This window comes from Toxotes jaculatrix, chromosome 2 (assembly GCF_017976425.1).
Source record: "Toxotes jaculatrix isolate fToxJac2 chromosome 2, fToxJac2.pri, whole genome shotgun sequence".
Taxonomy (NCBI): domain Eukaryota; kingdom Metazoa; phylum Chordata; class Actinopteri; family Toxotidae; genus Toxotes; species Toxotes jaculatrix.
The window spans coordinates 28,069,708-28,211,114 of NC_054395.1; the positions used below are offsets into that span (position 1 = coordinate 28,069,708).

At 43.3% G+C, this 141,407-nt stretch overlaps 9 protein-coding genes across 11 annotated transcripts in view; 3 read left to right on the plus strand and 6 right to left on the minus strand.

Moving 5' to 3' along the window:
* Positions 1–265: 265 nt before the first annotated feature.
* Positions 266–10,930, minus strand: march9 (membrane-associated ring finger (C3HC4) 9). Its single transcript, XM_041059313.1, has 4 exons — positions 10,598–10,930; positions 3,347–3,502; positions 1,442–1,634; positions 266–818 (listed from the first exon to the last, which is right to left on the minus strand). Exons 1-4 carry the CDS (start codon positions 10,928–10,930, stop codon positions 487–489), a joined length of 1,014 nt encoding a protein of 337 aa, XP_040915247.1. The 3' UTR covers positions 266–486.
* Positions 10,931–19,001: 8,071 nt separating this feature from the next.
* Positions 19,002–26,391, minus strand: tspan31 (tetraspanin 31). The gene is made up of 6 exons (XM_041059966.1): positions 26,203–26,391; positions 23,659–23,826; positions 23,288–23,368; positions 23,005–23,145; positions 22,573–22,683; positions 19,002–20,861 (listed from the first exon to the last, which is right to left on the minus strand). Exons 1-6 carry the CDS (start codon positions 26,263–26,265, stop codon positions 20,787–20,789), a joined length of 639 nt encoding a protein of 212 aa, XP_040915900.1. The 5' UTR covers positions 26,266–26,391; the 3' UTR covers positions 19,002–20,786.
* A 1,710-nt stretch (positions 26,392–28,101) lies between these two features.
* agap2 (ArfGAP with GTPase domain, ankyrin repeat and PH domain 2) lies at positions 28,102–50,783 on the plus strand. Of its 2 annotated transcripts, XM_041050739.1 has the most exons (19): positions 33,998–35,156; positions 38,508–38,566; positions 39,029–39,116; positions 39,370–39,455; positions 39,561–39,696; positions 40,948–41,082; positions 41,174–41,292; positions 42,356–42,502; positions 42,653–42,727; positions 43,075–43,179; positions 44,136–44,316; positions 45,137–45,262; positions 45,369–45,503; positions 45,844–45,903; positions 46,216–46,367; positions 46,523–46,613; positions 46,789–47,011; positions 47,958–48,237; positions 49,417–50,783. In XM_041050739.1, the coding sequence occupies exons 1-19, from the start codon at positions 33,998–34,000 to the stop codon at positions 49,621–49,623; spliced, it is 3,564 nt and encodes a 1,187-aa protein (XP_040906673.1). In that variant the 3' UTR covers positions 49,624–50,783. The 2 variants fall into 2 exon arrangements, with proteins under 2 accessions (XP_040906681.1, XP_040906673.1); XM_041050747.1 differs by lacking the exons at positions 33,998–35,156; positions 45,844–45,903 and adding an exon at positions 28,102–28,459.
* A 2,579-nt stretch (positions 50,784–53,362) lies between these two features.
* Positions 53,363–62,360, plus strand: LOC121190210 (zinc finger and BTB domain-containing protein 39). Its single transcript, XM_041050760.1, has 4 exons — positions 53,363–53,497; positions 55,059–56,345; positions 56,447–56,806; positions 60,438–62,360. Exons 2-4 carry the CDS (start codon positions 55,095–55,097, stop codon positions 61,404–61,406), a joined length of 2,580 nt encoding a protein of 859 aa, XP_040906694.1. The 5' UTR covers positions 53,363–53,497; positions 55,059–55,094; the 3' UTR covers positions 61,407–62,360.
* Positions 62,361–62,823: 463 nt separating this feature from the next.
* Positions 62,824–65,298, minus strand: gpr182 (G protein-coupled receptor 182). Its single transcript, XM_041046118.1, has 2 exons — positions 65,013–65,298; positions 62,824–64,554 (listed from the first exon to the last, which is right to left on the minus strand). The coding sequence occupies exons 1-2, from the start codon at positions 65,223–65,225 to the stop codon at positions 63,457–63,459; spliced, it is 1,311 nt and encodes a 436-aa protein (XP_040902052.1). The 5' UTR covers positions 65,226–65,298; the 3' UTR covers positions 62,824–63,456.
* Positions 65,299–67,571: 2,273 nt separating this feature from the next.
* Positions 67,572–76,696, minus strand: pip4k2ca (phosphatidylinositol-5-phosphate 4-kinase, type II, gamma a). Its single transcript, XM_041056229.1, has 10 exons — positions 76,289–76,696; positions 74,759–74,856; positions 74,346–74,442; positions 73,979–74,128; positions 70,978–71,124; positions 70,598–70,636; positions 70,374–70,487; positions 69,690–69,954; positions 69,312–69,415; positions 67,572–69,053 (listed from the first exon to the last, which is right to left on the minus strand). The coding sequence occupies exons 1-10, from the start codon at positions 76,445–76,447 to the stop codon at positions 68,973–68,975; spliced, it is 1,254 nt and encodes a 417-aa protein (XP_040912163.1). The 5' UTR covers positions 76,448–76,696; the 3' UTR covers positions 67,572–68,972.
* A 3,749-nt stretch (positions 76,697–80,445) lies between these two features.
* igfbp6b (insulin-like growth factor binding protein 6b) lies at positions 80,446–84,676 on the minus strand. Its single transcript, XM_041065759.1, has 4 exons — positions 84,085–84,676; positions 83,163–83,197; positions 82,308–82,427; positions 80,446–81,975 (listed from the first exon to the last, which is right to left on the minus strand). Exons 1-4 carry the CDS (start codon positions 84,419–84,421, stop codon positions 81,862–81,864), a joined length of 606 nt encoding a protein of 201 aa, XP_040921693.1. The 5' UTR covers positions 84,422–84,676; the 3' UTR covers positions 80,446–81,861.
* A 3,293-nt stretch (positions 84,677–87,969) lies between these two features.
* spryd3 (SPRY domain containing 3) lies at positions 87,970–130,734 on the plus strand. 2 transcript variants are annotated; one of them, XM_041065155.1, is made up of 11 exons: positions 87,970–88,065; positions 89,825–89,952; positions 91,224–91,299; positions 95,600–95,724; positions 96,506–96,641; positions 96,735–96,923; positions 110,506–110,655; positions 119,111–119,168; positions 124,649–124,768; positions 125,162–125,307; positions 127,057–130,734. In XM_041065155.1, exons 2-11 carry the CDS (start codon positions 89,825–89,827, stop codon positions 127,189–127,191), a joined length of 1,263 nt encoding a protein of 420 aa, XP_040921089.1. In that variant the 5' UTR covers positions 87,970–88,065; the 3' UTR covers positions 127,192–130,734. The 2 variants fall into 2 exon arrangements, with proteins under 2 accessions (XP_040921089.1, XP_040921095.1); XM_041065161.1 differs by having other exon boundaries at positions 125,162–125,274.
* Positions 130,735–131,285: 551 nt separating this feature from the next.
* lima1a (LIM domain and actin binding 1a) overlaps positions 131,286–141,407 on the minus strand; it is a 17,470-nt gene continuing 7,348 nt past the window's right edge. Inside the window, 7 exon segments of the mRNA XM_041065141.1 lie at positions 131,286–132,989; positions 133,142–133,275; positions 133,356–133,420; positions 133,776–133,827; positions 133,979–134,044; positions 134,888–134,982; positions 136,814–136,880. Of these exon segments, the coding sequence (XP_040921075.1) occupies positions 131,921–132,989; positions 133,142–133,275; positions 133,356–133,420; positions 133,776–133,827; positions 133,979–134,044; positions 134,888–134,982; positions 136,814–136,880 (1,548 nt within the window). The 3' untranslated portion in view covers positions 131,286–131,920.

Here is a 141,407-nt window from a genome sequence, read left to right on the forward strand (position 1 = left end):
TACATGATTTTCTCTAAAATCATACATCCGTACAAAATCAAAGTGAGTAAAAAAAAAATCCCAAAAAAGAATAGATACAAATCAAATCAAGAGGATCAAAAACTAAAAGAAAAATGTCTTTGTGCATCCTGATATTGAACTGGAAAAATCCTCTCATCGTCTTGCATTAGGTTATAAAGCCTGTTTACACTTTCGTCCCCCTCACATTTCATGTTTGATGTCTTTTAATGCTTTTTTGTCCTTATTTTCATCAGTTCTTTAATTATTGAAAAGGAGCATCTGGCTTCCTTTTGTTGTACGAAACAAGAGGAGAAATCCTCAAGTGTGTGCTGTCTGTTGATGCTCCGGGCATCGCTCAGCTCCTCACAGGACTCCTTTTGCCTACGTGAGTCTGTAGTATTTAATATTAGGTCCAGTAAGTCCTACCATTCATTTACATCTGGACACAAAGACAAAGTCTATTCCATCGCACGTGCCCGGTCTGCCTCATACGGTGGTGACCCTCATCACCACCTCTCGGTTGGCGGCTGCACTGATCCGGGGGTCGTTGGGCCTCAGTTGGCTCAGGATGTGCAAGATGGTGTATCCACAGTGGTGGTTCAGAATAGTTCTTAGCCTCCTGCTCTGTCGCCCACCGCTGCTGCTGGCCAGACCGTGAGGGTTACTGCGAGATCCACGGGCCCCTGTCTTACTGCTCGAACTCACCGGGTCACCCAAGTCCTTTGATTTCTCATAGTTCAGTACTTTCCACTGCTGATTGACAGCTTGCCATCGTTTGAAGATTCGATACACTGATGATCCCTCGTGAATGATAAGGCCTGAGTAGAGAAAAAAAAACGGGAGGAAAGGGTGAAGGACAGTGTGTGAAAGCCAATGAATTCCCACTGCTTTACATCAAATATCATGGTAAAAGGGCCGGCGAGCTGCAGTCAGCAGCATAGGTAGGAACTTCTTACTGGTGGATGAGAATAGACAGTTGGCAATAATCACAGTGCAGATATCTGATGCCATCTGTTCTCAGTGTTGTCTTACACGGGCAACTCACAATTACACATGAACAGTCAAACAGGTTGCTCCTACAAAAACAGAATCTGTTGTTCTCTGCGATATCATCAAAATTTGTTTGGCTTTTCTTCTACCTCTGCACCATCTGCTTATTTAGTTTGGTAATTTTGTATGACCTTTACCAACAGAATGAGAACTGAATACATGTTTTTGTCACCATGTTAGTTTGTCCTTGCATAATGCAACCAATGTTTATTAATAGTTTTTGTTGTTGTTCCAAAAGGACCTCCTGCTTTCTTTGCTACTCTTCTTGTTGTCTAATGCATCTCTCTTATGTGATATTCTTATACGATTCATCTATAACTGCTGCTGCTGATGCTATTTATGACGCTGCTGTTTGATTTTATGTTTGTAAAACTTGGTGTCCGTCCTTTACCTATGCAGACGATATCCATGAAGCCATACATGCCGTAGCAGATTTGGAAGAGCAGGTCCTGACGCTGCCACTTGGCCGAGGGGCTGAGGGAGGACCAGATGAGCCAGGAGATGCTGGCAATGAGGAACAGGGAGCCCAGAATAATAGCCGCTATCTGCACCTTCTCAATCACCGTCAGAGAGATGGCCTGCCACTGGAGAGGAGAAAAGTGTCTAAATCAGCAGTGGAAGAAGTTCAGATCCTTTACTTAAAGTAAAAGTACCAATACAGCAACGTAAACAACAAGTAAAAGTCCTGCATTCATAATTCTGCTGAAATCCAGGTTTCATTTTGGTTCATTTTTGCTGACAATACAAAATACACCTATAAAAATATACAAATCTTTAATGATAATCAGTCAAAATTTCATTATAGAAAAATATAAAGTTGTTAAAAATATTGTTAAACTATGTTTACACACAAAAAATGTAAGAACTAAAAGTATAATACATACTATTTACATGTAAAGTGATTTTTCCCCAGTCTGTTTGCCTGTAAGTCACTCAAAAATATGGTTTGTCTCTTGTCTCTACATGGTATATAAATAAAGTTATTATATAGATGTATTTACTGATAAATAGATGTACTTAAGGTGATGTTAAAGTATTAAAAGTAAAAGTACGTATTCATTAATTATGTCTCCTGTGACTGATGTAAAGTATTACTATATATGACATTATTGGATCGTAAGTACTGATGCATCAGTGTGTAAACAGCATTTCACTGCTGTAGCTGCTCCAGATGGAGCTGGTTCAAACAACTGTAGATACAGTTTCAAAAGTAGGGGTCGGGCCCCTCAAAAGGGTCTCGATATAAATCTGTGGGGTTGTTCTTTTCTCTGATTTTTGCTTTTTTTTTGAACAATTATTTAAATTAAAGCATTGGAAAAGTTTAGAGGAGAAATGTGCTTATATGTGTGGGGCCATAACCCAAAAGTGTTGGGAACCACGGGCTTAATATTTAAATCTTAATCTTAAAAAAACATACAATAGTTGTGTAGTAGAAGTACACAAAAATACAATAAAAGGGACATACTTAAGTAGAAGCACAGTACTTGAGTAAATGTGCTTGGTTATTTTCCATCACTGGTTGATATCATGTCTCACCGGACAGAGAAATCTACACATGTACGAGTACATGATGTATACACACACATTAACAAATATGTCAGACAAACAAACAAACACGCACATGGCACCTTCTCAATAGGCCTTAGAACCATTGGCTGCCTCTGAAAGGACGGTGACGCAGAGGGAAAATGTGTCAGCGCAATATGGCAAACAGTCCTCACAACACAGCAACGGATCGAGATCTGTTCTAGCTCTAGTTCGAGGGCTGAGTCTGATCAGGCGGCGTTTGTATGTTGTGTATGTCGTATTATGTATTACCCGTGCAATAAGATCTCCACGCCTGATTCACTCGTGAGTTTTAGAAAAATAACACCTCACAGAGCAGAACAATGTTTGTGTTTACACGCATGTGGAGAAAGAGTGTACACATCCACACACTACCACCACCTTGTTTACGTGATGCTCATCCAGTACCTGAATCCCAGTCGAAAAGAATTTTAGATGGGTTTTGTAAGGAAACTGATGAGGAGAATTTTTGCCAAACCAAACTGAACAGAGCCATGCTGTGCTGGCCTGTTTGTAAGTACACTCACATGTACAGCATGAGTCAGATTTATCTGGACAGGCACAGTCTCAATGCTGCAGTGGCTTTTTAGTTCAAACTCTGCAACAGTAATAATCCAAGCGAGGAGTGTGAAGCTTTGTTTTCCCTGAGATTGTTTTTCTTTTTGCTGGAATCTGTAGCTCAACAGTTGGTGTTGTTGCTTGTGTGCAGTGCAGATTCCCTTCACGTTACCTGCAGAGGGTTCTTGGTGCTGATGGCCAGGACCTGGTACTTGAAGTAGCAGAGCTCGCAGCTCCAGGAGCCTCTCTCGCTGATCCAGCGGATGAGGCAGGGCTGATGAGTGCAGCGTACGGAGCCGTCGCAGCGGCAGGGGCTCAGCAGCTCGCCCTGCAGGACAGACAAGGAAAACACAGCAAGATGAAACCAGTGGAAAACAAACACTACTCACATATTTTCAAAAATAAATCCTGATCTGATCTCTGTGAGCGATGTTAATGGATCTTGATCATTTAGAGAGTAAGAATGCAAACAGTGTTTATCCTTGATGCTGCTTTAACTTCATGGTCAAGGTGTTGGTACAAATGGACTGTATGAACATTTTTGCAGTAGGGAGGAGAGCTGAACCTTTTGTTTCACATTTTAAAAAAGTAAAACCCTTCACAGTGTGATTGATATTTTCTTTAGTCCAGTTCAGTTTTCAGGTTTCGTTTTATCAATCTTCCTACACAGAAAGAAAGCAAAATCATTTTTATTTGCCTAAATGTTGAACTTTTTCTTTAATCATTACTAACTAAAGAGGTGAAGCATAAAGAATTTAACTTGATGTACCCTGATTTTAACATTGAATATTTTAAAAGAAAGTGAAATTAAAAATTGCCAAATTTATTCCAAACGAATGACGTGTCCCTTTAATCAAATATTCCGGCTGCTCTCAGCATTTGAAGCAGTAAAGCAATAGAAGAGCTAATAAAAACGGTGTTAAATTAGTTTTATGAGTGAGGGAGTGATGGTGATATATACTGTATAAACAAAGCTTTGAGTGTCATGGTTACAGTTTGGTAAATTGTGTAAGAACAGACAATATAAACAGCCACAGTCAACATGTTTCTTCTCACTACACTGATCAGTAGAACAACTGGCAGCGTGTGGTGACACATTTAATCCTACTGCAGTTCTGCTTCCTGCTATGATGCAGAATAAAGGAGGGAACATGAATAAAAGACCCCTTCCTGTTGTCAGACTAACAAAAACTATAATGTTCCCTCCTGATAATTTTCATACAGTCCCTAAAAGGCAGGCAAATGTGGCTTTTGGGTCAAATCCACTGACTCTTCAGCACCACAGCAGCACCTGAAGCCTGTTGGTATATTCGCCACATTAAGGATGACCACACTCAGGCTGTCACCACCATTCAGCGTCAAACATCCATTTAGTCAGAATCTGAGGACACGTTTTGCATCAGAAATCTGCGAAATCCTGTCTTCGCTCCATGGAAAGCAAAAGAAAAGCACACGGCTGAATGAAAACTTTTAAAACGGCAGCGTTGGGGGAGAAATATCAGAGTGAATCATTAGTAAATCAATGAATGGGCACAGCTTGATGCGAGGCCCAGTTGGCGAAGGGGCATGTTAGCACTCGGCAACAGCAGCAGGGAGCGGTGAGGCTTCAAGGGCAGGCCGATGAAGGAGAGAGGAGCTGCTGAAGCCTGACGACGGTTCACACAAACTCAGAGTTAACCTCAGTCAACCTCTTCACAAACTTACACCTCTCAGCGAACACAAACATGTCTGCAAAACATCAAACACACATATCGACTGTCAGGCAGGTGGAAGAGTTCAATTCCGTGGTGTTAAATTCAAAGGCTGTGATTTTTGAAAAAAAAAAAAAAAAGGAATGAGATGCAAAACAGGGACCAAATTTCCTGATAAATAAAAGGTACATTTAAAGGAATAGTTTGACATTTTGGGAAATGCAGTGATAGCACTCTCACGTCTTTACGCTAAGAATATGAGGCCACATCCAGGAGATGGTTAGCTTAGCTTAACTTAGCTTAGCATGAACACTGAAAGCAGGGAGAAACAGTGAGACTTGCTCCATCCAAAATGTACCTGCTACCACCTCTGAAGCTCAGAAATTAACCTGTTCTGTCTCATCCAGGAAGTGACTGCTCACAGCCAAGAAAGAGTCTGGCATTAAACCACAACAAACACATACACTTTGCTTTTTTTTCGTATGAAATGAACAAACTAGATGTGATGAGTTAATTAATGAGCTTTAGAGCTACAGTCACCTTCTACAGGTACCCTGTAGAAGGTGTACCCACATTTTACTAACTCAAAAAAGAGAATTTAGAATCAAGTTATTTTTCATTATTTGTATTGACTTCAAAAATGATGGAAACCAAGTTTAATAACAAGCAGATTCAAATCAGCTGATCTCTGTTTGCTTGTGTTTGTGTATGAATTTCCAAATATCCAGTTAACATCAGTGCTCATCAAAATCTTTCGCTTTATAAATGCTGATTCAGAAATGTGAATCAGAATATGTTTACACCAACTTTCCAGAGAAGTACCTATTTAATCAATACTGGTTTTATGCTCCAGCAAACTGTGCTGACACAAATAATGGCTCATATTTATTTTTCTGTCCATCTGCACTGTGTCGTTTCCCCCATCTGGCTCGTTTGACCTTCCCACTTATAATAAAAGACTTGAAGTGTCCCACCGCATAAAAGATTGGGTTTGGCAGATGAGCCACATGCCACTCATAAACTTTAAAATAACTCGCCTGCTGACATTATAAAGATAACACAGAGAAGGTCAGAGGAATATAAAGGAACTAAATAAAAACAATATGAAAGCAAACATTTCTAAAATGTCAAGCTGTTGTTGAAGGAGTGTGTATGTGTGTGTGTGTGTGTGCGCGCGTGTGTGTGTTATGAGGAAACATTTTCAGGCTGAGATGAGAAAGTTAATGTCATGATCAACTAGAACAAAATAAAAACAAAGACCTTTAAAAGCTGTGATTATGATTTTAGACCATTACCCTGAACAGAGGCTGTGTAAGCAGGAACATGTGACCAGTAATTAAGATGAAATTTATGTCTCATCTGAAGCCAAAATCGAGAGGAGCATTTTCTGGAGCTCCTCCATTTCCGATGAATAAGAGGCCATATTTTAGACCCACATGGTACCCAAAGGGATTTCCTCTGCATATGCATCCAATTAACACTATTAAGCAATAAAATGTACTTATAAGCAAAAGCTCATGTTGTTTGCATTCACAGTTCTTCAAAGTGCCTCCTGAGTTCATCCCAAAATGAAGTTCAAGATCAGCGAGTGTTGTTTGATGTTCACAGATATTGATCATCCTGCTCGAGATCACAGGACGTACAAGACCGAATTTAGCTTTGGGAAACCAAACTGAAGGTGTGAAGGTTGTTTTTGATGCACAGGAAACTAAATGACTGAAAATGTAGCTGCTTCTGGGTGAGAACTTTATACTGTATGTCCAAAACAACCTCAGTAGTAAACAGGCCTTGTTTTGAGCTTAATGCGATAGAAAATGTTTGTGTTTGAGAGTTTTCTCAATACTAACAGAAGTAAAAACATTAAATTTACCAGACAACTGCAATGTTGTCACAAATAATAGCACTAATACACTAATAATAAGTTTTTATTGGTGTTTTTAATAAGCTAAAGTTTTACATTGCCCCCCTCAGTGCTATTATACTGAGGGGGGCAAGTAAAAAAACTATTCAGTGAACCAACTAAATCAAATCAAATTGATCAATTAACGGAAAATAACTGAATGAAAATTGAAGTGAAGCATTTTTTAAATTAAATGCTTCTTTTTCATTTGCAGGTTCTCCCTTTTTAGAGTCAGTGCCTTTACCTGAAGGGAAAACACAGTGTTAAAAAAAAAAAAAACACACATAACAAGACACAAAAGGTCACATCTGGACAAACAGGATGAACTCATACCAAAAAAAAAAAAAAAAATAGAGCATGTAGTGATATAATCTGTTTGAGTGAACAGTGAAGTCAGCTGTAAAGATACATCACCCTTAAAGTTGACCTACTTCCAAATTTTAAAGGTTAAGGCTTTAGTTTTACTGTATTTTTCCTACTGTCAACAAATCCCATGAAAAAAACAAAACCAGCAATGTGTCTCTAAACACTCTCTGACCCTAAGACCACTGATTATCTCTGAAGATCTTAAATCTTAAAAAAAAAAAGTGAAAATATCTGGGCACTGTAGTTTTTATCAAACACAACTTTTAAGAGCAGTAGATAGAGCATTAGGCGGGGACTATTTTCAGCTGCGGATTAATACACATTTGGTCGTCGTCTTAAGAGTATTTACAACAGCCAAACTCTGTTTGTGGGATTAAGTCAAAATAAAACTGCAGCACCCAAGTTCATCTCAGTGAAGGAACATGTCAGCCAATTTAACACTGTGGCTCTATGATGTGTTTAAGAAAAAATACTACATGAGTCGTTTCAGCAAAAAAAAAAAAAAAGAGGAAGTGACAAAGGTCTCTTTCCTGTTTGAAACCATTGTTTCTTTTAACCATGATTGTTCTATAAACCTAACCATATGTTTACTAATGTAACCATGGTGACAAATGTCCTTTTAAAAAATGGTCACTTCATTTTTCTAAGCTGGTTTGTTTGGTGTTTATTTGAATCCTAAACCAAAGTGTTTCTCTCTTTCTTTTTTTTTTGAGATTTTTATAAATCACCAATAAATATTTCAGCAGGAACTAAAAGAGGAAAGAAATAGATAAATAAAATTAAAATTTTCTCTTTTCCTCAATCATTTTTCCATTCATTTAAAGAAACATGCTTCCTATCAAACAAAGCATAAAGCGAGAACACATTCATATTCACATTCTGTTATAAAATCACTGTTTTTCTGACCCTAACCAAGCCACTTTTGTGCCTAAACCTAACCAAACCTTAACCACTACACCATCACGTCATAAACTGGATTTATTTTTCAGAGATTTGTCACCGTTTTGAAGGCACAGATGACGGGTGCCATCCTGTCAACAGGGGCGTCAGATCAGAAAACACGAATCTATGTGTGGTTCTTTACAGCATCGATAAACAGTGTAATTTCATCATTTAATTTAGAGGAGATGTGCTTTGATAGTTTATGGGCAACAATGGGTGAAACACCAGGCTTTGGAAACGCACACAACACTTCTTAGTGGACAAATATAGAACATATAGAGACACTTCATTTAAAGGCAAGAACTCACTGTTCATTTTCCGACTAACACAAAAGGCTGCTTGCCATCTCTACACACACACTTCCCGCTCGGCTGATCTGGCGTGGGTTTGTCCCTCAAGGCCACTTCACAGAGCACGAAGGTGTTAATTTGGTGTGCGACTTCTATGACTAAGAAAATGGTCTTCCTCCTCAGCTGTAACCTTTAGACTAAAAATTATAAAAACGCCCCCCCCTGAGCTGCAGACTGCGTCGTGTCCGTGTCCCTGGGGGGGGGGGGGACGCTGTTGGGCACTACAAGAAGAAAAGGGCAGGCAAGGGTGATCGCCACTTCCACCCCGGCCCCTCCTCACTCCAACATGCCAGTGTTTCCGTGCAACCCTAACACTGCCGGCCCCTCCGGCAGGCTCTGGCACTGCTTCTGTGAATCCAGACAACGTTGAGTGGAATCGGTGGCCCAGCTACTGTACCATGGCACACTCTGACGCCTTTGACAGACACTTAATAAGGACTCATACTCAATGCAGCCCACAGAGCAAGGTGATTATGTCTGTAGGTAATTGGCCCGCTGACAGCGACATGATCCCGGCCCCTGTTGTGACCTGCTTGAATAGTGAAATGACAATAAAATGGCAAACGTGCTCCCCCCCCACCCTGTGCCCAAGGAGGTATAAGGCACCTTCTCTTCATAACAGAGTAGAAAACCGAGTGCCGTGGAGGCAAAAGAGAAAAAAAAAAAACGAAAGCAATACGACAGTGAGGAGCTGTGTAGCGGTGTAGTCTCAGGGTTTTCCCTCAGTGCTTTGTTTGCTTGCTCTTTGTCTGTAGCTAAAAGAGGCAGCTCAGAGCCATGTTGCACGATGAGTCACCTTGCCGAAGAGCCCAAAGCCCAAAACATCAACCTTTCATTAAAGGAAGATGTTTGAGTGGGCAAGACAGCAACCTGGGGTTGATCCCTGTCTGTAACATCAAATGGCCTCAAATCCAAAACAAGCCTGAACTGATTTACACGCCGTCCTGAGGCTCTGTGAGTTTACTATGTCTCACAATAAAAACTCCAAGGCAGATGTCATAAATTAGCACATGGGCTGTAATAACACTATACGCCTATCTTAGGGAAATGACTAAATGGTAATATCCATCTGTGCTCCAACAGGATTTACAGTGTTTCTAATTATCTCAGGCTTCAGGACTACCTGCTGAGCCAGGTTTCTGCACATCTGGTGAGACCGAGATTTGGCCACAGACCAAAGAGATGCACTACTTATTGTTTTGTTTGGGCTCCGGGAAAAACCAAGCACCAGAAGGAAGACAGCATAGAAATAGCATTTAAAAAAATTATATATACGTGTGTGTGTGTGTGTGTGTGTGTATGATCATCAAAAGATCAATAGTTGATCATCCTATTCTGTGACACATGCATGCATGATGGGGTGGGGGGTTGATTCACATTTACAAAATGATTGTGACTCAAGCATATTCAGTCCCTCTCAGTCTATTTGTCATCCTGCAGACCTAATTGGCTAACTTTCTTTGTTGCTATGCTGGCCGGATTTCAGATGTGTGGGAACTGCTACCTCTCCACCACTGATTAGCTTAGTTATGAAAACAGTGTTATTTAGAAAGTCAGATCACTGAGCAGTCGTCTTTTCAGGATACAAACAGGACAATATTTGCCTCTAAAATCAAGGCTGCGAGGACAGAGAGCATCATGTGCTGTACAGACTGAAAAATCCTTTGAGGTAAATTTGTGGTTTTGAGCTGTTTAAAAATAAAAAAATAAAAACGAAAAATCTGCCATGACTATTTTTACAGGATTGTCAGAAACCTGATCCTAGACTGTTTTATAAAGGAGGCAGCTGAAGGGAAGGTGGGTGGGAGGAAGACAGAGGGAGAGATGTAGGACAGGATGGTTGTAGCTCCACTGAATCAGAAACCCTTTGTGATTTGCTGTATAACAAAAAAATCAAAAAATCAAAAAAATCAAAAAATAAAAATGGCAGATTAGAATAAAGGACCTAATGTGAAACTTCCTAATATCCTGCTGATGCTGAACATTTCATGTGTGGTAAAATGTGCTGCACAGCACCAAAGGCTCTGTGCAGCACATTTTAAGCACAGAAATGTGAAACAAACAGGCTGTCTGTCTGTCTGCCTGTCTGTCTGCCTGTCTGTCTGCCTGCCTGCCAGCCATCCACACAGGACGTGGCATCAGCATTAGGAACCAATTCTCTGCTTCATGTCTACCTGCTCTGGGCCTTGGAAACAGATCCGGCACTGGGGGGTCCGCAGGCTGCTGGCGGTGCTGGCCAGAGACACCGCGTCTAGGCCCACTTGCAGTTTGGGTTCCTTGTCCTCAAACGCCAGGCTCCGGGGCCGCGGGTCGCTGCCGTAGTACTCCTCCTCGTCATCCCGGGAATGGCAGTCGACGAAAGGCGGCCAACCGCAGCCGCCCATCCCCAGACCTCGCATGGTGGTGGACCGTCTATCTGTGTCTGAGCCGGACTGTCTCGAATCGGATCGCATAAACACCAGGACTTTCAGTTCATTAAAAAACATGCGGATCCGATACTTGAACATGTTTGGCTACATAAAGAATCCGCCAGTCTGAAATAAATAAATGAAGTGTTTTTTGTATTTTCCCCTCTCCCTCTATTATTATTATTGTAATTATTGTAATTATTGTTATTCATACGCCCGCTGTGTTCATTTTTAGTGCAGTATTTTCTGTAATACCACAGCTATTAATTGGAAATCCAGAGAAATAAAGGCTCTCGCCCCACTGATGGCATGTGAGTCTAAGCCAATGCGGATGAAAGATTTTCCCTTTCAGCTGGCCGACACACTCTTTCAATATTCATTCCTCAAACAACTCAGCAAACGCTGCCCAGATTCATCTTCCATCGCAGCCCAGGCATTAAACATTACAACTTGTGCTGTTTTTTTGATTTCCACGGTCCATTTTCTTCGCCGCTGCTCTCAAAGACACCCCTTTTTTTTTTTTTTTAAGGATGCACTGGGCTTGCAGCAAAAAATAGCCTACATGTTTTGCTACCCAAAGCAGAACACTGCGAGAGAGTGGACGAGTGGAAGAGAGAGCAACACCGAGCCAGGAAACAGAAGATGGGATGTAAAATACAACGACATGCCATCCATACAGTCACATCTGGGACTCTTGTCAAGAATCATAATCCAAAAAGAAAAATCAGGGTGCGGAAGATGAAATGCAGGTTTGATTTGGTTGTGGTTATAACAATATGTCTGTTTTTTTTTTTTTTTTTCCTGTTATTGTCCCTCACTGTAGCATCCCGAGCGTCAGATCATGGTCCCGTTTTTTTTCTCTCCCTCTATTTCATCTCCTTTCTGCAAAGCCTCCGGTTGATCCACGAAGAATCCGAGCCATTCACCCCGACAGTCCAAACCGTCGAGATCAAAAACACAATCCTTTTCATTTGCATGTTCGGAAGCCTAGCTGGAAACATGGCAACACAAAAACACCCGAGAGCCCCATGTTTCCCATCTCCGCTCGATGTCCATCAGCATTTCACTGCGAGCACAAATAAAAAAAGGGTTGAAATGTCAAAGAGAGGCAGAATAACAAAGGCACCCTGCGATTTTTCTAATCAGATAGAAAGACGGGGAAGACGCATGAAGATGTCTTCGCATCCGAGAGCAATTACACAGCAGTAATGGAATTGATTATTGGATCGGATAGATGGTGGTGGTGATACTGCTGGCGCTGATTTTCCTCCTCGAAATGGTCGGCTTGGAGATTGAACCAACGCAGCAGCTACTTCCGGAATAGAGAGAGAAGGGGGGGAAGAGAGAGAAGAAAAAAAAAAAAACAACAAACCCTGACTGTCATCCGGCAAACGAGTCGCTGTTTTTCCTCTAGTCATCCATCCGTCTCCGGTGGGTGAAGCGCTTCTCCCCGCGCTCCCAGCGGCTGAGCAGGGGACGAGCTCCGGCTGCTTTATCACTGACCAGCGCCGCTGTCCAGGGTGCTGATCCCCCTCTGCTGACGTGAAGGCTGCGGCCACATGTACGAGGAGGCCCGCGAAGTATGAACTGTGTGTGTGTGTGTGTGTGTGTGTGTGTGTGTGTAAACCTCTGTAGGACCTGTGTGTGAGAGCAGGTGTGTATGGATCCTGGGCTCCGTGCAGAGGTGGAGGAAGAAGCTCAGATCATTAACTTAAGTAAAAGCACCAATTCAATAAAGTAGAAACCCTCCACCACAGGCGCACACTCAGAAACAGAAGTATTCATCAGGCAGAATGTGCTGTTATATCATTGGATCCTTATTAAGATGTAGGTGCTACTTCACTGTTATAGTTGGTTTAACTGTGTTACGTTCTGCTGTGTTGTCCATGTTAAGTCGATCAGGTCTTTTTAATCTTTTTGTCTCTCTCACTTCTTCAAATGTGTTTGCACGTCTGATTTCCTTTAATAAATCTTTCATTTCTCCTTTCTTGTTGTCTGTAAAGCACCTTGTAACTCTTGTTTTGAAAGGCATTATAGATGTAAAGTGTTTTATTATTGAGTGTTTTGTTTGTAGAATCTGTAAAGTCTGTAAAGTCACTTTAACTTTTAACATAGCTGAGTAAACAGTAGAATATGTCCCTCTGTACAGGTACCTTATAACTGTACAGCAGCTGAGTGATTTCCAGCACTGCACTGAGGTAAAACTAATACAGTCTAATCCAACAGTCCTGTTATAAATCCTCCTTCATCAAGGCTATTATGTTCAGTTTTTGTTGAGGTGTTGATCTGGAGGTTTTTGTTTGTTGTGATCTTGAACCGTAGGCGTTTCTATTATTTTGTCCGCCCCATTCATATCAGTGAGTGTAGGCTGAGTAACAGAAACACCTCTGCCAGTGGTTACAGCCAAATATACCTCAAGTATCAAAGGTAAAAGAAAAAAAAAAAACCCACCTGACTGCTGTGGAAAGACATTTAATTACCGTTGGGTGGTCTCATCCGGAGGTGGTTCCCAACCTAAGGCTCAGATCCCTTTTAAAAGGCCACAAGATAAATGTGAAGGGTTGTGAGATGATTCATGGAAGAGGAAAGAAGATTTTTTTCTCAAATATTTGTTTATTTTTTTGTGAAATATTGGCTAATTAGACTTCACTTAACTTTGGGGGTTATTCAAAGGTTTAGAGGGGAAATGTCTCTTTGCTAACAACTCATAGACGTCTGTAAAAAGTAAGTAAGTAAAAAGTTCAGTGTTTACCATGACTGGCTCCGTGAAAGAACATTTTCCTACTCCCCTTTACATTTAGGATACTCTCCAGCTGTGTGCAACAAGCTTCACCACCTTTCCAGCCCCTCTAACAACACCACTGTACCTGCAGGGCCGACCTCAGGGCTGAAAAGAGTAACAATGGATTCAGGACCCTCCAATGCACAAACCTCACCCCCCGCACCATTTAACTATTTGGGTATTTCATGGTTTATTTATTCAGGCACTTGTTTCTGTAAATGTTAATTCTGAATATTAAAGTCTAAACTCGCTTTGAAAACCTTCTGGTGGAGAGTCCATTAAACGGCTGGGTATTAAACCTCAAAGGAGTAGTTTGACATTTTGGGAAATACGCTTATCTGCTTCCTTGCTGAGAGTAGCGTGCGCTCGGACTGATTGTCGCCCTGCGTGAAAAAACGAAGGCCTCTGTTTCATTTGAATGGCGCCAGTTTGTCGGCACAGCGGGGGATGCCGACGCAGGGGGCGCCGGAAAAACACCACAGCTTTGTCCGGCAATAAAAGTTGAACCTGGCTGAACGTTTGCTGCAGCACATCATCAGCCAGCAAAGCACTGCTCTGCATAAGGAAACTCATGCAATGGCTCGTTCCTGGTAGATTACTTCATAGTGCGAATGCTTGTGGTTATAAAAGATAAAATAACTGCTGCTGTGATAACTTGGCATAAATTGTAAACTTATTCCAAACTCTCAGTAAGAAAGAATATGAGTGTGTTTCCCAAAATGTCAAACTTCACCTTGAAAACATCCTGACTGATGCTGACTGCGTCCCTGGCATTGAATCAAAAACCATCAAATATCTGAAGTTGGTATCAACGGCTCGATGAGATTCTCAGGTTTGTTTGTTTGTACAGTTTCAGCTGTGTCCCCCCTCCTCCCCCCATTAATCTGACTGTGTATTTCTGTGTGTGTTAATGAAACTACCTCTTGTTCTTTATACAATATGGACAGACAGCAGAAGCCGCACGGCAGCGTCCCAGTGTCTCCTCAACAGGACAGCTGGTTTCACATAAGAGGTCTGGACGCAGGTCTTCGGATCAGGTCTCAGCCTAAGGTGATGGATCCACATTAAATACAGTTTCGTTATTAATGTCATTATAAAATTTAATGCTTCCACTGATAGTTACGTTCATTAGGTCATGGAGGGCCACTAACTCAGTTTTAGTCTCATCCACGCCTGGTCTCACGTCACCTTAAATAAAGATGAAAATTCAAATTCCAGTGGTTTTCTGAAGTACTGTACAGTTCTGTGCAAGATTCTGATGCATGTTATTTACTTGTTAGAGTAGTTTCATACTGTTATATTGCTTCTTTTACTTTAACAAAAGATTTGAGCACTTTGTCCACCACTGCTGATACTGGATCAGTTCTTGGTGTCGGCAGAGACCCAGAGCTGAGTTACTGAGGGGGATAAATTCACTGGTTCATCCTTTGTCTTCCAGTCATGACTCAGGCGACCGTGCTGCAGGTCGCTCCTGTAACACAAACACACACACACGCACACACACGCACGCACGCATACACACACAGAATTACAGCTAGAATGTAAAAATGTGAAAATACGTGCACATCACTCTCACTGAAACTTCAGCTCCACGAGCGTCAGCGTGCGAGCTCTGCAGCAGGGAACGCTGCTGGAAAACAGCAGAGGAGGAAACCGTCTCAGAGCCGTTTATCAGGGAGACGAGACAAGGTAATTAGGGAGACATCAGAGGCAGAGGTCCAGAGGTCACTTTAATCTGCAGTTTACAGAGAAGAAGCTGCCTTATTGCCTCTCTCCCTCGCTTTCTCTCTCCCTCCCTCTCTCTCTCTCTTTCTCACACTCTGCATTCTCCTCCATAGCAACACTTCCCACAAAATCCCCTGTCACATTGATCTTGATTGATTTTTCACACCCTGCTTGTTACAGATATGGATTTATTTTGAGCATAACACTTGATTTGAGATGCAATACCATACCTCGGCAATCATTCTCTACCATTCCCCGGTATATGCAAACATGTACTGTACTGTGTGTATTGGGCCACATAGTGTTGGTCATGTTTAAGAAGGGGGTCGTGAGAGAAGCCTGATTGTTTGTTTGTTGACTTTGGACCACCAGGACCGCAGGGTCGTAGGTTCAGTCTGATCACACTGTTCTTAGGGACATAAAGAGACTAACACACATGATTTTTACAACACAAATTAGCATCACACACCACAGGGATGAACTGTGCTGCCAGTGCACGTAATGTATGATTTTATGGTGGTACATTGTGTGGGAGGGTTATTTTATGATGATGCTGTGTGGGGGGAGGGCTGGTGGTAAACGCTAATGAGGAGATCATCTAAAAAAAAAAAAAAAAAAATCTCTATGTGACAGTGTCAGCATCCGAAGGACAGAACATGCTGCTTCTTTTTTCTTAGATTTATAAGATGCAGATTTCATGAGCAGGGAGTCGCACTTATGTTTAATGTTGTGTAAAACTGAATTCCTCACCTCGTCCTCTCTCTTCCCTTTTCTTTCCTCTTTAACAACATATCCCACATCGTCTACAGCTCTGGTTCCTGTCGGACTGATGAACCCACACAGTTCTGCCAGATGAGTCCAAAACTGGATGTTTTTTTCCATGGAACTGGAAAAAAGCTAAATGTGTCTTCATCACTATAGGTACCTATTGCAGTTGTTTACTCTTATAGCTACTACTATTTGTGTTGTTTATTCACAACTTTTAGCTGATTATCAGAGCTGTTTATTCTTCATCATGTTAATCTATTTCATCGGCCTATAACTTACTTTTAACTACCTAATTTTACCATTAGTCCGTTGATTTGAGCTTTTTCAGCTTCTCTGGTTACTTGCAGACTAGTTTTCACAATAAAAGCCCAGTATTTTGTCTGTAAGTGCATTTACTCAACTACTGTATTTAAGTATTTTGAATGAAAGACTTGCTGTTGCCTGTTTTTACAGTGTGCTATTGCTATTTTTTAATTACTTCCACCACTGGTAAGAAGAACGAATTTAAATCCGACTCCCAAAACCAGATAATTTGGTGATTTTAACTCACATGGAGGTACAGGTATTAAAGATTTACACCATTAAATTAAATTAAATTATTGATGTGAAATACCACTTTAAGACCTGAATACTCTGAATAACTCCCCGCATCACCTGCACTGCCCTTCCATCTGAGGACTAACAACACGCATCTCTGCTCTGTTTCATTATTGATAGGCCATATTGACCTGTTTGTCTCCCCTCACTGATGAGAATGATTTGCCTTCCTGTTTGTCCTCCCAGAGCTGTGAGAAGAATCTAGATCCAGATACAGACCCATTAAAACCACATGTGCTCATCCCCAGCGATCCAGTTCCCCATGTCAGAGGAAACTCCCGCTATTGATGTAGGATGCAGCTGGATATTGCCAGTGTAAAAAACACACATGCACACATTTCCTGGTTCTACGTGGGAACTGATGATCAGCACACACGGACATTTTTGGGCCTGAAGCTGAATTTGTGACACAAAATAATTCAATACCAGCACAAAAAAAAAAAAACCCAGGCGCTTTTACTGAAAGACATTCCTCTGAATCAGACTGAATGCACCTCCACTTGTTGTACTACTGTTTATTATTTATTTATGGTTTATTGGGTTTATTTTTACCTTTACTTTGTCAGTTTTTCCTTCTGCCTGTTAGTTTTTTAAAAATCCTTTTACATTTAAAAAGGCAAAATGAAATATTCCAATATAGCTTTAAGATATAATAATATAAACTCCCTAAGCAGCTTTTTAATGCAGAACAGTTCATAAATTTACTTATAACTGAATATTTTTACAGTATAGTGTGGGCATTTTTTACTCAAGCCAAAGATCTTAATAATTCTTACATCAGTGGAAATAGTAATGTTATAGGAAACAATTTATTGGTCCCTACCGAGTGCTGCCTCATCAGGCCCCACGCTGTAAAACTATACGTAATTAGTTGCCTATAGGAAAGGTTCTTGTAAAACCCATTCACCACAGAACGGTGATATAAAGGACCAAATTAAGATCCTGCCTTCATGTGCTTGCAGAGCCCATGCTATATCTGTAAGAGGACAGATGGCCGTCCCTGTTGGTGCGATTCTCCACAGCTTCTCCGAGCTAATACACCCGGCATATGGACATGCATCACAGGGTGGGGACTGGCACTGGGCCCTCAGGAGAGCACGCTGACAGGACAGGGGATGTGATGTGTGGTGCAGTTTCCAAAACGCTGGTCTGCAGCCACCGGCAACACTCGAGACCCAAAGGCCTGAGCAGGCACATTTCACTTACATAAATGTTCCTGCGTCTCAGGAAAACGAACCCGCAGGTGTTCCCTGGCAGGGTGTATCCAACGCCACAGATTAGGTCACGCCTTTCTTTGGAGGGGGTGGGGGTGGGGGGGGGGGCACCGGTGATGGTGATAGTCTGCCATGGGCCATTAGGACGAGGGCAGCAGAGGAGCAGTTTATCCTCATTTAGAACAACCTTGGTTGAAAGGTATCAAGATAATTTCCTTGTGTGTTCCCACTATTCCCTTATCAGAGTGTACTTGAGCTCTCCTTCTGCTCTGCCCCCCACACCACCCACCCACCCCCACATCACTGGACCCATCCCAGCTGAAGGGATTAATGGCCTTCTGAAGGAATATCACAGGGAATCAAAACCTACTGTTTGAGTAGATTAATTTTACAGCTGCCGTATTGATGTTATCCTCCTTCCTGACTTGGATGCGATCGATCTGCACGACAATAGTCACTGAGAAAGAACAACTCTGTGAATGAATTCTCTGCCTGTCTCGAGTTATTTACCCATGTCAGAGCAGGGCTGAGGTAACAGTGAGCGGTGGAAACAGAAACTGCAGCTGCAGACTCGCCACTGCCATCATGTGGTGAAAGGGGCACAGGGTTTCTGCAGAATTCACAGAGCCACATCTAAGACTTGTTTACCACCACTGAGGATGCAATTTTCATACCTGTCTCACAGTCACACCAAGGATATCAGGAAAAACCAGCAGGGATGATGATTCCATGACTTATCACAACATGCAATGCAAAATAAATGTCACTTTAGATTTATTCCACACGTCTGTCATCACTTCCTGGCGTTATATAATTACTGAACATGACCTGAACCTGGATGAGCAGCTAACTAATCTAAGGTCAGGGATCTGGAGCAACAGTACTGGGAATTTCCCAGCGAGTCTCTGCTGAACATTACTGCCTACAGAAGCTGGACAAATATTTAATATTTATTTGTATCCACACCAAAACTAATTGATCTCAAAGTGAGGTTTAACATTAATAACATGATTATACCATTAATGTTTTTTTTTTTAGACATTACTGGACTTGTACTCACACAATGAGTCAAGGGAAACAGCTCCCAATTTAAGGTTTTATTATTTGGAAAATTAAGTCTCAAAAATTCAAGATACATTTGAATAACAAGTGCACACAAATTCAAAGTGAGGTGTAATATATGGCATAATGCTTAAGATCTGTCAAAATGCTTGTTTACACTCCAAACCAGCAGCAGGAAATCCGTATCAGCGAAGTTGACAGGTTCAAGTAAGACATGTAATTACAGTTTGTGTTAGTCCTTTAAGTTAAAAGCGATTCAAAAGAGGAAAAAAACACCTTATAGAGAGAATTAATGAGCAGTGATTTATCAACAGGAAAAGTCAAACATCGAAAACTAGGCATTAAAAATTCTATCATCAGAACTACAACATAACTTTAACCTGATGTGCATCATCCAACTTAACTTAAATAGATTCTGAAAATATTTAACAAGTCTTTACAAAGCATTTAACACTGATGAACGAAAAGAGCTGATGGCAACAGAGAGCACAATTATGCCGGCAAAGTAATTCCACGAAAGAATTATCGTCTCAAAATATTAAAAAAAGAGGGAAAAAAAATTAATTGCAACCAAGAGCACATTTTCACAATAAACACTATAAAAACAAAACCGGGTTTGCAATAAGCAGTTTTGGCCAATTATTTAAAATCAAAGAGAATTAGGATTCATTTTTTTTTATATTTTTGTGATTTCTTCCAGTTACACAGGAGGTAATGATACGTACCTGAATCCACTTTTTTTTTTCTTACTACAGAATCTATTCTAAGCAACATCACCGTGCGACACTAAGGAACATATTAAATACAGCAAGGGTGAATTATCGCGGAGACCTCAACTATGCAGGCAAACGTCCAAACTAAGGGGGCGTAGGACACATGGCAAACCCACTGAGGATGATTTCTGTGAACTACAGTGTTTAAAGATTATGTACAACAACAAGGCTGCAGTCCGTCGGCATCCTAATATCTCTGACTGTTAAAAGTTAGCTGGCTCAGTTACAGTTCATAAATATTTGAACCCAAATGACTAGCGACTACATTAGCTAAAATCTATTCTTACATCCTAAACCTGTTAAACCCCGGCATCTTGTTTGCATCTGGGGGAAAAAAAAAACCACATACATTTCAAAAACTACTTTACACCACACGTCCAGTACGGGCCTCCCCCCCCCCCCCTCATTCAGCCGACCTCCTCGTCACACTGAACATGTTTGAGTTTACATTTTTACACGTCACCGGCCGGGGAGGGGGGGGGGGCACGTGTGTCGTTAAGCAGTGGCACTACGTTAGAGACGAAGAGGAAAGTTTCAAGGTGCATACAAGCTATCTGTGGGACACCGCACAGTCATTAGGTTGGTGTGTGGAATGAAATCAACGGAGAGGCTGTTTGACTGTGCAGGCGTAGGACACATGCAGAGATGTCTCATTGCTTGTTACATAGTTGGAAACTAGCAGGCCGCAATCAGGAACTCTGGTACTCAAATCAAGGCTGGGTCGTGATACCAACAAGTCGCACTTCTTGGTATTACAACTCATCCTTTCATACATAAGTCTCCAGGTCTTTCAGCTGGGAAAAGGTGACAGGTTGTTGTAGTTTCTCAAGTCTCAGGTGAAGGTGTGTGTGTATGAGTGTGTGTGTCAGTGTTTGTCAGGTGCTGCGTGCGCTCGTCCATTCTGTGTTGTCGGGGTTGGTGTGGCTCTGTATCATATGCCTGAGTGTCTGCCTCTAGATGTGCATTAATCCGTGTGTGTGCCAGTGCGTCTGAAACCGCAGCAGTACAGCACTGCTCTGCGTACGGGGGACAGACTATAGGAAAGCACTTGGGTTTGCTCGTGGATCCTTCTGGTTTCTGTAGCGCACAGCGAGCCACACTCCGAGGATCTGCCAGTGTGAAGGATTACACAGGTTAGACAAGGGTCAGCGTTACGCTCACGGACACTGTGACACGCTGTTAGGGGAAGCAGGGAATCAAACCAAAGGGGGTGGGAGTCAAATCTCACGATTACAACTCAGAATCAAGCTCGTAACCGATTCTCAGTACAACAGAAAACCAGTTGCACTGACGCCGAACAGTTGAGTTAGTCAGCGGAATTATAATAAGAAACATCAGAGGAAGTGAACAGGTTCTGATAAAGATCAACACAGCTTTTTTATTTAAAAAAAAAAAAAAAAATGAACGGGGTTAAATCAGAATATGTCAGTGTTCTGTCTGCGTGGGAACAACGAAAAACTTTAATCTATTAAACAACATCACGAGTTTAAATCTCTTCTGCCACTTTTTAATGTGAAAAAAATATTCAAAGTTCGATTAATCTGGTTGAAATTCATGTGTATTTTTAAAGTGCCTGAAGATCCACTCATCACTAAAGCTCATGTCATGCAAGAGAAACAAACATTTAAGGTGAACTGATCAATTCACAATGTCAACTCATACATCGAGGAACACGGAAGAGACCATTCCACCTTTAAAGCTGCTGGTGGCTGCGTGTAGCCTCTGAGCAGCACGGTGAATTAAATTATTTTTACTGGCTGTTGTTAACTCGTAAAGATGAAAAGGCAGCAAAACGTCCCTTTCATTCATCACTGACTCTTCTGACGCTTTCTTTATTTGTGATGCATTTGCACAGGAACATTACAAATCCAGCCTATTGAGCTTGGACAGCTTGTGCTGTGTCCGGAGCTGCAGGAGATGAAAGCTGGCTGAGCTGCGTTTTCACCAACGCCCGTTGGATGATGAGTCTGATCTGAGCCTGAACTAAAAAACTCCTCTTCAGAATGGATGTTTCCAACTCTGCTTCATTTGCCTTTGTTGCTTAATGCCGCGCTAATTACAACCGACTACATCCACGGTATTATCTGATGCTACTTAGCCAGGTGTTTGGCTGATATATGTAATATATGTGAACTTGTCACTGTATGAACAGTGGTTATGTGACGCGCCGTGAAACGCGCTGCAACTTAACCATGCGCGTGCTCACAGTACCAGGAAAACACAACACACAACAACAACGTAGGAAAGTACCGGTACGTCTTTTGAGCTACGGTGCAGCTGATGTTCGCCTCCTCAGAAAATATACGACAGGCTACGGCACAGACGCCGATCCCAAATGGGAACTGCAAGAACTGTAACTGGTTGCTTGTGTTTTCCCCGACATGTGTCTGATGTTGGTGGAATTTGTTGAGAGTGAAGAAAGGCTCTTTTCTTTTTCAGCTGCACTGCAAACCTGTGTGTAACTCACCGTCGTTCTGTATCACTAAGTGCATTAAACTATCAGTTTATCAACGGGCGAAATCCGACGCTCAAACATATAAATGAAACTCTACATTGTAGATACAAAGCGACTTTTCGTTTCTAAACATAATGTTAACTGCAAACATTTGTGATTTAGAATCACAGAAGATAAGAATCACAATTTTAATTTGAAAAATTTCTCCCCTACCTTATTGTGAGAAAATCCTGATTTGATATTGGAAGTTTTTTTTTGTTTTTTCAAGTGGACTTTACGCTAAACTCACAGACCTTCTTTTAAGACTTGTTTTTGAACGCTTAAATGACTGAATGGTACAAAGACGTAGGTCTGAGGACGCTCACCTCTGTGAAGCTGAAGAAGAGTCCGACGCCCCCGAGGATCTTCAGAGCCTCTGTTGCATGATTCAGCATCTTATCCCCGCAGGTGTAACAGACACTCTCCTTTTTGCATGACTAGAGTGAAGAGACAAAAACAGAAGAAAGGGCCTTTAGCCTTGTGTAGCATGAGTCAACTGTTTGTGAGCCAAGTCAGAATAAGCTACTAAGATCTATTCTGAGAACTACAGAAAGAGGCCTAATTTTAACTGATGCTGTTTGAGGGAAACACTGTGCTGCACAGTGATGCAAGGGAGCAGCTGAACATTTTATTTAAAGGCCATATAATCTGGATAAAACAGAAACAAAATACAGTTAAATTCTGCAGAAACTCAAGGAAAACAGTGTTTGTTGTTGCTGATGGATCTCACGATGTGTCGTGTGACATTTAAGACTTACAGCTGGGCAGTTCTGCAAATCCTGTTCAAACTCTGTCCGGCTGGCGGTCACATTGAGCAGCCCACAGCAGTTCAGCTGAGTCTCCAGGTCTGTCTTGGTCTTGTTTTCCAGTATTCCCCATGCAGAGTTCAGAAGGGCCTCCTGGAAAAGCAAATAAGACAGGGGGGACAATAAATAAAAATAAACTAGAGCCTGGCTCTTATAGCAATTGTTTATGTAGACAAAAACGTATTGTGATTAATATTAAAGTTAATGCAGATGCAGTGTAGGACAATGTCCCCACCTGCTGCCCACGGTTCATCGCCAAGCAGGAACAGGAAACTCCGAATTGGAACAGGAAAACGATGAAAAGAATAACCATGTACTGAGAGCAAGAGGTCAAAGGAACAACCACAGTGCGACAACGTAAAAGAAAAGAAGAAGAAAACAACAACAACAGCATACCCACATTTTCAAATCACTGTCTCATACTTCACAGCAGCTCATGATAGGGCCACAGGTATCAAATCTATGAGTTACTCAGACAGTTATCAGGCAGACTGAGCAGTTCAAAGACCACACACATCATCAGTCAGTCTTGTTTTTATCATTTATCATTCAGCCCAATGATCACCTATAAACTTTTGTATTAATCCCAAAGGTGTGAAAGGATACAAAGAAAAGCATCACTTGGTGGTGGCGTATTGCCCCGATGAGTCCGACGATGGCGATGAGCAGCAGGAAGAAGCCCACTGCAATGACCCCTCCGATGATGTGGATGCTCGACACCAAGCCGAATCCCTTCCCCCATACCGCTACTCCGATCAGCAGCAGCCCAACCAGCTGTAGGGAGCAGAGGGATGGAAGTTAACCAGAGTCAGCTGAGGCGGTGTGCCTCTGATGGAGCGGAGCTTATCACATGGTTAACACCACCACTTATCCTCTAAACACGATTTAGGTCTTTGGGAGCACTTTGCTGATTCAAATTCGTGTGTGAATAAATAATGCAGGTGAAGCAACAGCAACGTTCACAGGGAACGAAACAAGCTGAGTGAAAGTCAGGGTTTAATGTTAACATCGTTTCACGTGGCCCTGGTCATAAGACTGATGGTCCCTGATCTGTTTCTGATCATCTGAAACAAATGAAAAACACTGAGTTCATTGTCATGCCCCCCCCCCCCCCCCCCCCCCCCCGATTACTTTTAACAAGCAAGAACCCTGCAAGGTTCAAGGTGATCTGCAAATCTACAAATTGCACATTTTGTCCAACATTAGTCCAAAAGCCAAAGATGTTCAGTTTGCCATCATATAAAACTTAGAAAAACAGCAAATGTTTAAGAATTTGAGAAAGTTGGACAAGTGAATTTTTTGCTGAAAAAATGACTTAAATGATTAGTCAGTCATAAAAAAATGTTTCTGAAAATCATCTCTAGGAGAAACGGCCTTTTTACGCGTCGCCTTTCACTGATGCGTGTCCTCATTCTGCACAGCAACTGCAGCCTCACACTCGAGACCGTTACCGTGACTCAGCTGTCAACAACATGATTGGCTGCATGTGTACATGTTCCAGTTCTAGTTGTCTGACTGAGTGGGTCGTGTCTCAAGTGTTTCCTTCAGAACTGAGTCGACTGGAACAACAAGCTCTCTGGTTTACTGCGTGTGTTGTTGTTCGCTGTAGTCCCATCTCTTCACAGAGTGCATATGTGGCTGACTTGTAAAGAAGACAGCAGGTAATACAGGCTTTCTGCAGCTTTACCAAGTTAAATTAAAATTAAACATCACATTAAATAAATTTTAAAGGTCCCATATTGTAGAAAGTGAGACTTCCATGCCAAATCAGGTCTGTGCGCTATATAAATACTGCTAAAGTATCAAAGCGCTCAGTCCTCAGAGAAATGCACACAGTCCATATTCAGAAACTGTGCCTTAAAATGAGCCGACAGGACTTCCACAACATTGTGATACCACGACTACACTGTCACCGTGCTCATTCGTACCGCCGGCACAGCCCTCCCAGACCCACCGTCCAGCCCTTCTTTTTGTTGCTTTAACTTTGTTAACAACACAACACAAAGCAGTCACTCAGTTGCTGAGCTAGCAAGGCACAAGACAAAAAAAGTGTGGAGGAAACGCTGAACAATCGTTGGAAGTCAGGAAGCCAGTTTATCATTGCACAACGTTCCCAAGAGTAGAAACATCACATACATCATTATCTATATATATCATTAACTAACAGCAGCACATAATGATTGGAAGGATTAACCAATTAACAACTGGAGATTTTCAAGACAGTTTTTCCTAAATTATCTAAAATTACATTTAACATCACAAAAGAATAACACCAATACTACAAATCTCACAGTCACACTGCACAAAGTATTAAAGTTCTCAATACAAACAGTGAGCATAGCTAGAATTATATCTCTGTTTATTTCCTTTCATATTCTGAATAATATAATAATTAAACCCAACCTGAACCTTGATAAGATCTGTATAAATGACTTTAAAATACATTTTAAGTATTTAAAATGAAACTGAATAAATGTTTAAAGACTTTTCAAGACCTGTTGACACAATATTTTATTGCCTACAAAACTTGGCACTTTATTAGAAGGAGTAAAAAAATAAAAATTACAGCCTTAAAATCTACGATAGTGAGAACACCTCTCTGACATTCATCACTGTGTATCGTTGTTTAGTATTTGGATTTACAAAGTTGTTGTACTGGATCTCCTCAGTACAGCGGGGTGTCTCTGACCCCAGTTTAAATACCAGTTTACAGGGAGTATAAGCTAGCCGATCTGAACGCAGAGACGCGCACACACACAGAGACACAGACGATTAAATCTCGTCGTGGCAAATACGGGTGACTGATAAGGCAGAGGATGTGAAAGATGAACCACTCAAGCATGTCAGTTTTACATTTTTAGGTCAGCTGGCCTCCCGGCTAACGGGAACATAATGGCGATAGCTAAAGGGGCTAAAGCGCTAACGGTACTACTGTCTACATTTCTGTCTAGTCAGACACTAAACGTCCACTTATTTCTAAGTAATGATGAGAACAGAGTACATACCGATAATCACCCGCGGAGTGAAAACAGAGGCGTGTGAAGCAAAAGGCGAAAACATCAGTAACATTCATGCTAACGCTGCGCTAGCCAGCCTAAGCTAACGTGGCTAGCTGAAACTTAGCATGATGATCCATTTTGTTTCACTCACCATGTAAACCACATTCAGGGAACAAAGCGCATTTTTGGAACAGGTGAACCCGCCACAGACCATATTCGAAAAATCCTCTACTGGCTCAGTCAAGCGAGTGAATAGGCCTTTTTTTTTTATTTTAAAAATAAAACGCAATAGATGTGTGTTGTCTGGCTCTGGGTAGCGCTAACGGTCTGGACTCAGGTGTTTTTGGTCACGGAGAGGGCGTGCTTCACGACGTCAGCGCCATGCGTGACGTTAGGACGTCAAGAAAAAAAAAGACGTCACCGCTCCAACGCTTAAAAAAAAAAAAGAAAAAATCCAATCTTAATACTAATAACAATAGTGAGACTTTTTTTTTAAATCAGTATAAAACAGGCAAACTGATTAGATTAAAATTAAAACAAACATCACACTAAAAGTTTTTTTTTTGTTTGTTTTTAATGAAAATGTGTCAAAGGAAGTGAAATAAAATGGTGACCTGACTCAGCAGGTCTGATCTCTTCTGGCAGGTTGCTCCAAAGTCCAGGTGCCCTGACAGCAAAGGCCCCGTCTGCTTTCCAGACCTTCGAATGCAACAAATGCAGAAAAGCAGAAAAAGGTTAAAAACGTCAAACTAACATGATAAGAATAAAATGAAAACATTGAAAATCTTGTCAAAGTGAGTGATAAGTGAGTTTTATCAGCAGGCAGCCTTTTTTACGCAAGGAGGTCATTACACAATAAGCTTGTTAATACATCAGAGACACTTTGTGTAATGCAATACAGCATGATAAAGACAAACGTGTTCACACATGCTGAGAAAAAACAACAATATTTCCTCTCTGAGCTGCAGCGGAGTAGAAGAAGGAAGGAGCATACAAAGGAAATACTCAAGTAAAGTAGTGTACTTGAGGAAATGAAGAGTTTGGATGATCCAAAAGGTCACAAGTTAAATCTGAGGGGTCGTGAGATGATTCATGTGAGAAGAAATATGAAAAAACAAAGCTCTGTTACCTGAATCTGCTTGATTTTTTTAAGTTTTAACTTATTAAACAAAACCGTGTGAGAAGTTTAGAGGGGAAATGTCTCTTTGGTGGAACTGATGACAACTCACAGACGTCTGAAGGTCGACAGAAGGCCCCAAAGACACCGATTTTTTTGTGAGGGGTCACAAGTCAAAAAAATCTGGGATGCACTGGTTTAATAATTAACAATATATCGTATTTTATGAGCTTATCTGGTCTGACCCGTGTGAGGTAATTAAGCAAACTTGTGATTTGTGAAATAGGCCTATAAAAATGAAGTTTGACTTGACTTGACCAGCCACTGTAGTTCTCAGATAAATGCAGTGGAGTAATTCTTCCCGCTGAAATTTAGGGGATTAGAAGCATGAAGCTGCAGAAAATGCAAATACTCAAGTAGAACACAACCTGATACCCACTAATACCTGCTGAATACGTAGTATTGATAGATAAAAAACATCATTTAACATCCATACTGGGCTTCCACAGGAATACTCACACTTTTGGTGCATTTCACCATGTGTACTGATGACTGTAAATACGGGTCAGCGATCAGGAGATGGTGCAAATTAACCTGCTGCAGAAATCACACGTGAGCCTCTCTGTGAGGCCAACATGTCTGCCAGCAGTGGATATTCACCTGTCAGCACAAGGAAAAACAGACTGTCCTTTAATCTAGAGTCAACATGACTCTAAAACACATCAACTGTCACAACCGTGCCACAGATTGTTGTGCTTTTAGTTTACTTTTCCTTTACCAGGAGCAGTCGTGTGAGGTATGAGGGGTTCTCAGACATCTTTTCAGTGAGTGATAACCGCAGCAGTCAGAGCTGCCGTACGGTGAAGAGCATGGTTTAAAATAAGGAAGTGAATTCAGCTCAGCTCAAACCTGCAGAGGAAACTGAGACACACATCACTGTGAGCTGACTTTTTGTGGTCTAGAGCGAGAGAGCGAGTGAGAGAGAGAGACACCCTCTCCACTGCCGCTTCTTTTTCTGCTGCCTCTGTGGCTTAAGTTCGTGTTCATCTTGTGGAACAAACAGCCAGGAGTTCAAATGGGCTGAAGCGAGCATTTTGGCTTCGGTTTACAACAGATCCATGTGTCAGGATGAACAGCAACAGTAAGTCGGCGAGCTCCACTGCAATAAAGGCAGAGATCAGGAGGCATGAGTCTCTCCAGAGTGTCATCAACAGACTTTACAAGCAGATTGAAAGGGTCGAGGATCAGCAGCTGCGCTCAGGCCTCAAAGTTTATCTCCACAGTATTCAAGGTGAGCTCCTCTTTCTCAAGCTTGTTGGCTCTTTGCGACTGACTTCGGTTTGTTGAATTTGATTACCTGTGTACTTAAGTACTTCTCAGAATTAGGTGCATGGTCTGACTTTCAGGATGCTCACTTTCACAGGTTTCTTGATATGATAAACAGGAAAAATATGTAGCAAACTGTAACGGCAGATTAAGTTTCACTGTAATTTTGTTCGCCCTTCTCGTCAACATCAGGCACGGGGTGTGGGGGAACATAACAGTGTAGGTGATTGATATCTTCCTCTGCGCTTCCTGTGCCTGTCGGTGTGTCTTTTCAGGGAAGAGCTCCTCAGTCGATGCTCATTTTCACTCTCATTTCACTCTGAGGTCAAAAACTGACCTCTTGGCGGCTGCTGTGTGGTGGCATTTATTTATCAGTCGGCCTCTGGACACGGGCGGCCAATGGTAACATCCCTCAGCAGCCATTGCCATGGCAGCAGAATGGAACCTGCTGTGCGGCCTACTTCCTGTCTGCCAATCTGCAACTGCCCTCAAAGCCACTTCCTTTCAGACAAACAGAGCCTTTACATGTGAAGCTGATCAGTTTTACATCATTTCCCCATATCTTTACTTCCTACCTTTCCTCGTGAATGTGAGCGTTACTGTTAAACCATCCGTCTTATCTGAAACTTTTTGCGTCAAAGAAGCGTAGGTGAGGGGAGGAAGTGCTCAGATCTCAGATCTCAGATCCTTTACTTAAGTAAAAGTCATAGTATCACAGTGTGAGATTCTGCCTGCAAACGTGCCGGCTGCATTTGTGTCACATGTTCCAGCAAAAATGTGCTCAAAATGGGCCTTTCAAATTGTGGAGCCCTGAAGATCCTGTGAGATTCTATGTTTTTTTTTTATTTCATGCACACAACAGAATTATGCAACTTTATATTCATACTCACATTTCATAGAGACATATTGTATTCTTCAATCCTCTACATTTATCAAAAACTGTAGTTAACATATTTTTTAGGTTTAGATTTCACATTAAAAAGCATTTAGTGTTTAACATGGTGTTAAATATTAAAGCAGTGGTTCCCGACTTTCATCAAAAGCAGGACTCATGCTTAAGGTAGAATATTTTTATATTAAGGTATGGCTACTTTAACTGAAGTAAAAGATCTCAATACTTCATCCATCACTGCATAAATCACAGCACAACGCAAACTGGAGTTGTGCACAGTTGTGTGGGAATTCTTTGTTCTTAAGGAATACTTTTAATTTCTAATAATGCATCATGTTTACTAAGTTGATCACGTTTTGTTTGCAAAACTACAGAACAAACTATAGAAGGTAAAGAACGAAATCTAGTGGAGTAGAAGTGTAGAGCAGCATGAATTAGATGTAATCCAGTGAAGACCCTGAAAAAATGCTCCCAGTTACTTTCCACCACCGGTGAGTTCGAACTGGGTGGAGCAGAAACCTGACAAACTTACCACCGTAGCTTTTCATTTCATCACTTTGTTCATCAGCCTGCTACACTCACTCCACTGTTTGTGAATTAAAGGACATTCAGCTCCCCGATGGGTTTTGGTGAGCTGTGAGGTCTTTGTAGGATCTGGCAGATTCTGACACGCTCTGAGAGACAATCCCCCAACGTATGAAAACATTCAACTGAAAATTTTTAAAATATATATATATAATTAGGCTGGTGGAGTGAGGATGAAAGAACATGAATCCTCTGTGGGGCCTGGGATCTGTGAGCGCAGGGTTCACTGGTGCTAAAAGAGCCACCTCTCTTTTGGACTTAATAAGTGAGTGGGATGTGGTCGACTGACTGCGTGCCAAGGAAAGGCTGCAAGAAAAAAAAAAAGAGAGAGAGAGAGAGAGAGAGAGAGAGAGAGAGAGAGAGAGAGAGAGAGAGAGAGAGAGAGAGAGAGAGAGAGAAAGAGATGGAGAGAGGTGGAGAAGGGGTGAGATGCTACTGGGAGCTAAATGAAGACATTTAAATGTGACTCTGACCGGTTTAGTGTGCACTGCAGCACGGCAGCAGAATGAGAGATTGAGAGGGGAAATACAGAGAGGACAGCTCACAGTGAAGGAGAAATGAAAAATCACCCAGCATGACCACTGCCCTTGGCCATTGTCCATCTGACAGCACCCGCCCATGGGTGTCAGTGTGTGTGTGTGTGTGTGTGTTGTGGGCAGCTTTGCCCATATGCATGCATGTGAGACAGGGTGGGTTTTTCTGAAAAGTGTCCACAGGAAGACAACCTTATTTTCTGCATTATATGTGTGGGTGTCTATTTCACAATAATTAGATTCACGTCACAGCACAGCGAACTGCAGCAACTTTACGTGCGCTTGAACCCACACGGGCATGTCATGTCCTCTCTGCACTTGTTAAAAAGGGATTTTTACACATGCGTAACGTCACCCTCTTGAAAGTGTGTGTTTTTAAAGCAGCTCCTCTTGTCGGAGGCTTTGTTCAGAGTGTTCCTCTGTGGCTACGGTCGTCGTTCCTCTCAGGTCGTGCGTTTTCCCCTTCAGCCAAAGGCGGTTGTCAGAGGTCTTTTGTATTCAGTGTGAGTAGTTATTGCCCTCTCACTGACTGTGGAAGGGAGGGGGAAGCGGGCTGAGCAGGTGGACAGTCAGATCGTGTATTATGGGATGATGGTGGGAGGCTGAGAGTGCAGCACTGTGGGGAGAGGCATCCTCTGATTTCACATCAAGGATTTTTTTTTTTAATCAGAGAGTAATTAACATGAAATTACACCCAGTGATAATTCCAGTGATGGATGTGTAATCGTGTTTGCTGCAGTGTTTCTGTAGTTGCACACAGAGTAATTGCAGCAGTTCCTCTTGCACTTTCGCTTACATTGTAATTTTTGTCTGTTTAGAATTAGTCAGTAGTCGATGAGTCAATCGCTAGAAGATTAACTGGAAGCTGTTCTGAAAATCGATTAATCGTTTCTGTAAATTCTAACGAAAAAGACTCCAAACATTTTATGGTTTCAGCTTCTTGACTGTGAGAATTTTCTGAAGACAGAGCTGAAGACATTGAGTTTGGCTCTGGGAAAGTGTGATGGATATATATATTTTTTTACAATGTTCTGATGTTTTGTAGACGAGAAAAGAAACTGAAAGTAACCGTCCCATTTGTATTAGTAATGTTCTGTACTTCCTGCACATTTCCTGGCGCGAACGGATCTTAGTTAACAGATGATTTACTACAGATTTTAGTACAGAAGAAAACACCTCTTCACATAGTTCATGATGTAGAACATCTTCTATGCTGCATTTAAAGGGGTTTTGTGTCATTTACACAAAACTGTTAATATATGCCTTTAATTTATTTTGCCTTCTGTTGTCCAGCTATTGATGTCCATTATGTTCTCGTCCTCTCACACTATTGCTTGGTTCATGCTGTGAGTCCAGAGCTTACCCACTTCTGCTAATGAACACATGCCGTAGTAGGCAATAGACTACAGATCAATACACTCACAGGAAACCTCTTTCACTCACACACGCACTCACACACACTCACAGTCAAACACACGCTCACAGGAACACCATTTTGATACAGAGACCCTGGGAGCGATTGCAATACAGAATGTACCGAAGGAGGAGGAGGAGGAGGTGGAGGAGGAGGAGGAAGGACATGGAGGAGATGATTGTGCCACCAGAGCCAGGAAGATTGTAACACCTTAGCAACAAACAAGCCAAGCCTCCTACTGAGGAGGAGCCACACAGAGCCACACACACACACACACACACACACACACACACACACACACACACACACACACACACACACACACACACACACACACACAAATAGACAGCTGAAGACAGATGGATGATCCTGATGAAACTATTCTGGCAGCTGTAGAAATGAGACAGTGAACAGACACTTGGAAAACACACCCTGCCTGAATTTCTTTCTCTTTCCTCCACAAACATGCATCTGTCCTTGTTCTGTCCTTTTTTCTGTGACTGTCATTCCTGACTGACCCTGCCTCTTCTTTCCTGTCCCTGCCACTGATCTCTCCTCCTGCGGTCTCCCATCTTTCAGCAGGTTGTGTGTGCACGGCTGCTTTGCCACCAGCCGTTACTCGCTGCCTCACCCCCCCCCCCCCTCCTCACCCTCCTCTCTCCGGCACGCAGGGAGAAAGATGGAGGGGAGGGAGACGGGGTGGGAGGGATGAGCAATAAAGAGCGGGGACTCTGCACAGTCTGAGAGGAGCAGAGAAACGGAGAGAGAGAGAGGGAGAGAAAATAAAGGAGGGAAGGGGAAAGAAGAGAAGCAGGATCCTTCTGCATTGTATGGATTTCCTATTGGAACAAGGAGGGGCATGTAGAGGGAGGGACATTGGAGATTCCTATCAGCGTGTCTGTTAACGCAGGAGAGAGAAACGCAGAGCGTGTGAGAGAGAAGAGCTGTGCATGTGTGTGTGTGAGGGAGTGTGTATGTGTGTGTGTGCGTGTGCGATGTGCTCTGGACCCGTTGAACCTGTGCGACGGTGTCTCTATCGGAAAGCTTCAGAGGCAGTCGGGGAGCCGTTTGAGCAGTGACTCGCCTTGGCGCCTCCTCCTCCTCCTCCTCCTCCTCTTCCTCCGCCGTGTTGTCATGCTCAACGCCTGATGCGCTCGGAGGACGCAGGCGGCCCGGGAGACAGCGAGAGGGGCGTGATGGCCGGACGCGCCCTGACTCGGTCATGCATCTCCAGATATGCGCCAGGGCTTCTGTTGGCTTCTCCTCCCGATCTCCTTCATCCCTCATCAGTGTCCTTCCTGTGCGTCTCCGTGAGGCTGCCTGCCTTCCTGCCGCCGCGCTCTCTGAATGGATGCCGCTGTCAACACACATGTGTGGCTTGCAGTGAGAGCCCATGATCCGGACCGGACTGCACACAGCTCTGGGCGTACTGTGCCATGCTGCTTTAGGGTGACACTGATGAATTTTTGAAAGACTTCACCTTTTCACTTCCCAGCTGCCGTTCATCACAGTATTGTGACGTACGATGCGGGGCAGTTGTTATTCTGAACTGAATCAAGATTTTTTTTTTGCTCTGAGTGAAGAGGATGGACTGAGCAACATATAAGATGGGGCTGCTGCACGTTAAAAAAAAAGGTCATGTAAATAATTACCATCAGGAATGAGGCACCATAATGAAGATTTATTTGTCTCAGTAGCTGCATACATGTGCAGTGGATAGATTTTTTTTAATTGGGTGTTTTCTAGGAACAAAAGACACTGTGCTGAAGGTTGTCAGCAAGGAGTGGATTTCTTTTCTGTATGCCAGAGAAATTAAAATTACAGCCAACGAAGAAATCCGTGACTGACATCAACAAAAATCCGAAACAAAGAACCAGGGATTTGGGGGATGGATGAAACCAACAGCCCCTCTGCTGTTGTGTCTTCCGAGGAGAAACTTAATCTCCCTCTGTGTAAGTTTTTTGTCTCTGTCGTGCCGTCAGATTCTCTCACGTCCCAACACACTGGCAAACTGTCAGTTGTTCATGTCGCTCTGTCTGGTTTCATTCATCTACTGTGCGTCTACTGAAGCCTGACCACATGAGCGGAGGCGGCGCCCTGCAGCAACGCACCACCTACCTCATCTCCCTCACCCTGGTCAAGGTAGAGGCTGTGGAGGAGAATGGAGGGGAGGCCAAGAACAGCACCCAGGGGAAGGAGGCGGAGGCCGGGTCAGCAGGAAGGGCCAGGGAGGAGGCCGGGGCCAGAGTGGAGGCTGAAGGTGAAGCTCCTGCACAGGCTGAGAATGGAGCTGGAGTGGTTTTAGGACAACCACAAAGAGCTGAGGATGCTGCTGTTGTGAAGGGGGGGAAGTTAAACGATGAACTCAAAGATGGAGCGAGCAAACCCCGCAGCCCTGTGAAAGATAAGCTACCTGCCGCTGTTGATGTCCCGAGTAAAGGAGGTGAGAAGCCACCGTGCAACCTGCCAATCCCCTCACCTGCTGAGAGAGCAACCATTCAGAAGGCAAAGTCTGCGGAGACAGACTTAACAAGAGTCGAGAAGATGCTTCCTACGCCAGAGGCAAAGCAATGCTGGTCTCCAACTCACACCACAACACCTCCAACCGAGGTGTGTGTCGAGCCCAGCCGCACCCCAACCAGGACCAGCCTCCCTATCCGTCCAGCGGGGCAACGGCCTGTGAGTCTGCTGAAGTCTCACAGCAGCGTGGCCACTCGCGGCCGCGACTCCAGGGACGGAAGAGAGCGCAGTCCTACCTCAGCCCAGAGCCTCGACCGCAAGGACTGCCGCATGCCGACGCGGTCTCCAGGCCCCTGCAGGGCCTCCTGGGCCGAGGCGAGCAGGCCCGAAGGATGGAGGGACCTGCGGGACGAGGCGCAGGCTGGAATACCTCTAGAGATTGGAGGTGGCATGGCTGCAGTGATGAGAGACATCCCCAGGAAAGAGAGACTAAAGACAGGCTCGACCTCCCTGCCCGCACCTGCCACACAGGTCCCAAAGCCGGCGCGCAAAGGTAAAAGCCGCACGCTGGATAACAGTGACCTGAACAGCCTCTCTGAAGACCTGGGGCTGGCCAGGGACGCCCAGCAGACACAGCAGGGCCAACGAGGCTCCGCCAAAGACAGGAAGATGCTCAAATTCATCAGTGGCATTTTCACAAAGAGCAGCTCGGGGGCAGCGGGGTCATCCGCCACAGCTCCTCCTGTCTATATACAGAGAGACTCCAGTGAGGAGGAAGGTAGGAGGTCACACAACCAACACACACACACACACACACACCATCACTGTCACCTCTTGAACCCTAAATCCAGCCTTCATGTCGGCTACACCCACGACAGTCATCAGAGAGGAGCCACTTCCTGTGTGCACAGGCATCCATGTAAAATGAGTCGGGGTGGGGTTGGGTGGGGCTGATCTTTTTAAAGAACCCCACACAGAATATATTCACAGGCTTTGATGCTGTCACGTGCCGACAAACATCTTCCTGAAGCCATGTGCGACTGCAAACTGATGACAGACGAAGTTCTTTGATGTGGGAACGGACAATAGAATCATCTTGGACAGTCTTAATCTAATTCCCCTCAGAGCTCTGGGCCGATTTCACACCGCTGGAGGGGTAATCTCTGCGCTCACACACACACACTTAAGCATCATTCCCAGCATGGGTTTAAATCTCATAATGAAGCCAAAGGGGAGCGGAGCTGGTGGCGCGATCACAGATGGATTGCACCGCTCTGGTTGATTTTGATTTCCATGAAGCCTGAGCGGTTGGAAAAGGGGGGGAAGACGCGAGGCGATATTTGTCGAAAAGGGAAACGTGGCTCAAGAACATTTCTAATCCTGTCTTTGATTTTCCACCCACCACATGTTCCGCCACACTACACGGAGGATTTTCCTCCCTCCCCTCACACTCGTCTTTGTCTCCGTCAAGCATCCAACTTAATTTCGTGTCAACAGAATCCACGAGGCATTTTAAGATTCACTGCAGGACTGGTGGTTGTGAGTCGCTGCACGCCCCCCCGCGCACCACCACCCCATGCTGTGTGTCGACGGCTGCAGCGTTCAACAGTGCATCTCTTTCACAAACATGTGTGCTCACAGAGAGAGTGAGTGTCAGCCTGTGGGAGTGAGTGAGCGTGAGTGTGTGTGTTATGTATTCATTCACTCATTGTGTATTCACACCGCTGTTACACATGCACACTGTGGATTCACTCAAGTAGTGAGACTAGCCCCGCCGACTGCACGCACTCATACACACACACACACAGACATACGCACACACACACACACACTTAGGGCAGGAGGAAGTGTTGCCATGGCAACCGGCAGGACTGCTGCTGCTGCTGCTACAGAGGCAGAGCCCGATGAAACGGAGGGATGGAGGAGGTGATGGAGGCGTGGTGTGTTCAGTGTGTGTTTTTGCACATGTATGTTATTGCGTGTGCGTGTCCTGCGTGTTGACACATGGCCCCGCCCACCACCCAAAAAAAAGAATTAAGTTTGTAAATTGGCAGTTTTGGATGTGAGCTCCAGGCGACATACGAGGGTTGTCGTGAATCACACATGATTGGTTTGGAGCTGGGACTGTAGATAATTGGCTTTCTGTAGAAATGTGTGTGTCGAAGCAGCAGAGGGATCACGCTGTCTGATCACTTTTGGCAACACCAGCAGCAGACCATAAAGACAGCTTTGACTCAGAAAGACAGACAAAATGGACAAAGTGTGTGTGTGTGTGTGTGGATCTGTTTGTGTGGTAGGAGTTGCCCTTTTTCCCAGGGAGGTGCCTGCAGCGGCAGCTCGTATGTAAGCCCCTTTTTTCTCGCGTGAAGCACATCATTACCGGCTGCATCTGTGCAGCGCTGGCCTGGACGCTCCGTAGATTTGCACCCTGGCTCGAGTTTAATCATCATCTGTCTTTGAAGGACACATCACATATTCACAGGGACAAAGTCGGACATTAAATCTGTCGGAGTAGTCGACCAGAACCTTTTCCCCCTTCTGTATTTCCTGATATACGGCCTCTGAATTTGCTTTTAGCCCTGCTAGCAGCTGACATTGTTCTGTCCAAACTGAAATATCTCAACAACTGATGTACGGGTTGGCACTGAATGTTGCACAGAGAGTCATGGTCCCCAGATGATGTGTCCTATTGACTCTAGTGGTCCCCTGATGTTTCCTCTGGTGCCAGTATCAGGTTCACCAGTCATGATTTTGGTGAAATGTCTCTAAAACAACTGGATAGATTGTTCTAAAATGTGGTCCAGACATTCATTTCCCTCCTCAGTGTGAATTTTTAACAAATAGGCTGCTCCCCTGAGTTTTCATCTGGTGCCACGACGAGGTCAAAAGTTCAACTTTGTCCAATACGTTGATTTATGATCAGTTACCTGCAAAACCAATGACGTTGCCCTCAGGCTCAGCTGATCTGGGTTAAAATGAGAAGTGCTTCTATTATTTTGTCCACTCCATTTATATCAGTGAGGGTAGAAATATATAAGAGAAACACCCCTCATCCTCCAAAACTGTCACACCTCTCTAAAACAGTTCGATTTATGTTCCTAATAAAGTGGCCACTGAGTGTATGTGTTATTTCTGTCTCTTTTAGTCTCTTCAGACTCTCGCTTTATGTCTATTCTCGTCCCTCTGAAGCTGCAGCTGGGTGTCTGGTTGTGAGCGTCACATCACTCTGGGGGCATGCCACCTCTCCTGCCCAGCAGGGATGTTGGCACAGCTGTGTGCAGCCCAGCCACTGTACAGCATGTGCATGTGTGTGTCTGTGGGACTGTGTGTGTGTTGGTGGGACTGTGTGTGTCTGTGGGACTGTGTGTGTCTGTGGGACTGTTCATGCGGTGTCTCACCCAACAAGTCACAGTTTTTCATCCGGCAAAATTGTTTGACTTCTCATCTCAGACTTTTCATCAGCTCATGGAAAAAATTGTTCATAACAACTGACCAGATGAGATGACACCTTTGGAAACGATTACAGTTTTTAAAAATATATATATTTTTTTTTTAATGAAATGGAAAGCGGATAGATGAGCGAACATATTTCCACAGTGGTCAGGGCCACCTTGACCACCAAGTTATTTTAACTTCTGTTGTTTTGGTCCTGTGTCATTACTCGGCTTTGTGGCTAACACCTTCTCACTTTTACATGCTGTTTTTAGTTTGTTTTATTCTTTTCCATGCTTCAAACCAATCATCAGTAATACTGATCGGCTGCAGCTCTGTTTTAGTGCAGAGAGACTCGGGCGTCTTTGAGTGGCGGCTGACCTGAACCGTCTAGTGAAAGCCTCAACACACAGCTGCTCGTCATTTGCAGCACGTGGGGAGCAAAGTGGATAACGAGTGATGCAGCTGCACCTTGCTGCACCTCCCCACCCCTGTTGTGACTGAAAGGTTATATTCATTAAGACGACCTGCGAGGCCACACGCGTGTGCTCATAGCGACCAGTCACGCAGCAGCTATGTGATTCATTGCTCTCTCACTGGCCCTTATGACGGCTGCCCTTTTACTGTGCATGATCACAATGATGAATCTCTGCCTCGCTGACTGTCTGTCCCTGTCTGTCTGTCCCTCTCTCTCCAGTAAATATTTCCAACAGCCAGGAGTGGACCCTGACCAGATCCATCCCAGAGCTAAGACTGGTGAGGCAAAGGTGTACCAGTGACCCGTCACTGCAGTACACACTACATTGGCTGAACAGTGAGAGGATAAAGTTCAGCTCACCCCCCACACTTTTATAATAACAAGATTGTCTTAAGCAGAATACTTTTACTTAAGTATAATCTCAAACTCAGGACGTTAACTTAAATAAAATAATATTTTTTATAGTCTGGTATTTTTACAAAAGTAAATATTCAGAAAACTTCCACCTGTGACTGTAAAAATAATGCAGCAGTCTCATATCAGAAAATTAAAATCTGCTGACAGACGGACTGAGCGTAATAATAGGAACAAAAACATATTTGATGGAGGAACTAAGAGTTTCTGTATTGAAAGTGTTTTAATTCAGTCTGCGTGTTAGACCTGACACACTATGCTGTGATCATGCACGCACGCTGACCCTGAACGAGTTTCATGAAGTGTTTCCTTCCTTCTTCTCTCAGGGCATTTTGGGAAGTCTGAAAAGCGGAAAGTCAGCGCTGGTGAACAAATACATTACAGGCAGTTATGTTGCACTTGAGAAGCCTGATGGTAAGAAACAGACAAATGTCTTCTCTGCGTGTCCCTCAGCTACTTTGATATTAATATAAAATTTGTTTTTGGTTCATAAATATCGATAAATCTAAAAAATATCTTCGGCTTCTTACTCGCTGGGTCTCGTATTTGATTATATTTGAACGGTGCAGAGAGACGTCTGAGCATATTCAGTGTGAAATGGCCTCATCCTGTGTCTGTCACGCTGCCACCAGCTGCTGAGTAACTTGTCTGTCATTGTCCTTGTCAGGTGGCAGGTATAAAAAGGAAGTGCTGGTGGATGGACAGAGTCATCTATTACTGATCCGAGAGGAAGCTGGACCACCTGATGCACAGGTGCTTCTTTGTGTGTGTGTGTGAGCAGTTAGTATGCAAAACTGTACTATGTGTGGACTTCATCATCCATCAGGCCCACACTAACGTCCCCCACCTCCCCTTCAGTTCAGCAGCTGGGTTGACGCTGTGATCCTGGTCTTCAGTCTGGAGAACGAGGCCAGTTTCCAGGAGCTCTACCAGCTCTACAGCCAGCTCAGCGAATTCCGCACAGACATCCCCGTCATAGTGGTCGGCACCCAAGGTCAGCACACGAATCCCACCCACGTGCACTCACACACTCTGGGACTGTCAGAGGTACAGACTACCTGCAGGCCTGCACTGTAATCTCAGTTCAGTTTTATTTACACAGCACAAAATAATGATAATAAAGAGTAAGATCAAGAGCTTCAAATATTGTATTATAAGCCTAAGCTTAACTGTAGAGAGGGCGGCTACTTCCCGAACCCAAACTGGGAGCTGGAGTCACAGGAGAGGACACCTGAAGGTTCCGCCTCCCATTGTTCTCTGGGAACCAGAAATAAGGCTGCGAGGACAGTCCGCAGGACAGTGCGAAGCCTTTCAGATATAATGGAGGAGAAGGATTTTACAGGGAGCCAAAGCAGAGAAGCTACAATGGGAGAAATATGATCTCTTTTTCCAGTTCCTGTCAGTATTCGTGCTGCAGCATTACAGGCACGTCTTGATAATAAAGAATTACAGTGCTCCAGTCCAGAGGCAACAAATGTCATGGATAAGTTTTTCTTTTCGAGAACTTTGAGTTACCTTCATTTCCTGAGTAACCGGTTACTTTACATTTTTAAATTTACTCTAAGTAACTAAACTCATTTTTAATCTTTTTTTAAATGGGACCATTTACTTGTGTCAAACTCCATCTGTCAGCACTCACAGTCAGTCCAGGAGCACTGTTCCTCATTATCACCTCTGTGACTCAAGGGCGCAGTAACTGTGAGAAGTCCAGATCTGTCTTCATTATCAGGGTTGGCATTGTTTTAATTTGGACCAGAGAGAAGAATCTGACACACGACGACCTCCATCATGTGACTTTTTTCTTTAAACGAGAGCAAAGACGGAGCTCTGGGAAAATGTAACTTCTAATAACTTAATTTGAATTACGTAAATGATCCATAGGACACTCAGTCAACTGAACTCACTGCAAAGGAATCTAATTACACGGATTTAAGAGCGAAAGAAAAAGAAAAAGTCTATGTAATACAACTTATTGTGAGATCTCAGATTACAAAGGATAAAGTAAAAACTGTTTTTCCTGTTGTCTCCAAATCAAACTGCTCATTTCTGTTTCTCTTTGTCATGAATCACAGATTGAGATTCAGTCAGGACTCACTCACTTTATCCAGACCAGCTTGATAATTTAAGTTTGGCCTCACAACTTGTGATTTGCAGTCTTTGGTACTGTGCAGAGTCTCTGTGGTGCTGTTCTGTCATAGTTTGGAGTTTTCTAATCACAGATCAATTATTTTTTTTTCCCCCCCAGATAAAATCAGTAGCACCAACCCCCGTGTGATCGAGGATCAGAGAGCCAGGAAGTTGTGTATTGATGTGCGTCACTCGCTGTTTTACGAGACCTGCGCCACCTATGGCTTCAACGTTGATCGAGTGTTTTCAGAGGGTGAGTTCACCCAGGTTGACACCTGGTGACAGACATGTGACATATGCTGCAGATATGTTTCATGGTTTAACGGCTGCTGTGCGTTTTCCAGCCGCTCAGAAGATCGTGGCTCAGAAGAAGCAGGCGGCGCTGCAGGCCTGCAAGTCTCTCCCCAACTCGCCCAGTCACTCTGGAGTTTCCACACCTGGATCAGCATCGCTCCCTGGCCAGGTACCGAACCCACGACCAGCCACAGTTAGTTCTTATTTCCGTGTCTTCCCAAGACATTGTTATACACTCAGAGCCACTTTGTCAGGTTCACCTGTGCAGTCCAGTGCAATTCAATTCAATACAACAGCCCGGCCATAAAATCTTCTGTTACCAGGTTTATAATGTTCAGTTTTTGTGTAAATGGGGAGGGTTTCTTTCTGCTCCCTATTTACAAACACGAGGAGGTCAGAATAATAGAAACACCTCTGAACAGAACGCAGACCAGTTAATTACAGTGTGAACAGAAACTGATCATTATCATTGAAGTCGTACTGATTGCAGAGCAGTTGCATCAACAACAGCCAAACAAGAAACTGAAAGAAGTTTCATCTACAGGATGAAAAGTCCTTCTTCTTCTTTGATCAGTTTCCAGTTTCAGAAGTGAAATGATGGCACTGAACACCTCTACAATCAGGCGTGAAACTTTTTCAGTAGCTGTTATTCTGTTTGGATAAACACAATCCTCCTGCAGTCCAGACAGATATTACATAAGACCAGACAGAAATAGGACACTGAGCATTTCTTCTCACCTCCACAGAGCTTCAGTAGCAGCGCCAGTTCACCCGTAGCCTATTTCAATACTGATGAATCAAATACACAGACTCTGAAAATGTATTCCACTGAAAAAAAATACGAGTAAAACTAAGAACGTGTTCTGTCTGGGCAGTTTTACTGGTTAAGGATTCACCGGAGGAAGAGTCGCATACATTATAAAGTTAAAATCATCCATCAAACTGAAACCTAATTTTAAACGCCGTCTCCGAGACTGTTCATCACTTCACCACTACATCCATCTCAGCTCCATGAGAATCACATTCCCCTCGTTCACGATGAGCGACTGAAAGATTCATGCTGTCGATCATCGCCCACTTTTTCTGAATCTGTTCGACCCGTTTCGTGTGTCAACCCATTCTCACTCTCGCCATCTCTTCCCTCACGCCTCCATCCTCATCCCCGCCCCCGCTCTGCATCCTGACCTCCTGACCCCACCGTCCTCCCCCTCCACTCCTCCTCCTCCTCTCAGGCCAGTAATGGCCCCAGTACTGGCTACTCCTGCTCCCTCCCCGGCACCCCTGTGGTGGGTCACAGAGAGCTGCGGGTCGCACAGGGAGAGGGGGGATGCAACTCACGTGCGCTGAAAAACATCCCCAGACGACCCTCCCTCTTCAAGGTCAGTTGACGCCACGTGCATGGTGTCTCACACCTTTTGGTTTCCTGTCATCTCTCGCCGTCATTTCACTCCATCCAGCTTCCTCTGACTCTCTCTGCTGAAACCCTCCGCTCTTGTAAACACTTGTGTCGGCTGCTGGGTTTGTTTCAGAACCGGGACACGGACAAGAAAGCCGGTGATCCTAAGGGAGACCTGAGCAGCGTGCGGGGCGTCCCCATCAAACAGGTTTGGTTAACATTACAAACAGCACAAAATAAATAGACTGAATTTTCAATGCAGTGCGTATTTACATGCTTCAGTTTGCTCGCAGCGCATTAATATGTGCCAATTCCCTCTTCAGCGAGAAGGTGGGAACAAAAATACACTTGTCTATTTATTTCTTCTTACATAAGCGACACAAAAAAAAAATCTCATTTCATCATTCTCAACCTCTCTTAAGGTTGTTCTATTAATATTGTGCAAGTGCTTCCAGTGGCGCTGCCACACTTTGAAGCGATTGTCTCTGTTGTGCTGGCTCTAAATTTAGGCAGATTGTTGTGGGTGCACAGACCTTGGTTGTTGTTTTTTGACAGAGCATCCTGTGGAAGAGAAGTGGCAGCTCTCTGAATAAGGAGTGGAAGAAGAAATACGTCACCCTGTCCAACAACGGCACGCTGTCTTACCACTCCAGCTCCAATGTAAGAGAACACCACAGCAGTAAAACACAGAGAAGCATCAGAAAACGACAGAGTTTTCACTGTGGAGAGAATATCTGCAGCTTTTTAACTCCACTTTCAGCATCAGTGCTTTCAATACAGGCCCCATTTGTCTTAAACAGCCCCATAATTGCTTTGAAACTTTTGCTTAGTATTGATTTTTTTTTTTCCTGCAGAAAACAGTTGAAGTGATTTAACATTTGTACAGTTACTGAGTTTTCTGCTCTGCTGAATAAAAACTCTCGTCTGCGTTAAAGAAAAACAAACAGCAATTCAAAAAGCGAGCCTCACTTTCAGCAAACAGCAGCAGCTGTTGTGACAATCTCCCTCCAAACAATGGTGCATGGAGTGATGCACGTTTAACCCGCTCCAAAACCAAAACTCCCTGTCTGAACATCGCCACTGATCAGAGATGACATTTATAGTTTGTTTACCCAAAGATGTGAATGAAAGACTCAGACTCTCAAGGCTGACTCCCTTAGAAAGTTCCTCTCCTGCCAAGTCTGGCACTTTCCAACATGACAATGATCCCAAACACACCGAAAAACTCACACAGGAGTTTGTAAAGAAGAAAAAAAGTGAAAACTACGACCATGTCTGTCCCCAGGTTTTTAAAGCAGCAGGTAGAGCAACAAAACCCAGGGAGAAAGCTGAGGAGGACGGAGTCTGTCTCTAAGTGTTCTGACTTCTTTTCACTATAATTTATTTATTCAAACAGTTGTTTTTCTAATGAATTGGCCTCATTCTTCGTCAGCTTTGGCTTAAAACTAATGAAACTGCATGAACTGGACAGGATTTGAAACGTTTTAGTGATAATGACCTCACATGAATTCAGTTTTGTGAGAGGAGGAAGGTGTGACCATCCTTCACCACTTCATACAAAGGTCATCGAGATGCCTGGTGAAAGTTTCTAACGTGCAACGTTTGGTGGGTTCCAGGACTACATGCAGAACATCCACGGGAAAGAAATTGACCTGCTTCGTGTGACGGTTAAAGTTCCTGGGAAACGTCCTCCGAGAGCCGTCGCTCCTGCGGGCCCCTCACCTGTCCCCCCCGGCGCTGTACCTGGAGTTAACGGGCTGAGTAAGGATCCTACAACAGCTGACAGCACCAATACAGGTACGTTTACATGTGTGCATGTAAACACAGCCTGTATACTGGACACTGAGGGTCTGAGGTGGTGTTACTCTGAACTTTTCTCTCTGTAAACAAATCACATGATGGGACAAAAAAACAAAACAAAACATTTTTTTCAGCACTTTCTGATTTCATCAGCTTCATCTTTAAAAATGGAGTTTCACGTTTAAATGTTCAGTAAAGTCATGAAACAACTGTAGTTTTTAGCAAACGTAACTCAAGCCTGAATAAACACTTCACCTGTTGGGGACTTTTTTTAGCCGCGGGTTAATTCACATTTGGTGCTATGGACGGTGTGTGTGGCTTTGAACCACAGTAAACCACAGTGTGTGTGTGTGTGTGTTCAAGGTGATAAGAAACATGTCAATGAGTGCGGCAACAGTGCGGCTCACCGATGTTTGAAATAGGCTTAACAGCCAATACATGCTCAGAGGATCAGTTCAGTGTTAGGTTTGAGCTTTTTGAATCAGATTCATCCGTTTAAAGTGTTTATTGTTGTTGTTTGGAAAAATAAACTCACATTACCAAGGAGACGTTTAAGAAAAACTACAAAGTACAGTAAATGAAATGAGTCTTTCACAGCCACTGATCTGTTTTCCCAATGAACAGCTACAGTATGTCCAGGAGACAGATGAGCCAGTGTTACAGCATCACGGTTTGTGGACATGTCCAACTGAACAATAAGTGTCTTTACCATCCAGCTGTGTCTCATCCTAAAATATTTTTTTCTTCCAGCCTGGAACAGAAACTTCAGAGTATGATGTAAATTTACCGTCTTCCTCTGCGTCCTCTCTTCTGTCAGGTCCTCTGTTGTGTCCAGGCACTCGGTCAATGGTTGACGATCGGTCTGGCGGTTTGTCCCCTCAAGGTGGAGAGAGAGGACTTCAGCGCTGCCCGTCCTCACTGTCCACCAAAGCACAAAGTGTTGGTACGTACTGCAGGAAATGAAACCGCTCAGTCATTAGCACCAGGTCGGAAACACTTGGCTCTGCTACGACGTTTATATGATTCAGTGTTTTTGCACCAAATGCCAGATGCCCTTGAAGCGACAGCCAGTCCTTTTGCTGGAAAAGATCCGGGACAGTCGTCTCCCATGAGCGACAGGAAGAAGAACAGGAGGAAGAAGAGCATGAATCAGAAAGGAGATGCAGCCGTTGGACAGGCTGAAGGTAACAACACGCAGAGATTCAAGTTTCAGCTTTAGCTTTTCAGAATAAACATAAGAAACAACAACAAACATAAGTACAAAATAAAGAATAACTAGAAAACCGATTAAATGCACAGAAATGAAACTTTAAATTATGTTTTAGAGGTTTTTCATAATCACATTATTCACGTTCCTACGCAGTTTTCCTTTTTCTGATGCCTTTATCTCGTCCCTCTGTCTCTTCTGTAAGAATTAGCGAAGGTGTTTGTCTTTCTCTGAATGTTTCTCTTAACACTTGTGCTTGTCCTTCTCTGTTTCTCTTTTTTCCTTTTCTCCTGTGCCTTTATCTCTCGCCTCTGCAGCCAAACGCAAAATGTGGAAATTAAAGAGCTTTGGTAGCTTGAGAAACATTAATAAGACAGGTAACGAGTGAGGGTGATGGAGCTGAATCAGCTTGTGCTCAGATCTGCATGCAACACAAACATCCTCTGCCTGTTTTCCTCCTCGTTGTGCCTGACACACGTTTCCTACATCCCAAACCTCGGTTGCTCGTTTGACTTGTTTTCATTGTAATAACAAGATTTTTCTGTTTTCACCGTCCATCAAACTGCTGTTGTGCGTCATTTGCATTTGTTTTCTGACTGAACAGTCATAACAGCCACAGTAACAGTAATCCGCAGTAAATTAGTCGCCCTCGTTGCAGATCTCAGTTGAGTCTGTTGTTTCCTTTGCAGAGGAGGAGAACGCAGACTTTATCATCGTGTCGTCTACTGGGCAGACGTGGCACTTTGAGGCTCAGAGCCAGGAGGACAGGGACTCCTGGGTTTCGGCCATAGAGAGCCAGATCCTGGCGAGTCTGCAGTCCTGTGAGAGCGGCAGAAACAAGGTATAAAATTCCTGAAAACACATTTTCTCCATCAGCCTTTTACCATGAGTGATGGGGTCGTATGTGAACATGTGACTTCTCAGTTAGAAGAATGTCTTTTTTTCTGTTTGGAGAAAAAAAAGTGTGTGTGTTTGTGTTTGTGTGTGACTGTGCAGGCACGTAGGAGCAGTCAGAGTGAGGCCGTAGCGCTTCAGGCCATCCGCAACGCCAAGGGCAACAGTCTGTGCGTGGACTGCGAAGCACCGAGTGAGTTCTGAAATATCTGCGTCTTCCCCTCCGGCTGCAGATTTACTCTGGAGGATCGTTCTTCCTTCATGCTCCATCCACAGCCTGCGGCGGTGTCACGGTTTACACGCTGCTTGCTTCTGCTCTAAGTCCATTATGATCACACGTCCGGTAACCGGTCTCTCTTCTCCTGCAGATCCCACCTGGGCCAGTCTCAATCTGGGCGCGCTGATCTGCATCGAGTGCTCAGGGATCCATCGGAACCTGGGGACTCACCTGTCTCGCGTTCGCTCTCTGGACCTGGACGACTGGCCCGGAGAGCTCACACAGGTCCTGGCTGCCATTGGAAACCACACGGCCAACAGCATCTGGGAGTGCTGCACGCAGGGCAGAACTAAACCCACGCCTAATGCAACACGGTGGGTTCACCCTCATCTCCACGCTCATTTAATGGACCACAGACTGTTAGACTGATGGATCTGCAGCATCTGGTCTCAGTCCACGACACCTGAAACTCTGAGCGGTTTATAAACCCCTGACCAACACTGCAAGAAGACATAAGAACATTTTAAAGTGTTGATTAATGCATTTGTCAACAATTACAACTTTAACAGTTCATGAATTATTAAAACACATAGTTGTAATATAACTTGATAGCTGTAATCATGTTTAATATTATATGATTACGGACATGAACAAGTCCCAAGAGTGGGTTATAAAATATTTATGAACAGTTTATTCAAATGTATAAGTCATTCACAAACTCATCAGCGGATGGAGTCTGTTCATTTGTCACTGACTGTGTATAAATGAATACTTCAACAAATAGAAATACAAATAAGCCAAATATGAACCTATATTTTCATATACAGAATATTAACTGTTGTATTATTGGTCGTCATTGATTCTTGTTTTTACAGCAGTTATAGCTTCACAAGATGAGTTATTAATTGTTGACAAATACATTAACTGACTCTAAAAACGTCCTTATCTAAACATACAACTACACATTAACCATTTAACAAGTAAAATTATATTCTTATTATAGTTACATAAAACTAACTCTGACATCTGAGTATCATAAAGGAAACTTTTCTCTGCAAAAAACTACCTAAAACCAGAATCTAGAGAGGTTTACAGCGATGGTTCATGAAAGACGTCTTCTCCATACTCAGAAGTGTGATTTTAAATTTGAATATTATAAATTTGCACTTTTGCTGAATGTGAAGCATCTGGCAGCAAAAAAAATGTGAATGAGAAACGCTTCCTGCTGCACATTTTGATCACCTTGATATTTTCATGCGTGTGTATTTTCTTATTCATAGACAAGGTCTGCTCTGTGTGTGTGTGTGTGTGTCTCACTAGTGAGGAAAGAGAGTCCTGGATTCGAGCCAAGTATGAACAGCGGGCTTTTGTGGCTCCTCTCGATCCGGTCCTGGGGTCCCAGCTGTCGGAGGACAGTATGCCGGTGTGGCTGCTGTCTGCAGTGACTGAGAGAGATCTGCCCAGACTGCTGCTGCTCCTGGCCCACAGCACCAAGGAACAGATCAACGCTCAACCGGCCGGGTCGACCTCGCAGCCGCGCACGGCCCTGCACGCTGCTTGTCAGCTGGGAGAAGTGGTCATGACCCAGCTGCTCGTCTGGGTGGGTGTCCTTTCACTGTCCTCTGATTCCTCCATGTCCACCCCGAGTTTACTGTGAAAGTAAAAAAAAATGGTAAAGTAGGATGTCGATTACACTGAGATGGTCTTGCAAGAACTCCTGTGAAACTCAGTAGGTTCAGTATCTCTTCTACGCATTCTGAGTTCTTGGTTGTAAAATTGAAAGAGTTAACTTCCAAGTGAGACCAGGGTCGTGAGTGTAATCGGTGAACATTTCATTCATAAAGTAAGGACATACCGAGTCACTGGCATCAGTGTTAGGACGGGGTGCAGACATTTTCTGTAACGTTTATTAAAGTAAAAATCAATGTTTTGTTGTCAGCTTTCCAATGGGTTTGAAAGAGAGGGAGATAAAAAGAGAGAGAGAGGGTTTGCAAACAAAGTGAATCACCATAAAACACTCAGCAGATCATCGACTGAGGAGACAGGCGCTCCGGAGCTTCCACTCTCCTTTTCCTCCTCTGCATAGTAACAGTAGATACATACAATAACTCCAGGATTTGGTTGTTTACTCATGCAATCATGTGTGAAAATTCACCCTGTTACCAGACACCCACGGTTTTGTGATTTCGCTATTTAGATTCGGTGAAAACACCAACTAGAGCGACTTTTAGTTCTGCTTTTGTTCAATGTTTTGTTTTTTGGTTAAAAATGGCTCTGAAGCTGTTTCATGTCTGAACAAACAAAACAACTTTAGCACAGTGCACGTGTGTGTGACAGGATATGAGCTTAAATATTACTGAGATTCTGACACAGGGCCCTTCTACTCTACAAGACACAATATTCGCTCATGATGTCGGCCTCGCCTTCGTTCAGTTTGTATTTCAGAGATGCAAATTTCCCGACGTGTGCAGTTGATCAGATTAACAAAACCAATCGATGTGCAGTGAACCTGAGACCTTCAGGGCCCCAGAGTTACCTGCTTTTCTCAGTTAATACTTAAGTCTTGCAGACAAAGTCAGAATCGACTTAGCGTCGCGGATGCTGCCGTACTTCACGTGTAGTTTGATTTCATTAGAAATGCACTTGATTCTGATGGTTCTCAGCAGCACATGTTGTTCGAGTTTCACACTGTTCTACCTGTAATCAATATTTAATCTATACATATGCTTTCACTGAACATATATCCTGTTTTCTCTTCCATCTTCCCGCCCTCCTGCAGTATGGAATCGACATGAAAGCGACAGATAACCAAGGCCAGACGGCCATGATGATAGCCAGAAGAAACGGGAGCAAAGGCTGCATTGATATTTTGCTCCAGCACGGCTGTCAGGCCGACTCGCCCCCCACCACTGCCACGCCTGTCCTCTCCCGCCGGTCCAGCTCTGCCAGCCTGGGCCGAAACAACTCCAGGAAACGGGTGTCGTAGCATGGACTGAAGATGCTACCACACGGGAGCTGGTGATAACGTAGTAACCTGTGGGATACGGGCAGAGCTGACCTTGGAGAGCGGTGTACGATAAGAAAAATGACAGGACTATATAATAGTATTAAAGATAAAAATAATGCTTCTGAAGACTGAACAACATATCAAACAACTTAAAAGCAATATCCATTCAATTTGTTGGTGACAGATATATTGCTGAAATACTGTGTTGTTGTTGACCTCATTTCAAAATGACTCAAGTAGAACCTTGTAGCTGTCTTCTGTGATTTAAGAGCAGACTCTCGATCTGCTTCTGTTTCACTTCCTCCAGAAGAAGTGCAATAATCCAGCTATGATGACGAAAAGCAACAAGTTTTAGAGCGAAACGTGTCGGACGACTGTTTGGTCACTGCTGTGAGAGAATTATTACGTCGAGAGGCTGATGCTTTTATTCAGATTTGCTGTGACTGGACCAAAATTTTTTAAATTTTTATTTTATTTTTCGTTTTGTTTCTTCGGGCTTTACAAATAAAACATAAACCTACAATATGTCATGTTGTTAGATATGTGTGCCTGTTGCAGCAGTATAAAGGTCAGTTTATATATAAAACGAATCAGCTGAGATAATTCTGCTTAGACTAGAAAAGTGAATGGTTTGGAATATGAAATATGTCAGTGTTACTCTCACAGGTCAAAGATATGGCGTTTTAATATACTGTAAATGTACCTATACTACAAACTTAATGTTCAGCTCTGTAAACGAAGACACAACAGAAAAATCAGACTCGATTTTGTAAATGATTTCTTACTGGTGGTTTTAAAAATATGTCAAGTTTGTTTTTTCATTGTCTTTTATAATTTCCTATTCTCCGACATGTCATGAAGGCATAAACCAGTAAACAAATGCTTTTACATATGTGAACATGTGGCTATTTGTTAAAAGTTTTTTTTTTTTTTTTTATGATAGCCAGAGGGCTATGTAAAAACTGAGACATTAGTCATGCCCACATTACTGTTGTATAGGTCTCTCCCATCAGTTTACAGTGAAGTATGAAGCGGTTACAGGTGTCACTGTTACTTCTGACACTTTATGGATCGTGTGAATCCCTCATGAGCTAAAAGAAATGGTTACTGGAATAAAATAAACTTCTTTTTTAAAATGAGCTTTTCTATGATTGTTTGTTGTGTTTTATTTTTGTCTTTGTGTCTTGACCCAGTGTCAGTCTCTAAGATGAAACATGTCAACAACTATCAGCTGAAACAACATGAAACTGACTTAGATCCATGTTTCACCCTGAAGAATCCCGCAGACTGTCGATCCCTCGACCTCCTCTCTTTCGCCAACGACAGGTCAAAGTTTTCACTTAGTCAGTGAAATATCTCAACATCTGTTTCAGAGACGGTGCTGATTGGACTGTGTGTAGTAGAGACACTGGGATTACTGGCGTTGGTTCAGGTTTTCTCACCAAGTTCACACCGGGTGTGTCGGCCAGGACACCAACTTAAGGCCTAAACTTCCCTGTATAGCTATATTCGAATGACGAGGCAGGTGATGGAGCATTCAGGGGTTTTATTGCTCTCTCAGCAGGCAAGGAGATCATGTGGTTCTCTATGAAATACAGTAACAAAGTATAATGAATGAAAAATTAAGGCTCTTAATAGTCAATAAACATAACATAAACAGTACTGATTTCACTATATCTCCATTTGCCGCTAATTTCCACTGTCCCAGCTCTTAAACACAGTCCACCTGACAACTAGTATGTTAACACACACATATAAATAACATCACCCAGCGACATTCACATAACGCTCAAAACGTCACACTAACGACTCAAATCAATAACAATAAACATGACGTGACGTGAAGGGCGAGCTAAACGCTACAACTAGCTTGACAGCGCTAACGTGGCTAGTGCTAGAGTTACACCGCCGAACAACAGGGTGATTTCAAGCTGCAGAACGTAACACAATCAGTAAACGATACACACGTACTTACATTACACACACGCACAGACCGCTTGCCGTGACGTTAACTGTTTAACCCGTAGCTTTACTCACTCTGCCGGCACATTAACTCGCTCTGAATGCCGCCAGTTACCCAAATCAGCCAGCAGAGGGGGCCGTCCCAAAGCGAGCCGACCAACACTACACCTACAAACGTCACACAATGAACATATAATGTCTAACTCTGGAGCCTTTTCTACACTGTGTGTGATCGTTTTATTGTTGAGCTGCACTTTGTTATATCTTATTTAATCATTTTTGTCCACCCCGTTTGCATCCATGGGGGCAGGCCGAGTAACAAAAACACCTTACTACGCCCTCCAACATGGCCGTGCAGCTGAATCGGCAGCTCTCTAAATAAAGTCAAAGACAAACTGAACTGTATCATCTTCATGAAGGACAGACAATAATTCTGAAATGGTCCGTTCTGCATAATGAGTTTTGTTTTTTTACTTTTACTTTTGTTTCTTTTCTCTCTCTCTCTTTCCATATTTGGCGAAGCGGCGGCTACTCTACGGGTCAGCCGGGGTAAGCCGGCCGAGAACCCGGCCACTTAGCTAGGAGCAACCGAGCTAGCCTAAGGCTAATCAGCTAATCAGCTAGGCTAACAAGCTAAGCGGCAGCCACACGCAGCTACATCCACAACACGACAGTCCCCGAGCCCGGCCCGACTAGCTCGACCATGTACGACCGTGACACAGCGTACAACAGAGATCATAATGTTGCTGCTGTGTTTTAAACATGACTGTTTCAGAAAGAGAGGTTTTAGTTGGAGCTGCAGGGTTTGGTGGAGTTGTGGGGGGAAATTTATTTCTAGCCTATTATTTAACTGTGAAACAATCATTATTATTTCATATTAATAAAATATATTCAAACGTTAAAAACATAATTATTGTTGTTATTATTATTAATGTTAACAATAAAAAGAATGAGAGCACGGAACACACCGCAACAGCGTTCCTAACATTAGCTGCTCCGGTCCTCTATCTGTATTAGCAGCGACCACATATCGGCAATTAAGTCATAAGCCAGCGGCTAAATATGCTAATACATGCTAATTAGTGCAAACATCCAGGTGAAATAGTGAGAAATTTACTTACCGAAAAAACTGCCACACAGACTCCTTCAACGGTCGGTTAGTACAGTCTACACTACAACAAGCCATACTGTCACAAAAACCTATCCGAACACTGGCAAACAAACACGGACACTGCAGCCCCTGTCAACCGCTGGGGGTAGCTGGAGGCCTCTAGGCGGATGTAGCCGCCTAGCCCAGCCGATGCTTTAGCAAAGAGCTAACTGCCTGTGCCTGTTTATGGGGCTGTCACTCAACGTAACCGAGCCCTAATTCATGTAAGACCCCCCAGTGTTCACGGATGTGAAAACTATCAATAGAGACCAAAAACAAAAAAATGTACCAGGCTGTAAATATATTTTTTTAGGCTGTAAAGTTGGCTATTTTAACATGGGGGTCAATGGAGAATTGCTCACTTCTGGAGCCAGCCCCCAGCGGCCGCCGAGAAACTGCAGCTTTTTGAACGCGGAAGTGATCCTCACTGCTGAAACCTACAACTCCCCCCTTGTTACTGACGCTCTGAGAGCTTCCTCTTCCTCCTCTTGCTCGTTGGCTGTCTGACGCCTCTTCGCTGCGGTGACTCGCTCAGACTGCAGGGGGCGTCCTCGCGGCTTGATTTGTTGACATACGTCACGAAAACGCGACGGTGGATTAAAAAAAAAAGAAAAAGAAAAAGAAAAGGGGGGCTTGGTTGTAATTGATGAAAATTGATTGTCCGCATACGAGCGCCGGAGCCGCGTCTGAAAACACGGAGAAACAGAGGATTATTCTCCGCCTGCGAGCGTCTGTCGATGGGTAAGAGACGGTAACGAGAGGAGGCGAACTGCCGCGTTAACGAGCGGCGGAGAAACGAGTTGAAATGTTCGTGGTTGAGCTGCGAGTGGGAACAGTTACCTCAGCGTGTCTGGTTAAAACTGGCTCGGCTTCGCTAAAGCTGCAGAAATTCAGAGTGTTAAACTGAATTCAGACTCTTCTCTGGGAGCGTTTTTACCCAGAGCTCCACTCATGGCTGCATCACCATCAGTCACATTCTGCTGGAAACTCATTCATATTTGTCTCAAACAGCTTTCGAGTGCATTAAATATATAAAAAAAAATAAAAATACCAGTATCAGAATGATAAAATCCCAGCTGTGTGTGTGTCTGATAAAGCACAGGGTGACAAAGGTTTGTTAAATTATTATTTCATTATTAATGAATCACCTGATTATTAATGAATCAGTCAAGAAAGAAACCAGGGTGACAAATGCATGGCATGTTACCAAAGTCTGGTGTCTGAACAGCATTTGGAGCAGAGCTGCAGCTGATTAGTTGATTAATCAGTTAATCGATCCACTAGAAAATAGTAACGATTTTCTTCACTGATGATCATTAAAGTTTCTTTTTTTTTGTGCAAAATGGCCCAAAAACCAGGTTGTCTTCTGTCTGTATATCACATTAAACTGAAGAGTTTTAGGCTTTTGACTGGTGGTCGGACATTAGGACAAGATAAAAAAAGAAAGAGGACAATGATGATAAGGATTTGAGAAGAGAGAGATTGTCAGAGCTGCAGTGGAGTGAGAGAGGTGTGAATGAATAGTCCCACATTTAATTTAATCAGCTGCAGTCAGTCAGTGTAGGGATCTGAGAACTGGACTGATGTGGTCCACTCTTCTGGTCTTAGTAAGGACTTTGGCTTTAACAGGTTTTTCTAAGACTTGCAGAAACACGAGTCCTTGATGTGACAGGAGGCTGATGTTTTAATCTGGTTTAATCTAGTGTGAACTGACAAAAACATTAATCTCAGTTACTTACTCAGTGATCGTAATGGGACTACAGTCACCTGGTGATATTGGTAGTTAACTGTAATTAAATTGTTTTACATCATTGCAAACTGAATGTGTTTGGGTTTTGTAATGGAAAATACTAAGCATTTGTGATTATCCTCTTATGACCTTTTGCTCTGTCCATGTTTTCTGCTGAGTCAGCAACCACGAACTGGTCTGAGCCAGTTCTTCCTCCAGGTGCAGTCCTGAGAGACCTTGGGATAACAGCTTGTTTTGATACATTTCAGCATAGCTATCCCACAGTTATCCCATAAAAACTCTGAGTACTAGCTCTGTAGCACTGTTCTCTCTGCAGACTACTTGTTACTCTTTGCAAAGATAAATAAATAACCCCAAAGAACCTTCTCTCAAAGTCTTTACTCAGTCTCCTCATAGAATATACACTTTTTCCCACAACGGTTTTAATTGTTGCTCAGACAAAACAAGACTTCATGTTGGATTCAGAGAATCTGTGATGAGCACTATCTGACAATGTGGCCTGACTGTTACAGAATGTCTCGCACTGACTCCTCTTGTGTTCTGTTCCTGCAGTGGGACTGTAGCGCACCAGGAGCTGCAGCAGCAGGGATGAGGATCCGGCTGCAGGGTCCCGGCCACGCTGCCAGCCTTCTCGCTGAGCTCAACCGCTGCCGCCAGTCACGTCGGTACTGTGATGTGTTCCTACAAGTTGGGAACCGCACGTTCGCGGCGCACCGTGCGGTGCTGGCCTGCGCCGGGACGTACTTCCGCAGCCTGTTCACCCGGGCTCCGGCGTCGTCCACCGCCGCCTTCTCCCTGGAGTTTGTCTCCCCGGCAAACTTTGAGAAGGTGCTGACGTTCATCTACACGGGGGAGATCCTGACTGACCTCATAGATGTTGGGGTACTGTATGAGCTGGCTGAGAGGCTGGGTGTCGGTGAACTGGTGAGGGCGTGTCACGCTATCTTCCCTGACCTGCAAGCGTCTGTGTCTGCAAACTGCAAATCCAGCAGTCCGGGAGACCTCACCTTGGACTCTGGCATGGTTGCGGATGCTTCCACGGTGGCGGCTGTTGGTGCGGCTTCTGTATCCGCCTCGTCTGTGTGTTCGTCTGCCGCCTCCTGCTCGTCTCTGTCTTCGTCAGCTGCCCCGACTCCTGCTGCTCCCTCACCTATCTTCCAAGCCAGGACAGCCAGGCCCAGCCGCGAAGCTCACACGGGGACTCTGACTCTAGACCTGAAGGCAGAAGACGTCCAGTCTCATATTGGCTACGGGCGGATGGCAGCAGATCATCAACTGCCAGGAGGACATCTTTTAACCAGCTCCAGTCAGAGTGAAAGCATGCTGCCTGCGGGTCCTGTGCTCCAGCTGAAGACTGAGCAGGGGCTGGAGGAGGAGGCAGGAGGCAGCTGTGAGGAAGGCAACAGAGATGGACGAATGGTTTCTGAGAGCACAGGTGTCTCTCTGCCTCAGAGCAGCGACCCTGCGCCGTCCGACTCCTGCTCCTTCCCAGACTCTTCGGCTCAGCTCGGAGCTGAGGCCTGCGCCCCGACGTCATCCTCAGGAGAGCCTCCAGGTGGCCTGCAGGTCGGGGCCGTGGGGGGCGGCGTGGTGGAGCTGCAGAGCGACAGCAGACTGATGTTTAGAGAGATGGAGGAGGTAGAGAATGAGGAGGAGAGGGAGGCTCTGCAAAGTAACGGCGCAATGGATGGAACGGAGGAGGAGCAGTGGAGACAGCTGGCAGGTGAGATCATCGAGCTGAGCGACGATGAGAACTTCATGGAGGAGGGAGATGAAGAGGATGATGAAGACGACCTTGTGTGTGTGGAGAACGGAGATGGAGGGAACTCAAGCAGCCAGGTAATGTTCATGTTTGTTAATTGTTTTTTTGGTCCTCAGACCTGCTGTTTGTGTGTCAGCTGCAGTCCACACTGTAAACATGATGTTGTTCACTCCTCCAGGTGGCAGGAGACATGCTGTCCTGTAAAGCCTGCACGGTGCCTCTCCCAGCAGACCCGGCTGCCATCAGAAGACACTCTGAGACCCACCTGACGGAGCTGGGGCTCTGCAGGGTGTGCGGGGCCTCGTTCCCGGACCGTGCTGCCGGCGTCGCCCACTCCCTCTCCCACGTCGGGGTGCAGCTCTTCACCTGTGACATGTGTCACCTTCAGTTCTGCAGCCAAAGCAAACTGCTGCGTCACCACCACCAGATGTCCTCCAGTTACACCATACCACAGGGGGCGCTGACCAACAGCAACCAAGGTCTGAGCTCCGACCTGCAGTGTGCTGTGTGCACCAAAACCCTCAGCAAGGACTTCCAGGTTGGTGGATCTTTAATATGGATTTTGAAGTTAAGGTTGATGCATTCCAAATTTCAAAATGGGTCATACAGATGTACTGAGACGGGTCATTCCAGAATTGTAGGACATTTTACGTCCCACCGATCAAATTTTAAATAATCCACATACCAAATACTAAAACATGCAGTTTCTGAGTAAATGTACTTGTCCTGAGACCAAATCTAAAAAAATCTAAGAGAAAAGAATGCTTGAAAATAAAAATACCAAATAAGTCTGGAGTACCCCCTAAAATGCCATTTTTCTCTTGTCCCACCCCCCTAATGACCAAATTGAATCTCAAATAAAACTGTTAAAATGAAATTTGAATTTTTTGGTATTATTTGTTTCATTGCTGTCTCTTGTAACTGTGGGAACATTTGTTTTAATAAACATAATATTTCAAATAATAATAATTATTATTCATGGAACGTGTGTCCCACAACATGCACACACCATAACCCTTTTAGCATGGTAGAAGAAGAAGAAAGCAGCGAATCAAATGATACGCTGGACTTGACATCATCAAACAGTTTTCCAAAAGAATGGGTAGAGCAAAGGTATGTCCTCTCTTTTATTTTTCAAATTTTTCTAACATAGTTAGCCTTGATTGAATGTCTCACTCTACCTGATCTATGATTATTTTTTTATTTTTTCTTTACTTATTTACATAAGTAAGTTTGTCCTCTTGGTCAGCAGTAACAGCTAGCTAAACAGCTAGCTTCTACTCCTGAGAGAAAGCTAACATTAGTACGGACCTGCAGCCCTGTTACCTGCAGCCCTGTTACCTGCAGCCCCGTTGCTGTGAGCAGAGTAACAGGGCTGCACCTCCTCCAGTTTACTCAGACTTTCGAAACTATTATTTTTTATTCAATTCAACAATTTACATTATATGAGATATAATTTAGTTACTCTACATATTGTAAACACATTTCTGAATTTTACATACTGATTTGTTTCCTGTTATTTCCTAATGGTCGTCCAAATGGATTATGGTTGCAGCAACTACCTCGATGGGATGATTAACTTTACATAAATAAAACTGTATTCAAACAATGAGTTACAATTCACAATAGGGGACACTAAATTAAGTTAGATAAATTGTTTTTCTTACAGTGTGGCCGACCATTGAGTGCTGCTGAAAAGCAGAGACGCTACCGAGCCAAGCGTGATGCTGATGTACAAAGGAGACAACAGTACTTGCTCAAAGAAAGAGAAAAATGGAAAAAAGATGTAGAAACAGGAAAGAAGTTGCTTCAAAAAGACCGCAGCGAGAGAGGACAGCGAGCCCAACAAAAAAAGTGGAGAGAGGCTCATAAGAGGAGTAAAGCCAGGAGAAAGTTACCTGAAACTCAATCACCCCTGAACCTCCAGTCACACCAGGAATCCCGTTTAGGGCAGAATATCCAGAATCTAGCTCCAGCTCTCAACCTGGGACTTCAAGGTAAGTATACAGTAAGGTTAATGAGTAATGTAAGGTAGTGTAAGCAGAAAATAAAGGCTGCTAATGCATATTTTGCTGCAGGTGAAATTGTTATGGAACAAAATTAATGCTTATATGTTCCTTTTAGGAGAAGTGATGCTGGGAGAAGAAGAAAATGGGCTGCCCAAAAAAAATCAAAAAGGAAGCAAGAGGAACTAGAAGAAAAGTTGAGTAGAGCAGAACAGAAAACAGAAAAAAAACAGGAGGTACTTGGATTTTCAAGGAGAAGATGGAAGAACCTGGGAAATGAAAATGTCTGCTACTACAAGAGGAAGGAATACACTGGAATTGGTGTGAGACTAAAAGAAAAGGTAACGTCATACGTGACGATGTGAGCAGGATCACTACTGGAAAAAGCAAACGGTCACAAAAGGAAAAAAGAAAATGCAGAAAAGATTACGTCTGGATTCAGTGAAGAACCTGCATTTGAGGTTCCTCGCTGAGCAGACCAACATCCAGCTGTCGTACTAGCTGTTTTGCACACTTCATCCCTGTTGGGTTGTGCACCTAACGCTGGCAGATCGTGAAACATGTATGTTGCAAACAACATGAAAATCTTGGCCTTATTGCTACAAAGCTTCATCAGATGCACATCTTTGACACGTTCAATTTGGAGAGCCTGACTGAAGCCATCACGTGTGACATCACAAACAAGCAATGTGCGTATGGAGAGTGTGACAAGTGCAGCAATAAGAGCTATCCACTCACAGGCCATTACAGAGCTACTGATCATGTCTCCCACCTTCAGTGGACAACTGTTGACAAAAAGCACAAAGATGACTCTGGGGCAACCACAAAGGTTAAGGAAGAGCTGGTGGAAACATTTGCCGCTCCACGATTCTTATTTAGTTAAAGCACTTTGAACTAACTTGTGTATGACCGATCTTGCCTTGCCAGGTGATTACTCTTTCACCTGGAAAAATGCTCTACCGCGACATCAGCTGCATGTGTTCTGCCAATGGGAATCTGGAATGTAATTGCCAGAAAACCAAAAGCTTCAGCTTTAATTCCACAGAAGACCACACAGAAGACCTAACACACAGCACACCAGAAGAAGAGCAGTGGCATACTCCACAGAGGTTGTGGGTTTTTCTGGCCGTTGAGGGAAGATGTCCATTGGTATCCCTTTGAGGATATGCTGACCATCCATTCCACCGCCACAAAATGTTACCTCACGCCACCCGGCCATCGCAGAAGACCAGTGGAACACTCTGGTCAGCCATGAAAAGTAAAGTGGAATATTAGAAGACCGATGTTCTAAAGCAGATGACGAAGTTTTCAGCTAAGTGTTAGAGCGAAATGTTTTGAGCTCAGTGTTAGAGTGAATATGTTGATAGGCTAGGGCAGCCAGCCATCACAGGTTTAAAAGCAATGTTCTGAACCAAAGGGCAAGTTTCAGCAAAGTGTCTTTAATTATTATTATTTCTTCTATTTTTGGGTGTTATTTGAGGAAAAGTGCCACAGAAGGTATTAAAAGTTATTCAAAGAACACTTTGGTGTCTTGGGCATTTATTTGTCACTTTTATATGATGATCTATAATCAGAAATAATTTAGATAGTCATCCATCTTACTTTATGCAGCCCTGTTACCATATCATTTTAATTGAAAATAATCCTAAAATTTTCAGCTCAAAAGGGTTTGACCCATTTTCCTTTAAAGAGTTTATGCAGTCATATGCAAAATGTGTTAAATATTGTACAATAAATACTGAAATTGGTAAAGTGAAACATGCCATTATTGAAAAGTTGGGTAAGACAGATTTCCAAAGTTGTTAAAATTAATTTAAATCAAGTCATATGTGAAATCAAATGGTTATTCAGAGAGAATGTTACTTTATTTACTTAATGGAAAAGGAATTATATTTCAGAAATAATAATAAATCATGTAATAAAAATTGTACCATTGATCTGTAAGCTGAGCTAATCAAGTTTATTACCTATTATTGATGAATATGTAGCAGAAAATCAGAAAAGTGAAAAAAAGTTTATTTTTCAAGAATTTTGAAGCCCAGATGTCCTCCAATTCTGGAATGACCCTGACGATAACAAGAACAGAAAATAAGAGTAGGGAATTACTCTTTAACCACCTGCTGCTTTCATGCGATTCTCAGATTTGCCTCATGTTTCTTTCAGACTGTCAAAGACCACCTGCTGAACCACGTGTGTCCTCAGAGCCTGAGCTGTGGAGTGTGTCACCTCCCCCAGCTCTCCCTGTGCTCCCTGCTGTGGCACGCCCTCGCCCACCTCTCTTTACCCGTCTTCACCTGCCCACACTGCGCCCGCTGCTTCGTGGAGCGCCCCCTCCTGGACAGACACATGACTGCGCACGCCGAGGAGGCGACGGCGAAGGAGAGGGAGCGGTCGGAACTGAGGGCTTACAGAGTCGGGGGAGGAGATGTGGCAGGAGTGGAAGAGTTGCATTGCTTCCTTTGCCCGCAGACTTTCCGCTCCTCGTCTGCCTTTCAGTACCATCTGAGCCTGCACACCAACGAGTCCCTGGGGAGTGGAGGAGGTGTTGGCAGCCAGGGCTGGTTAGGCAAACGTAAAGCTGACCAGTCTCTGGAGTGCCCTCCATCTTCCTGCTCCTCCTCATCTCCACGGGACGTCAGCGGCCTCGTTAAAATGAGCAACCTGGGTCTCGGTCCAGGAATTGGCTTCAATATACCAGATAAGTTTTTTCAGGGGCCAGGACACAGCTTGTCCTCTGGGGTCCTGACCAACGGGAGCTCAGGTCAGGACGGAGGAGGCGGATCAGCGGGAGTCCGTGGGAAATGGTACAGGTGTCGCTACTGTGGTAAACGCTTCGCCCACTCGGGGGAGTTCACCTATCACCTCCGCATCCACACGGGGGAAAAACCCTACCAGTGCAAGGTCTGTCTGCGTTTCTTCAGAGGCCGCTCCACCATGATCTGCCACCTGAAGACGCACGCCGGCGCTCTGATGTACCGCTGCACCGTCTGCGGCCTTTACTTCTCCACGCTGAAGCTGGTGTCATCACATATGGAGCTCCACAAGGACCACCTGCCACCGGACTTCAACATCGAGCAGACCTTCATGTACAATGATCACTCAAAAGAACCGCTGCCCTCTGTGGACACCTGATCGTCCTCTGAGCTTCTCCCTCTCTCTGACACCAACTCTGCGTCTGGTTGTTGTGGACCATACACTGCATAGACTGGGGCTGCAACTAAAAAATACTTTCATTATCGATTTAATCGTTCGTTGAGCTGTCCAGAACTCTGTCAAAGAACAGTTAAAAACCCCAAAATATTGTTTATGATGATAGAAAACTTAGAAAAGCATAAAAGTCTCACATTTCTGCTTCATAAACAAATTTAAGGTCCGTACCGACGATCAAAACTCTTCTTTAAACAAATTTGTATCGCGGCTGACTAATCGATTAATCGATTGAGCTCCATTATAGACTTAGACGTTTAGAATGTAGTGGACGTATTATCTGTCACTCGACCCCTTTGGAGGTTTAGTCTCTTTGAGAGAAGATAAAAAAAGAAGCCACTTGGTGGCAGTGTATCCTGTGGTGTGTCAGTGAAAGAAGGGAAGCCTGTGGGTGGTTGACTGTCATGCAGGACTCTGCTTATATTATATCCAAACAAGTCTGTATCTTTACAACTTAGGCATCGGGATAGGTTTTTAATGTCAGTGGTTGATGATTACACTGTTATTAAAGTAGCACCTCACTGTAGCATAGAAATTATTTTCCTATATTTGCACTCGCTATTTTCACACAGTTCGATTTTTTTATGTCCTTTAAGGTTTCGTGTTTCACTCCGTAGATAACCAGCCGCATGGAGAAGTGCATTTCATTTGTCTGTCGGTGAAACACAAAAACATGTTTGTGTGATGCTTTCGGTAAAATGCCGTTCAGTCACATGCTGCGTTCACCTGCTGAGAGCATGTGAAACGTATTGTTCTGTAGAAACATGTTTAAGTGCCCATCGCATATTCGTGTCTTACCTCATATTTATGATGACAGTGCAACTATTTATTATTTTTTAAATATTGTTTTTGAAAAGATAAAATAAATGCCTCGAGGAAGACTGTTACCACCCCTGAATGTTTGTTTGTTTTTTTTTTTTTTGGTAAATCTGTGTTGGATGACCTTTTACGATGTCCTGCACCACAAAACCCATCCATCATCAGAATTTCAGTGATGAACTTGCAGAAATCTGCGTAGTGTTGTGAACCTCCTGCTTCCAGGAGCTGGTGATCTTTGCCCTTTTTAAAACCCAGTCTCTTCCTGCCATTGTGCCGCCTGTGGACTCACATCCCCTTTTCCTTTTTCTGCCTTCTTATCCTTTAAAATGTTGAAAGTGGCACATTCCAGATGGAGACAGAAATGGAAGTAAATGTATTAAAGGTCAACAGTAACGGCAACAGTGGAGATAGCCAAGTGCAAGAGCAGCAAACTCAGTAAAATAAGCACGTTAAGCTTCCAAACATCGGCTTCCTGAGCTTTCTCGCGGTTCTGCTCTGCCATGATGGTAACAGAGAACAGAATTCGACCCAGGTTTTCCAGCTCAGATGGATACAAACAGTGTTTGAGGGAGTTTTATTGGATTTTAACAGAACTTGCAGACTATAGCAACATCCAGAAACCGATAAGTGTGAGCTATAATTTATCTGTTGTTATGGGATAAGAATCTGGTCTATCTAGTTACATTTGCAAGATGTTTAACATGGATATGAAGATGTCTCTTATCTGGCACTGGACAGACAGCAGATCTGTTTACACACATTCCTGGTGTGGCACAGTTCTTCCTCTGTGCCATGAAATTTTGGAGTTTGTCATGAGTTCCTGTGGGAGCTGAGCAGCTTTGAGGGGGGGAAAAAAAAAAGACATCAAACATTTCCTGCCTTCCTCTGTCTCTCTGAACAGATACATCATAAAAAAAAGAGAGAGAGAAAAAAAACAAAACAGGAAGTGGGTTATGAGAGGAAGGTGTTGGCGAGCCAATCTGTTGCATAACAAACAGCACAATGCATCTGTGACCAGAGTGAGATGATCCGTTGTACGACCTGTGCCTCTGGTTTTCTGAAGCACCAAGACCAGATTCAGTTCTGTCAAATCTTCTCTTAGAAAAAAAAATGTCTTGCTCCTGAAGCTTACTCTACTCTCATCTCAGCTTCTTTCTTATGATCCAACATCAGACTGGCTCGTGCTGGCGTTACTTAACTTGCGCTGCTTCCCCATGGCTCCCCCGCCCCCGTTCGGAGCGTTGGGCTGGTTTCCTGCTGCCACCTGGTCCACCACAGTCCCGTCTCTGGGTATGTAGTTCACCACCGTGTTGATCAGGTTGTTGCGGAAGCTCTTGCTGAGGAAGTTGTAGAGGATGGGGTTGGCGACGCAGTGGAGAAGAGACAGGCCCTGCACCACGCTGTAAGAGAAGTACAGGACCTCCACTGTGTTGCAGCTGAAGACATAGGGGTCCAGGTCGTCTATGATCATAAGGAACATGACCAGGTGGTAAGGCAGCCAGCACAGGACAAACACCAGGGAGTACACGTGCACCAGCCACACGTCCCGCCGGCCTTGAACATCCGGAGCCGTTTGAACAGCTCGAGCGATCAGCACATTACAGGTGATGATGACGGCAGCAGGGCCCAGGAACTGGAAGACCATGCAGAGGAACGCCACGGAGACGAACCACTCGATGTAGTTGTGCTCGGGCAGCATGTAGCAGCCAGGCTCGTCCCACTCCAGAAGGTCCACGTGGACGTTCTCCATCAGAGCCAGGAAAAAGGAGAACACCCACAGGCCTCCGCAGAGCAGCCAGCGCCGCCGGCCCACCACAGGGAACAGGGCCGGACACGAGGGTCTGGTCAGGGACAGATAGCGCTCCAGGGTCATGAAGGCCAGGAAGAAGGAGCTGCTGTAGAAGTTGACCACGTAGATGAGGTTGGTGACCTTGCAGAGGAAGCGACCCCACAGCCAAACCCTGTCCATGGTCACCTCCATCATGAAGAAGGGCAAGATCACAATCACCATCAGGTCCGACAGGGTCACGTTGATGATGCAGAAGAGAACCCCGCTGGCCGAGTGGCGCCGACGCCAGTTCACCCAGATGACCAGCATGTTCTCCAGCAGGCCCACCATGAAGACAAACAGGTAGAGCAGGAAGAGGGCGATGCGCCGGTAGTCCGCATCGAGGTGGATGGTGCACTCGTAGACAAACCATGGCGTGCCATTGAAGTAGTCTAATGAGTGGTTGTGCTCGTGAGCGCTCATGGTCTGGAGTGAAAAGCAGAGGAAAACTGTTTGATATGTGGACAGAGGTTAGATTTACTTTGGGGTTAATCTGATTATGTTTTCAGACGTTACATAACAGAAACACGGGAGGAGGAGGGTGGCAGACGTGCTGGGTTGAAATATTACTCAAATGCCTTTGAGAGGTGAATGCAAAAACCACAACAGGCAATTTCACAAACTACAGCATGCAATTCAGAAAGTATAAGTGTCTCACTTTGAGGACACTTTAGATGTTTGTATTTGTCTATAATTAAAGTCATACTTGCTTTGCCAACATCACTTAAAGACATTTATCAGACTTCAGACCGCTCCATCTGGAGCCTCAAAAGACTTCATACAACCCCAACACCTGTCAACAGGCTTTCCTCTTTTCTGTCCATGTTAAAAGGCAGAAACAGATTCGAACATGTCCTAAAACAGAGAACTGGACTTGATCATACCTCGCTGTGGTGATGAGTGTGCTGAGATGAAGAGGGGCAGGTCCCTCCTGAGGCCTTGTTGTCTCCTGGAGAGTTTGTTTCGCGTGTGATGCCTGCAGACACAAGATGACTCCTTCCAGCTCTAATGTTGAGGGCTATCTGAGCATTCAGGCAGCCTGGAGTGTCTACCCTCCCATTTCTCATTAACACACACACACAGATGTAACAGGACATCCTCAGTGTCCTCAGTGAGTAGTGGGGAGTGGTATAGCAGTCCAGGGACGCCCACAGCTAAAGGGAATGTTAGTTAATTGCAGTTTGAAAAAAAGAAAAAAAGTGTTCAAACATAAAGGGGTTTTCTAAAAATTTAGACTCAATTCTCATGGGAGAACCTTATTGTTCCGAGACTCACGGGAGAACCATGTATAAACACATTAAGAGTTAAAAACAACAACTGTTTCCATCCTGTATCTGATGTCTCCATATTGGAAAGCGTATTTTCCCCTCTGCTGCTCTTTGCCTCAGAAATACTCATTTATTTTATTTAACTTTTAATTTAACCATTTATCAGAATTTAAAAAAAAAAACAAACAAAAAGGACCAGAATGGGGTCAACATATTAACACAGACTTAAGCACCATCACCTAATACTGAGGATGAAAATGAGAATTTAAAAAATATTTAAATACTAAGAGTGTAAAACCATGCTGACAGCTCTGTGAGGCTGTTCTTAGCATTTAGCCCAGTTAGCTTTGTTCACCACGTTCACCATCACTGGACCGATTTCAATTTTGACCCTGTGATGGTAAAAAGATAAGATAAAAAGTAATGGCGTCACCCAAGAGATCATAGTTCAGGGAGCATGAACGAGTGTGTTACATTTCAGCACAATTCATCCAACAATTGTTTTGACACATTCATCCTCTGGGGAACGTGAATATCGGTGGACGATTAGATGATGTCACTGGATAAGTGGAAACTTGGCCTGCTGGTGGCATGAAAGGAAAGGTCATGGGTTCACCAACATTATTAGGATTCATCCTCTGGGGATCATGAATATATCATCTAGGTGTTGATATTTTTCAGGCTGAAACAAAGCAGTGACCCAGCCACCCACCTGACCGACCCACATCACCGTGCTTCTGGCATTACTAAAAACAAAACGAGTAAGCGTTTGTTTCCTCGGAGTAACGATCCACTTTCATCCAGTATCCTTCACACTTTCATGTATTTCAAGCACATGAATTATATTTTCCAGGAAACGCATGCACTTAGTTGACAGTGTCTATAAAAAGACCTAAAGTGGGAGGATTTTTCTGAAGTGTTTGGTAACACTTTTTACTTGAAGCCACATAACATTTATAGTGAAGCCCAGTTTCTTTATATTAAACATCTCACTTTCTCCCTAAAAGGCAACAGCAATATACCTGGATCAGATTTTTCCAACATGAAATGGTTCCCTCAAATCTAACAGGTTACCTAAGCATCAGTTTTAGTTTGGATTGACTCAGCATTAGCTTACAGGATCCTGTATGAGAGCATACGACTGGACAAAATGATGTAGAAACAGTAAAAACCGGCACCACATAACGGAGAACAATGCCAGGAAACACCCCCACTCTCTGTGCTGGGGGGGTGCGGTGAGTGACAGACAGAGTACAGAGGAGGTGGGAAGCCTGGGGCACATTAACCTAACTGAGGAAGGGGGCACTTTAACCTAGACGCAGACACACATCCTCATCATCACATCATTTCAACACTTTGAAAACGAGCTGCAGTTTGGCTCCACTCGAGTCCGTGCAGGTGGCGACAGAGCGGACGTGGTTCCTCGAGAGGTGCCCTGAGCTTAGGTAAGCGATGCCACTGAGCAGCTCGGAGCAGCTCACATGTGTCCTCGCGTGAAGGACTGTCGAGGTCACGTCTGAGGTCAGACTCCTAAGGAGAAACATTTGTGTTGGCCATGACTCCCACTGATTAATGAGGTTCCTCCCAACTCTCCGTACCGTCAGCAGTTTGTATCTTACTCACCCCTTCAAGCTACTCCCTCCTTCTGCCTCATGGCTCATCCTGTGTGAATCCTATTGCTTAAGTCCGTTCAGTTTCTCGTCAAACAAGTAGGAACCAGTCAGCAAATTCTGTCTCCTCTGATCGGACAGGAAGGAACCAGTCAGCAGAAACACATCTTCTGGTAAACGTGAAACAAAAAAAGCAGGCCCTGACCCTCACCACGCTGTTATCTAAGACTAGAAAACAACGCCAAAGACAATCACCCGCAGGTTCCCTGGTATTCTGACCTGCAGAACACCACGTACCTACCACGCGCTGGACAAATTCAGGGATCACTTAAGTTATTTCAATTCATCCGACGGGGAACATGAATTTCACGGCAATCCACCCAGTAGTTGTTCAAGAAACTTCCCTTCAAACAGTAACATCTCCAACAGCAGGAGTAAGAAACAAGGTGTGTGTGTTCTTCTGCAGTTTATCACCGGATGAAATATTTCCCAGGTGTCATCAAAGCACAAACACTCGCTCACACAAGCATTTTTTCAAACAATAACAAGTCAACAACTTCTCATAAATTCTTTGTAAAATATATTTTGGTCCAAAAGCTGATTTGCAAAAATACAACATGTGCAGTCATCGAGTAGATGAGGCCTCACAGAGTGTTACTGTATCTAAGCTGCCTTGCCGGTGTTTGAGGAATGCTGCATCATCTCACTGTGTTAAGGCTAACTGCATTAGCTACTGAAATGTAGAGTTACTGTCAAAATACTTAGGACAGTACCCTGGTTATCACTAAATCATTACAATACACAGACCACAGTTTCTAGTTCTATCGCTATATTTTTATAAATCTTATCCTATGACGATGATTCACAGCGCACATTTTCCATGTCAGTGCACACAACACTACACACCGTGTTCAGAGGGAATCTGTCCGGATTGACGATGGATGGGGCTCATTTTCAGGAAGTGTTCTGATGTCGAATTACACGTCGACGTGTTTTGGGCAGGACCGATCCTGAACTCTGGACCAGCCGCGTCTTTAGTGCAGGCTCAGCTCTGTGGACCAGCCAGCCCTCGTCCTCGTTACAGGCGGCGGCAGCTAAGAGAAACCAGGCTGGCTAAATAATCTGATATGCTTTCTGTTTAAATGACGGGGCCGTTGTGTACATTTTGTTTGAAATTTAGTTGAGACTTTGGTGGAAAACAGTGTTTGATCCATTCAGATTGTGTTTCCTTTAACTGCTCTGTCATCACAGAGTCGATTTAATTGTATGCAAAGTGCAAATCCTGCTTTGATAAAGCTTTGATCCCACACATTTGGCACTCCAAACATTCAAATGGCCTGCTTCTGTATATAAATAATATTATCATACTAGACATGAACACTACACTGTCTAGACTACCATTATTCTTTTAAATACTCGTCTATTAAAGATTAGTTTAGGATTCAAAGGAGCAGTTTGACACTTCTTTGCTTTCTTGCTGAGTTAGAGAAGACTGAAAACAGCTAGATTACGCTAGAAAAGACCTAGTTTGTGGTAGAGTGGAATCAATCTTCACACCTAACTCTCTGCAAGAGAGAGAATCAGCATATTTCCAAATATGTCTCATTTAAGTTTAGTTCATGCCGGGGGAACCCAGAGCGAAGAGAGAAAGGAAGAAATATAATGAGATTAAACAGCTATCACTGATGTGATTTAACACTATGAACACTGATCAACAGCAGTTTGTTTCCAAGTACCCTATTGCTCCAGAGTTAATCTGTTAATAGTGTTTAACATCTATAAGAAATAGATCTTAAATCTTAAAAATAAATATATGCATCAGCAGTAGTACATTATATTGCTACAACATAAGTACGTGGTCTCGCCTCAGATCACTAAATTTAAATAACGATCTGTGTGCGCAGGTTATTTTTGGTCAACGATAAAACTGACTTATAGCTCTCAGTCGGATCCGTCTGTGGCAGTGTTACGCAAAAATGTTAGAGATGAAGTCGCGGAATCGTTTGGCGTACTGCTCGGGGTGGACTGTGGAGATTTCAGCACCGGCCTGTGACACACAGAGACAGAGACAGAGAGAGAGAGAGAGAGAGAGAGAGAGAGAGAGAGAGAGAGAGAGAGAGAGAGGAAATGGAGACAAAGAGCAAAAAGAGGTCACCATCATCATCATCTGGAGACATCGTACATTTCACGACACGAGAGCAAACATCAAACGCTCGCCCTCGGTGCAGGTATACCTGACACCTGAATGTTTTGAACTGCTGACAGCAGCCCTCCACCTCCTTCCTTCCTCTCCTGTGCCACTCACCCCGTGCTTGACAGTTTTTGCTGCGTGAGCAGCTTTCTTCTTGGTGTCGTACTGCGTGAGCACGTCAATCAGGCCCATGAAGTAGACCTCCCTCTGAGGGGCCCCTGAGATCAAAGGCAAAGAACAATCAGGGTTATTTTATTGGGCTTTGCATTGACATGAGCAGTGACAGGCCTCATGTATAAACCTTGGAGATAAAAGCTCCCTGTTAAAGAGGCGAATCTCAAAACTTCTAAAACTATATTATTATTATTTTCTGGTCGACCTAGATGATGATGATAGTGGAGCTGAAATTAAAACACGTGCATTTCACTGAAAAACATAAAATCGTCACATTTTAGTTTCAGTTTTAAAATGCCTCAGTTGGTTGGTTTTCACCTGGGCAGCTCCCGATCGCGTACACATCCACGTAGGGGTCGAACTCTCCGGGCCCCAGAGGTTTGCAGGAGGACATGTAGCCGGCGATGCCCTCTGGAGACGTGCCATAAGATCCCACCGCAGTGCCCAGAGCCAGGCCGTTCTCTACTTCCTGTTCTTCCTCGTTGGAAACCTCCTCACCCTCCTCCTCCTCCCGCTCAGCTCGGCCCACGTCGTGGATACCGAGCAGCAGGCTGTAGTCCATGATCTTCAGCTTCACCAGAAACTGGGGAAAAGGGGAGAGGGAGGTTTGACAAGAGGCTTTTACAACATGAACACTGACTTACTGTGAGCTGGAGATAGAAGGTACAATAGTGCTATAGCGTTAAGTAGAGCTGTTGATTAATCGATTGACAGAAAATTGATCCGCAATTGTATCTTATCTCTGAACAATTCAGATCCTCAATATTAATTGCACATTCATATCTGAGAAGCTGTGACCAGTGAATTTTTTCTTAAACAATTATCAAAATGGCTGCATCTAAATTCACCTCCTTCACTGCTGAAATTAATTTCAGATCCATCTTCTTGCTGCTGAAATGGCAACACAGGAGTGGCGTTTTCCTAATGTGCAGATGCTGCCGCTGTGTGGTAGAAGTTTGGAACAACAGCAAAGAGTCGCGTGTACAGAAACAGGTCACCCACCTCCACATCTCTGTTCAGCTTCTCCATGAACTTCTCCTTCTCCTCATCGGTTACATAAACCTTCTGCATGTTGTTCCTGAAGTCCATGTCCTTGAAGGTAGGAAGCTCTTTTCCCTTTAGAAAAAAATAAATACATCTTTAGTGGGATATAAGGGATAAACAGGAGACAACTAGACAGGTAATAATGATATAAAATGGATGGTAGACAGGATGTTTCAGTTCACCCTTTCTTTGTCGCTTGCTTCTCGAGCCACCAGAGAGCCCTGCAAGAACAAACTGCTGTAAATAATATGACCAACACATTTTGGGAACAAGAGTATTGAACCATTTTTGGTCTGAGGAAGAAGAAAATGTCTTTTTTTGGCTGAGAAACAGTTGAAAATCCAAAGATGTTCAGTTTACAATGACAGAACACAAAGAAAAGAAGGAAACCTCACAACTGAGAAGCTGATTATTTTTCTGTTCTCTGCTCTGGCGTGAATTCTAATTCTAATAGAGCAAACTGGTGTCTGCGTGACTTCCACATTGTTTGCAGAAGCTTCGATGAAGAAGTGGGATGTGTTATTAAAAAGGTCCGGCTGTTTGCCGTGCGGTTCCTCCTCACCTTCAGGTCGTACTTCCTGTGTACCACCAGTCTGTGGCTGAACATGTTCCTCATAACGATCAGGTAGGTCTCCTCGCTGTCCACGCTCACCCGGTACATTCCCAGGAACTGTGGCAGCAGAGTGTTTCCGTGGCACTTCACTATGTGCTGCATGGAAGAAACGATGGGGAATTTGCATGGCAGGTAGAGAAGAGATTATTGTCACAGGCAGAGTAAAAATACAAATAGTAAAATGCTGCAGAAGAGTAAAAGACTGATTCACAGATGAAAACATTAAAACGGGATCATTGTCAGAGGCACTCAGGCTGACATGTGGCAAAATCCAAAGGTCTAAACCAAACCAATTACTGAGTATATCCAGGGCTTTTAGCTGCAAACAGCATGTGCTGTAACAGTCGGTTAAAAGAGACTCTCACTTCAGACTGACCTCATTCAGTGTCCCCTGAAACACACTGGACGGGCAGGATGTTAAAAAGACATCGCTGTTTGTGTCCAAACACTGTTTTGTACATTGATTTTTAAACGTCCAACCTCTGGGTACCAGGACCAGTGGAAAAACACTCTCACCGCATCACAGTGAGTCTGTGCTGTGTGAGCTGCAGTGACTCAGGTTCTAACAGGGACTTTGAGGGGAAACGTGAAAACAGCTGGTGGTGCTGGAGAACTGATCATGTGTCATGTATGTGTTTGCGGTTAATGTCTGACAGGTAAAAAGCAGCGGCTGGTGACTACACGGGTATATGGCAGTTTAAACACACCTCAAAAACAGTGCAAGGCTGCAACAACATGTGCTGCAGAGGAGACGTGCAAAACTAACTCTGCCTCACACTGTTATTTTCATTATTTGTCAATCTGCCAGTTACTATCTTGAGTAACTGATTAATCAGTTGTCATAAAAACAGGGAAAAGCAGGAAATCCTATGAACTGAACGGGACTCACACAGTGACACATTCTTAAATAGATCGATTATCACTAAAACAACAACAACTAAACAACTAAACCAACTGTTGTCAATGTTAATAATTTGTAAATCAGTTGAACAGCCCTGTATCTTTCATTATGGATATTTAAAAATGACATAAGGTGCAAGTTTTCCATCTATAACTCATGTACAGTTTGTGAGCATTACTTATTTATGGGATCAGTAAATACTGATTCTGTATTTTTTGGCAAATTTGGATCCAAAGCTTGAAAAGCTGCTCTCAAGACCTCAAGACAAAGTCCCTACACCTGCCAAACAGCAAAACCTGACCCTAAACATTCGTAACACGTGTCCAAATGCTTCCTAAAAGCTGCTCGGTGTGCCAGATACTTACCACTGATACTAAATACTGAATCGAAACCTGATACATTAAACATGCATGAAGGAAGCTGTGCAAAGCCGACACAGGCACTCTGATAACAATGAATTCATTCAGGGCCAAGTAAATTAAAAAACACACACACACACACACACACACACTCTGAAACAGAGCTGCCATTTTCCTCATCTCCCTCAGTTTTGTGTAGGCTGCATGACCACAGGCTACACATTCCACTCAGAGATCAACACAGCCAAACGTTTGCTCAGTGGTGAGTTTAGCCTGAAGTGAGACCTTGTTTTTGAAGTATCACTGATACCAGTCAGAGAAACAAACAGAACAGAGGTGAAGGTATGTCACCTCGCTCTTACCTCTCCTACAAACGTACTCTACTATTTAAATGAACACAGATGTGTAGATAAGAACATTTGAATATCTGCAACAAACCAGCAGTGACGCAACAGAGCATTTGTTCTGTCGTCTGCGCTCAGACATCAGACATTAACGCTGATGATGAGAGACACTGTTTTATTTTATCTGCAAAGGGATTATCTCCGTCCTCCCCTGCGGGGGGAGGAGGGGGGGTCAGCAGTCAGGTTCAGTTTCAGAGAAGCACCTTAAAGACACATTTAGTGTCCTGCTTTAGGACACTTCAGCAGGAAAGATGTCTCCTGTCTTCTGGTTGAATATGTAGCTGTATTCCTACTCTCTGCACCACAGTGCTGCTCCTGGCAAGACATTAAATCTAAAAATAATCATCGTATTTGGGTCGACTTTGCTCACCTATGGAAGAAAATATTTTTGAAATCCCCCTCATTTTAGGAACTCTTTGGCAAACGATCTCAGGGTTTGTTTGTTTGTTTGTTTGTTTGTGTTTTGTTTTTTTCTTCACTGCAAAAGGTCCAAACAAAGGTTACAGAGGAAGTGAGTAGGACAAACAGCTCTACAGACGTGAACCTTTATGCACAGTTCAGTAAAGCAGACAGGAGGCGAGTGTGTGGACGTCATCACGTCTGCCGACTGACAAAAGAACCTTGAATGAATGACTGAGTGAACAGAGGGCAGATTCAGATTCAAGATGCTCACAGGGAGGTTTATTTATAGCTCGAGTTTCACTGCTGGATCCAACAGATATAGACTGGGACTCACTCCAAAACTCACGTCACCTATTTATCACCACTGCTCGCTCTGCAGCTTTTGGCCAGATGTTGGTCCAAACTCAATCAGTCAATCAATCACTTAACATTTTAACACACGGGTCATGTAAACAAAATAAACTCAAATTCCAAATCAGGACATGTGTGAACATTGAATTTTACAGGATTAAATATTATTTTATCCTGTAAAAGAATAATAAAAGACCTGCACCACCTGCAAGGCTGTCATCATTATCCATACTCAAAAAAACACAAGCCATTCCATATCTCTGCACACCGTTCTGTCCACTCCTTTGACTGCACCTCTCATAACCAGATAATGTCTCATCAACAAACACTAGCAGAGATTTGCTTTTAAGATTGAAATCTTCAGTAGGAACCAAAGAGTTTGAGGCTGAGTGCCACAGACAAGAGAAGGAAATCAGAGAGTATGAAGAGACGGACTAACACATTCTTGTTTTTGTCTTTTCATGGAATTTCTTGACAGTAAGAAAAATATAAAACATCCCCAGAACTGGTTACTCTAACCATCCAGACCTCACCTGGTGATACTCAGACAGGATGCTGTGCATGTCTGCAACATCCTCGCTGGAGATTTGCTTGATGATGAGCGTTCGGTCGTAAGAGTTGAGGAGCAGACCCTCTCCCTGATCGTCTACGCTCCTCAGTGGGGGGCTGCGAGTCAGCGACACCTGGGGATCGTGAGACCAGGAGTGCACAGATTAGCACAGGATCATCTACCTATTAACATAACCAGAAGAATTTAAAATCTGAAATCTGTTACCATTAAAACACTAATAAATGGAATGTGAATATTTGGTCATAATTAAGGAAAAACAGCCAAATAAAAAAAACATTAAATGCATAAGGAGGTCTGCAGGCTGAACAGTACATCCATTCGTCTCATACCTGATAGTCCAGATCCTCAATACCGAACCGTTCCCTTAGATTTCGGAAGACCTGAGGACAGTACTCTTTGAACTTGAAATGTCCTGGAAGATTTTCTCTGCAAAGGGAGAGGAGGTGTGGAAGTGAGAAGGAGCAGACTGATGGCACATTTTCTCTGACAACACACAAACAAACAGATCTTTCACGCTCTGCGGCAAAGTCTTAAAAATCTAAAAATAACCGTACGGCTCAAAAGTCCAACGCAGACTTCAGGACTTTGCCATCTATTAATGTTTTACGAGAGCTTCCGGCCACTGGTTTTATCCGTCAGGAAAAAGTTTCTCAAAAGCATCAGAGGCCACTAAGACACTGTCTGTTATGTTTTTATATTGCAACCCATGCTGCTTCTACGTGTTCTTAAATCTGTGTCTTACTTGTTGAAGAGGTGGTTGTTGACTTTGATCTTGGTGTTGGCCTTGAAGTCGTCAGGGAGGAGCATGACAGGAACAGGCACCTGGCTGAGATCATTGATCTGCAGAAAAAAGGGAATTTCTTCAATACTAACTGAGAAATTAAAAAAAGAAAAGAAAAAAAAATCCACCACACCAAATATTCACTTCACTATAATGTAAGGAGAGGAAAAGGAGCAAATCCAAAGATTTGAGAGGCTGGAACCAAATCTTTGGTATTGACTAATTATTGCAGTTCCAGTATGAAATTAATCATTTTTGCATTTGCATTGTTGAAAGCATTATTTATAACAGAATTATACTGACTAGGTTCTCAGCACTGACACTTGAGCTGAGGCTACTGTTAATAAAAAGCAATGCAATTCATACACCTGAGAGCGTAACGTTAAATGACGTTATACTTGTTTTACTGGATTCTTTCACCCATCAGTGGAGTGATAAGAGGTTTCAGTGGTAGTGCTGCTGCAAAGATCTTTGTGACACGGTCACGTGGTATCTTTGACTAGTTTTCGACTGCGATACATGTTAACTTAGGTTTAAGGGAACGATGAGGCTGTTTTCCTTTTTTAAAGTAGCTTTATACACTGAACTATCAGTTGGTTGTTCAAGAAAATAACTGTCAGACCTGCTGATAATGAAATTAATTGCTGGCTGCAGCCTTGCAGTCTAACAATACTAAAATGCAAAACAAAAAAAGGGGTTGATCAGCTAATCAATTACACTGATTACTAACTGCAGTTCTAAAACTGATAAAACATAGATTTACAACAAATGAGCACAAAATAAATTAAAACAATAAGGTCTTAAAACTATAATTTCATACAGGGTCCCTACTCAAGACCAAGGCCACAAGATGGAGGATGGAGGACCCATCATTGCTGTTACTGTACCTCAGTGGTGCAAATTTCTAACAAATGTGCAATTAATCAAACAGGGCTGAAACACACAATTATGTTTTATTAATCTGGTGAATGTTTTCTAGATCAATTCATAAGTTATGTAGTATATGGAATGTTAATAGAGAGAAAAAATCTCCAGTGTGCATTATCTTTAAGCCCACACTCATGTATTCAGTTTGTTGAGAAGCTGAAATCTGAGAGCATTTGTAGCGTTTACTTGAAAAATGACAGAAACACTTAATTGATTATTAAATCAGTGGTCAACTAATAAAATAACCGACTAATCACCGTATCTCCACACAACATTTGTAAACAGAAACAGATTAGAGTGAACCTGGGGCTTTTGAGGGTCCGCTAAGGGTCTGGAGCCCCTGGGCAGTTGCCCACTTTGCCCAGGTAGTGGGCTAATCCAGACCTTAGTGTGACAGAATCTGAGGGGGGTCACAGATGTGGGTGTAACACCCTCACCTCTCCGCTGACCTGCTGGCTGAAGTCTGAGTCCGCTGCTAACGTTCCTGCTAACCGAGCTAGCTCATTAACACGACACACGGCGGTTAACGTTAGCGCGGAGCGAAACGTTAGCTCGCCGACTCACCGAGTGGTTGACGCCCCACATAAAGACACTCAGGACCGGGTCGCTGGCGCGGAACACTTTCACCTTCTGCTGCACAAAGTGTTTCTTCTTCGTTTTGGTCTTCGGCGCCAGGATCACCATTGGGCTGGAGGTGGCTCCCGAGTTCCCGAGGGTAGCCATGACCGTAAACAGGCTCTCCTTGTCCCCTGCTGAGAGCGCTGGTGCAGGCGGTGACACTTCGTCTTGGAGGCTGCCGTTCCTGAACTAAACTCGCTTCTCTCACCGCTCCTCCCCCCCGGGGTTTCTCACGCCGACAACCAGAGGTCACCCGTTAAACTCCGACCGTTTTACACTGACTCCAAATTAACGTTTAAACTACCGAGCTGAATCATTACTTTACGTCACACACGCCATATTTCTGCTGACACTCCAGCACCACCCCCTCGAGCCAACCCGTGTTTTTATAAACCATGTGGTGAATTTATGATTGACAGGTTGCACGACCCAATAAAAAGGATGCTACTGCATCACGTGACCTTGATAGGCGGTACATCACTGGTTTATGATGCGTTCATATTAAGATCCAGGGTCGGAAATATGAAATCTTTGTTTTCGTTTACATACGCAACATTTGGGGCCCTGGTTCCCAAATTTCCAGGTTTATGACCGCCCCGTACAATAAAGCTTTGTCTTCTTAGTGTCCCTCATCAACCAAAGAGTTATTATTCATACACGTTATAGGAATACCTTAGAAATCTAATATCTGACGACATGAAACTATCCAGTAATTAATAGTTAAACTTTTTCAACTAAGTATTAGCAGCAAAATGTAATTAACAGAACTCATTCTGCAGGAATGAAGCAGCAGTTTACGGTTGTATCTGGTCAAGGTGGAACTAGTACAGGGAATCATTGGTTTAATCTTTGACAGTACATTTTTGTTTGGTTAGCCAATAGTGTTTTTTAATGTAAAATCTTGACTAGCAGCTATAACTAAAAATTGCAAAATCATATGCATACAAACTATTTATCACATACATAGTGAACTTATAAAATATGTAGCTGCGTGTTTCATTAACCCACTTGGGCTGGAAGAACCCAGATGTGTGTACACAGCATATGTGTGAACAGCTTGCATTTTGCACAGTATGTCCGAAGAGATGTTTAACCTCTAGGGGGCAGTAAGACCACAAAACAAAGAGTCGGCATCAAGCTTTGATGGAACTTGCAGTACTGAGGAGTCCTGCAGAAACAGAGTTTGAGGTATCTTTAAAGGGTCCAAGCTCCAAAAACACTGACTCCTACATTTCCCATAATGCAATCAGACAGCGTCTTTTCTCCATGGCATGTAAAGACTAGTGTCTTTGAAATTCCACACCTGCAGGTTGTAAAGTAGACTTCCTGTTGTAAAGGTGTCTCCAAGCAGGAGCTGAGACAACCTTGATGACATCATTAGGACATCATTAGGGTTTTTTAGTCCATAGAGCCACAAACCACATTATGCAGCATAGAATGCGTTCTGTGGCACTAAAGTGTAAAGTTACAGGGAGTCATTTGATTCAGAGTTAATATGAGAAAGACTCACTGCAGCTTTAATGATATTCAGCTGCTCTCAACCAATTAGTCTATAACTCTACTTATTAACTTACTGTGTTACATTTCACATTCATATAATTAATTATTCCACTGAGGTAAATGAAAATACTGCGATAAATAAGATATTTGTGCATTTTGACAATTAATCAACTTTAAGGGTCATATTCAGATGGAGAGATTAACACTTAAAGATTAACAGGTTGAAATGATGTGTTTCAAGTTTTTATATTTCAAGCCTGATTCACCTCTGCTGTGTGCAGGTGGGTGTGGTCAGAAGAGTGCTTTGCTGCACCTGTTACCCAGACCATGGGGTCTTGGAGCACACCTGTGCATCTCTGCAGCAGTGTGAATTTAAACCACTGGAGGGCAGCAACAACAGGATTTTTTTGGGGGGGGGGGGGTAGTCAATGAAGTTTTCAGCTTTAAGGGAAGAGGTCAGAACGTGGGAACAAATAAAGACGTCAGCAGAAGAATAGAATTTTAGATTTGAGTAAAATAATTATTTAACCAAGATGCCTTGAGAGTCTGTATTTTCATCCTGTACAAGTTGCATGTGACTGTTAACCCCGACACTCCAGAATCAAAACCTGGCACAAGAAAAATCCCAGAACATTGATCATAAACAGGATCAAACAGGAACCTGCTCATTATTTTAGCACAGCGCTGCACTGTGTGTTGCTGACCTCTTCTCTTTATTATTGTTTATTTTAATATTTAACATTAATCTTTGCATCGTATGGATGTCAGTTGGTATCTCTAAAAATTAAATTAATAAACCGTATTATAATAATGGGAACACCCCTTATGAGGACAAAATGAGTGCAGGATCTTTGGTCTTGACTCTTGAGCACTTTCCTTGATGCTAGAGACCGAGCAAAGTACGTGTTGTAGAAATATGTGAAAATAATTTACAGTTTCTGACAATCATCAGCTTCAGTTTCTGGACCTTTTCTAAACTTTGACCCAGAAAACCGAGTCACTCCAGTCTATGTGCCTCCAAGACTCTTGACTCTGAATTTAGGAATATAAATAAGCTCTCTTTACTCACAACATAATGTTATAGTTTTAATTGCGTTGCAATACAACACTGTGCTTGTGCATCACAGACATATCACTGGCTTCATCTGCTCAATGCACAGGAAAGAATCTCCAAGAATAGCAAACGCAACCACCCTAGATAGAGAAGTAGGACGTGTGGTGGTGTGATTCTACAAAGGATGATGCTTCCTCCTTCATTTTCTGCAAGGCCTTCATTTGATATTATGCATGGACAAATGGGACATTCTATGCTGTTACCTTGGAAACAGGCATGTATTGAGTCCCTGTGTGGAGAAGAGGGAGAGAATTACCCTTTATGTGCCTAGTAATGGCAGAAAAGCAGCATGACTCTAATGTGCTCTAATGTGTAATTTCTGTTTCACTGCTGGCGCCTGGTTGCTGTGACGGCACAGGGGTTTCTCACAGGCACAGTAAACGGATATGAGCATAAACCCTCAAACAAAGGCTCCTCAGATCAGAAACATGTAGTGAATTGTTCATATGATTCTGAGGAACCCTCATTCAGACTGCTTCCTTGTTTTTTTTTTTCTGAATGAGGTACTTGAGGCTTCTGAAGTGACTGTACAGGAGTGCTTTCTTTTAACGCTCAGGAATGCTAAGTTTTCACTTATCTAGTGAAATATCTAAACAACTACTCAACCGATCGGCACCAGTTTCTATGAAAATAGTCATAGTGAGAAATCTATGCTGACGTTAGCATTTAGCTCAGCAGCAGTCTCACAGAGCTGCTAGCATGACTGCAGACTCCTGTGCTGTTTTCAGGTTCTATGTTGGTTGTTTCTAGGATGAAATATTTGTATGATTGTGCATGAATGGGTTACATTTAGATCCTTTCCCAAAGTGAAAATTGAAAGACCACACAGTAAAAATGCTCCATTACAAGTGAAAGTCCTGCAGAATCAGAATCTTAGGTAAAAATACAGAAGTGTTATCGGAAAAATCTTCCAAAATCAAACTATTCCCAATCCACAGTGGCTCCTTCAACAGTCTCACAGGTAGCATAATATTACAGTATTATATTACAAATGTATTAACATGTAAGGCTGCATTTTCTTGTTGTAGCTGGTCAGGGTCAGGCTCATTTTAACTGCTGTATAAATTATGGACCATATTGTTGATCAGATGTTTTGTATGTAAAATATTACTCAATAAAGTAATTAGAAAATGTTACTGTTAATAAACATAACGGGGTATTATGGGGTAAAGTAATCAAGTAAAGTACAAGGTATCTCAACAGTTCTTCAGTAAAAGTTTTCATTTACTTTCCACAGAATTTGTGATGTATTTTTGTGTTATCTGTGTTACGTTGTTTGTTTTTTAACTCAGTATGTCTTGGCCAAGACACTCTTTGAAAAGAGATTTTAAAATCCATCTTCATAATCATTGTTTTTCATTCATTATTATCTTATTATTTCCATCATCGTTTAAATCTCTTACAAATGTCCCATCATCCTCTGTTCATCTCACATTATCAACACTGCATTTCATTGAAAGAACAACTCAACGCCTGTTGTTATATTAATATATGTTTTATTCTTCTCCATTTTTATTATCATTATGTTTTATTTTCATAATTGCAAATCTTAAGGTCCTTTGTGCACGGACCTATCATCACGGCACACACATTGGCACAACAAAATTGGTCAGAAATAGATAAAGTCTAATCACACTTTAATAGCACACAATTTCATGACTTTTGCAAGGACTTGGGAAAGACATACTATAACAATAACAAATCTGATCATTTTTTCCCCTCTATTGAAATCAGAATTTATAGTATGATGTGCCAAAATAAAACATAATAGTAACGTGGACATTCTCAATTCTCAAATAAACAAAGCATAAATAAAAAGGAAATTAAAAACATGAGATATAACTATAAGATGTACAGCAGTCAGAGCTCTGATGAATGTGATGAGTTTTGCCATAAAGGTGCCTCTGAAGCGCAACACTTCCCCTAACATGAAATAAAATAATCTCTGTCTTTAAATAAGAAACTGCTGACAATATAAAAATACATGGCATTGTACTGTAGTTCATTAAATAAACCAACAATTCATATATAAAATATTATATTGACGTGTATAAAAATATGCCTTACAACTTTTTGAAAAGGGTAACAGCCGTAAGCTTTTTGTCTGCCACTTCAGAACACACAGTCGACCACAAAATTCCAACATATGTACAAACAATCAACTAATAAGCAGTCAGAACAAATAAAATGAACAGAAGCATCCAGGATCATATTCGTATGACTATTTTTTCTGACTTTACACATATATAAGATACTGTAAGATTCAAGCAGTACTTGATGGAAATACATACTCAAAAATAAATTAATAGAAAAGAAATATTCTGTCAATTAGGTGTGTTGATATCAGTGTATCTTTGGAGAGAGGGAGAGAGGACGGTGAGGGAGACACGTTTGTCAAACATTTGTGTCACATCACCTGCGTAACAGTATTTCAGCCCACTGAGATCAGAACAAACACAGGCAGTGTCAGCTATCCTAAAGTAAAAAGGAAAACAAAAATCTACCAGAAAGCCAGGACAAGAGCCAGGGAATATAGAGATCATTCGGAGTAATACCGCTTGGATCACTGAGGCAGTTCACGGAGCATTAATGTGAGCATGCAGCATGTCACCGGACGACGCAGAGGACGCTGCTGCAACTGTTGAACATTCAGGCAGATGTTATTGTTGCTGTGACTGTGAGTGTGTGTGTGTGTGTGTCTTGCTTCTAGAGAGGACATGAACGTTAACTGTAGTGTGTTTTCCATAGGAAGTGGTTTATCCCTGCTACCTCCTGTCCAGGCAGTGTCTAGCACATGCTAAAGCCACCCCCTCTCCCTGTGCTCCTGCTGCTCCACCACCTCCTCCTCCTCCTCCTTCTCCTCTTCCTCCACATCAGGCTCAGAGCAATAGGACAGACTCATCCCTCACTCCCCATCGCATGGTAAAGTACCATCTTCGTTGACACGTGAAGGCACAGGCGTGCCGAGCTCATCCACGCACCAGCAATGGCCACGCTGCATGCCCTTGGAGGAGCGGCACTGTGCGAGATTAAAAGACAGAGAGGGAGATTTTGAAAGGGAGAGGAGGGCGGAGATTGAGTGGGAGAGTGGGAAAGGTGGCGAGAGAGGAAGAAAGAGAAAATGATATGTCATCATAGCGCAGTACTGATTCTCTCTGCCCACAGCTGAGAGGCTCAGGGAGAGAAGTGTCAGTTATTCTCAGCCCCTGTGGTCACAGACAAATTTGTGGATGCACCGAACAGAAATCTGCAGTGGGGCGCAGCTCTGACACTCAGAAACAAACACAGTCAAACAAAGTCAGTGCAGCAAACAAATGCTCCATGATGATTCAGGCGACTGAAATACTCTACCTGCTTTTTCCTGTAGAAGCCACGAGTGTCACAGTTGGGTATATAGATGTCGCGGTCAGACTGGAAGATTGTCAGCTCAAGACCCCTCAGGACACTATTGAGCAGCTTGCGGCAGGGTGCCTGAAAACAGCAACGCAGAGTGTGACTTCAAACATCACCAGAGGCAAAGATAGAGGACTTGCCTTCATCTAAAGAGTGCCCCCCCCCCCCCCCCCCCCCCCCCACCACCTCCCTTCAGGTAATTGTGTTGGCAGAAATCCTCTTTGATCACAAAACATGCCGATGTGAATCACAAAGGATTAGCTATGGTGATGCAGCAATAGAGCCAGAAGCAGAGAATATGTGTAGTTATATATATATATACATATCAGATGTCACATACTGTATAACATTATATAACCATATTGTTACACAAGGCTTTGGCTTTTCAGGTCACTGAATGGTTCGAAGTGACTGTGCGTTTTTGTGTCACTTTGTGAAATGAAACTGTGCCACCTCGATCGTTCATGTGACTAACGACGTTCCCGTGATAACATGCATACTTGTTCAAATGCTGCGGATCAGCCGGCTTGCAAAGCAAAAAAATCTGTGGCGGCAGCGGCCGGCTTGAAACTTTCCTGATTCACATCATGCTCAATTAGTTCTGCCGCATAGCAGCGCACACATCATGCACCATAATGCATGGCTTCGGAGCAGTGTGTGTGTACATGCCACTGCAACACCCATATCAGCAGACCTATGGTAATGGTGTGTTTTAATGCAATGTAGTTACATAAAATGCTTCGTACATCTCATTCAGGTAAGGATCCATCAGCTTCATTCATTAAAGGCTGTAAAATGAGATCGTGAACTTACTTTTTCAATGTCACCGCTGTGTGAGGGATGTGGACCTGAGAGGAAATGACACACCGGCATGAGAATGTGACATTAAACCACATCCAGTTTGGCGTTTTACAATAAGTGCAACATATAAATATTTAGAGTTTGATATAGACCTTTGCATCTCTTCACACAAGACATTGCTAAGCAGCCACACAGAGGAGATCTCACTGAGGGTGGTCACTGAGAGACCTAATTTCCTTTCAGTATATTTCCTTTTCAGACAGTTAATCGCAGTATCTCTGTTTGAACAGTAGATGGGGATCACTACAATAAAAAGCAGCTTGATCAGGATGTAGGTGACACTGTGACAGTTTCACATTCATTCTAAATTCTCCACAGAGAGTATGACTTGTAGGACAGATCATTGTCGTGCACCCTGCCACTGAAATGGATGACAAAATGACACTGAAAAAAAAAGCACATAAACGCACGTACATCAACTTGGACAGACTAAATAAAACCTCACTGAATGCAATTCAGAAATAACCCCCTATGTTTTGGGGGATTTTCCATCATTTCTGATCAACAGCAGGACTGTAAAGACAAATGACATTTTTATCACAGTGACTCCAGAGGCACTGCAGAGCAGTAATGGATTGTAGAGGTTTGCAAATTCATCTGTGGTGCACAAAATGCATCCAGGCTTAAATGCCACACACTAATTGGCCTTTCTTTTTGTTGGTGAGTGACACAGCATCACATGCAATTTACAGATAAAGGAGAGGCTCACTTCATATACAATTATGTGTGGTGCCTGAGACAATATCCTCAGTAAAACACTGCACATTTCAAGGCTACCTGCAGTATCCATGCATGTGCATCTGTGGGTGCATGCATGTACGTGTGCATACATGATTTCATGCATGTGTGTGTGAGTATATATACAGTATCTTACCTGTGGGGGGGGGCCTCTCAGTGGGACTAGTCCTGCTGTGCTTGGCGCAAATGCCCCTTCCCTGCAACAGAGCCTGGAGGGGGCTGTGCTCCCGTGGTGGGGGAACACAGCGGAGCCCCTTGGCACAGCTCAGCGTGTACACACCACAAGGCTCTCCCTGGGCCAACACTAATGTGCTGCCGGCAGCATTATGGTCCCTGGGGGGCCGACCTGCCCCCAGTGGATCCCTGCAGGAGGGACAGACCTTGAAGGGCCCCAAGCGGTTTGCCCCGGTCCATGATCCGCAGTGGGCAATCAGCAACAAAACAACGGTTGTTAAGTTAGAAATGATAGGCATTTTCTGTCCAGGTCTCAGGTTCTCCACACTGTCACTCTCTGTCAGTTAAATGTGGCTGATGCTATTTCTGGATGTATATTTTTCTCTCACTCTCTCTCCCTTTCTCTCCCCTTTCCTCAGTCTTCTTCCCGTTTCTATACAGTAGCTTTCCTTGGTGCTTTGCCGGTTGAGTCCCCTGCAGTGCCAGAGGAGACAAATGGAGATCGAGAGAGACACAGCAAAGCACCAGCTTTTAAAGATCTGAAAGGCGGTGATAGAGAGAGAGAGAGAGAGGGAGAGAGAGCACAGTTATGACACCTTCAGGGGCTGGGACTCAGAGAGAGAGAAAGACAGGGAGAGAGAGAGAGAGAGGGAGAGAGAGGGAGGTGGCAGGGAGGCAGAGAACAAGTGGGGGGTGGATTATGTTCCTTTCAGAAATTATCAAAATCTCCCCACCCCTTCCTGTAATATACTCACACATACATCTAGCCCTTCTCCTTACACTTATGCCCAGCATGACACAAACATGCATACAGAGTAATAGTCATGTTCAGATATTTGCACTTTCTTTCCAATGTCACAGACCTCTGTGGCATACTATTTGCCATGGTAACAAACACAAATGCATATGTGCCTCCTTCGGCATCGCCACTGCAATGTCACTTGCTACAACAAATGCACAGCTGTGTGTTTTCTCCAGCTTGAGAATATTCACTGTGCAAACGTGTACTGCTAGAGCTGAGTTCCACACCTGAGATACCCTGTGTTTTTGTCACATATATCAAAGTTTAGAGACTCCTAAATCAACGAGTTGGATGCAAAAGAAATGAAGTCTGCGATCTCCTGAATGTACTTTAGAAATGTTACCAAAGAGAAGAGTAACATACTGACGTAACATTAGTTTATATATTTCAACAGAAACTGTGCCTCAGCATAATCAAATCACTGCTGAGTCACACAGGGCTAATCTAGTCTTCAATAAGCAAGTCAACTTCTAAATTACATTTCAGCAGGTATCAGATGTTACTTGACTTCATGAACCACGTCACATGTTGAAGTGTGAGGGCAGTGGAGACTATTTCTCGCCAGTTGTTTGAATTGCAAGAGTAATCAGCTGGATAATTGGGAGGAGGAGGAAGAGGAGGACTTGCTTTTGCAGGAATGTGCGCTGACCAGCCTGAGCCAAACCGCTAATAACACAATCCATCGCACCACTCAGCCAGTTAAGACTTTCTACATGGGTGCCATCTTCAAAAGATCACTACTGAGCTCCTCACCCTTCTACTCAATGCACACAACACTTTGGACTGAAAATCCTGATAAAACTGTCATGTTTGCACAGTTTTGTGAGGTATTCCAAATTAATGCAGGTCATTTGGTGTATTTAAATGATATTATTACATTAAAATACATGTGGCATAACTTTGCAACTACTGCAGTTAAAATAGTAAATAAGATGCATAGAGTGTAAAGTCTGTATGTACTTGATTTGGTAATAATTTAGTGAGATACTTTTGTTTGGATAATTCATAGAAGTGTGTATCATAAGCACAGTAAAAACTGAGGCATCAGCAATTCTATTTGAGTAAAATATTTGAGTTATTGTTCCAATTATGTCATGAGGTAATGGTGCTCTACTATCCACACAGAACGTTATGGCACTGCAAATATCAGCTGACACACAGTGGTGTTCTTTTTTGAATCAAAAGCAAAGTCAGGGGTCTGCACATGAAGATGGTTGGTAGATTCTGGCAGTAGGTAGAGTGCTGAGGAATGAATTCCTCTCTTATCTAGAGTCCCATTGTCTCCTGTGTTATCTGGCTTTGCCTCGGTGCCATGGGTGCTCTGTGGACAGATGTAACATGAACACAATGCTGAAAAGGGAATGTCATTAAACAGAATTAGGATATTAACCTAGCAATAATGACTTATACTGATATATGCCGGTTTGTGTACATGACTTGAACTTGAAATTGATTAGTCTCTTTCAAGCAAAAACGCCAAACATTTGATGGTTGTCAAATGTGAGAGACTTTTGTTGGTTTTACATTATAGCAAATTGAAAAGTTTGGGGTTTTGAATTGTTGGTTGAACAAAACACAATGTTAATGACATCAGCTTGTGCTCTAGGATCTTGTCGTGGGCTTTTTTCGCTGTTTTCTGATGTTTTATAACAATGAACGAATAATCAATTAACTGGGAAAATGATCGGCAGATTAATCGATAATGAAAATAACTGTGACAATGACATTTACTTATGAACAAAGTGTGCTTCCTGAATGAGCCGTTTGCCTGGCACTGGGTCACTTGCTCCTGCAGTAGGAGTGCAGACATGACAGAGCACACAGACATACCCAATGGCCTGTACTCACTGGAATTCGAGGCTACATGAGGCCAAAATCTGCTTTGCCATCAGCAGCCTGTTGTTCTGATTAATCTTGGCAAGGAGGGAAGAAATCACCTGCCGTCTTGTGTTCCCATCAGCTTGCGAGCTACAGCACTAGTCTGTTTCCACATATCAGGAGAATGTTCCAAGACCCACGCCAGACCAACGGGGGCTCTCTGTTCCACACTGCCCTGGATTATTCATTTTTCCTCCTCCAGGCAGCCACACAATTTCCTCCTCAGTTTGTTCCTTTTCTCAGCCTCCCTGCTCAGGTCAATCACAGCTGGCTCAAAAAGTTTTTTTCTGCTGCCTCTCCTGCTTTGAACATAGCAACCAGAGTCCTCACTAAAGCGTTGTGAAGGGACACTATGAGGTATGGACTGTTTTTACAAACCTATCACTTGATTGATTGAGAAAAACAGCTCCACTTCGACCAACTAAAACAGTAAAACGCTGCCTACGCATTAAGGCATGAATAATAATAATCCAATGATATAATACATAACAGTATAAGCATTTTTCTGCATTGAGTTGGCTACTTGTACTTTGAACACTTTAAGCAGCAGATTTGAGGACTGCCCTGCTCTGCTGAGCAGTGTCCCCCTGACTTGCTGTTATGCTGGCCACCTGCCTACTTCAAGGCTTTGAAAGTAAATGCGTCGGTTTAGGATCATGAACCACTGTCAGCAAAAGAAAAAAATGTAGTTTGTACTGTGACACTCACCAGACATGGTGCTAAAGAAAGAAATCAGTCCACTGAGTCCGTTGTGAATTTACTGGAGGATTCATCATGGTGAAACCATAACCACTACTTGTCTAACCTTAAAACCTAACCTAACCATAACTTTAACCTAAACGTAACCTTACCTTAGCCTTAATCTAATCTTACCTTAAGCTTTATCTAAACCTAAATTCAACCTTATCCTAACTTTAACTTAAACCTAACCTTAAACCAACTGTTCGCCTTAAAATTTAATGATTTATGTTATGGCGCCGTTCAGTCCCCACAATATGACTGTATAATTGGACGTATGTTCCCACAGTATAAGTAATACTTTGGCACAGACACACACACGAACGAACACAAATGGAGCGACAGGATTGGCTGAATTTTTGTCACCACTTCTCAAAACCCGCTGTGATTGGCTATTTACGTACCGAGAGTGTGATGTCACTGGGAAGCGCCGAACTCCAGTTTGTAAAGTTTTATGTGGCGCTAATGGACTGATGGCTGGTGGACAAAAGTGGGATTCTATCTTCTTAGCCGCGTAGATAACAGGTAAGAGACACCTGTGGTAAATCTTTGTTCTGCCCTTCACTCTTAGAAACGACCTGTCGTCCTCCTCTACTTAAGCACCGAGTCGCAGCTTCAAGCAAACAAGCTAACGCATTAGCCGCTAATGATGCTAACCCATGTCGAGTTCGGCGTTTAAACCGATCCCTCGTTACCAACGCGAAAACAGAATTGCCGTTTTGAAGTGTCATATAATTAACACTTATCAGTACAGCACTGTCAGCCGAAATGGCAGCAGTTAACTGTCTTCGAATTCCTGTTAGCTTGACTTAAATTGTATTTACCGTTAGCATGGTTGGTTTTGAGTTGCTAGCTTGTAGACAGCTAGCTGGATGTAAACATTGGCACGCCCACTGTCCCTCCTGACATTTTCTGTTTTAATGTTGGACTAATTTATCCCTTCCAACCATTGGAAACGAAATATCGGAAGGATGTTTCAAAAGAAAATCGTACAGTCAGAGTTTGAAGTTTTTGTTAATTACTTAAGACATCACACAACGTCGGTGAACAGCATTTCAAACCAAAAACGAAATAAGTCACACACTCTCATCAGCATAAGCTTTATTGGCCAAGTGTGTTTGTGTATAGAAGAAATTTGACTCCGGTTTCTAGTGGCTCTAAATAAACGTTCAGATAGTATCAATAACAATGTTCAGGAAGATACACAAGGACGTACGGCAAAAATAATAACAAAGCTGAGAAGAGATTTTAAAAAATCATAAAAACATTAATTTTATACAGGCAACAGACCTGTCCCAGGCATCCTTAGAGGTCTAGACGGTTCATAGAGGAGCAGCAATTCAGAAATGCATTTTTGGCCCTAAACCAACAGTAATATTAGGAACACTTGTGTACGGATTTTCAGTTACTTGGCAGGTGGGTTGTGCCAAGCATCTCGAAAAACTTGCCACAGTTCTTTTGATGCCATGATGTTGAGCTCAGGGCTCTGTGGGGGCCTGCCTCAGGACTCCTTGTTCTTCTTGTCTCTGAAGGTAGTTCTTTATGAGTTTGGTTGTATGTTTAGCTTTGTTGTTGTGCTGCAGAGTGGATTTGGGACCAATCAGATGCCTACCTGATGGTATTGCATGATGGATTAGAAAGTAAACATCTAATGTGCAAAAGTGTAAAACTTTTGCACAATATGGGTGTGCAAACTAAGCTGGGGGAAAACAACACATATACTTCATATGTAAAACACAACCAATTTTTATCAGTTTATAACTGGGAGGTTGGCTGTGCAGCATGTACATTGTACATTTTTGATTAATCCACCAGTTCTTTTATCAATTCATTATTTGGCAAAAAATGCTCATCACGATTTCCCCACACCCATGTTTTAAAATGTCTTTGTTATCTTGTTTTGTTGGGCCAACATCCCATTTAGTTCATAGAAGACTAAGAAAGCTGGAGAAGATTCACTTTTGAGAGGCTGGAAGCAGAGGAGTTTTGCCATTGCTAAAGAAAATGCACTGATTTCCTGTCTATTGTTTGTAGCTGCAGTGTTAAGATTTAATCGGCCGATATTGCCTTTTTGCAAATGTGTCGGTGTTTGTTGACCGATGAGTAACAAGACATTATTGTACAGAAATGCCAAACTAGGTTGGAAGCAATTAAAAAGTGTCACCATACATAGTTTGTCCACCAGAGAGCACTGACAAGTTCAATTTTACACTGTAAAATGTCCCGCTCAGTGTGTATTTGCTGAACTGCTTATTTTTTCCACTGTCCCATTTTCTTCATCCAGATGGATGACATCAATGTACTACACCACAGATGCCTCCTGAATCTGCGGCGTCGAATCAGAGATATTGGGGATGGACGCCCTGCGCAGGAACGATACATGAGGTTGCAGAAGGATGGAGACACACTCAGGTCAGCCTCTTTTTGGACTTGGTGAATTTGAGTTTATCTAAAAAGATGCTTCTGTTTTCTGATGTGTTGGTTTCTCTGCCTACTCATTGGTGAACTTTGTGTAATGAGAAGCAAAACTGCGCCATAGAGCGTCTATTACATATTGTTGAAATATTTTCTCTGTCATGTAGGCATTGCCTATTGGGAGAAAATTGTTCTTATTTTATTACCATTCTAATGGGCCATGTGACGCTGTATGTCAGTGAAAGAGAAGAGCTCAGAAGCTGTGGCTGTATAGAAATCACATCATTAATGTGCTAGGAGTAACGATGCACAGATCAGATTTTTTTCTGCCCCGATACAGATTCCAATACTTCAATGGAGGGTATCTGCCGACCATGAGTACTAATCCAATACCAGTGAACTCTTTTTCCCAAATTTAAAATCTTTACAAGTCACTGATTAAAACTCATGATCATCAGTTTTACAGTGTGTGCAACTGAATATATGTAGAAACGCAGAATTTTGGATTTTGAATTTTGAACTACAGACTCCGTGTAGTTACAGGAGCAGACTTACAACAAGGGTAGAGTGTGGAAAACAGGCACATATAAGGGCCCTGTATCTGTGAACCTCAGAGGCCTGTACCAACCATGCAACTCTGTTATATAGTGATTACTCTATATAACAAAATTAGAATTGTGATTCCTTCTTCTAAAGATTCTGACGCTTCATTCAGTTTTTAATAACGTGCAAAATGTCAAACACGTCACAGTACTGTTGCAAAGCTTCAGAAGCTTCAGTGACCTGTTAGCCGTTTTCACAGCTGACATTTTAACTCGTCACAGCAGGAAAACCACAAGTGTTACTAATAATATTAATGAGGGTTCTGCTCTGTTCAAGTGTTCCAGTAAGTCATGACAGTGTGACCGCATGCACCAGATACCAAAACCCTGAAACTGAAGCAGCTCAAAGGAATTCAACCATAATTATGTTTATTATTTACACCTGCTTCTGCTACTATGACAGGTAAAAGGTCTTCTGTGAAAAAGGCCTGTTCTCAGGAATATCTGTTTTTGTCTTAGCACATCTCCAGTTTTCCCTTCCTTAACAAAACGTGCTTATATAAAGCTAGTGGCCATCGTATGTCAAACAGTTAGAAATCCCAAGATTGATGTTTGACAGCGTTTCGATCGAAGATGAAGCTTTTCGATATGTATTTCTGATTGTGCAAACAGCAGCTGAACCTATCAGGAGTTACCTTTTGTTAACCTGTAATTTCTTCTCTTTAGTTACCAAGGGAACTCTGAAGAGGTGGGTTGCTATGTGGCTGGCCATCCTTTATCAAAGGGAAATTGCTACTTCGAGGTAAGGCACAATGATACTGATGCTGTAAGTCAGCATCTGACATTGTAACTGAGCTCTGCATGTCCTGTCCTTTTATTTTTTTTTTTTTAAGTCATTAGTTGACATGATTGCTACAAACTGCTGTCTAACTCTGTGGCTGTTACCCACCTCTTGTATACAGCAAATTAAAAAAAAAATCATTACTGTATTATCATTAGGGAATAAGTGGACTGTTGGTCCTTTGCGCAGTCACTCATTTTGAAATTTTGGGGTCGGGGGTGGGGGTGTGCACAATATGATAGGCTTACCACATACCGTTCGTCTCTGGTTGTGCCCAAGATTGCTTTTCCATCCAGGCAGCAATTTTATCCCCTGGAATCCCATTGCTGACAATTTTCTCAACTTCATATTAAATTCTGAGTGCCCCCCCACAGTCCCTGTTCACCAGTGCAAAACCACTACCTCAAAAATGTCCTCGCTGCATTGGAATGAGGGATAGGGTGTGGGTTAGGTGGTATCTCTGAGCACAAGATTAGTCTAACACACAGTGTTTTTCAGCAGACTGGCAGCAGGAGAAAGCGTTGGACATTTATTTTATCGAATAAATTTCCAAGGCCGCTCTAACAGTTCTCATCCATACGGTACAGTAAAGAGAGAAGTATCTTGGTGATTTAACACAGGAAAGTTTCGAGAGTTCGGTCATAAATAAGGTGCTGAGGCCTGCAGTGTGTTATTTATGAGCCAGCTTATTTGTGGATAGCTCACGTCATACTAGGCCTTGTGACGTGTAGTCAAGAGACTGCAGGTGAGGCAGACAAACTTACTTGTCTCGGTTTTTAGGCTTCAGGAGGAACCATCAGGCTATACATTATCCAGCGAACCTGCGTCATTCTGCTGTGCTGCAAATAGACCCAGACAGGACCACGGAGCATCAGTCCCGTAGCTATACCCAGCTCTCCTGAAAATGATGCACTTCTTCCACTATTCTTTTCAGATATCTTAAAACATTTCAGATCTGCTTCACTAAGACTCTATACAAGCTGGCAGTGTACTTTGACATTATTTTTTGTGGCTTTGAGGTATCCCTGATTTGTGTCAGATGTGACATTTCTTTTAAATGTGATGTCAAACTCTCGTCTGACCCCCAGATCTCTCTCCCCCCTGCCTTAGCAAGCAAATCTTAAAGATAACAGTGCTTATATTTAAATGAGAGTAACATTTGGAGCCTGATAGATCTCTCTGACATTTAAACAAGTGGATTTTAGTGTGGCCATTACCCCGCGTTTCATGCTACATTTTGCTCTAATCTGTGACGCACATGCTGTCAGTTTCCCACATATCTCGAAAATTTGGGAGCATTTATTCTCATAAAGGTCAGGCTTCTGTCGACGTATGCGTCACCGCTATCCTCGTGTTTCTCCTCGTTCTGCTTTCACAAGGAATTCACTTCACCTCTGTTGTCAGTACTCCTGCACTTTCTCCAGTTTTTGTCATCTGTCTTCCTCGAGCCCGGCTGAACATCTGCAGCATTCCACTTGTTTTACCAGATTTATTTGAAAAATTAATATCAACATAACTGAACGGCTCATCAGTGAGCGCATTCCTTCTCTTGCCTAATCCGAGTAGTCTCACATGGTTTTGTGGCTTTTATTTGGACATTCATGGTGTTTTAACTGTTTAGGTGCAGAGGTGGTTACCTGCCAAAGCAAAGAATTTACTTCTTTGACAAATCAAAGGTATAATGTATTGTGCTTAAACAGCCAAAGGAATCAGGCCCGGAATTTTCAGTCAGGCAAACCCAAGAAGTTTGGTTTACAGCTGTAATGCAAGAGCAGTGATTTTGGAGGGGGGAGGGGGGCTCTGGGATGAAGAGGGAGGTGAATAAAGAGGCAGGTATATTGGAAGGGGAAAAGGACATGCCAGCAATAAGACAGAAGAAGAAAATTCTATCAGGATGAGGAATGACTAGACACGCACCAGGTTTATTCTCCTGTATTTCCTACATTGTCTTTCACCTAATTCTGCTTGGAAATATGTGTCATTTTGCTGTGGTTGGGCTTAGCTGGCAGACTGGTGCCATTTCTGAGGGTAGGAAGTGATTGTGGAGGTTTTCCCATGCTGCTGTGTGGACTCTGGACTTTGGATGTACCAGTGTGACGTTTTCATTGCCAAAACTATCATGGTAACTGGTATTACCACAGTAATCATCAAACTTTCCTGAAATGATAATATTACTGCTAAATGTAGTAGAATTACTCCACACAACATGATCGTGTTGGATTAAACCATATCTATAAAACTGATCAGTGAACTGTTGAATTCTTGATGGTCTGACATCAAATATGTTAAAAACATCATAAACAAACACTGGCTGGCTGTTTCAGATTGAAGACAGAAATTACTTTTCATGCGATATCTGTGCAAAATCCTGCACATTTTCAGTTACACTTACTCACTTCACTTGTGACATCCCAGTCCTCAAACCAGTACGGGGACAGGAGTACTTCAAAGTAAGCTGACAGACACACACCTGGGACTAAGTTGTTATGACTTGTGATTTGGTAGCAAACAGCTGTGTGTTTACACATCCAGCAGAGGACATTACCATCTAGAGTCGTGTTTGTGGCTACGTTAAAACCACCTGCCTAATATTGTGTAGGTCCCTCTTGTGCCACCAAAACGACTCTGACCCGTTGAGGCATGGACTCAAAAAGACCTCTGAAGGTGTCCTGTGGTATCAGACACCAAGACTTTAGGATCAGATCTTTTAGGTCCTGTGAGATGCGAGGTGGGGCCTCCATGGATCAGCGTTGTTTTTCCCACAGGTGCTTGATTGGATGGAGATCCGGAGGATTTTGCGTCCAAGTGAACTCTTTGTCATATTCCTCAGTGATTTCTGTAGTGCGGCAGGGTGAATTATGTTGCTGAAAGAGGCCACTGCCATCAGAGAATACTGTTGCCATGATGGTCTGCAACAGTGTTTAGGTTGGTTGTACAGGTCAAAGTAACATCCACATGAATGCCAGGATCCAACGACTCCACCAGCAGAACCTTGCCCAGAGCATCACACTGCCTCCGCTGTCCTGCCTTATTCCCATAGTGCATCCTGCTACCATCTCTTCCCCAGATAAATGATGCACACGGACCCCGCCGTCCACATGATGTAGGAGAAAACGTGATTCATCAGACCAGGCCACCTTGTGCCATTGCTTCCTGGTCCAGTTCTGACACTCACGTGCACATTGTAGGCGCTTTCAGCGGCGGACAGGGGTCGAGCATGGGCACTAACACCAGTATTAAGGTTTTCAGCAGTTTGTGCTACCGTAGCTCTTCTGTGGGATCGGACCACACAGGCCAGCCTTCACTACCCACGTGCATCAGTGAGCCTTGGGCACCCATGACCGTGTCACCAGTTCACCGGTTGACCTTCCTTGGACCACTTGGTATTTACGTGGTACTTACTAACCACTGCATACTGGGAACAAGCAACAAGACCTGCAGTTTTGGAGATGCTGCGACCAACTCATCTAGCCATCACAATTTGGCCCTTGTCAAAGTTGCTCTCGTCCTTATGCTTGCCTGTTTTTCCTGTTTCCAACACTTACTGCCTGATATATTCCACCCCTTGACAGCAGAATAATCAATGTTATTCACCTGTCAGTGTTTTTAACGTGGCTGGTCATGATAGTCCAACATTCACTAACTATTTCAACAACTATGTTTGAGTCTTATCAGCTCCCTGAGAAAAATATGCGTCTTTAGTTGTTTAAGGTAGAAGGTTAGAACATAACAGGTGGACTGCAGCGGTAACATTGCCCTGTGTTCACGATGCCCTCTGACAAATGGCGTTAATCATGGTATTGACGGTTATAGATAGAGTTTGCGGTAGTATTACCATCAGAATCTTTCTTCAGTGTGTAATAAAACCATTGTACTGGCACATCTCTGTATAACAACAGCTGTATACCTGAGGGCCAGACTCTGGGCTTTTGGGTAAGAGCCATACCAGCCAGACAGACAGACTGAGGCTCAAGAAGGACATGGATTTACTAGGGAGGCTTCCTCTCCTGAGTCGAGTTTTCCATTGAAGTTGCAACTTAGTGAAGTTTCTCACAGTAAAATATAAAACTTGTGTTTTGATTTTGGTTTGGCTATAAAGTCATGCTGTTTTTAAAAAAAGGTACCTTTTCCTTCTGCCCACACAAGTGAGTAAAATCCATGAAGACCTGCAGTGAGTTATGCTAGTTAACTGGTGCCACGGTCGTAATTACAGTGTTGTCTGTGTCTGTGTGTGCGTCTTTGTGTGTGTGTGTGTGCTTAGGTGACGATAGTGGACACAGGGGTGAGGGGGACCATTGCTGTGGGCCTGGTGCCTAAATTCTACAGGCTGGACCACCAGCCTGGCTGGCTGCCATACTCTGTAGCTTACCACGCTGACAACGGCAAGTAAGTCAAACCACAGTCATCTATACGCTACACTTCATCACTGGTTTCTTGCATGGTTTGGGAAAATGGATTGTGGCCTGTTGCTGCTGCATCCACACATAACCGCAACAGTAATTCCCTATATCAGTCTCCTTAGCTCCTACTTTTTCTTAGCATTTTTCACCAGCGTAAAATACTCTTGATACTTGATTTTAAAACTCAAAAATGTTGAATTTGCAATAATACAAAAAAAAGAGAAAAGAAACAAACACTGAGGTGCTAGGAATTGTAAATTATTCAAAATAAAGGCATTTACTACATGCCTAAAATGCTTAAAGTATGCCATGTGCTACCGGTAAATAGTTCTGCTGGAAGTGCTATGTGTTTAGTGTCACATTTAAAACTAGATTTATATTTGTGGTTCGCGGTGTGTGGGAGTCCCACTGTAGATGCCTCCAGCATAGGAACTGCTTAATATTTCAGCATCTGATTTCATCTGTTGATAGCGACACTGCAACGCAGGACAGATTTGTTGTACATCATCAGGCCATATCAGGTTCTGTAATTATATCCCTCAAAGTCTGTTTACATTTTTTTTTTTTTACGGTATTTGCTTTGGCGTTAAGTGAGATGATGGGAAGTTTTGCTTTGACAAGCTAACGTTACTGAATAGGAGGCCATAGCAGCGCCGTGTCACTTCAAATACGTCACTGGAATATAAATAAATAAATAAAAATAATAATCATGATGGAATCATTAAGTGGAGCAACAACAAGGATTTAGCATTTGTCTTTTCTTTTAGGTTATACAATGGAAACCCTGTGGGGCAGCAGTTTGGGCCGAAATGTGCTCGTGGTGACCGCATTGGCTGTGGAATACACTCAGAAAATATTGAAGCAGGTTTTACAACAGTCTTTTTCACAAAAAATGGCAAAGAGGTAGGTGTTTTAAAATTGTGTTGTCTCTCTTTACCTTCTGTGTTTGTTTATGTTTCTTCACTCACTGTTTCCTTACATCCCTCTCCTATCCAGGTGGGTTCAGTAGAGGTTCCTGTGTTGGCGGAGGGCCTGTTTCCCGCCGTGGGGATGCACTCCATGGGGGAGGAGGTGAAGGTTGACCTGCAGGCTGAGTGGTTCCTGGAGGAGGATGATAGCATGATGATGGTTGACAGCCATGAAGATGACTGGGGTCGGCTTTATGACGTCAGAGTGAGCGGCACGGTAAGAAAGACAAAAAGTCCCCATTGTTCTTGTCATGGTTAAAGGAGTGCTCCTACTTCTTTGGAAATTTGCGTCATTTGTATGCCTTTCTGAGAATCACATAAGATCAGTATCAGCTTCATCTTTCTCTCTGTATTTAACCTAACTTAAAACGAAGTTTGCAAGCATATTGTAGTGTTTCTTGGAACTTAAATAATGACTGTGTTGCTTTCGCCACTTACCTTATTCTGACCAGTAGCCAAACTAACTACAACCTATACAGAATGCTATAGTAATGTATAATCTGTATAATTTTCTCAGTTGACAGTAATTATGAAGAACTGTTGAACCTGGTAGTTTAGCACAGTAGCATATAGGTGGTCAAAATAAATGCCAGTTGGGTATTTGGTTTCCTTGTGTTGGGAGACGGTATGTGAAGACAAACAGACGTGTTTTTCTAGCATATGTCATTTGAATGGGATAGATTACGTTGGGGCTTCTCTGTTGCTTGTACTTTATGCGTGGTTGTTGCCAGTTCCCCGTATTTGTTTTGTACTTTTGTACAAGATCATTCAGCTGCCTGCTCTTTCACAAATCCCTCTTTGTTGACAACCGTACTTAATGCTTCAGGGAAAGCTCTAGAGACAGTCATTTGAGTTTGAATTGTTTTCTCTCAGCCGCTGTATGATCTTGCTATGCCTAGATTTGAGTCACCTTTGGAGTGTTTTCGCATTGCTTCACGACACCAGCTCAGGGATTTTCCTCTGTAGGTTCTGTAGGCAGCGGGTTCGGTAACAAGATAAACAGCAGACTCTCAGTGAAGACGTCGAGTCTGTTGTTTTTCATTTCTGCTTTTTCTTCATCATAGTTGGGGGATTATGCAACAGACCTATTGCAAATCTACCTTCAGATCTTAGGCACACAAGCAGGGTAATACACCAGCTTTCTTTTATCTACAGATAAATCTTCAGATGTGTCTGATTCCAGGCACCTCCATCAGCTTTTGGTTGCCGGATGTGGCAGAATGGTTGCCACATTGTAATCACTTTAATTGCAGTCATAATAGTCCTGTGTTATTATACCATTATACACCAATTAAACCTAATAAATTATAATTAAACCTAATTCACACAACACACTGCCTTTGGTTTTCTCTTTCTCTGCCACTCAAAGACATGCCCACACACACACTATTAGAGTTGTGTTTCTGGTGAGCTGATGAATGCACGTTGAATACTCGCCCTCTGTTTTTTGCTCTGTTGCTCTAAAATGCCGAGTAAAGGTGAGACCTGATATACAAATATTGATCAGTGCAGCTTTAACAGTGATAGACACACACAGACCCTCTATAGTTCAGTTTCTCATTTGCAAGATAATTAAAGAACAACAGGTTCAATACACTGGCCAGAGAAATGGAGATACCTCTGTTATGTGTTACAGTTCAGTATAATTGTCTTGTATTAAATGCATCCCTACTGAAATGTTCTCTTTTGTTGAGATTACATTTCAAAGAAGGGTTACATTCATAGATTAGCTATAAGCAGTTGGTTTAGCATTTAGCATGCTAACATTTGCTAATTAGCACTGAACACAAAGTAAAGCTGAGGGTGATGGGAATGCTATTAGTTTTGCTGAACGTGAATGTCTGCACCAAATTTCAGTCCATCCCATAGCTGTCGAGACATTTCACCCAAAACCAGAAATGGGAACCTGATGGTGGCACTAGAGGAAAAGTCAGGTGATCTCCAACGTCATTAGGCGAATGTCTGCACTAGATTTCGTGCTGATCTATACAATAGTTGAGATATTTCAGTCTGGACCAATTGGTGGACCAACCAACCAACAGAGCCATGATGCTAACTTAGGTCACTTTGTAAAACTACACAACACATTAATTTTTCCATGTTTGCTACAGGCCAGACTCACGTGTTCCACAGTGATTAATAATGACTGATATTTGCCCCTCTGGTGGGAGGGTTAGAGGGTTAGAGGGTTAGAGTTCAGGGCTTTTTTCCCCCAGACACAGACTAAACTGTGATTCAGGTAGTTGGCATCAGCCACTTCAGTGGAGTTCATTTTCATTGTCGGCGGCGACTTTGTCATCGGAGGTATCACACAGTGTTGTACTCACACCCGTTCACAGTAGTGAACTGTAACACTTTTGTTCTGTGTGAAGGTGTGAGCTCTCATCGCCCCCTCCTCCAACTTCAGAACGTAACCACAAGACTACAGGCAGGTCTCTCATTGACAGAGGCCAGGCCTTGTGTGGGTCCCGTATGTGGTTGTGTGATAAACGTGTCTGTCCGCAGTCGTACACAGGCATCTGTCTCACACACAGAGCACAGAGGCCATCATCTTTTCTCAGAGCGGATTGCTGTGGGTGAGAGGGATGATTCAGCCAGCGGTCTTGCTCTCTGTCTTTCTGTCTGTCTCTCTTTTCTGTTTTTCTGGACCAAGGAGTGGCAATGGCACGAAATGTGTTGCTAGAGCCAAGTGCCTGGCAGTGCACCAGGTTGTAAAAATTCAATAAGTGGAGTAACGGGACTCTAAGGAATCTTATACTCTTTCTCATGTGGTTGGAGGTTTTCACAGCTGGGGCGCCCGGCTCAACAATCCAGCAGTCATTCCTTTCTTTCTTTCTTTTCTTTTTTTTTTTGTCAGTTCTTTTCTCTGCGTTTCTTTTTTAGTTTTCTCTAATGAGTAAGCAACCATTAACCTCCAGATCCATGATGTGGTCGCCACTGTGAGGGTTTTAAGGGGGTGATAATACTCAGACTGATAAGATTGTGAAGCTCTGACAAGTACGCTCTGAAAACAGGGAAGGGTGTGGGACAGTGTGGCAGCAGTAGGTGCTTGTTAGAATGACAGCGAAAGTTTTGTTTTAAGAGCAACAAGCGAAAGAAAAGGAAAGTGTGGCAGAGGAAATTAAAATATAGGAGGAGAAGTAAAGGGAAAGGAAGAGGTTTGTTTGGAAGGAGCAGGATTAGAATAAGACAAGATTAGGCTTTAAGGGCAGAACATTATGTCAGCCACAAGGTGGTCTCACTTAATCTCTGTGTTGGTTTTGACTTCTCATTCACTTCATTGAGTGGTTTTAACCAGGGCTGAAACTGTCTTAGTTTGCCTCAAGTTTTCCGAGTTATCCTCCTCCTCTCCTCCTCTCTCTTCTCTTCTCCTCACCCTCTCTCCCGTTCCTCTGTCCTCTATCCCTGCTTCTTCTCTATCCTTGTTTCCTTTCCTTTCCTCCCTTCCTATTGTTCCTGGTTTTGTCTCATTTTTTTTCCTTCTCCTCTATCCTCGTTTCCTCCCCCCTCTTCTTCTGCTCCTCCTGGTTGCTCCATCCATACAAAACTCCTATGGATTTCAACAACATTCTAGTTGTCAAGCCCATAGCTCTGAGCTGTACATTTTAAGAGGCATGGAAATATTTTTCCCCCTTTTCTCACATGCGCGGCTTTCAACAGACATTTCCAGTCTGTGTGGTTTCCGATGACTTATGGATCCATCGTTCAGTTGCCATAGATGAATTAACACGTCTCTGGCTCCTCTGCGGTTTGTTTCGCCCAGTAGCACCTTGCAAACATATGGTCAAAACAGTGGAATAGTTTTTACTCGTTGCTATTTGATAAGTGTGGATAATCACTGTTCCGGATGATAGCTGTCCTTACCGATTGTTAAGAGGAGGGGAAAAAAACAGGGTGACGGAAAAAGAGTGCAGCAAGATAAATGACTTTTCTGACTGGTATGCTTTTGATGAGGTGGTACTGAGAAGTGAAAAGCCGCAGAATACAATGGTGAGGGTAGTGACTTGTCTGCAGCTAAGTCGTTGCCTTTGTTAGCTGTTTACATTTGGTGGAGGGACGGGGGGCGGGGGGTATCAGATCCTACATTTCTACCCACTATCATCATGCCCAACTCCCGCTTTATCTGCTCATGTGTTCATCTGTTTTATAACTCTGTCATCAAGTGTTGCATTTGCATCTTTCATCTCGGTTATCCTTGAAACTGCTCTGATGAAGTCGGTATAACAGAAAACTTTGGTTTCTGTTTTTCACTCTGGTGGCCTTCATTATATTTGGATCAGCCTTTGTTTTTGCTACGCTCTCGTTCCTTTCAGCTTTTTAATCATAAATCTGAAGGCCAATTGTTCAGCGTAGTGAAAACTCTCCCCTCATGGTTCTGTTTGAGTGGAAAACTGAGGTAAATGGAGTGAATTTCAGTTCGATAGCTGTGCCCTGGTTTGCTCCGTTTTGTGTAAATGTGATGGAAGCAGGTTTTTCCATTATGCAAAATGAAAACTTCTGATGCCTCCCGGAGCAGCAGATATCCTCAGCTTATTAAATAGTGATGCCACTTGAAATAAAGACTTGTCTCTTTGCCGTGTGATCAAAGTACAAACACTGTCGATCTTACCTCTGTTGTTAACCCCCCGTCAAAATCTTTTTAGTAGATTTACCAAATACCTCATTTAACAATAAATAACTGCTTGTAATTTAACAGTATGAAACACAATATTCAGTCTTGCCATGGCCAAATGAAAGTGAAACTTAGGAGCATTCTTTAATGGTGTCCATAAACACTAATACCAGTAGACTTGGAGATGTGTAAAACTGCCAGTCACTCAGATAAAGAGCCCTATTTTAGTGTATAAGTGCACGGAACGAAAAGCGCCGTCTTGCGTGCTGGTGTTGTGACAGCCCTCTTTCTGTATTTTTGTGATGGGGCGAAATGAGGTGGGATTAAAAGAATCCATTATCATTATCAACGGGTGTGTTAGAGGCTGGAATGAGTCATGACCAGTCACATCACCTCCTCTCCTCCTTTTAAAAAAAAAAAAAAAACAATAGTACTGTGATGCTTCCAACAGTCCAGAGCAGAAAATTTCTTTTCAAGCCATATAATGCCGCCAAGTTTAGCTAAAGTGTATTTTCACATTTAATTTCTGGAAAATTAATTTAAATTATTTATTTATTTATTTATTTATTTATTTACCGTGTCTATAATGATGCACAGATTTATCTTAAACAAAGGCATCAACATCATAAGCAGACAGACAATACTGTCTTATTTAGTACAATAAGTTAAAAAATAAACATGGGGGCGTGTGTGGTGCTCTTCTACAGTTTTATTACGCCTGCTACAGAAACATAAATGATAACAATAAATATTAAATTGATTCTTAAAGTTGTGGCAAGTGGCACCCGAGTGGACGAATGGAGCGGCAGTTACTGGTGAAGAGAGAGTAACAGGATTAATCAAGGTGTTTTATTTTATAAAGCAGATAGTTTAATGAGTTTAATGTTCTTTTCCAAGTAGTGTGACTTTCTAAAGATTACTTCATTGCACATACATTCAGGGATTTATTTTCTCTACCTTTGTCATGGCTGTGGAAGGTTTCTTTGGCAAACACAACGTGTTTGATAATCACATGAAACATGAATTGTTTTTTTTTTTTTTTTGCTTGCCACCATGCTTTTGCTCTGCTGTTATTCTTGAGAGGAGAAATTTGGCTGGCTTTCCACTGCGTACGTGCGGCTCAGTATGAACACAAGCCTCCAATCCTCTGCCTCCTGTTGTCACAGCAGTCGCTGTGCCCACCAACTTAATCCCCTCAGCTGCGGATGAGCGGGCCGACAAGTAAGTGGACAGCACCTGAGTCTGCAGTTATCAGTTTTCCCAAGTGTACTGGCGCTCCCTCACAGCCCGTATCTCACGTTCGCTTCCTCCCTCTCTGTCCACCACTCCCTTCCATGTGCAGATTAAAACTCTTCAGGATGTATGTATCTTACCCTCTGACACAGTTTTCGTGCTGCAGACTTGTTCGAAAGTTTTTAAACTTGGCTCTACATTGCAGTATCCACTCAGAGCATCTCCTCTTCTGCCCCAGCTTCAAGTTTATGTGAGTTTGAACCACACCAGTCATTGTCAAGATTGTAATAATCGTCACTGCTCCGTTCCTCGCTGTACCTTTTCCAGTTGCCAGAGCCAGCTGTAGTACCAACGCCCCTCTAAGGTTGCCTGCTTCCTTCCTTCCTCTGGGAACAATAGTCATTAATCCCATCATGACACTGCTCTTGGACGAAAGTTCACAGCTTTCCCATCAAGTTGTTGTGGTTGCAACCTCTAAGGCCTTGCAGCGGCACCATCGCGGTTGGCTCCAGTTCTCTGACCTGAGCAGCGTGAGAAAAGAGGAAACAAGGAATAACTTAATCCAAGGAAAGTCGACGGACTGAGTGGAGGCTGGCGGTGGAAGAGTGGACCTGCGTCAAACGAGCTACGGCCCACGACATAGATGTTTACGACGTCGGTTTTCATTTGTAGATCAGTGTCAGATTTCACCAGTTCATATCACTGCTGCAACGTAAGACACTTGAATTGCACATGACCTTTAATTACAGTTTACAACAAAACCGAATACACTCCTGTGCAATATCACTGAAATGTTAAATAATTCAAAATTGTATATATTATAGTCATGGTATTGTTTTTAAGTTGGAGTGTAGGGTATAGGCTACACTGAACCTGTGGGCCCTGAAGTGCAAATTCACTGCAACAAAAGTGATCAAGGTTATAAAAGAACATGTGACCTAATGCAGCTCCGCATGGTGAGGAACTGTCTGAACAAGTAAGAAACCAGATTGTGAGAGCTGACAAGAACATCAGTAGGCCTCCTGAACATAAGCTGAAACACAGCTGCAGCAGTTGCTAGGAGGGATAAGAAGAGTCATACTGCTAATAACAGAAGGCGAAGTGGCTGTGCTCAAAAAATGACGCACAATTTTCTATTTATGCAACCTTGCGCAGAAAAACAGACGGATAAGTGTTTCTGACTTGGCGCAAAGATCATCTGTGACTGATCAGACAGCAAAGGGACATTGCACATGTCTAAGAAGAAAATCGCTGCTCACAAAACTTCAAGAGTAAACTTTGCCAGAGAAATGAAAAGAAACCCGACGAACGCTGGCAGCACACTCTTTGCTCATATGAAACCAAAATTTGTTTGGATCAGATGGGGTCTAGCGTGTTTGGTGTGGACCTGGCCACGGTTAACACACAATGACGGCATAGTGCCGTACGTGAAACCCGGCTGCATGAATGTGTTCTAACCAGTTCATCACTGAGTCCAAGTGAACGTTTGTGCCAGTTTTGAACAAAGTCCCTCAAGGTGTTCCAGAGATATCACGTTCACAGGAGTGGGACGGATGGACGGGCGTACGGACAGGGGCAACCTGAGAACACAATGCCTCTGGCCATGTCTGGGCCGCGTCTCATTTCTGAATAGGAGCCCACAGCTGTGCTATCGCTGTGATTTGCTCATTCATTCATACAGAGCAGCGATTGTGCTGAACAGGTCTGCAGTGTCATGGCTCTGCTAAAGGTGTGTAATTGAAAGGAAGACAACTGAGACACTTTGATCTGAACTTGACAGTATTTGCTCTCAGCAGTCTTCACTGGCCGAAGCTGATCTGTCTCAGTTCTGGTGGTCCCCTCATGGTGTCTTTGTTTGGCTGTTATAGCACAGACATGTACTTATATTTTTGAGAAAACACGTCGGCCGTGGTGTAGCTGACAGTGTGACGTCAGTGTCAGTGCACGTAGCCGTCTGTAGGGCGTAACCGTTAGCCCAGAAGCATAATTCCGTTTTCAAAGCTCTGCTTTATCTGCGTCTGTACTCTAGTTGTTGGCGTTAGTCACCAGAAGATGACACTGCTCTACTGTTATCCGCTTATGTATTGTTCTCATTATTTCTACTTCTGCTGGCTCAGTTTCATCCTTTTTCCTTTTCTGAGATTTCCTTCACACATGTCCACAAAGTGACTGTTCTGTCTGCAGTCTTTAACTCTTCTTGAGGTTCCCAGTTATATACATATATATATATTTTTTTATAGTTTTAGTTTTTTGCAGAGGCAATAAATCTCTCTCAGATGACAGATTTGTGCCTTTCCAAAGCCACAATACCGTGCAGCTCATTTGGTTTCTCCTTTTTGTCACACACAACTGGATGTAAGCTCTATTTTTCCCGGGGGTGTGTGCTGAGTAGCTTTGTATTTATGTGTGTGTCTTTGGAGAGGGGAATACAAAGCTGTAAGCAGTTATGTAGTTAATATAGCATTGTCAGGAAGAGAGCCGAAGAATTATATCTGGTTCGCTTACAGCCACAATTAGGGGATTTCAGAGTAGAAAAAGAAGTTAAGTGTATTTCATTTCTTTGTGCTTCGTTCTTCTGCTAATCTGCATCTTTTAAAAATAGTTTTGTCACAGAAATTGCCTGAAATTATGTGACATCTGCTTTTTACATTTGCTTTCAGCGGTTGCTCAGTGTTGAGTGTTTGAATTTTCTCACTTTTTCTGAATGTTTTTGGGGGAAAGAAACACCCTTCTCTGAGTATCTATTTTTTCCTGATAATTTCTTCAAAGATAATTCCTCCGTTTGTCTGTGTAAGATATTTATTATGATATGGATATTATTTCTCCATTGGTTTTATGTCACACACTGAAGGTCCACATGTTATATACGTGGACAGTGGACACCCACATAGTTCTGTTTATGCTACGTTGGTTGTTTACACAGGCTGCCGTGTTCACACATGTACAGTCTGTGGAGACATACATTTTTGGGCTGCATGTGGTCGTTGTACATCGAACCTCGCGGGCAAATGAAGAAAAGTGTGCCACGCGGCCGCTCATGGGCATGTGGAAGTAGACAATATAATTTGAGCTTGGCTCATTCTGCAGCCAGAGTGGTTCGTGTTGTTCATCAAACCTCAGAATATACCGTGCTCAATAATTCAGTAGCCGACTTTTTTTTTTCTCTCCAAATGCTTTTGAATTTCTTTACATAAAGGTTCCCTGTGGAGTTTTTGACCTCTAGTAGCACGATGGAGCTGCAACAGTCCTGCAATTCGATTCATTTTTATTTGATTTGATTTGATTCTTAATAGTTCAGTTACAGCAGATAAATATCAATGTTACATAAAGCAATTCTCAGAATTTATCCTGGGAACTTACATTTCCTCTGCTTCTAGCTCCTCCAGGGACCGAAGAAAGAAAAGTAGAATCTAAGTCGACTTCACTGACTTCACATAATATCTTTAGCTACAAGAGCTCAAGCTCAGATCGGTGTGCAGAGTCTTTTTTCAGTCTATCCCTCTCGTTGATGCGATCATCAAAGGCAGGGAAATGGAAAACTGCAAGCCAGTAAACACGTATGTAAGCAATACTGAGTTTGAAATACATGCATTCAACTGTTTGTCGTGCACGATGTGTTTTGGTGAATAACGCTGAATGTTTGAGTGTTTGAATAAGCTTTTCTGGAAGTCTACTTTTAATTATAATACATGTTATAAATCCCCTTTCTCATCCTCTTGAGTGGTGCGCTTGATTCAGCTAGCACTAAGATACAACAGTACTTTAGCAGCGTGAAGTATAACTGAATTTTGTTATTCTACACCTACAGGTCTTTTCATCTTCTCACTGCATCTGCTCTGGTCCTGTTTAACTCTGCTAAACACTGTGTTTTCCGCAAGCTTCCTGTAAAACTGTAACTTTTTACGACTTTGCGCAAGTAAATCGGTGCTGGTGGCAATATTTGCTGGCACTGGAGCCGCAAGTTAATTTGGGCAACATCTTCCCTGCAGTGGTAATGCTGATAATAAATGGAGTGTATTAAAAGGTGATGAAAAGCTCCACATGGCCAGTGAGCAATGAGGTGTCGGTGAAGGGCAACTCTGTGGGTCCTGGGTTCTCTCGGGATTCAGTAGAAGTTTCACAGGGATGACTGATTGGCTGAATCTGCAAAGTGACTATGTAAGTCTGCTGTTTTCTGACATAACTTGGGGCGGTTTGTGTTGTGGTTGTCAGCGTGATCACAGTCGGATCATAAACGTAGTTACATGCTGTGTTGCAGAGTTTCAAACGGTGTTGCTGCAGGTGGGTTGTTGCTGTAAGGCATGCTGCATGCACCAGGCAAATATCGTCTTGTCTTCAGACACTAAATACTTGTGCACCGACCTCCTCCTCGCTTACTGTGACGGTGCTATGGTAATTACAGGTTGTGTTTTGATTTTTGCATTTTGTCTTACTCTTCCTCTTTGAACCTTCTAGCCCAGGTGAACAATGCCAGTCACTATGAAAGTGCGTGCGATATCACACAACACGTTACACGTTTGAGCAAGAAGGTCGTTAAAGCTCAGTAATGACTGAGTGTTTTGTCGTTGGATGCACCGTTTTTTTTAAAATTGCACAAAAAATTTGATCACATAATAATAAGACTGCTAATATGCAAATATGGCGTTGGAGGCATATGCGCTATGAATCTGCCATTTGAGTTGCGTTTGAACATGTGAGTAAGTGTGATGTTTTTGAAATAACGGAACTTTTAATGAATAGTTGGGTGAGTTGTGTAGCAGTTTTGTTCAGGTGATTTATAACTCAAAAGAACAAAGATTGTATGATATGTTTCCGTGTAATATAAACAAAGTCATGACGCTGTTAGCAGCTGCTAGCCCATTAAAAAATGCAGCAGTGACAGAGTAGCCTGTTGTGGCATTATCGTGGAGGTTTTCAGTCCAGCAGGATATTCATCTTGGTTGTCCTATGCACAAAGCAGTGACTGATGGACAAGTCAGATTTAGCTGCTGGAGGGCATCCAACCCAAGTGAGAGACGAATCACAGCCTCTGTTCCAAGGACGAGGCCGGCTCGTGTATTTGCCAAATGAAAGTGGCACATTTGGACCGGATCGTTCACGTTTAATGTCCATATGTTATTTTTTTTAAGCACACAAATTGTAAAGATTTATTGAGAGAAGAAATGAGAGTGAAGAAGAAAAGTGTAAGAGCAGGAGGTGAAAGAAAGTGGGACAAAAATCTGTTTTATAAGGGCCGGACGATCTAAAACAGTTAGAAAAACAGTGGGAATGGGGAAAAAAGTAAAAATAAAAATGCATTAAAAAACAAAAGTAAGTAGCTGAGTTATATTGGGTCACCCACTGTTGTGTGATGTCTCATCGAGTTAGACTTTGTTTGACAAGTTTGAACCACATAATAAAGAAGAGGTCTCCTAATTTCAGTCTCACCTTTCTTTAAGTTCCCCCATTAGGTGTGACAGGAAGCTGGCAGGACCACTCTCTGGGCGTTACATCTGTTTCCCAGGCAGCAGCTCAACAAAACATGGCCTTGCACACCACCATCGCCATTCTCACCACTCAGAATTACAGGAGCGAGGGAGCAAGAGAGAAAGGGAGAGAGAGAGAGAGAGAGATTGTCAGCTATCTCAGTGAGGCATGCTTTGCTCAAGGCTACGTCTCTCTTTTTCTGCCCTCTTGTCTCTCTCCTCCTTCCATTACTCAGCAGCAAGAAGCAAAAAAAAAAAAAGAAAGGTGTGACTGAGGGCTCATCACACTGAAACTCTTTCCTCCTCTCCCAAAAGAAAAACAGTTGTCCAGGCATGAAAGTGCAGCAGGTTAATGAGACACAAAAGTACACATGACAGGACAAAGCTCTCTAACTGTGAACAATTAATCAGCCGTACCATAAAAAAAATAAAGAAACTACAAAGAAATTTGGTCTTCGTTCCAGGAATGTGAAGAGATTACCTTTGTTTCCATTGTTGTCAGAATGCATAGCAACAGCTCTTTACAATAGGACACTAAGGGGAAAGTTGGCACTAACTTTGATTATGGTGAATAATCTGCACTAAACAGAATGTTTTCTCTCTAAACCACAAGCTGTCAACAGCCCAAATGTTAAATTATTGCTGCCCCGGGTCTACCAGCATTTTCATTGCTGTTGAAATTGTCACAAATGGGTTTCAACCACAGAATTCACACAGAGCATTTCTGCAGCTTTATGCAGCCAGACTGACAACCAGTAGCTGATGGGATTACGTAACTGTAGCCACAGGCATTAGTTTAATAATCCTGTGAGGCCAAACTCAGTCTGTGCACCGTTCTTCATATGGTGTGATCGCCCTCATGGGGTCTGCCAGGTCTTATTTTGGCAAAAATTGAGTTTAGTGTATGAAAATTCCAGTTTGTACTCCTTTCAAACCCTTCGGTTGAGTTTCGAGCTCTGCGATGAACAGTTTGTCCTCGTTAAAGGCACCATGTGGTGATTTTGACCAGTAGCAGCACTATAGAGTGATGCTTATGACTGGGTACTTTCCGTGGTCATCTCATGTATGCACACAAGGATGGTTTCATACTGTTCCATTGATTGGCAGTGGTAGCGTTGCTCTAGAAAGGGCAGTTAAAAAATGACGACTGCAGGCTGACAAACGTGGATCTGAACAGTTCAAGCTTCAAAATACTTAAAATAAAAATCAGTTTTTCAGATATTTAATGGAGAAGAACGTGCATTCAACACATCCGATGGATCTCAAAGATACAGTCAATGCATTTTGGTTAGAAACACTGAGTGCAGACATGACTAAATTAATATTTAAATGTTGCTCTCATTATAACTCTCCACAGTGGAGAGAGAACAGGAAATGTCACCTGTTGGACAATAGCCAGGGATGGAAGACACGTGGCAATACAATATAAAACCCAAAATGGTTCAACATGGACACAAAGCCAGGACTCGGGTTACAGTGCGTTAATACACTGCTGTATTAGAAAAATAACTTTAGAGTATAAGAGTTAAAAAAATCATTGGTGTTGGTTGCATAATATTTACACAGGAACTGCACAAGTACAAGTTCTCATAATCTGTCATCGAGCTCAGAGACTGACATGAAACTTTCTGACTGTGTCAGCTTTGTTTCTGAGTGATTTCCAGTTTGATGGATCACTAAGCAACAGGAACAACATAAATGGTAATAACTTAGTTGAAACACTTGACTTTTTTTTTTTTTTTTTAACTACATAGATGTTGAATAGCTGTTCCCACCAGGTGTGTCCTTCAGGTGGCTGGCTAGTGAAACGTTGCACACCCAGGTGGTGTTACAGACACACACAAAGGCTTAATACAGAAGTAATTTTGTCCACCCCCACCTTGTCTGTCATCTTAGCCTTTCATGCCTGGGGGCGTATTCTTCATTGTGCACGTGCTCACGCATTTATACACATGCACTCACATGGCATGGAAACACTGCTCGGCCTAAAGGCTTTGTGGTTGCCTAGCTGCCCACCTACTCACCCGTACCCACCCATCTTCACCTGTTTAGATGCTTAAGACCAAAATAGACCGGAAAGCATTTGCATTATCACCGGGTGATGTACGGGCAGTCTAGAGTGGCTGTTCATACTTGTACAATAGTCACCATGGGCGGTTCAGCGAGGGTTTGACTGGGTTTCGAGGTGTCGATCTGTCACGGTGCCCACTCGCTTAGGACACACGTGAAAAAGCTGGTTGCGTGGGCAAGTCCTTCACCTCTTGAACAACACTGGGCCCAAGATCCTTTAGCGTGGATATCTCTGAATTGTGAAAACTAAGCTACATCTCGTTTACATTGATAGGGACTGTCATCATTAACGGTCAAGAGAAAGAAAGAGCAATAACTCAGGCTAGCGTTTAATGAGTCCCCCTTTTTATATTGTTTATTTCTTAACATATCAACCCCCATCCCTCTTTCTCTCTCCCACTGTTTATTGTCTTCCTCAGCTCTTGGAGTATGTTGGCAAGGGAAAGAGCATCATGGACGTGGGTTTGGCCCAGGCCCGCCAGCCACTCACCACCCGCTGCCACTACTATGAAGTGGAGATCGTTGATGCTGGGGAGAAGTGCTACATCGCCCTGGGCCTGGCAAGAAGGGTGAGCTCTTTAAGAAAAGAACAACTTTTGACAACTTCACACGCACTTACACTCAACAGAGAAGCATGTTTTTTTTTTTTTTTTTTCATTTGGCAGCTTCCCCCATTTTTCCACACTGTCATATATTAAGCCGTCTAGCTCAATGAGCCCAAGGGATGTGGAGTACATGAATAAGCCTCCCGTTGGCTTGCGGCCTCCCCCTCGGTTTGCTTTCTTATACTCTGGTCCCCGTAGTTCAACAAGTGGTTGAGCTAACATACTAACATACTAATGAGGGAAAACTTTGACAAAAACCTGAACTGAGAATAAGCAGACAGGTAATTAGCTTGTGCAAAATGTTCCTCAGACCCTGACTCGGGAATGTTGAGGAAGAGCAGCAGCGCTTATTTCCTTTTAAAGGTAGAATCCCCCGCATACAATTCAAATCACAGTGCGTGGACAAAATATGATGAGTGGCTGTGCCGGTAAAGCCCTTTCAGTTGGTGCAGACTGTGTGAAATAGAGAGTACGAGTTGTAAACAGCTGTACTGTCATAAGCTTTATTTTCTTTCCCATTATCCAGCAGCTTAGCCATTCTCTTTGGATCTAATGGCCTACTTTGGGTACATGAAACACTTCCAAGAGGAAAATACAATTAGAGAAATTTTAACACCTCTCATTTGAGCCCTCATTTCTTTTTCCAAAGAATGCACATACGGTTCCCATTTCAGCGTGAGCACTGCGGCTCTGCGAGCGGCTATTACCGTGTTGACCAGCTTTGAAGGATAAAACAGACAAACCTGTAGGTGCTTGGGCACTGACTGAGAATGATACACAAGAGATGCCAAGAGTGAATAAAATAGGGTTTAACATTTCAAGAAACAGCTGCAAGGATGTTAAGCATAAGCAGTAATAGTTTAGGATCTTGCACCAGTTACACCAAGGCTGTTTTGAATCCTCCTTACTAAGCTTATAAGGACGGGATTAAACTTGTTTAAATGTCTGCTTTCTGATAGATGGATTCTCCCCTAAAACCTATTTTCATTACAATTTCACCTAATATTATTCCTCTGACTCAGGATCTCTTTGACAGTACGGGTTTTTTACACCCTGTAAGTTTAGCCTCGAAAGTGTTATGAATGTGAAATATTAGTGGCTGCCAAAGCCAAGGCCTGTGGAGAGCTGCCAGCGCTGTCTCTCCCAGGGTCAAAACTCTGCCCCTTTTAATAACAAAAATAAATGATGAAACTTGTACAACATCTTTCAAGGTCTCAGAGGCAGTTTATTTATAAAAGACAAACGGAGGGATGCACAGGTCACTTGCTGACATGAAGGCAAAGAAGCGTAGCTGCATGCAGAGAGGAGTGGCTGAGCAGTATGTGTGTGTCCAGCTCGCAGGTTTCCGTCCGTCAGTTAAAAACTCAACATCCTTTTTGTGGATGGTCTCATTTGGGTTGTTGGCTTTTGCACATTAGTTGACAGCACTACCACCTTCATAGATGTGTATTTTGCCAAATACGCTAATATTCTGTGGCTGCCGTGTGTATTTGTGTGTTTGGCGAAGGAGGATAAAATCGTGTTTTGGAATATTTGTGTGAACAGCTTCTGAGCTTCTCAGCTTCTTTTGTAGTAATGGACATCTGGACACTTACGGACCGACCTACCTGCCTACCTATCTACCTATTTATCTATTTATCTATGATTTCTTAAGAACAATTTTTTATATTTTACTTTATATTCAGTTTGACTTTAAAGCCTTCAAATCATATCGTACTCCAAATCGTTCACACATCACACATCGTTTATATTTACTGAATTTCATTCTGTGGGTATAGACACAAAACAACTAGAATATCCTCTGATGGAGCTCAACAAAAAAAAAAAAAGGGTACATGTGCACACACATATTCTCAGTTAAACACACACAGACGTTGGTCTAATGGGTGAGAAAGAAGCAGAGTGGTGATAACTCCAGTCCCATTACCTCCTCAGAGTTCCCCTGTCCTTTCTTTTTGTTCCACTACTTTTCCCTCTGCATCTGGGTTTCATTATAAAGATATTAAGCTGAAGTCCAGGAGAGGTGATAAAGCAGAGAATTGAAGGGCTTGGGTAATGACTGTTTACTCAACAGCAGTCGCAAGTTTGCATGCTGGTGTTTTTCACGTAGCATCCCGTGGTAAGAAAGCAGGCCTGAGTATAAACTCAAATCCACTCATTAATACCCAGCAGACTGCCAGATTATTCCCGTCTCCCTCTCAGTTTGCTGTGGTTCCTGACTGCAGGCTCAACTTTGTACTCAGTTTTCCTTACTGTACAAATCTCTTTCTTCCTTTATGCTAACTCTCTTCCCATCTTAACGTTTGCAGTACATCTTGAGAGAAGTAACACGGATTTTATACGGATGTCTGTGTTTTTTTTGTGCTCGTCTAGGGATGGTAATGTTGCTCGGTCCACCACTTTGGTGCAGACTGAAGTGTCTAAACAACTTTTGGATGGATTGGCTGAAATCTGTATGGATGAAATTGAGATCCAAAGTGAAACTGAGCAGAGGCTAGTCTGGACAAGACACGGTGACTTCAGCTTTCTGTTTGGTTCAGACATTCATGTACCCCTCAGGATGAAATGTAATAATTCTAATAATCCCAGACTTTTCCTTACATGCACTCAGCAGGTCAGCAGGTTGTTTCTCCAGTGCCTTGATTTATGGCTGCACAACTAAAGGCATCACCATCAGCCTCAGCTGTACTTTGTGTTTACTACTAATTAGAAAATGTTAGCTCGCTAACATGCTTGCACATTACACCCACTTAACATCAGCATATACTTAAGTACAGCCTCTCCGAGCTGCTGGCGTGGGTGCACACCCTTAGTCTTGTTTACATGAACATTCATTGTCCTGTTTCACTGCACTATGTTTTTAATTCTGGTCAAAATCCTAATGTTTCCAAAGATGTCAAATAAATAGAACGTGGCGTTTCAAGATGTTAAAATCAAGTTAGCTGGTTTAAAAAAAAAAGGTGGAAGTAAATTGTTGAATCCCCCCGGCTACTGTTGCCAGTTTCCTGTCCAACAGGGAAGCTGGAGGAATTTGTGCTATGTGATAAGTTCGAATGCTTTTTGTGTAAGGTAAACGTGTTGTTTTGTATGTTTGTAATCTCCGATCTGTTTTGACCCCGCCGCAGTTCCTAGACCTGTCATGACCTCTCGCTTTTGCTCTCATTCCTCTGAAGATAAGGGTCTTCATGAATGTACAGCATGCATATGCTTGGTAGCACAGTTGTTTTTCATCCGGTATACACACCGGTTGCTAGGCTGTGGGACAAAGAGAGATCTAGCCTTAGTTATGTGGTGGAAGAGTGTAGGGGTTAGATGGAAGTGTGTGTGTGTTGATGGTGGGTGGCGGGTTGTTGAGGAGGTGGGGTAGCAAGGTAGAAAGTTAGGAGGTAGAAAAAAATCAGGGGAAGCTATTCAGAATATGAAAAACACAGGAAAAAAAGCAGGAAAAACCTCATGTCCTGAAAAACAAACCCTAAAATCCTACAAAAAAAAAAAAGATCATAACCCTGTGGGAAGGTGGGGGCATCGGCTGGAAATTAGAAGGATGGATGGATGGGTGTCATAGCTGTGATGGAGGAGTGAAGGTACAGGACGGTGGTTCAGCAGCCGTCGGTGTCTGAATGAAACAGATGGTTTTCTCCGTTCACCCTTGACCCTGTATCCCCGATGAGTGTATTAGGTCACTCCCTGTTCTGTTAATGTACATAAACACAGTCATAAAGTCTCACACACACAAACTTAACAGTTTGCACTCTTACACACAAACAAGAAATAAAAGCGCTCGGGAGACTGGAATGGCAGGGTTTCCTCTGTCCTCGTATGCCCCCGGACCGAGTCCTGGGAACAGCTTTCTTCCTCTTCCTCCTGTGATGCAGCAGTCCTACAAACCATTTTTCAGCGCTGCTCCTGCGAACCTGTTTATTCTAACGGGGTCAATTTAGTATGAAACAAAAGACCAGTCACTGTGCCAAGGCCTCTGATCTGGAAGCTGCAGTACACACAGCACAACAACAATGTACACAGTCCTGCTTGGTATAACTTACAAATAGAGCTGAAAGTCAATTATTTGATTAGTCAGTTGACAGAAAATTAAACTGCAGCTATTTGAATAATAATATTTCTTCAAGCCCAAATGCCAGCTATTTTCTGTTTTCTGTTTTCTTTGTCATACTTGATATTAAACCGAGCACTTACACTAATCTAATACAAAATGATTAATAGATTAATTGAGAAACTGTTCAGTAGATTGATCGATGATGAAATAATTGTTTGATGCGGCCCTACTCGAGATGATAATGATCCCAGGAATTATCAGCCTCAGGAATTTAATGTCAGGAGGTAAATCAGGGACTAAAATTTCCTTTAGTACATTAGATTTTTTTTTGTTCCCACTGCATCTGAAGAACTGAAGATGATGTAAATTAGACTGATAATAGACTAAGAGCTGCTGTGTGGTTTGAGACGTAATTTCCCACCACCAAAGTTATTATGATCTTCGTAATTTATTACTGTGCAACTCTATGGATGATGGATAAAGCGTTAGTCGATGGGACACATTTAAATACATGTATAAAATAACGAGTATGCTTCTAAGTTGCCGCTCATTCAGTAACAGAACAAACTTGGTTGTGTATCTGTATCTGTTTAAGAAAAAAACAGAAAAAAGGGTGATGGACGTGCCCAAACACATACACACAGATGGGCTGTTGTTCTCCTCTCTTCAGTCAGATCATCAGCTAATGTCAGACGGTTGCTGTTATCGTGTGGGGAGCTAGAGGTTTTAGCCTGATGACACGAGGTTACACAAACAGACCAGCATTAGTTCCCTACACAGTCTCTGCCCAACCCCTATAGGTGAGGCTGTGTGGGCACGTACAAACAGAAACACACCACTTTCCCCTCCTTACAAACTGTACCTTCAGCACACACACACACCCATACACTCACATCCGTGGTAATTCATGGCTTAAGTTATATTTTTAGACAGCTCTGTGATATGCCAGTTTGATAGCTGCAGGAGATGATCCGCTTCCACATGGTTTTCCTCTCGGCCCGCACCTTTCCGCTCGGTATTCTTTCAGACTTGTTTACTCTGCCACAGTGTGGAAATGCAGGCTGCTCTGATGACACCGATGTAGCAGCTGTGGATCTGATACCGCAGGCCTTTTTCTCTGCCATGCTGTGGACACGACGCCAGTGTTTGTTGTTCTTAGAAGCAGCTCGCATTTCGCTGATGGCTTCCGCAGGGCCAGCGGAGATTACGACCATGTTTTTCGAAAGCGTGCACAAGAGTGGACCCAATGGTTAACATGGTTTTCTCACTCTAAAATGCATCCTTTCGCATGTTGATAGAGAAGCGCAGGTGTGATTTAGCGGCGCCACCAGTGACTGGAAAACAAAAATCACAGCAGCTGTTGTAATTCCCAAACCACAATAGGTTGGAATCTTTCTTTTATCAGAGGTGAGCTGTTCCAAGTCCCACAAACCAAATCTTAGCACCATCTTATTTTTGCACTGTCAGGATTTTTTTTTTCCCCCATGATTAATACAAAGTGCTTTGCAAAGTAATTTCTCTTTTACATGGGTTGCTGTTGCTAACAGCAAGTTTGATTGCCCCCACATAACTATAAGGTGTAGCAACTACGGCATGTCAAATTCATTTGAAGACAAAATTGTGCTGTTTGTTGCCTGTCAGCTGTTCACTGACTTCTATTAAAACAAGAGTCTCATGAAAGGAGTCTTATATATGCACTCGATGGCTACATGCATGATATTGTGTCAGACACTGAAGCTAAAGCTGGAACATGTTCCAGACAAAAATCAGGATCCATAACATGTTCTACACAGACCATCGCTCTTATATTGCCGTGTAGAGCTAGTCTTTTCTGTTATTTTTATTCTAACACAACACCGTTTGGCTGCTTAGCTTCCCTACCTGTTCGTATTTTCAAACATATGTTTTCACTTTTAACATAACAGGAGAAAAGACTTCATGAGCACGAGGAAGACGAATGCAGCACAATGTTAACATTGGCTGGGGCTGCTGGAGCGAAATGGGAGGAAACTTGGATGGTACTATATGAAAAGTCAGGAGATCACCAAAATTGACAAAGACCGCAATGCCTGTGCCAAATTTCATGGTAATTCAAACAGCAGACTTGACACTGTAAACCACAGATGTCAACCTGCCGGTGGCGCTAGAGTAAAAGTCGGGGGGCTCACCAAAGTCTGTCAGTTGCATCCTCTGAGGACCATGAATGTCTGTAGAAAATTTCATGACAATCTATCCAGTGGTTGTTGAGGTTTTTCAGCGTGGGTGAGAGATGCTGTAATATTCAGACACTGAAATATGGTAAAGCTGCATTCACAGTTGGTAGAGAAGAGAGTGCTGGTTCAGTTTTTCTGTCTAACACCGTATCAGTTTGATGGATAGAGCACACAGAGTACATGTTTTGAGTCAGAGATGATGGACACAACAATTACCGAGAAGACGGCTATGAAAACAGGCATTTAACAGTTGATCCATTTATCAGACACAAGTCTGCGGTTCACATTAAAGCACCATAAATCCATCCCTTATTTGTTTAGCCGTTCCTAATGTTGTCTTATTTCAGAGTGTTCGTCCAAATCACTGATCAGATCCGAGTCTGCGGATCATCAATCAGGGACTAAACACCCAGACGTTCCTCTCCTCCTCGTGGAGATGAAGCTCACATGCCAGTCAGCCAGAGGAATCCTCAGGCTTGTGGTTGAGACGAGGGGGAAGAGGAGCAGACTTGGCGGATCAAGGGGTTTCAGGCTTGGAGCAGTAGCTGCATTCCTCCATGTCTCTCTGTCTTCCTCTGCTGATGTCTCACTCTGTCCTTCTCCCGCTCTTTTGCTTTCCCCCCCATCCATCTCCATTTCCTGTACCTCTGTCCCCAGTGGGGTTGTCAGACATGATCGCTGATGTTTCCCTGATGTCCTGGCCTCAGATGTTGCACTGTCTGCCTGGCCCGACCAAGCTGCTGTCTGCTCTGTACCAATAACTCATTCCTCTTCTCCACGCAGGTGCTAATAGTAATAACTTAATCTCCCTTATTTTGCTTATGAGTAATGCATTGCCTCTACAGACTCTGCATCAGTCATCAGTGCCTGTTCTTTTGTTTGGATAAAAGCACATTTCCCTTTATAAGCAACATGCTAAAGGCAGAATTTTTTTTCTTTTTTGGACGTCATTGTGGTCATCGAGAGAAAATGAAAATGGTCTTTTAGTTGCTTTTTTTTTTCGCCTGTTTATTTCTATCTGAAAAGAAATTCAGCAGAGAGAGTTGCCTGCAAGAGAGAATGTGAACAAGAAAGCATTTAAAAGATGTCGTCTGCTGAGAGATGAAAGAGAAGCATAATGTCACTGCCCTCCTCCTCGTCCTTCCTCTCTTGTTCAGTATTGTGTTTCTACTGTAATGGAGGTGCAGCCTAGAAGACAGATAGAAATCTCTGGTAATTACCTCTGAGTCATGCTCTGATCTTATCCAAAAGTTGGCCCTCCAATTATTTCTGTTGGCATCGTGAAGCCTGGAGAAAGACACATATATTGCGCATGCAGACAGATGTAGAGAGAGACAGACATATCAAGGTGTAGCAGACACTGACAGATACCCACTGACAGACATCCAGAACAGGGGAGGAAATCCTCACAGTCATTAACACGGGCGAAGGAATACAGCACCCTGATCTAAAGCTGCGGCGGTCCCAATACAGTTTCACTGGGAAACACTGCGCTGGCTTTGTACTTTGTCATTTAGAATTAAAATAGAGTTTGTCTTGTTCAGTTGAGTTATTGAGTTGACCTTGACAAACCAAGTACTTGTAGCTGGAGCTGATAAAATCTGCAAGTGCCCAGTTCGCAAGGTCAGCAGGTGTCGGTGCTACAGATGCTAAACCGAGATGGCGAACATGGTAAACATTATACCTGCTCAGCATCAGCATGTTTGTGTTGCCATGTTAGCATGCTGCATGCTGATGTTAGCATTTAGCTCAAAGCAGATTTACACACAGCCTCACAGGGCTGCTAGCAAGGCTGTAGACTCTCTTCTTCTTTTGTGGTACTAAATATGTTATAAACACAGTTTGATAATTTCTTACTTGCACTGAATTTATTTGTCTTTGTGTCCAAAGCCAGACATAATATATGTCCTTACTCTGTGCCATGGAGCCCCACTGTTGTCCAAAAAATGATTTATAAACACATCAGTGAGCCACACCTATTACTGTATAATATCAGCCCTTCCTCTTTAGTGGACAGTGAAACTACCTGGTGTTCTGTTTGATTGAGCAACAACCTGCAGGCTCTTTGCTGTCCACATCCCATAGGTTTAAAACCGTAACACTTCCTGTGAAAATGTGTTTGTGACCTGCGTTTGTGTTTGTGTCTGTGCAGGACTACCCCAGGAACAGACACCCGGGGTGGAGCCGAGGGTCAGTGGCCTACCACGCAGGTAAGATTTCAACCCCGTTTCTCTTTTCTGTCTTCTTCCTTTCTCTTTCAGGTGTTTGTTTGTTTTTTTTTTTGTTTTTGTTTTTTTTCTCAGAGAGAAGTTTGTGTGTTATTTCCTTTGTGCGTGTGGAATTCCCCTGTGGTCTTGTTTCAGTGAAATACACGAATCGGATATACTTCCTCTAAAGCATCTGTCTGCTGCCTTTAGATGCAAACATCACAGGGCACCGACTCAGCTGGATGTTGAGGTGCCTATCACAAACAGAGATCAAGGAGGATTGCAGGCAGATGAAAGGGACAGAAGGCCGATAAAACGGACGGTGACAGCATCAGAAAAAGATCTCCGTCTATATCTGTTTATGTGGGAGTTTGGTGATCTGAATATCTTAAGTGATGAACCAAAAAAAAACAAGACACACGCAAAAAAGAAAAAGAAAAACTAAAAAAAGAGTTTAGTCAAAGTAATGTTTATCTTCCTCTGCTTCCATACACACGTTCAGTCTTGGTTGTTTGTGACCACAGGCCTGTGAGCATTATCTGCACAGGCATCTGCACAAAACCCCTACAGCTCCCATTCCAGGCCTCAGCACCCCTCGCTATCAGCGCTAAGAGATTAGCTATCAAACGCTGCTGCCGTGATATAAGAATAGCAGCAGCTACAGTAGGTAGGTGGTTGTTATTACACCGTACAGGCTACAGTGGGTAGCCGACTCTTTATCTGACAATCCACTGTCACAGTCAAGATCTTGTTAGTCCTTATCTGAGCAAAGCAGTTAGGAGCTTGCTGGCTTTTATCAGCATTATTTTGGTCTGAAGCATCCCATTGTTAATCTCTCTCTCAGGGGATTTCAGCCGCTCTTCCTGTGAATGATTCACACGCCATAAATGTCATTTTTCTGCCTCTGTTTTTCCACCAGGAAAAGTGTATGATTTTTATTTTTAGAGGAAGGTTTATATGCTTTCTTCCAGTTGACCTCCAAATCAGCTATCAAAACACATTTTCTTGTTCACTCCGCACATTCCGTTCGTGTTTCGAGTTGATGTTTATAGTCCTAAATCCCCGTATCCCTTTGCAAATTCCATTTATACTTGGGATACATTAATAATAACAGTTGATGCTGTGTGTCCTGCTGGGGTCTGCGGATGATACCTCATTGCTGAGTGACAGACGAGGCCAGTCATTCACAGAGGCTCACCGTGCCAGTCCCAGAGGTCTATTTCTGTGGTCTGCCTGGTTTGGCTGCAGTGCGCTGGACACCACAGAAATGTGCACGCCCCAGCACAGCTCCCATTAATCTTATTTGTTAGAGACTAAAATGATGTATGTGGTTTTCCACGCTGTGCGTATGAGGTTTGCCTTCCCATGCTTGGGTTAAGGTGCAGGCTCTGATCCAGCTACTTAAAATCAACAGCCGGGGCCTCTTCTTCGTGTCTCCCCTCGCCCCTCCACGCATCCGAGATTTTCACTGAACAGCTGAGGAGCCTCAAGAATTGCATGCAGACGCTCTTTGGCAGGATGACAGAAACTTAATGTATACACAGTGTTATATGTCCCCGATCATACAACCACAGCAGAAATTGCTTTAAGAACGAATTACTTTACCTTGGTTTTCCTGCTCGGTCGCGAGCCAAGAACGCTGTGAAGAGGTGTTTCTATGACACGTGGTACCTCTGTTTATTAATATTTATGGTTAGTCTTTGTATGTGACCTTAGTATCTAAAAGGCCAAATATCTGCCAGCATATTCTTGGCAGGTCCTAGCTTATTATATAGACTGTTGAAACTCGTAGTGATTTTATTGTCGTACCCCATGCTGCTCCCTGGTGCTGCGTGAGTGTTTGTAATGGTTTTATCGTTAGCTTTCAGTGGCCTTAGATAGTTGCTTGAGTTATATTATGCAGCCTGCAGGCAAATACATAAATTACATAATGATTCACTTCAACATTCCTTCTTTTCTTATTTATACTTTTCATGTACAGTTTTACTACTGCGCTCCATTTCTGTCACTTTGATTTATGGTGCGCTGTATTGGGCACGTGACTGGTGTTGACCTGGATCACATGTGATGTGCATTACTGACTTTTAAGGTTGTTATTTTAATCCAGATATATTCCAGTTATATACACAAAAACCTGCCAACCATATTGCGGCTCCTTTGTATAGCTTGTATAGTTTGAGGGTTCTTTGGCCTGGGCTGCTGTTATCACCGGTGTTTTTATTGGGAGCTGGCCCAGAGTGGACCTCCATCCTGTGTGTTGGCTCACGTTGGCCTCGCAAGTTAATGGGCCGTGGGGCACTGCGGGGCCTCTGCGGGCCCCTGTGGGCCCTATCAGGAGCAACCAGCCATCCAACCAGTGAGTGCTCCTCAGCAAGCCTCATTAACCCTGTCACCCCCTCCAAACCCCCCCATCAGTGACTCACACGTGCTATGACTCAACACCTGCAGCTGAAGGTTGCGTCCTGCCCCCACCGCCACCATCCATCCCTCAGCACCAACCCAACCAAAGATAATAGGGCTCAGTCTAACTTCTGCTGTGTATCAGTGACAGGGTCTAATCTGATTCCAGCTCAGGTTCTGCAAAAACAATTATTCAATACCAACATGTTGTGCACAGTGATAATATCATCTTCTTACCTAATGGGACAAAAATGGATTTGGATGACATCGTCTCTGTCACACTTATCGGCACAAAGAGATTCAGGTAAATGCACTTTACAGCCAGATGAATTGAGCGTGTACCCAGAACATGTGTGTTCATATGGGGGATGTTACCACACGACTAAAGGAATCAGGGCTGCAACTAGTGATTATTTTCATTATTGATCAATCTGAAGATTATTTTCTCAGTAATTTTGTTGCTTGCTTTATAAACTATAAGAAGATGGTAAATTAGTCACTGCAGTTGTCCGACCAACAGTCCAAACTCAAAGTTATTACGTTTACTGTCTAAGGAGACTTAGTGTTTTTCCATGAAAATGTATTTTAAAAATCAATCAAGCTATAAAAATCATAATTTTCTATTGATCAACTAATAATTTCAGCTCACTGTACGTGTGGTGTGTCTGGATCACCTTTATGAGAACATGTTAAGGGATCAGCCTACCTCCTCATAAGATCTGTTTTTAAATTAAACCAATTAGAGTTTCTGCTAACTCAGAAAAGTTTTTTTTTTTTCTTATCAACCAACTGTCCAAACTGTGGACAGTTGGTTGATACTGCACCAGTACCATGTACCTGTAGAGTCTGTTGCTCCTCATGGCCCAAAAAAGAAAAACTGCTACTCCTGCTGCACTACTTCATTCTGCAGCAGCTCAAACCAAATATTATTTAAATGTATTGTTCATATACTTAGTATATGCTCACTGACAAATGGACCTAGGACGTATACTGTGTATTATCTATCAGAGATAAACTCCACTGCAGATGGAATTTATAGTAAATTCTCAACAACATATGCAAACTCACGTGTGTGTGGGTGTGGAATCGTGGACGAATATAAATATTTTCTTTTAATTTTTCATGTTTTAGGAGTCTGTGAAGTCATTGTTCCCTGGGCAGGGAAGCCCAGTCTTTTCCAGACAAACTCTCGTGTTACGAGAAAGCCTGTTTTCCTGTTCCCAGCTGGTCTCAGTCCTCAGCCAGGTTCTCATAGCTGCTCAGGAGCCACAGAGCCTCCTGCCCTCTCCTCCTGTGGGCCTGGCTCCAAACCCTAAAGTCGGATCCAGTTTTCACCCTCTTGTTGCTCTTAGGGTGAACCTTAAATCCAGCACCTGGTGGTGGTAACAGTCACTGTAGCTCTTACCATCAACTGCCCCCCACCCCCTCCCCCCTTATCATTTTGACTTTTGCAGTAACACCATCACCAGGTTCCTGCTCCATCGTGAGGCTCGGAGCCAAACCTTGTTCAACACCTCTGTGCTAATTTTAAACCCTCTAGTCTCCAACACAAATTTGAACATTTTCCCCACATTGCAGCTCCAGCTTGAACCCGCTTCCTGTATATCGATTTCCACCCTTTTTAGCACCAAAGCACACACTTCTAAAAAAAGCAACAGAACATATTATCGTATGCTCAAGAAACAAAAATAGCCTCACACAGCTGCCTCCCAAATTAGATTCTACTCGAACAGACTTTTTTTTTTTCATTATAACAAGATTATTTGAATGTTTACCCTGCAGAACATTTTCTGATTTAGTGCCGCAGCTGGTGTTTATTTTCACTGTCTATTAATGAGTTGTTTATCTCTTCCAATTAATTGATTAAACTTTTAAAGGGACACTCCACTTTTACAAGTTCAGTTTATTTGTAATGAAAATTAATACTCACCCTGTGAAAACGGCTGTTTTTTTTTTTTTGTCTGATTAACTGCCCCAAACCCAAAGATAGTTAATTTACAGTGAACATATAAAACAGATAGAGGCAGGAAATCCTCATATTTGAGAAGCAGTGGAAAATAAATAAATATATATATATATATATATATATGGGACACAAACAGAAAGATTATTTTCAATCAGCAGTCAGAGTTTGTGTGTTTATATACATGAGAGAAAGTGTGTTTTCTCTAGTTTGTTAATAAAAATTTAGTCTGTAAGTGTTAAGGTAGTTTGAGTCAGTGAATTGAAATATAAAAATTGCCCCAGTTGCTTGTTGCTGTAGCAAACATCCCTCCAGTTCCAGCCCTTTATGCACCACCAGGCTTTCCTACTTTTACTGTCCCCAGTCAACTAGCTCCGTCCTTAGGCCCAAACCTGGACCTCCATACCCCAGATCACCTCCAGCGCCAGGCCATGTCACTCTCCAAAGCCCTGCTCTGCTATTTTTAGCCACGCTGTGCCTGTGCCGGCGTGGCTCCACTGTTTGCCTAGTGTGTGGTGTTGTGACAAGGGCCCGCATGGGAGCCGTAATGATACAGTGTCTCCGTCTCCCTCCCGGTGCTCAGATAGAGATTGTTTAAACAGTATCCTGAGCCGGGGACGGGTCCCATGACAACTCCATAAATATTTACCAGCAGCAGCCACGCCGCTTCGCTTGAGGAGAGCTCGTCTGCAGGCTACCTCTGCAATGTTTTTCTTTTGCCCTTTTTTTCCATTGTTGTCTCTCGCAAGTGTAGTATGTGTTGTTTTGATGATTTCCTTTGGATGTTGATATCTTTTTTTTTTTTTGCTTTCACCTTTACACATCATCATCTGACTGGAATGTCAGGATGTCCTGTATGTTAGTGCTGCATTGCATGTACACATGTTGCACACCATGGTAAACACATTAAAAGACCTATAAGTGAAGTTCAGCAATGGGACACACAGAAACAGAAAAACAAACGCAGGTCTTGAAGAGACTTAAGAAGCATCGACAGAAAAGACTTTAGTTGGTTTTAAAAAGTCTTAAATGTGAAAATCTCTCAGTGATATGTTTCAGTAATGAATTAACTAATAACTGCACGGTTGAACGTTTCTTCCTCATTCATCCTCTCTGCCAGATGACGGGAAGATCTTCCACGGCAGCGGGGTTGGAGACGCTTTTGGTCCTCGCTGCTTTAAAGGCGACATCATGGGCTGCGGCATCATGTTCCCACGAGACTACATCCTGGACGGCGAAGGTGAGTGCACCGAGTTCAGGTGGTACAGTTACGCTGTCATTCATTAAAGCGGTTGACGCGTCCGTGGGAGGTTTCGCTCTTAAACCTAATCATCGTGGTTTAGCGTAAGACGGTTGCGGCAACATTCGGTCTTAACAGAGTCCATTGTGTTGCATGTGGGAAAGAAACTGGATGTGAACCAAAGGTTACAGACGGCACAAGACAGCAACTGATGTCATCCGCTAATAAGACTAAACATGTCATTCTGTGGCATCAATGAATGTTTTTCAGTCTTATTCCTCTGTACTCTGTGTCACCTCGCCTGGTATTTTATCAGTTCATAAAGCTGCAGCTCAGTGTCTCCTCTGCTCCGCTCCGCTTCCAAACACACTGCGCACTGTGTTTTGTCCTCAGGTGACATGGAGGACTGGGATCAGCTGGAGGTCCAACCGGGTCACGCCGGCGTCCAGAACGTTCTGTACCTCAACGATGAAGAGGAGGAGGAGGAGGAGGAGGATGGGGAAGAGGTAGAGCAGGGACAGGGGGGAAGGAAGGTCACGGTGAGGAATACTCATGAACACATCTGTGTTCCCCATTGCTGCACATACATGTTCATGTACATGTAATAGATTCATGCATGGCCACTTGGGGGCAGTGTAATGAGCTCTAACACATACATGAGATATATATATATATATATATATAGAGAGAGATAGAGATAGACAGACAGATAGATAGATAGATAGATAGATAGATAGATAGATAGAGATAGAGAGAGAGAGAGAGAGAGAGAGAGCTTTTTGCTGGAAAAATCACACAAAGAATGTCTTAATTTAAGAAAACAAAAACAAATTTTGTTTTCTGACTTTGTCCCGTCTTTATGCTCCCAGACTCTTAGATGCTCTCTCTGCTCTTGTGCGCTCGTGCAGCCGGACGGCGTCGCAGTCAGAGATGTCACAATATTTTTGCTGAAAAATTAATATAAATATTTTTATTTATTTGTTTTTTTCCAGCAACAGCAGCGGCATGTGGCCTTCAAGTAACAAAAAAGAAATGAGTAATGGCTTCACAGAAAGTGCTTGTAGCCTTAGGTTGTGTGTTGGCTTTGGGATGTCTATAATACAAACATACAGACACGTTCTCCAAGATAATTCAAGGAACAACCTTCCTGCCAAGTACCTGAAAAACTAAACTGCAACTATACTGATTTAGGATTTTTCTGTTTGTCACATTTTGCATGAAGTCATTACATCAATAAAAAAAAAAAAAAAAAAAGATTTTCTTTTTGAAAGCTAAAAACTTTTGCTCTGCACACAAAGTCAAGTGAGTCTCTGCTCTCCGATCATCTGACCGCTTCGTGTTCGAGAACTGTTGTTTGTTTGTCACGGTTTTAATTACAGAGGTTTCACTTTGTCTTGACTCATAGCTGCTGAGCAAACTTGCCTGTGCAGTTGTGCAAGCAAAGGCCAAGGGGGGTCACTGAGCGGGTGTGAGCGCACGCAGTCCTGAAACCCAAGTGGGTGAGAATAGAACAGGCCGAATCATAATCCAGGGATTTGTCAATATTTATTCAGCAGGACACATTACCCTCAGTGCACTCCTCCGTGACATTACAGAGGCCTCTATGGGCACGGCTGCACGTGTGTGAGGGTGACGGGGGTCAGCCGTGTGCGTGTGTGTGTGTGTGTGTGTGTACACACACAATACACAGCCACAGCACACTCTGTACTGCCACGCTGCTGCTGCTGTTCAAACTAATGGAACCTGTTGCAGTTTCACTTGCCCCTCGTCCGTAATTGAATAGCGGCTAAGCCTTTCTTTTTAGAGTGGGTGGCACGGTAAATGTTTGATATGTGACTCAGCCTAATTTATCGAAGACACACACTCCACAGTGCTTCACTTGTTGTTTTAGTGTGTCGGTATTTGTTCTCAGACTTGGAAAGAAGCCCTCGGTATTAGCTTTGAAAAGCTTGTTGATGTTCTTTTGAGAACGGCTGGATAATGTTTGATCACTCGCTGATTTAGTAGAGACATGTACTGTAAACATTGACTTTTTTTTCTCCCCCCAATTAGACCGACATTACACTGTCACCTATTTATTTAACGATATTTCCTAACTGCACATAATTCCTGTTTACAGCTGGTACACTGAGAACTCTCAGATGAAGTTTGTATTCCTATCAGTCGTTATGGAAGGCTCTTCATCCTTGACTAATTGTCCCAGTTCTCCATGAGGGGATTTACCGTCAATGAGTGGGGTTGTCTTTGTGTATTTTAACTCACTGTCGCCCCCCTGTGGCCCCCCGCAGGTGTTCTTCACGAGGAACGGGAAGCTGATGGGCCGGAGGGAGATGGCGGTGCCTCCCGGCGGCCTCTACCCCACTGTGGGGATGCTGAGCAGCGGAGAGAAGGTGAAGGTGGATTTACATCCTCTCAGTGGATGAGCTGAGAGTCTGGACTGGACTTGTGATGCCCTGCAAACAGCTGGCTGCACTGTAGAGCTCACCCACGGTAGCCTAGCATGCTGCTAACACTCTCCAGAACACACTCAGCTCAGCTGCACACATGCACGTCGCTGTCGTCTTCCTCGACACTACCCCGGCTTTTATTTATAAGACTTGTACATTTCACAATCGTCACAGAGACACGACCGGGCCCTCCTCCTGGTTGTACAGTAGCAGAGAGGAGTGCTGCACAGGCTGTGTAGGTTACAGCGTGCAAAGTGCAGGAGTGGACGTCTCCTGAGGGACGTTTAACGGTTAAGTCTATGCAATCTGTACTGCTCTCATCCTCTCGTTTAACCTCCTTGTGCATGCAGAGTGTCTCTGAAACACTGAGCTGTTAAATCCCGCTCGTGAGCTCTGGCACACTTGGTTTATTTCAGTTGTCAGGACCCTAGGCAGAGCAGAGCGAGGCCAGCAGTTGTGCCGAGTCAGAGCCTTTTGGCAGTTTATGTTTCAGGGAATAGACCCTCTCTCTCTCTCTCTCTCTCTCTCTCTCTCTCTCTCTCTCTCTCTCTCCCTCTCTCCCTGCCTCCCTCTCCCTGTCCTCTCTCTGGGTGAGGCTGCCCTCCTGTGAGCGATCAGGGACCTGCTGTTGCCTCACCTCGCTCGCTGCTCTCCTGGAGCTGGCTGGAAGTGAACAGTGGATCTGAGTCAGTGATTCGTTTTGGATCTGATTATTGCAGGGGATGGTTACGGGTTTGGTCTCCGCAGCCAAGCCTAAGATTCTGTTTCCTGAGCAGCATCAGATCAGACGTTTCCTAAGATCGGATGGATCTGTGCATATTTCTGAGTTTCGTGCCGGAGTCAGAGTAAATGAATGTGTCGGGTATATTTTCTACAAAGAATCTGCAAAATACACATTTAAATTGATCTTCTGTGTCACAAGTTCAGGGAACGTGTTTTGCTTTAGCACTTTGAGAACAAGAAAAGGAGCCAGGGGAGATTTTAAAGGAAGACATGCGTACAGTGGGTGGACAAGATAACAGACACACCTTCCAGTATGATACAGTCCAACCTAACATCACAAACTACAGCCATAAACATAACCATCGTGGTCAACAAACACCTCTGAAAGTAAAACCTACCTTTGCAAACCTCACACAGAAGCTTCAGGGCCATCGAATCGGACTGCATCATACTGTAATGTGTTATACTGTTAATTTGTTCATTTCTTTCTCCAATTCTTTATTTCAGTTTTCTTTTTTTTTCCCCGCCTGATATTTTTGCAGGCAGCTTAAAAGCTGCTGACGAGCCAAGAGACAGAAAATATCTGCTCAAAGTTCAGTTTCTTGCTGTTCCAGTCAGAAGATAACTTCCTCTCTTTGACGCCATATGTGACGTAGAATTAACTGCTTGATTTTTTTTTTTTTTTTTTGAAGATAAAAATGATGTTTGGTCGCTGCATGTGCTTTTATGAAAAAAAAAAAAAAGTGTGTGTGTGTGTGTGTGGCCACCAACACTTAGTGATGTGTTTGTGTTTTGTCCAGCGTACGACAGCAGCACCAGGGGCCTGTATCACAGACTGAAGTTAGAGGGGTTGTCCAGCTGTCTTTGGGTTTAACTCAGGGTTTCATGGAGCTGGATCGACACGGTGGCCTCTGCTGAACGGAGCTAAACCTGGTTAAAATGGACCCAACTAACCAGCCAATCAGATCACTGGAAAGATGGACCCATCAGTCCAGTCCTTCAGAAAACAATCATGGGAACAGTTACTGATTTTACAGCAACTGCGTGTTATAATGAACGACCGTCGCCGTGGATTTCTTGCAAACTGCGCATTATTTAATATTTCTGCTTGAAAGATGACAGAAACGATGCACTGATTATCATAACAGACGACAATCAGCTAATCGATTTGATCGATTGATCGACGAAGACTAACGAATGGTGATTAACATTTCAACAGCTGTAAGTGTAAGTTCGACCTAATGAACCATTCGTCTCTGTTCTGTCTGATCACAGGGTCAGCGGTTCAATCCCTGACTCCTTCCGTCCTCGTGTCAGTGTCCTTGAGCAAGGCACTCAACCTCAGCTGTTCCACATGGTCAGACCGAGGTGCGAGTGTGTGAGAGGTAAATTGTCCAGTTCCCTGTCTTTTATTTCAGCTCACTTACAGCCCTGGATAATTCCCACATGTATTTACTTTATTTATTTACTTGATTGTTCAGAGAACTGCAGCGATTCAGCTCTGCCCACGATGGTTAAACGGGTTTTTAACACACGTGAACAAATTTGCTCTGAAGTGGTTCATGTGAGCGGTTTAAGAGAATTCGTGGTGTCGACCAGTTTTCTCACATTTCAGATTTTCTCTAAGGCGAGAATGGAAATTACGAGCGGCCCAGACCAGTCGCAGAAATCATGAACAGACGATCTGTTTTTTCTGAAGGATCATGATACGAGTGAAGCGTTTGAATATGATACTGAAATGAACTTAAACTACATCTGTAACTATGACAAACTGCTCAACATGGCACCATCATCATGACTTGGCAACAAGCTCAGCAGCTCTGGCAGCTGCCTCAGTGTGTTTCCGCAGGTCTCTGCTGCGCTCGGCAGAGTAACACGATAATAACATTCTGGATCAGTAAGTAACGGTGAAGCAGGATCACTGGTGTTAGACTCTGTTAAACAGGTGACCCAAAGAGAGTCGGATCAAAGCTGAACTTTGTGATACAGGCCCCAGAGCTAAAGCAGTCTACTGTGTAGGTGAATGAGAAATACTGTCTGGTTTGTCATGTTGTGTTCGTGGGAGCTGGTTTCCGTACAGATAATATGATTATTTTTTCTTCTCCTGTTCGTTTAAAGGGAATGATATCGTTATTATTATTATTGTAATGTATCGGCTAAATCGGTTAAACCAAAATCCTCATCAGATTTATTTCCTCTGCGTCTTTGCATCTGTATTTGTCCATTGCAGCATCAGCAGCCCTGTGACTTTGACGAACATTCCTCTCTACCTTCTTTTAAGGTGCTCACAGCAGGTTTTCGTAGTGTTTTCGGCTTCTAGACAAACCACGTCATTCGTTCACTAGGATCCTGCAGACAGTAATGCTAAGCGATCACATGCTGTAAAATTACCACACAGGGTTTAACTGTTAAATCACATATCTGCTGGAGATGTTTGTATGCTTGTTTTTAGCTGTTGTCGTGCATTTGTTTTAGAGCCATCGATAGATGTGTAAAAAAAAAACAAACATGTAAAGTCTGTTTTTCTTCTCCTGCAGGGCTGGATAGAGACTTAAGTCCAGGTTGTTACAGCCTGAACAGGTAAAACTTTTAAGCTAGACAGTGCAAAGATATTAATGAGACACTGATGTGGACGTTTCAGCCACATCTAAGTTCAGGGTATTAAAGTCACTTATATTTAAGTTTACTCAGAATCTCAGTTTACAAAAAACAAAACAAAAAAAAAAAACCTTTCAACCAAATTAGAGCTAAATCTGGTTAAATATTTTGTAGCATCTCCAGACTCACAGAGGACTCGTGTAGAAATAATCCCTCGCCTTGTTGCACTTGCACTATAATGGCCTTGTTCAGTACATGTATGTATCATCATTAAAGGTTTCATTAATGTAACAGAGTCATGGATTGTTTTATTTTAAACGTACTTAAAAAATAATTTTCAGTTTTTGTGCCTGGATTTGGAGCAACTGTCTGACAAGCAGCCTTTTACACAGGGTTCATAAGTTGGGATTTATAATTATGGTTAATATTTTCCAAATTCTTTATGAATCACTTATGAGCCAATAATAACATTATAACTGATCTATAAAGCATCAATAAGTGCTTTATTAATTATTAGCTGCAACTTTGTAAAGGCAAAGTACAGCTCGCGTGACTGTAGACTCCGGTCACCTCCTCCCTTATGTTTAATGCTGTATTTTATATACTGAAATATGAAGATGTGCTCTCATGTTATTTTTTTCAGATGTGTAGGGTTTTTTTCTTTGTCATCTCTCATCTGTAAATGAATGAATTAATGTTCCATCAGCCTTTACTCTGTTTGACACAGGATCAGAAACTCACACAACATATTAAGTATATAACAATTTATTTAAACAGTAGCAGTGTAGGATATTTGGTCCCTGGGTTTTAAAAACAACAGGACAACATTATTCAGATCCAGTTATAAGTCAACAAAATGAAAAGAAAAGCACAAAAGTGTTTTTTTTTTCTGTGCACATGGCGACTGAAAAGGAAGTGACAGATTTATTCGCTATAGAAACTGTGTCCAAAACCCAGCAAACCCCATTATTTATAAAAACGATAACAGATGAAATGTTCTGTTTTCTAAAACGATGGCCTCAGCATGTCTGTGAAACCTAACTACCCGTTAACAGGCTGTTCAGTGGCGACAGACACGTGAGCTGTAAACTTACCCACGTCTTGGTATAATGAGACCACGTGGTTGGTCTTCAGAACACATTACGAGGCCACTGAAAATAGAAAATGACAACAGTCATGTACACAAAAATAAAACGTCTATTCTATGTGCCACAACCTTTGGAGATTTCTGTTCTAAAATATTCATTACATGGGGCATAATTTTAAATATTGTACTTTTAAAAACAAACGGCAGAATCTCCGAACGAATGGCTTCAACTGAAACTGTTCACAGAGGCACAGAGTAAGCGTTCATGGCTGTCAGCGTGTTAGCAGATCGTTCCGTTTATACATCCTCTTCCTCCTCTTCGTCCTCGTAGTATCGGTTTCGTTTGATCATTTCCTCCACCGTCAGCACCTCCTGCTGCTCCTCTTTATCATCCACCTCCTCGCTGTCCCAGAATCCCACATCCTGAGATGACCGGCAGGCCTCCACCTCTCCCTCAGGAGATGAGATGGCTGTGGGCTCTGTTGGCATCTCCAACACACCTCCATCTTCTTCCTCTTCCATCTTCTCCTCGTCTTCCTCCTCCTGCTCAGGTTGTCCTCCTGGAGCGTCGTCTTCCTCCTGGGTGAGATGAAGTTCAGTCATGTCCTCGCTCTTCGTCTCCCCCTCCTCCCCCTCCTGCTCCTCCTCCCCTGAGCTGGTGTGAACGTCCACACAGCTGTCCTCGGTGGGCGTCTGGCTGTCTGACGACTGGCCGCCGTGCTGCAGCTCCATGCTCGAGGGTTCGGGGCTGAGCTGCCGGTCGTCCACAGGTGGAGGCGGACTCTCTCTTCTGGCCTCAGAAGCAGGAGTGTCTCCGGTTTGTCCTGCCAGCATGAAGGGCATGCTGCGCTCCTTCAGGGACGAGCTCCGGCGCAGGGAGGACATCTCTCTGGCCTGTTCAGGGGGTGAGGAGGGGGAGTCCTCCTCTGGTGGCCACTTGGCTCTGATGGGCTTCCCAGCAGAGCCCCCCTCTGTGGTTGCTGCGGCTCCAGTGCCGCTGTCCTCCGGCTCTGTGCGTGGCGGCCAGGAGATTTTCAGCCGGCGGGTCTCTGTGGGTCTGTCGGCCTTCTCTGACGATCCCTGTCCCAGAGCCTCCATAGTGGCCATCAGCACGTTGACTTTGGCCAGCGGGGAGTCTTCCACACTGGGGCTTTCCAGGTCTGAGGCCGGGGCCGGACTCCGGATCACCAGCTTGGTCTGAGCGTTGGACTGCGGTGACGTCTCACCGCCCTCGCCTTTGCTCTCCCACAGCTCCTTGTGGGGCCGGTGGCCGAAGCCCTCGTCGTAGTTGCCCTTGGCCTTGAAGAGTTGGCAGAAGTGCGGCTTGCAGTAGACGTTGTTGTGCAGGGAGGCGTAGTTCGCCAAACTGGACGGAGAGAGGAATGAAACATTTATTCATTTACACTCAGGGGCCCAATGTGCCAACAGTTCAACTGGGGGGCCACACATGCTGAGTCAATATCCCCCCACATCTACTGAAAAGAAAAGAAGTGACCTTTATGTTTGAGTCCTCCTCACCTGAGCTTGGTGTTGCAGTGCGAGCAGCGGAAACAGGAGCTGTGGTAGACGTGCTGGTTGGCCACCAGCCTCTCCAGAGGATAAACCGTCTTCCGACACGACACGCAGGTCTCCCTCACCGGCAGCCGGAAGCTCTGCAAGCAAAAAGTACGTTGGTTCATTCACACAAAAACATAAATGTGACGCGAGGTGAAAGTTCCAGGTGGAGACTTACTCTGGGCGTCTTGGGCTGAGGAGAGTCTTTGTGAATGGAGGATGCTGGGGTTCCAGGACCAGAACCTGCGGGACCACATGATGATCAAGGTGAGAAAAGGCAGTGACACACTCTGAACACTAGAGGGAGCTGTTCTAAAAGAAAAGTGTTTGGCTTTTCCCACATAAACTTTCATGTCGATGCTCAAGAGTTTGGAAATAAATTTTACTCCTGATGATCCCAATGATTATTTGTACAGAAATGATAATAATAAATGTTCCTCATCACACAGAGTGGATCCTCTACATTTCTGAGTTAGAATAATTAACCTCAGCTGTTTAAATTTTGTGTTTTTCCATTAACATCTGCTCTGAAGAGAACTCGTTACAGGAGAAAATTCCTATCACCTAGAGTCATATGAAGACATGGAAAGAAAATTACCGTTGCTCTCTGCAGTAAAACCCTTCCTGTTGTTTGGTTCAGACTCTGGACTCTGTAACAGAGAAAGAACATGTGAGAAAAAACATCCGTCATGTTTGTTTGTTTGTTAAAAAGTTCTACATCACAAACGGTCACATATTTCGACGTGGCCGGTTTTACGTGCACTGTGCCTGGAACGTTTGAGTTAAAGTCAGACTCCTCACCATGTCCAGAGTGCACGGGGGGACGTTCTCCTTCTGCTTTCCACAGAAACTGTCCAGCGGATCACTCTGAGAAAAGAGACAAGAGACAAAGTGTAAAAACACACAGTGCTCCTTCCTACATGACAGTTTCATCCTTTGACACTTTGACTGTCTGAGCTGCCTGTCGACCGTTTCTTTGCTTATGACGCTCTGATGAGACGCATCTTGGCCGCCTCCAGTCCAGAGTTAGTTTGGGTGATTGGATTTGACTAAGCAGTCACCTTGAAAGCTTTGGTGTCAGGCAGAGAAGTCATGTAATGTTGAAATGAAACCCTGAACCCTGTGCGAGTTCGGTTGGGGGAACTTTGGTCTGATTTCAGGTTTTTTCGTATCCAGATAAAATCCACGTGATTTAATAAACTTTAGTTTACACTTCGCAAAATCACAAACCTGACTGCAGTCTCTGTCGCTGTTAACATACCTGAATTGTCTAGTTACGATAATAACAGCTAACAGCTGTCCAAATCCAGACACTTAAAGAACATTGAGTATTCATATACTACACATGCATCTGGCAGACACAGACGCCTTTACACCTTTTCATTACTGAGACTTTCCATGTTGGTCTCAAACGTATTCTTGTTGCATTGACACCTGTTTTTTTTAAAGTCTCTGACAGCTGTTCGATCTGCAGATGCATGTGTGGGACCTGTTCTGTATTTACTGTTGACTCTCTAATAAACTTAAAAAAAAAAAAAAAAAAAAAAACCCTTAAGATTTTTAAGTCTCCAGGTTTAGAGCTCTGATGATGTTGTGGTTTGGGGTCCAGGGCCTCAGAAGATGGTAGTTCTAAACATGACCGGTGGACTGACCCTGTGATATCTTGGTAGTTTAGGCCACTGGGGACCAAGGAGGCCCACGGTTACTCACACTGACTGAGGTGGGAGGGACATCCTGTTTGGAGATGGCAGCTTGATAGAGGGCCATCCTGTCCCGGAGAGGAGTGGACTCTGCAAGGCTTCCATCTGGTACACAACAACACACAAACACACATATTTACACACAGTATTGTCCAATGAATGTACAATGATGCAAAAGATTGGTTGTGATTAATTAAATTTCACCACAGTGCATTTTCCTTGTTTATGAAACTTAATTTCTTGAGGTTTTTGGGCATCGTTAACGTCGTTCGTCTCAGTTTTTCCTTCAAACTGTTAGGAACTGGTTTTACTTGACTTGCTCGCTGTAGCTTACAACAACCTACAGACAGTGTAACAGAATCTTTGACTGATTGGATCGATGTGTTTCCTCATGTTGGCATCTGTTGCCAACATGAGGAACATCTGTTGAATTCTTCATTACAAAGACGACGGTTCCTGTTCAGGACGGACAGATTTTTTTTTTTTTGTTTTTCCATCCATCCCAGTTCAGACGGAGTGCAGGCCGTGCTGGTTAGTCATGCAGACTGTGGAAAGGAACATGGGGTCAGGAGTCGCGTGCACAGCAGAGGGAAACAGGAGTTCGTCTCTTCCTGTGCTCTCTGAAGCGGTCTGCTGATCACAGTGCTTTTACAGAGGCGGGCCTGTGTCGTCACTTCTGAGCTTTTCATTTCTGGGAAGGATGTAATCCATCCAGAGGAAGGCAGGACAACACTCGGTGTTCTGGAGGACATTGTTTGTGACTCACTGAACAGTTCCAGAGAACAACGCTGGATGTGCAGATTACGTGACTGAAACAAGGGTTTTGTAAATCGGAGCCCATTTGAGCAGCGTAGCTTTTTGCTCCTCACCTTAACACAAATATATCAGTCTTTACATTTGTTTTTAAAGCAGCTGTAATCAGTATTTTTGATTATACTGCTTTTGTGTGCAAAGTGTCACTCAAAGAAACAAAATCCACAGATAGTTACTGAGATTATGTCATCTCTACAGAGGGTTTTAGCGTTTTTCAGATCCTTGTTTTGATTTTCTGATTTTTTGAGCTTCACTGCTTTGCTTCACTCCTGTTTTCAGCCCCGAACAGCAAACAGTCACAGTTGAAGACCAGATGCTGAACATATCAGAGCATTTAGCAGCTAAAGGGTCAAATATTTCCCTTAGGAGTTGGTAGAGACCAAACACAGAGCTAAAAGAGGAGGAAGACTGGACTTGGACTCATCAGATGGACACAGACGTGACTACAAATGAACAGTAATGTTGCTCTTTGCCATTTTTTCAACGTTGTGGTAAAAAAAAAAAAGTTTACCTTCATTAAACTATGAGTAAATATGATTAAACGTTGGGATTTACACACCCAGCAGTTAATTTATATCCACCTGATGAATTTAAGGCCAGTATTCACTCTCTTTTAGCTCTGTTTTGGTCTCCTCATGTTCACCAACGAGTCTCTGACTTTGTGTGTTGTTCGGTGCTGAGCAGGTTGTGCATTTATCAGCAGTGACAGTTCGTAAAGCTGATGTAAAACCAAAATAATGAGCTGAAAGACGCTAAAATGCTTAGTAGAACTGAGGGGAACTGGAGAGTCGGGTGACAGTTCTTGAGCGCCCCCTTTCACTTTAGTGATTTCATTTATCGTTAATGTAAAATATTGATAAAAGCAGCTTTAACGAGAGAACAGAAAAAATGACGGCTGCGTATTTATATATTTACAGTCTAACTGGTACTAAATTATATGGTACATCACTGTTCTCCTGTATAATATACTCATATGTGCCATTAGCAAGTTAAAACAGTGGCACTGTGATCACACGAGATGCTACAGGTGCTGTTTCTGAGCACGTTTTCACTCTCCTCACTTCCTGTCATCTCTATGATAAAAATGCCCAAAAACTAAATTATAACAAACATATGCATGTACCTCCTAGTAGCGGGTCCATGTTGGCAGTGTTACCGTTGTTACCTCTACCTGTCTGCTCCCTGGACACCTGCAAAAAAAACACACACGCACACACAGACACACACACACACACGGTCAGGGGGTGTAGAAAATAAAAATATAAAGCTGAAGTCAAAGCACAAAAAACAGCCTCCATGTTTCCTGTACGGCCTCTTTAAACACACTGCAGCACACACACACTATGGCACACACACACACTCATTTGATGCTCACATGTTTCGGCCGGTGGAGCAAACAGACTGGAGGCGCTAACGTCCGTCAGGATGATCAAAGTGTAGAGGGATGAACGAAACGAAAAGACAAGAGGTAAAGAGTGTGTGTGTGTGTGTGTCTGCTCGTCCAGTCCAAACCACTTTAATCCCCTTATGAGCTCAGAGAGACGGAGTCTGAGACAGACACCCCGTCTGTCCACAGCCACCAGCCAGAAAACAAACTGATCATTTCTCTGTTGTGGTTTTCAGACCTTCTGTTTTTTTGGGTTTTTTTTTTTTTTTTTTTTTTTTTAATACCTGAAAACTACGAAAATATAGAAATTCAACCATAATCTCTTCGTAAAACTCTAAAACTCTGACCTGACCCGGCTCAGAGCTGTGTTTACGATCAGTTTCTGAGGAACCTGTGCTTTCGTCCTTCACACATCTTTCATCAATCTGGTGAAGTCACATCAGCCGACAAGTCTCAACTCTCCTGCAGCCGTCAAACCTCTCCCACTGACTGTCACGCCAAGTCCTCCGTCCAACATGAGGAAACACATCGATCCAATCAGTCACTTCTGGTCCAGATTACACAACACAGCGACTGTGACGCTTCCACGCATTTAACCTCCAGTCTGGAAGAGCAGCGAGCGACTCGCCTTCACTGTGGCGCTTAAAAACATCGAATGAGTGGTTTTCACTCTGCGTGCTGATTTAGATTCAGTCTGCAGGCTTCAGCAAGTAAAGATTTCACAACAGAAAACAAAGCTGAGGTGACTGCAGGTGAAACACAACCAGTACGGTTCAGACAAGTCAAAGCTCATCAGTGAATCATGGCTCAGTCCTGCACTTCTGGCATCTTTTCATTACACTAACCTTTGAAAACACACCATCACACACCTGTGGGACAATTTAGCCTTGGTGCTGTTACTTTAGGTGATTTTCGGTTGTAAAAAGAGATTGTAAACGTAACTGTTGAGGGACAGTAACCTTTTTATTTTGGGTGCATCGCGGGGGCGTCTATAAAGAGGTTTAATCTTCCAGCCACGAACTAAACTTTAATCCTTTTATCAGGTGAACAGTACGAGCCAGAGCAAAAGAGATGATGTCATGTGAGGGCGAGTCTGAGTCAGGGGTGAGTTAAACGCACAATCATAAATAATGCACACGTATCATAACGTGCACACGGCTGAATCATGACTGTGGGCAGGAACACCGAGTTACACAGCGAGTTAGTGCCTCAGACAAATCACAGCAAAAGAAACCATCATCATCATCATCATAATAATGGATCTGTCCCCAAAGGTGGATTATCTCCCAGACTAGCTCATGTAGCTCTGCATGTGTGTGTCTGTGATGAGGGGATGTAAACATGGGGCGGGGGTCAGTGGGATGTAAACAGGCAGGCGGACCATACGAGGCCAGGCTGGGTCTCAGGAGGCTGGATCAGCAGGCTAGACAAAGAATCTGCCGCTAATCCTGATACTATTAAAGCTCACATTCAGACTGACAGACTGACTTGCAGTTCCCCTTGTGACCCCGCCCTGTCCCTGAACACACCGCACACACACACACACAAATACAAACACACAGTTTACCAAAGACAATACCCTGTTAGTTTACCAAAACAAAGACAGGAGAGGAAGGCACCAACGGAGTGAGTTAACAGCCTTTAAACACAGTAATGCAGCCAGGCCATGACTCAGTAACACAGTTCAAAGTGATGAAAGGAGCCACTGATAAGGTCAGCTCGTGAAGTGGACTCTGAGAAGCTGTTTTCAGCCGTGTGGTCTAAAAGGCCTCTTTCAGCCGCAGTGAAAACATCCTAATCCAGCAGAGCGGTCAGCACAAACACACGGGAGAAGTAAGAGCAGTGTCTCAGGGTGATGAAGCCGAGGCCTGTTAAACAAAGACAGAAAGAAACACCACACGGACGTATAAATGAAAGCAGCATAGCTACCTCTCCTCAAGGGACACGGAGTGAAAAGGAAAAAGAAAAGCCACACGGGACGAAGAGTCAGAAGAGAAACCGAGGTGAAGCCGGTTCTCCGGAGTTTTCGGATCGTGTGACTGAATCCAGCAGAGACGGGACTTTACACCAGCAGGACCAGGACTGAGCTCCAGAGCAGAGAGGCACTGACTGAGCAGAGCAGCCCAGTCTGGCTTTTGGCAGGGGAGATGTGGCGAAGGGTCCCTGGGGACGGTTTCAGGGGGCAGGAGGAGGTGGGGAGATAGACTGGGTGGGAATAGGAAAGGCGACAGGGAGCAGGTGTTCCTAGGGGGGTGCAATTCAAAGGGGGGTGTGGCCGGATGAAGGTGGGGATGATGACAGGAGGGGAGGCAAAGTGTGTCATGGTGGTACAGATGGGTAAGATGAGGGGGGGGGGGGGGGCTTTTTTGTGTTGTTTTTTTTTCCTGTGTCACAGTGCCCCAGCTTCAGAATAAAGAGGCAGGCGTACGGGGGTGGAGTCATTTGGGACAGGAGGGTGGTGGAGGAGCAGCTGGTGTGGGAGGGGAGGGGAGGGGAGGGGAGGGGGGACAGTGGGAGTGAAGGAGGGAGGATAGGTGGGGCTGAGCTGTGTGAGTGTGTAGGGAAGGACGGGGGGGTTCCAGGCATGCGGGGTGAGGGTCAATTAATTTCACAGTGCCTCATGACTGTATGCTTCCCCCGACCCAGGGAGGGGAGTCGAGAGGGGCTTTCATTAGATAAGAACTGTGGGGGGGGGTTTGGCCTTTATTGGGCAGTGGTAGAAAATGGGTTTAGAACTGCCTCTTATGTATTTCATTTTTATATCTTATTCTTTGTAATCTCCTTTTTGATTTTGCCTCCTTTGCACCAAAGCAAGGAAGGGGTTAGAAAAAAGTAACCTGATGATGACGCTAAATGAAAAGTCAGCTGATCACCAGAGTGACTATGATTGACCTTGATTAGGGACACGAATGTGTCACGAATACGTGTGACAAATATCATGGTAATCCATGCAGTAGCAGCCGTTGAGATTTTTTTACTCAACATTTACAGATGTTGACCTCATGACGATGCCGGAGGAAAAGTCAGGGGATCGTCACAGTCATAAGTGTTGCTCATCTGGGCACCAAGAATGTCTCCAGGAAATTTCATGGTCATTCATCCAATAGTTGTTGAGATATTACAGTCGCAGACACGCTGCTAGCAAAGAAGAAAAAAGGACAAAGTGAAGGTTTCAGATCTCTGAGGATGTGCAGAAGAATGAAAGAGAAAGAGATGGAAGAGGAAGAGAAAGTGGACGACAGGGATGATTGATGGGGCGGGGCGGGGAGGGGAGGGGGTGCGGGGGGGGGGGGGGGGGCTGGCCTTAAGCGGAGACGGTCAGATCAGCTGTCTGCAGTCATGAGCCTGCACCATTACATCATCTGCCCTGTGAAGAGCAGTTCAACAAAGGGAAGCAGAAAGGCCCGGCTTCAGCTTTACAGTGGGGGCTATTGTACAAGTCCCTGCACAGCGGGTCTGCAGGACTGTATAGATCTAGTATCACTGCTCGAGGATTTCCCCCAAACAATTCCTCCTTTGGTAAGAAAACTATGCAACATTCAATAAAAGAGTCTCCAAATCCCTCCAACTCCCTGTAGCGCTCCTTGATCTCACTTTTTAAAAGCCCACATAGGAGGTCAGTGTTGAGCTGCAAGTGGTGCAGAGTCTTTGTTCAGCACATTTTAATGTGTGTGTTTTTTTTTTTTTTTCTGGCAGGAACCCTCCTTTTGTTGGTGCTGGATCTGAGGTTTAAAAGATAAGTCTGGTGATTTTCTATGTTTTCCTTATTCTCAACAAATATCATGAAAAGATCAAAACAACCCATGGATTTATCCTAACACCACATACCGAATATGTGTGTTTGTCATCCAACTTTCCCCAAAATGTCTAACTATTCTTTTAAAGCCGATTTCTGTTGTTAGAAGGAACCGATGGTGCAGAGGAGATTTTTCATGGGATTTGTGGACAGATAGAAAATATTGAGCATCGTCATCTTTATCCTTTCAGAACATCACTGCATGATTGCTGATGGTTAATGGGATAAAACATTTACGGTAATGGACGAGCAGAAACTCTGAGAGGAGTGGCTGTTCGCCTGGGGAGCTGTCTGCTCACTGAGCTGTTCTCACGAAGCTGAAACTCAAAACGAAAGTCAGAGAGAGTCGAGTGGGTTTGCTCTCACATTTGTTTTGTATTTACTGCCTTCAGAGAAGAAAACCTGTGAGAATCTCAGACTTAAACCTGTAATAATTGATTGTTTCTTGGCCACTTGGGAGCAACAGAAACAAGCTGATATGGTGATTGTGTTGGAAAACAATATCGTCATTAAATTCATGTTTTTGTTCACCTT

What these genes read in the sequence shown, in the direction of transcription:
- march9 (XM_041059313.1), bottom strand. Translation starts at nt 10,930, where the DNA reads ATGTTCAAGTATCGGATCCGCATGTTTTTTAATGAACTGAAAGTCCTG. An exon ending in GTTTCCAAGGCCCAGAGCAG is followed by an intron (nt 3,503 to 10,597) that starts GTAGACATGAAG and finishes TCTGTCCTGCAG; the next exon opens with GGCGAGCTGCTGAGCCCCTG. An exon ending in CATGGATATCGTCTGCATAG is followed by an intron (nt 819 to 1,441) that starts GTAAAGGACGGA and finishes TTCTCTACTCAG; the next exon opens with GCCTTATCATTCACGAGGGA.
- tspan31 (XM_041059966.1), bottom strand. Translation starts at nt 26,265, where the DNA reads ATGGTCTGTGGCGGGTTCACCTGTTCCAAAAATGCGCTTTGTTCCCTG. An exon ending in CCCTGAATGTGGTTTACATG is followed by an intron (nt 23,827 to 26,202) that starts GTGAGTGAAACA and finishes TGCTCCCTACAG; the next exon opens with CTGGTTGGGCTGCTGCTGAT. An exon ending in ATTTGCAGAACTGCCCAGCT is followed by an intron (nt 22,684 to 23,004) that starts GTAAGTCTTAAA and finishes TCTTCACTCTAG; the next exon opens with TCATGCAAAAAGGAGAGTGT.
- agap2 (XM_041050739.1), top strand. Translation starts at nt 33,998, where the DNA reads ATGAGCGGAGGCGGCGCCCTGCAGCAACGCACCACCTACCTCATCTCC. An exon ending in CAGCATCGCTCCCTGGCCAG is followed by an intron (nt 41,293 to 42,355) that starts GTACCGAACCCA and finishes TCCTCCTCTCAG; the next exon opens with GCCAGTAATGGCCCCAGTAC. An exon ending in GAGAAACATTAATAAGACAG is followed by an intron (nt 45,904 to 46,215) that starts GTAACGAGTGAG and finishes TTTCCTTTGCAG; the next exon opens with AGGAGGAGAACGCAGACTTT.
- LOC121190210 (XM_041050760.1), top strand. Translation starts at nt 55,095, where the DNA reads ATGAGGATCCGGCTGCAGGGTCCCGGCCACGCTGCCAGCCTTCTCGCT. An exon ending in GAGGGAACTCAAGCAGCCAG is followed by an intron (nt 56,346 to 56,446) that starts GTAATGTTCATG and finishes TCACTCCTCCAG; the next exon opens with GTGGCAGGAGACATGCTGTC. An exon ending in CCCTCAGCAAGGACTTCCAG is followed by an intron (nt 56,807 to 60,437) that starts GTTGGTGGATCT and finishes TGTTTCTTTCAG; the next exon opens with ACTGTCAAAGACCACCTGCT.
- gpr182 (XM_041046118.1), bottom strand. Translation starts at nt 65,225, where the DNA reads ATGTCCTGTTACATCTGTGTGTGTGTGTTAATGAGAAATGGGAGGGTA. An exon ending in ACACTCATCACCACAGCGAG is followed by an intron (nt 64,555 to 65,012) that starts GTATGATCAAGT and finishes TTTTCACTCCAG; the next exon opens with ACCATGAGCGCTCACGAGCA.
- pip4k2ca (XM_041056229.1), bottom strand. Translation starts at nt 76,447, where the DNA reads ATGGCTACCCTCGGGAACTCGGGAGCCACCTCCAGCCCAATGGTGATC. An exon ending in AACAACCACCTCTTCAACAA is followed by an intron (nt 74,443 to 74,758) that starts GTAAGACACAGA and finishes CTCCCTTTGCAG; the next exon opens with AGAAAATCTTCCAGGACATT. An exon ending in CAAAAACTGTCAAGCACGGG is followed by an intron (nt 69,054 to 69,311) that starts GTGAGTGGCACA and finishes TGTGTGTCACAG; the next exon opens with GCCGGTGCTGAAATCTCCAC.
- igfbp6b (XM_041065759.1), bottom strand. Translation starts at nt 84,421, where the DNA reads ATGCCTATCATTTCTAACTTAACAACCGTTGTTTTGTTGCTGATTGCC. An exon ending in ACAGCGGTGACATTGAAAAA is followed by an intron (nt 82,428 to 83,162) that starts GTAAGTTCACGA and finishes TGCTGTTTTCAG; the next exon opens with GCACCCTGCCGCAAGCTGCT. An exon ending in GCTTCTACAGGAAAAAGCAG is followed by an intron (nt 81,976 to 82,307) that starts GTAGAGTATTTC and finishes AATCTCGCACAG; the next exon opens with TGCCGCTCCTCCAAGGGCAT.
- spryd3 (XM_041065155.1), top strand. Translation starts at nt 89,825, where the DNA reads ATGGATGACATCAATGTACTACACCACAGATGCCTCCTGAATCTGCGG. An exon ending in GTCAGTGGCCTACCACGCAG is followed by an intron (nt 119,169 to 124,648) that starts GTAAGATTTCAA and finishes CCTCTCTGCCAG; the next exon opens with ATGACGGGAAGATCTTCCAC. An exon ending in AGGGGGGAAGGAAGGTCACG is followed by an intron (nt 125,308 to 127,056) that starts GTGAGGAATACT and finishes GGCCCCCCGCAG; the next exon opens with GTGTTCTTCACGAGGAACGG.